Source organism: Oncorhynchus mykiss, chromosome 6 (assembly GCF_013265735.2).
Source record: "Oncorhynchus mykiss isolate Arlee chromosome 6, USDA_OmykA_1.1, whole genome shotgun sequence".
NCBI classification, from domain to species: Eukaryota; Metazoa; Chordata; class Actinopteri; order Salmoniformes; family Salmonidae; genus Oncorhynchus; species Oncorhynchus mykiss.
Genome location: NC_048570.1, coordinates 6181092 through 6296117, shown reverse-complemented (window position 1 = coordinate 6296117; position 115026 = coordinate 6181092). Strand labels below are relative to the sequence as shown.

Here is a 115026-nt window from a genome sequence, read left to right as displayed (position 1 = left end):
TCAATGAATTCTCTGAGAGCCCCCTCTACATTGTAACTGAGATCCTTTAATAGCAAAGATCCACTCCCCCTACATGACAAACCACAGGTCTTAGGAACTTACACAAAGATCCACCCCCCCTAGACGACATGACAAACCACAGGTCTTAGGAACTTACACAAAGAAAATACTTTACTTCAGAGAGGAGTATCCGCTAGCCAGACAGAGTTGGCTATAAATTATCGTTCAGTTTGGTCTCCTAAACAAAGCTCTTATTTCGTCCTTGGTACAAAATGGTACCAAGACATTACCCCCACCCTATGATATATATCAAATTGTCATTTAGATACAAGCATATATCAAATCCATCCTATCTTGACAAGATCACAGAGACACACTGACTGGCACACAGACATTGTGGAGCCAAGAGATACACACTTGACCTCTCCCCTCTCTCCAGCCCAAACAACTTAGTCTTGACATAGAACAGATGCTGCAATCCCGCCACAGTATTATACAAACACATTCTGATGAGAAGTAACTTACAAACATGATGAATATAAAACATCTTACCTATGTTACCACCTAATTCTGATTATTCCCCAACACCCCCCCCCCCCCCAGAGAGGAAGGGGGAGGAGTTGGGACGGTTTTATGACTTAACACCGGTCGTAAACTCTCTTCGGCTCTGCAGTATTGAGAATGGAATGTCTGAGTGTTACAAAATAAACTCTTGCTTAAAACATTTACATCAAAATATTGGACATTGGAACATTAGTTTTGGAATCCAAACGTTTGGAATGGTCTGTTGGGATCCAAACAATAATCATGTCATATAATTTAGTATTTTGTGATATCATTAAGGATGGTATAACTAAATAACTGTATATTTAAGAGCTTTCACAATATAGATATCAGAATTACATCTAAATGTTTTAAAACGTATACGATGAAATACGAAACTATATGTGGAAAGATAGCAATGTGATTTTAGCCTTCTAAATGATATAATAGTTTTTCAACTTTTGGTAAGTCAGTAACCACGCCCATGTGAAGACATTGTGGCAACGTGATGGAACCGCCCTCCAAGATGAGTTCTTAGAAGAACTCGCTGAAGATCTAACTATTTAGACCACAGGCTGAAATGGTTGTAATTTAAATACGGACCAGACAGAGTGGAGCAGTGACACGGCTGACAAATGGCTTAAAAATACAACACCAGAAAATAAAACCTCTGAAACTCTCGATGAGTGAAGGTGAAGACTAGACATTCAGTCTGCAGCTGCACATGTAATATAGTCTAGGAAACTCGACCAAAGACGGACGACAAAGAACAGTTTCCTCTCACCACCATAGGTACCTTTGAGGTATCTATTCTACAAATTAAATCCGTTTCTTTACATTTATAGGTACTCTCCCCAAATGTTCTCAAGGTACAGCTGAAGTCGGAAGTTTACATATACCTTAGCCAAATACATTTAAACTCAGTTTTTCACTGACATTTAATTCAAGTAAAAATGACCTGTCTTAGGTCAGTTAGGATCACCACTTTATTTTAAGAATGTGAAATGTCAGAATAATAGTAGGGAGAAGGATTTATTTCAGCTTTTATTTCTTTCATCACATCCCCAGTGGGTCAGAAGTTTACATACACTCAATTAGTATTTGGTAGCATTGCTTTTAAATTGTTTAACTTGGGTCAAACGTTTCATGGTCAGAAGTTTACATACACTCAATTAGTATTTTGTAGCATTGCCTTTAAATTGTTTAACTTGGGTCAAACGTTTCGGGTAGCCTTACACAAGCCTCCCACAATAAGCTGGTTGAATTTTGGCCCATACCCCTGACAGAGCTGTCAACACTGAGCTGTCAACACTGAGCTGTCAACAGTAGGCTGGTGTCTACATGATACTACTACTACTACTACTACTACTACTGCTACTGCTACTACTGCTGCTACTACTATTACTACTGCTACTACTGCTACTGCTACTGCTACTGCTACTACTACTGCTACTACTACTGCAACTACTACTGCTGCTACTACTACTACTGCTACTGCTACTGCTACTACTACTGCCGCTACTACTACTAATACTCTAGGACAGCAGTTTGAGAAGACCAGAGGAAGTGATGGAGCATCAGTCTGAATGCAGATGTCCATATGACTCATAGGTGAGTAATTAAATAGACATGCAGTAACCTTGTCTGACCACCAGATGTCTCTGTTACACCACCAGAGGAGCAGGAGGAACCATGAGGACATTCAGAGTAGCAGTTGTCCATTCAACACCTGACTCCAATAGTTGATTCCAACTCTTTTGATTTGATACCCAAACAGACACACAGAGAAATATCAGCATCATGTTGCTTGTTTTACTATATAGAAAGTGTTTTGTTGCTTTGTATCACACATAGTATATGTTACTTCAACAATCTAGTATTAAATCAGTATCACTAAATACCATATCAGTTTTCTGTCTCCCATACCTTGATACCTTGATACTCAGAATATAGTGTGAATAATGTTGTAGCTTTTCATTGACGATGTTTATAAGATGTCCCCTTTTAAATGTTCTGGTTATTTAGTGGAGCTTTGTCCTTTTGAGAGGCTGTTTTTAAACCAGAAACTGTATTTATTTAAGACACATAGTGATGTCATAAGTCAATGGTGCCACCTGACATTGATTTTAAAAGGCAGGATAATGATAAATAGTTCCACTTTCCAGATCTGTCTACATTTGTAAGATATCCAGACACAATGCATGTCTGACTCCCTCCGGAGGTGTTCAGGAAAATCCCAATCACATCATAATGTGTCTTTTCATCATCTACCCCAGTGGTTCACAAACTTTGTATCGTCCCGTACCCCTTCAAACACTCAACCTCCAGGGGTCTGTACTGCTCTCTACTACACCATGCGCCCTACCCTACCACACACACACACACACACACACACACACACACACACACACACACACACACACACACACACACACACACACACACACACACACAACTCCTGAATACTCCAAACACAGCTTGTTGTTGTAATGCTATGCACTCTATCTAGGTTGTTGTAATGCTATGCACTCTATCTAGGTTGTTGTAATGCTATGCACTCTATCTAGGTTGTTGTAATGCTATGCACTCTATCTAGGTTGTTGTAATGCTATGCACTCTATCTAGGTTGTTGTAATGCTATGCACTCTATCTAGGTTGTTGTAATACTATGCACTCTATCTAGGTTGTTGTAATGCTATGCACTCTATCTACGTTGTTGTAATGCTATGCACTCTATCTAGGTTGTTGTAATGCTATGCACTCTATCTACGTTGTTGTAATGCTATGCACTCTATCTTAGAGGTTGTTGTAACGCTATGCACTCTATCTTAGAGGTTGTTGTAATGCTATGCACTCTATCTTAGAGGTTGTTGTAATGCTATGCACTCTATCTAGGTTGTTGTAATGCTATGCACTCTATCTAGGTTGTTGTAATGCTATGCACTCTATCTTAGAGGTTGTTGTAATGCTATGCACTCTATCTAGGTTGTTGTAATGCTATGCACTCTATCTAGGTTGTTGTAATGCTATGCACTCTATCTACGTTGTTGTAATGCTATGCACTCTATCTAGGTTGTTGTAATGCTATGCACTATATCATAGAGGTTGTTGTAATGCTGTGCACTCTATATTAGAGGTTGTTGTAATGCTATGCACTCTATCTAGGTTGTTGTAATGCTATGCACTCTATCTTAGAGGTTGTTGTAATGCTATGCACTCTATCTTGGAGGTTGTTGTAATGCTATGGACTCTATCTTGGAGGTTGTTGTAATGCTATGCACTCTATCTTAGAGGTTGTTGTAATGCTATGCACTCTATCTTAGAGGTTGTTGTAATGCTATGCACTCTATCTAGGTTGTTGTAATGCTATGCACTCTATCTTAGAGGTTGTTGTAATGCTATGCACTCTATCTTGGAGGTTGTTGTAATGCTATGCACTCTATCTTAGAGGTTGTTGTAATGCTATGCACTCTATCTTGGAGGTTGTTGTAATGCTATGCACTCTATCTTAGAGGTTGTTGTAATGCTATGCACTCTATCTTAGAGGTTGTTGTAATGCTATGCACTCTATCTTGGAGGTTGTTGTAATGCTATGCACTCTATCTTAGAGGTTGTTGTAATGCTATGCACTCTATATTAGAGGTTGTTGTAATGCTATGGACTATATCTAGGTTGTTGTAATGCTATGCACTATATCTAGGTTGTTGTAATGCTATGCACTCTATCTTAGAGTTTGTTGTAACGCTATGCACTCTATCTAGGTTGTTGTAATGCTATGCACTCTATCTAGGTTGTTGTAATGCTATGCACTCTATCTAGGTTGTTGTAATGCTATGCACTCTATCTTAGAGGTTGTTGTAATGCTATGCACTCTATCTTAGAGGTTGTTGTAATGCTATGCACTCTATCTAGGTTGTTGTAATGCTATGCACTCTATCTAGGTTGTTGTAATGCTATGCACTCTATCTAGGTTGTTGTAATGCTATGCACTCTATCTTAGAGGTTGTTGTAATGCTATGCACTATATCTAGGTTGTTGTAATGCTATGCACTCTATCTTAGAGGTTGTTGTAATGCTATGCACTCTATCTAGGTTGTTGTAATGCTATGCACTCTATCTTAGAGGTTGTTGTAATGCTATGCACTCTATCTTAGAGGTTGTTGTAATGCTATGCACTCTATCTTAGAGGTTGTTGTAATGCTATGCACTCTATCTAGGTTGTTGTAATGCTATGCACTCTATCTAGGTTGTTGTAATGCTATGCACTCTATCTAGGTTGTTGTAATGCTATGCACTCTATCTACGTTGTTGTAATGCTATGCACTCTATCTAGGTTGTTGTAATGCTATGCACTCTATCTAGGTTGTTGTAATGCTATGCACTCTATCTAGGTTGTTGTAATGCTATGCACTCTATCTACGTTGTTGTAATGCTATGCACTCTATCTTAGAGTTTGTTGTAACGCTATGCACTCTATCTAGGTTGTTGTAATGCTATGCACTCTATCATAGAGGTTGTTGTAATGCTATGCACTCTATCTTAGAGGTTGTTGTAATGCTATGCACTCTATCTTAGAGGTTGTTGTAATGCTATGCACTCTATCTTAGAGGTTGTTGTAATGCTATGCACTCTATCTAGGTTGTTGTAATGCTATGAACTCTATCTAGGTTGTTGTAATGCTATGCACTCTATCTTAGAGGTTGTTGTAACGCTATGCACTCTATCTTAGAGGTTGTTGTAATGCTATGCACTCTATCTTAGAGGTTGTTGTAATGCTATGCACTCTATCTAGGTTGTTGTAATGCTATGAACTCTATCTAGGTTGTTGTAATGCTATGCACTCTATCTTGGAGGTTGTTGTAATTCTATGCACTCTATCTAGGTTGTTGTAATGCTATGCACTCTATCTAGGTTGTTGTAACGCTATGCACTCTATCATAGAGGTTGTTGTAATGCTATGCACTCTATCTAGGTTGTTGTAATGCTATGCACTCTATCTAGGTTGTTGTAATGCTATGCACTCTATCTTAGAGGTTGTTGTAATGCTATGCACTCTATCTAGGTTGTTGTAATGCTATGCACTCTATCTAGGTTGTTGTAATGCTATGCACTCTATCTAGGTTGTTGTAATGCTATGCACTCTATCTAGGTTGTTGTAATGCTATGCACTCTATCTAGGTTGTTGTAATGCTATGCACTCTATCTAGGTTGTTGTAATGCTATGCACTCTATCTAGGTTGTTGTAATGCTATGCACTCTATCTAGGTTGTTGTAATGCTATGCACTCTATCTTAGAGGTTGTTGTAACGCTATGCACTCTATCTAGGTTGTTGTAATGCTATGCACTCTATCTAGGTTGTTGTAATGCTATGCACTCTATCTTAGAGGTTGTTGTAATGCTATGCACTCTATCTTAGAGGTTGTTGTAATGCTATGCACTCTATCTAGGTTGTTGTAACGCTATGCACTCTATCTAGGTTGTTGTAATGCTATGCACTCTATCTTAGAGGTTGTTGTAATGCTATGCACTCTATCTTAGAGGTTGTTGTAATGCTATGCACTCTATCTTGGAGGTTGTTGTAATGCTATGCACTCTATCTTAGAGTTTGTTGTAACGCTATGCACTCTATCTTAGAGTTTGTTGTAATGCTAAGCACTCTATCTTAGAGGTTGTTGTAATGCTATGCACTCTATCTTAGAGTTTGTTGTAATGCTATGCACTCTATCATAGAGGTTGTTGTAATGCTATGCACTCTATCTAGGTTGTTGTAATGCTATGCACTCTATCTAGGTTGTTGTAATGCTATGCACTCTATCTAGGTTGTTGTAATGCTATGCACTCTATCTACGTTGTTGTAATGCTATGCACTCTATCATAGAGGTTGTTGTAATGCTATGCACTCTATCTAGGTTGTTGTAATGCTATGCACTCTATCTACGTTGTTGTAATGCTATGCACTCTATATTAGAGGTTGTTGTAATGCTATGCACTCTATCTTAGAGGTTGTTGTAATGCTATGCACTCTATCTTAGAGTTTGTTGTAACGCTATGCACTCTATCTAGGTTGTTGTAATGCTATGCACTCTATCTTAGAGGTTGTTGTAATGCTATGCACTCTATCTAGGTTGTTGTAATGCTATGCACTCTATCTAGGTTGTTGTAATGCTATGCACTCTATCTTAGAGGTTGTTGTAATGCTATGCACTCTATCTAGGTTGTTGTAATGCTATGCACTCTATCATAGAGGTTGTTGTAATGCTATGCACTCTATCTTAGAGGTTGTTGTAATGCTATGCACTCTATCTAGGTTGTTGTAATGCTATGCACTCTATCATAGAGGTTGTTGTAATGCTATGCACTCTATCTTAGAGGTTGTTGTAATGCTATGCACTCTATCTTAGAGGTTGTTGTAATGCTATGCACTCTATCTAGGTTGTTGTAATGCTATGCACTCTATCTTAGAGGTTGTTGTAATGCTATGCACTCTATCTTAGAGGTTGTTGTAATGCTATGCACTCTATCTAGGTTGTTGTAATGCTATGCACTCTATCTAGGTTGTTGTAATGCTATGCACTCTATCTAGGTTGTTGTAATGCTATGCACTCTATCTTAGAGGTTGTTGTAATGCTATGCACTCTATCTTAGAGGTTGTTGTAATGCTATGCACTCTATCTAGGTTGTTGTAATGCTATGCACTCTATCTAGGTTGTTGTAATGCTATGCACTCTATCTAGGTTGTTGTAATGCTATGCACTCTATCTTAGAGGTTGTTGTAACGCTATGCACTCTATCTAGGTTGTTGTAATGCTATGCACTCTATCTAGGTTGTTGTAATGCTATGCACTCTATATTAGAGGTTGTTGTAATGCTATGCACTCTATCTAGGTTGTTGTAATGCTATGCACTCTATCTAGGTTGTTGTAATGCTATGCACTCTATCTTAGAGGTTGTTGTAATGCTATGCACTCTATCTAGGTTGTTGTAATGCTATGCACTCTATCATAGAGGTTGTTGTAATGCTATGCACTCTATCTAGGTTGTTGTAATGCTATGCACTCTATCTAGGTTGTTGTAATGCTATGCACTCTATCTAGGTTGTTGTAATGCTATGCACTCTATCTTAGAGGTTGTTGTAATGCTATGCACTCTATCTAGGTTGTTGTAATGCTATGCACTCTATCTAGGTTGTTGTAATGCTATGCACTCTATCTAGGTTGTTGTAATGCTATGCACTCTATCTTAGAGGTTGTTGTAATGCTATGCACTCTATCTAGGTTGTTGTAATGCTATGCACTCTATCTAGGTTGTTGTAATGCTATGCACTCTATCTTAGAGGTTGTTGTAATGCTATGCACTCTATCTAGGTTGTTGTAATGCTATGCACTCTATCTAGGTTGTTGTAATGCTATGCACTCTATCTTAGAGGTTGTTGTAATGCTATGCACTCTATCTTAGAGGTTGTTGTAACGCTATGCACTCTATCATAGAGGTTGTTGTAATGCTATGCACTCTATCTAGGTTGTTGTAATGCTATGCACTCTATCATAGAGGTTGTTGTAATGCTATGCACTCTATCTAGGTTGTTGTAATGCTATGCACTCTATCATAGAGGTTGTTGTAATGCTATGCACTCTATCTTAGAGGTTGTTGTAATGCTATGCACTCTATCTTAGAGGTTGTTGTAATGCTATGCACTCTATCTTAGAGGTTGTTGTAATGCTATGCACTCTATCTAGGTTGTTGTAACACTATGCACTCTATCATAGAGGTTGTTGTAATGCTATGCACTCTATCATAGAGGTTGTTGTAATGCTATGCACTCTATGTAGGTTGTTGTAATGCTATGCACTCTATCTTAGAGGTTGTTGTAATGCTATGCACTCTATCTAGGTTGTTGTAATGCTATGCACTCTATCATAGAGGTTGTTGTAATGCTATGCACTCTATCTTAGAGGTTGTTGTAATGCTATGCACTCTATGTAGGTTGTTGTAATGCTATGCACTCTATCTTAGAGGTTGTTGTAATGCTATGCACTCTATGTAGGTTGTTGTAATGCTATGCACTCTATCTTAGAGGTTGTTGTAATGCTATGCACTCTATCTAGGTTGTTGTAATGCTATGCACTCTATCATAGAGGTTGTTGTAATGCTATGCACTCTATCATAGAGGTTGTTGTAATGCTATGCACTCTATCTAGGTTGTTGTAATGCTATGCACTCTATCATAGAGGTTGTTGTAATGCTATGCACTCTATCATAGAGGTTGTTGTAATGCTATGCACTCTATCTAGGTTGTTGTAATGCTATGCACTCTATCTTAGAGGTTGTTGTAACGCTATGCACTCTATCTAGGTTGTTGTAATGCTATGCACTCTATCTATGTTGTTGTAATGCTATGCACTCTATCTAGGTTGTTGTAATGCTATGCACTCTATCTTAGAGGTTGTTGTAACGCTATGCACTCTATCTAGGTTGTTGTAATGCTATGCACTCTATCTATGTTGTTGTAATGCTATGCACTCTATCTATGTTGTTGTAATGCTATGCACTCTATCTAGGTTGTTGTAATGCTATGCACTCTATCTAGGTTGTTGTAATGCTATGCACTCTATCTTAGAGGTTGTTGTAATGCTATGCACTCTATCTTAGAGGTTGTTGTAATGCTATGCACTCTATCTTAGAGGTTGTTGTAATGCTATGCACTCTATCTAGGTTGTTGTAATGCTATGCACTCTATCTAGGTTGTTGTAATGCTATGCACTCTATCTTAGAGGTTGTTGTAATGCTATGCACTCTATCTTAGAGGTTGTTGTAATGCTATGCACTCTATCTTAGAGGTTGTTGTAATGCTATGCACTCTATCTTAGAGGTTGTTGTAATGCTATGCACTCTATCATAGAGGTTGTTGTAATGCTATGCACTCTATCTTAGAGGTTGTTGTAATGCTATGCACTCTATCATAGAGGTTGTTGTAATGCTATGCACTCTATCTAGGTTGTTGTAATGCTATGCACTCTATCTTAGAGGTTGTTGTAATGCTATGCACTCTATCTAGGTTGTTGTAATGCTATGCACTCTATCTTAGAGGTTGTTGTAATGCTATGCACTCTATCTTAGAGGTTGTTGTAATGCTATGCACTCTATCTAGGTTGTTGTAATGCTATGCACTCTATCTTAGAGGTTGTTGTAATGCTATGCACTCTATCTAGGTTGTTGTAATGCTATGCACTCTATCTTAGAGGTTGTTGTAATGCTATGCACTCTATCTTAGAGGTTGTTGTAATGCTATGCACTCTATCTAGGTTGTTGTAATGCTATGCACTCTATCTTAGAGGTTGTTGTAATGCTATGCACTCTATCTTAGAGGTTGTTGTAATGCTATGCACTCTATCTTAGAGGTTGTTGTAATGCTATGCACTCTATCTAGGTTGTTGTAATGCTATGCACTCTATCTTAGAGGTTGTTGTAATGCTATGCACTCTATCTAGGTTGTTGTAATGCTATGCACTCTATCTAGGTTGTTGTAATGCTATGCACTCTATCTAGGTTGTTGTAATGCTATGCACTCTATCTTAGAGGTTGTTGTAATGCTATGCACTCTATCTTAGAGGTTGTTGTAATGCTATGCACTCTATCTAGGTTGTTGTAATGCTATGCACTCTATCATAGAGGTTGTTGTAATGCTATGCACTCTATCTAGGTTGTTGTAATGCTATGCACTCTATCTTAGAGGTTGTTGTAATGCTATGCACTCTATCTAGGTTGTTGTAATGCTATGCACTATATCTAGGTTGTTGTAATGCTATGCACTCTATCTAGGTTGTTGTAATGCTATGCACTCTATCTTAGAGGTTGTTGTAATGCTATGCACTCTATCTAGGTTGTTGTAATGCTATGCACTCTATCTAGGTTGTTGTAATGCTATGCACTCTATCTAGGTTGTTGTAATGCTATGCACTCTATCTTAGAGGTTGTTGTAATGCTATGCACTCTATCTAGGTTGTTGTAATGCTATGCACTCTATCTAGGTTGTTGTAATGCTATGCACTCTATCTTAGAGGTTGTTGTAATGCTATGCACTCTATCTAGGTTGTTGTAATGCTATGCACTCTATCTAGGTTGTTGTAATGCTATGCACTCTATCTTAGAGGTTGTTGTAATGCTATGCACTCTATCTTAGAGGTTGTTGTAACGCTATGCACTCTATCATAGAGGTTGTTGTAATGCTATGCACTCTATCTAGGTTGTTGTAATGCTATGCACTCTATCATAGAGGTTGTTGTAATGCTATGCACTCTATCTAGGTTGTTGTAATGCTATGCACTCTATCATAGAGGTTGTTGTAATGCTATGCACTCTATCTTAGAGGTTGTTGTAATGCTATGCACTCTATCTTAGAGGTTGTTGTAATGCTATGCACTCTATCTTAGAGGTTGTTGTAATGCTATGCACTCTATCTAGGTTGTTGTAACACTATGCACTCTATCATAGAGGTTGTTGTAATGCTATGCACTCTATCATAGAGGTTGTTGTAATGCTATGCACTCTATGTAGGTTGTTGTAATGCTATGCACTCTATCTTAGAGGTTGTTGTAATGCTATGCACTCTATCTAGGTTGTTGTAATGCTATGCACTCTATCATAGAGGTTGTTGTAATGCTATGCACTCTATCTTAGAGGTTGTTGTAATGCTATGCACTCTATGTAGGTTGTTGTAATGCTATGCACTCTATCTTAGAGGTTGTTGTAATGCTATGCACTCTATGTAGGTTGTTGTAATGCTATGCACTCTATCTTAGAGGTTGTTGTAATGCTATGCACTCTATCTAGGTTGTTGTAATGCTATGCACTCTATCATAGAGGTTGTTGTAATGCTATGCACTCTATCATAGAGGTTGTTGTAATGCTATGCACTCTATCTAGGTTGTTGTAATGCTATGCACTCTATCTAGGTTGTTGTAATGCTATGCACTCTATCATAGAGGTTGTTGTAATGCTATGCACTCTATCATAGAGGTTGTTGTAATGCTATGCACTCTATCTAGGTTGTTGTAATGCTATGCACTCTATCTTAGAGGTTGTTGTAACGCTATGCACTCTATCTAGGTTGTTGTAATGCTATGCACTCTATCTATGTTGTTGTAATGCTATGCACTCTATCTAGGTTGTTGTAATGCTATGCACTCTATCTTAGAGGTTGTTGTAACGCTATGCACTCTATCTAGGTTGTTGTAATGCTATGCACTCTATCTATGTTGTTGTAATGCTATGCACTCTATCTATGTTGTTGTAATGCTATGCACTCTATCTAGGTTGTTGTAATGCTATGCACTCTATCTAGGTTGTTGTAATGCTATGCACTCTATCTTAGAGGTTGTTGTAATGCTATGCACTCTATCTTAGAGGTTGTTGTAATGCTATGCACTCTATCTTAGAGGTTGTTGTAATGCTATGCACTCTATCTAGGTTGTTGTAATGCTATGCACTCTATCTAGGTTGTTGTAATGCTATGCACTCTATCTTAGAGGTTGTTGTAATGCTATGCACTCTATCTTAGAGGTTGTTGTAATGCTATGCACTCTATCTTAGAGGTTGTTGTAATGCTATGCACTCTATCTTAGAGGTTGTTGTAATGCTATGCACTCTATCATAGAGGTTGTTGTAATGCTATGCACTCTATCTTAGAGGTTGTTGTAATGCTATGCACTCTATCATAGAGGTTGTTGTAATGCTATGCACTCTATCTAGGTTGTTGTAATGCTATGCACTCTATCTTAGAGGTTGTTGTAATGCTATGCACTCTATCTAGGTTGTTGTAATGCTATGCACTCTATCTTAGAGGTTGTTGTAATGCTATGCACTCTATCTTAGAGGTTGTTGTAATGCTATGCACTCTATCTAGGTTGTTGTAATGCTATGCACTCTATCTTAGAGGTTGTTGTAATGCTATGCACTCTATCTAGGTTGTTGTAATGCTATGCACTCTATCTTAGAGGTTGTTGTAATGCTATGCACTCTATCTTAGAGGTTGTTGTAATGCTATGCACTCTATCTAGGTTGTTGTAATGCTATGCACTCTATCTTAGAGGTTGTTGTAATGCTATGCACTCTATCTTAGAGGTTGTTGTAATGCTATGCACTCTATCTTAGAGGTTGTTGTAATGCTATGCACTCTATCTAGGTTGTTGTAATGCTATGCACTCTATCTTAGAGGTTGTTGTAATGCTATGCACTCTATCTAGGTTGTTGTAATGCTATGCACTCTATCTAGGTTGTTGTAATGCTATGCACTCTATCTAGGTTGTTGTAATGCTATGCACTCTATCTTAGAGGTTGTTGTAATGCTATGCACTCTATCTTAGAGGTTGTTGTAATGCTATGCACTCTATCATAGAGGTTGCTGTAATGCTATGCACTCTATCTTAGAGGTTGTTGTAATGCTATGCACTCTATCTTAGAGGTTGTTGTAATGCTATGCACTCTATCTTAGAGGTTGTTGTAATGCTATGCACTCTATCATAGAGGTTGCTGTAATGCTATGCACTCTATCTTAGAGGTTGTTGTAATGCTATGCACTCTATCTAGGTTGTTGTAATGCTATGCACTCTATCTAGGTTGTTGTAATGCTATGCACTCTATCTAGGTTGTTGTAATGCTATGCACTCTATCTAGGTTGTTGTAATGCTATGCACTCTATCATAGAGGTTGCTGTAATGCTATGCACTCTATCTTAGAGGTTGTTGTAATGCTATGCACTCTATCTTAGAGGTTGTTGTAATGCTATGCACTCTATCTAGGTTGTTGTAATGCTATGCACTCTATCTAGGTTGTTGTAATGCTATGCACTCTATCTAGGTTGTTGTAACGCTATGCAAGACCTACAGAACATGGAAGAGCTTAATCTTCCCTCCAACATAAAGTTGATCATGTCAAAACTTCCCCACAAACTAATGTAAAACTGGAGGTCTACAGAATGTGATATGTTAGAGAGAAGACACCTGAGAGCCCAGTTCAGTGACTTTGTGACGTTCATGGAAAAACAGGCCAAAATATTGCAGGATCCGTTGTATGGAGATATTCAATATCCCCTAAAAAACCTTTAAAAGAACAAACATTCAAAGTAAAGAGACCAGACACCTGCCCTTCTGATGCTCCCAGTAGTAAAGAGACCAGACACCTGCCCTTCTGATGCTCCCCGTAGTAAAGATACCAGACACCTGCCCTTCTGATGCTCCCCGTAGTAAAGATACCAGACACCTGCCCTTCTGATGCTCCCAGTAGTAAAGAGACCAGACACCTGCCCTTCTGATGCTCCCAGTAGTAAAGAGACCAGACACCTGCCCTTCTGATGCGCCCAGTAGTAAAGAGACCAGACACCTGCCCTTCTGATGCTCCCAGTAGTAAAGAGACCAGACACCTGCCCTTCTGATGCTATCAGTAAAGCGGGAGGAGACTGTCAGCAGTGCTCTTGTTTCTCTGGAAGCTGGTGAAGATACCGAGGTCGGTACAGATGGTGCACTTGCAATTGCGCCAGTTCAAGTAAAGCTGGAAAATGGAAGCAAGTCTGTGTTAACCAATGCATTTGTTGATTCTGGTAGTTTAGCAACATTTTGTACTGAGAGACTCATGATGCAGCTGAAAGCTAAAGGCAGTGAGACTGATATTCTGCAACACAATGAGGCATTAGAGTCCTACCAAGAGCTTTGAGATATCTGGGTTAGAGATTGGCAAAGTGGAAGGAGACATTTCTTGCTCTATCAAAGCAAATTCTACGAGCTCTGCAAGCTAAAGTGCGGATGGGACGAAGTCATCCCAAAGAACACTCTATTTCATGGAAGAAATGGCTCTGAGCTGGACCAGCTGTCCAGTTTCCAGATTGACAGGTGTATGATGCCTGAGAACTTTGGTCAAGTCAAGACGGCAAAGCTGCATCACTTCGGTGACGCAAGAGAACAAGGTTATGGCACGGCAAGTTACCTTGGGTTCACAAACAGTATGGAAAAGGTCCACATCCCATTCATACTGGGGAGATCAAGAGTGACTCCACTCAAGCAGATGATCCCCAGAATGGAACTTGATGCAGCAACATTGTAGATGCCAGTGGACAGGATGTTAAGGTTGGAGCTCCAGACTGAACTTGAGGAGTCAACTTTCTGGACAGACAACCAGTCTGTGCTAAAATACATCCGCAATGATACCAAGAGATTCCATACCTTTGTGGCTAATAGGGTTGCTATGATCCGTGACCTGTCGAAAGCAACACAGTGGAGATATTTGAACTCCCAACACAACCCAGCCGACGATGTCTCGAGGGTTACATGCTGAAACATTCCTGAACTCAAAGAGATGACTCAAAGGACCAGAATTCCTGAAGAAACTAGAAACACAATGGCAGAAAGTCCCCGAGGAGCTTGGCTCCATCCCTCTGGATGATCTGGTTGAGAAAGGACATCTTATTCCACATCCATGAGCAGGTTCGCCACTCTGGGAGAGGTCACATGCTTTCCATACTTCACCAGCAATATTGGATACCCTGTGCCAAACTCTTAGCAAGGAAGATCCTTAAGAGCTGTGTCTTCTGCAGGCGATGTAAGCTAGAGCTGGAGAACAGAAGATGGCCGACCTTCCACAAGATCAGGTGTCACCTGATTTGCTGCCATTCACCCATGTGGGCATAGATTACTTCAGCCCCATAGAGGTGAAGTGAGGCCACGTTCATGTGAAATGATATGGTGGGATCTTTACTTGCCTTGTGAGTTGAACTGTCCATCTAGAAGTTGCTAGTTATCTGGATACTGATTCCTGCATCAATGCCCTGCGCAGGTTCATCTGTCGAAGGGGCTCAGTAATAAGTGTCAGAACAGACATTGGCACCAACTTTGTTGGAACACACAGAGAGCTAGGAGAAGCTCTGAAAGAGCTGGAACACAACAAGATTCAAATGAATTACTGAAGGATGGAGTAACATGGCCATTCAACCCTCGCTCTGGAGCCCACCATGGGGGGTTATAGGAGAGGTTGATCCCTCTGGAGCCCACCATGGGGGTTTATGGGAGAGGTTGATCTGTCTGGAGGCCACCATGGGGGGTTATGGGAGAGGTTGATCTGTCTGGAGCCCACCATGGGGGTTTATGGGAGAGGTTGATCCATCTGGAGCCCACCATGGGGGGTTATGGGAGAGGATGAGCAGACTGGTGGAAAAAGATCCTCTATTCAGTCCCTAAAGAGCAAGTACTGGATGATGAGGCTTTGCAGAAGTTGAGGTGATCATGAACAACAGACCAATCACAACTGTAACAAATGACCATAATGATCTAGAACCCCTACCTGCTACCATCAGCTTCATCTGAAAAGTTTGCGCTGTTCTTTGAAGTACAGAGCACAGCGTTGTATGAGATTTTCAGTTTCTTGGCATTTTCTCACATGGAAAAGCCTTCATTTCTCAGAACAAGAATAGACTGACTTTTTCTCTGCATGCTTCTTTATTACTCTTATATCTAACAAAAAAAATGAATCTCCAATAAACTTAAAGAAGAAGAAGAAGAAGAACACATAAAATGACCTGTTTGTTTGTCTGGTCAAAAGACTCTACCACTCCCGTGTCTGATTGGAGAATATGTTTTTTGTGAGATATAAGAAGAATAAACCTTTTTTGTTGCACCATATCCCTGGATCTCATTGAATGTTTTGGCCGTTTGGGAACTTGGAATGTGGACTGTATGCGTCCGAAACAACCCCACTTCAGGCTTGGGAAGTGGTTCTGGTCAAGAGGAAGGAAGCCCCTACAATCATCATAAATATGGAAGAACTGTTCAGATTGTTTTGGCTGGGAAGCATGCAGACGCCTTAATTCAGCCTCCCATACTTACAGCCCTTACCGCCAGCCCTGTCCCCTACACACCCTAACCCAAACTCAGTCTTTACCCCCAGCCCTGTCCCCTACACACCCTAACCCAAACTCAGCCTTTACCCCCAGCCCTGTCCCCTGTCCCCTACACACCCTAACCCAAACTCAGTCTTTACCCCCAGCCCTGTCCCCTACACACCCTAACCCAAACTCAGTCTTTACCCCCAGCCCTGTCCCCTACACACCCTAACCCAAACTCAGTCTTTACCCCCAGCCCTGTCCCCCTGCACACCCTAACCCAAACTCAGTCTTTACCCCCAGCCCTGTCCCCTGTCCCCTACACACCTTAACCCAAACTCAGCCTATACCCCCAGCCCTGTCCCCTACACACCCTAACCCAAACTCAGCCTTTACCCCCAGCCTCCTAAATGGTATGTCTGACGTTCTGATTTGTAAATCCACAGCAGTTCCCAACATTGACCGGCAGGTGGTAATGATACTCTCTTCTCAGACAGTAAATGACCACCAGTCAGCTTCATTTATTTTGTTAGGAGGGGATGGAAAAGCATTGAGACTATTTGTCATGGAAGCAATTTAACTCATTTACTCATGTGAATGTGTCCAAAGAGATAAGAGAAGCTAATATTGATAGACACTGTTAAATCTTTACAGCTCAGGATAATATGACTATAATTAAAGATCATCACTACCATCTGCTGGCTGGATCGGTCTTCTGATTTTAATTGAAACAGTTTTTAGAACTTTAGAGATGATGAACTAAAATATGATAGAAGATATAACAGCATAAATTAGAGACAAGGTCACAAACCCTCTAATGTTGGTCACTAGTTAACAAGGTCACAAACCCTCTAATGTTGGTCTCTAGTTAACAAGGTCACAAAACCTCTAATGTAGGTCACTAGTTAACAAGTTCACAAACCCTGAACCATTTATACATTTTACCAGACTCTCTGTAGTGAGTCTATTCCTTTTCAAACTTTTTTAGTAATTGAAACCACAACTCAGGCATTGCAAGCACTATGCTCTACCAACTGAGCTACATTATTCCATTCTGATTTTAACCCTAAATCACACTGCTAACCTTATGCCTAACATTAAACTAAGATCAGAAATGTACATTTCTGTTTTCATGACATGTTACGAAGGCCTGTAGACAATTTAGACTTTGTGGCTGGGTTTTCTATTAACCAGAGAGGTTGGGGGGAGGAGTTTACTCCAAGTGCCTGAGCAAAGGGGAAAGTTGTGTCTCAGTATAGGACTGAGGTGTAGATTGTTCTGTAAAAACGTGTAGATATGCACATATAGTGACTATTAGAGTGGTTATGGATTTAAATCAACTATTTTGAATGTGAAGTGGAGGACGTGAAGACCAGTAAAGGTAAGAGGAGATCTCAGTATATTTCACTTTCCAAACTAGACACAACAGTCCTGTTTTAAAACAATGAGGACTGGAGAAAGAGGAAGTGATGTTTGTATCTGTGTGATTGAGCAAAATAGAGAATTTGATGAAAGGTAATGATGTAAATATGAATGTTTTCTCTTTTTATTGCAGTTAAAATGGCAGAGTCCAGAGTTCATAGTAAGTCACCATGCTATAATTAATGATTAACTTTTCTTTCATGTATCTGGGAGAACAGAACTAAACCAACTATTGAAAATGAAATGTGTTTGTGGTTTTATTTGTCTTTATGTGTAAATGTGTGTCTGGATGAAATGTGTTTGTAACATGAGGGGCGACAGGTAGACTAGTGGTTAGAGTGTTGAGCAGGTAACCGAAAGGTTGCTAGATTGAATCCCCGAGCTGACAAGGTAAACATCTGTTGTTCTGCCCCTGAACAAGGCAGTTATAACCCACTGTTCCCCTGAACAAGGCAGTTATAACCCACTGTTCCCCTGAACAAGGCAGTTATAACCCACTGTTCCCCTGAACAAGGCAGTTATAACCCACTGTTTCAGGGGGAATTGGCCATGTATAGACCCATAAAGTGAATTAGTATAATCATTGATAATCATATTAGCAGATTTACATTCAGTATTATTATCCCATAATTCTACTATTAACTTTTTTAATCATGATTTTAATACAGATCAGTATCTCAATGCATTCTTAATCTAAATTACTACAATTTACATGGTGTAGACCTCTTCAATCAATCTGATACCACAAAAGTATAAACAATTTTATTGGCACAGTTGACCAATCCCCCCTCTCAGGCACTGAATCTTCTGGCGTCTCTTTCGTTCTTCTTCAGATAGCTTTACAGTTCAAAGTGGACGGCCCATGATAATGTCCCAATTTCAATGTCTCATCTTTACCACTCATGTCTTGTCCATTCGTCAACCAATATACCAGCATCTTAAGAAAATGTTAGAACAGATCTCTCTCCATGATCACTCCAAGTGGACTCATCACAGTGTGAGAGAAACATGAAAGAAAAGCAGTTGATAGCTTAGATCTGATACTGTACACCAATTTCTGGCTTGGTTCTTTTCTCTCGGTAGAAGTGGTTCGGAAAGCCTTTGTCACTCTTCTTCAGCCAGTTAGAGGGGGTTTTGAGGTACACACACTATTCGGTCCAATTATCTCTTCCATGCATTAAGATACCGTCTGATGTCACTTTCATGATACCCTCGAAAGAACAGATCAGAACAACAGTTTAGTTCAGTTCATTAACTACATGATAAATTATTACTTTTAACAATTATTCTTAATACACATATCTAAACATATTTCACAGAGAATATCAAAACATTCAATTGAAACTATTCTTTCAAATTGGTTTATACTCCCCATCTCACTGTCAACTCCCTCGTAGAGCCAAGGATCAAGAAGTTAGACCTATACCCCTCGGGAATAGAACAAAACAAACACAACAATACAATACACTCAACAGTACAATACACTCCTTCACATATCACTTAAGGTGTATAACTTCAAACCCTCAAAAAACGGAATCCTCCCCCATGTTTTACACATATCTCTCCGTATGAGAGTAATGTAAAACAAAAACTGAAAAATAATATAAAACAAAATTTCTACTAACCTAATCAAATTAAAAATACTAAACTGAAAAAACTCCACAAAGAAAAATGATTTAACCCCTATGGTCATATGAAAATAGACTTAAAGCAGCATACCCTTAGTTAAAAGCAATGCCCTCTCCCTCTTCACAGTGGTCGTATGAAAATAGACTTAAAGCAGCATACCCTTAGTTAAAAGCAATGCCCTCTCCCTCTTCACAGTGGTCGTATGAAAATAGACTTAAAGCAGCATACCCTTAGTTAAAAGCAATGCCCTCTCCCTCTTCACAGTGGTCGTATGAAAATAGACTTAAAGCAGCATACCCTTAGTTAAAAGCAATGCCCTCTCCCTCTTCACAGTGGTCGTATGAAAATAGACTTAAAGCAGCATACCCTTAGTTAAAAGCAATGCCCTCTCCCTCTTCACAGTGGTCATATGAAAATAGACTTAAAGCAGCATACCCTTAGTTAAAAGCAATGCCCTCTCCCTCTTCACAGTGGTCATATGAAAATAGACTTAAAGCAGCATACCCTTAGTTAAAAGCAATGCCCTCTCCCTCTTCACAGTGGTCGTATGAAAATAGACTTAAAGCAGCATACCCTTAGTTAAAAGCAATGCCCTCTCCCTCTTCACAGTGGTCGTATGAAAATAGACTTAAAGCAGCATACCCTTAGTTAAAAGCAATGCCCTCTCCCTCTTCACAGTGGTCGTATGAAAATAGACTTAAAGCAGCATACCCTTAGTTAAAAGCAATGCCCTCTCCCTCTTCACAGTGGTCGTATGAAAATAGACTTAAAGCAGCATACCCTTAGTTAAAAGCAATGCCCTCTCCCTCTTCACAGTGGTCATATGAAAATAGACTTAAAGCAGCATACCCTTAGTTAAAAGCAATGCCCTCTCCCTCTTCACAGTGGTCATATGAAAATAGACTTAAAGCAGCATACCCTTAGTTAAAAGCAATGCCCTCTCCCTCTTCACAGTGGTCATATGAAAATAGACTTAAAGCAGCATACCCTTAGTTAAAAGCAATGCCCTCTCCCTCTTCACAGTGGTCATATGAAAATAGACTTAAAGCAGCATACCCTTAGTTAAAAGCAATGCCCTCTCCCTCTTCACAGTGGTCATATGAAAATAGACTTAAAGCAGCATACCCTTAGTTAAAAGCAATGCCCTCTCCCTCTTCACAGTGGTCATATGAAAATAGACTTAAAGCAGCATACCCTTAGTTAAAAGCAATGCCCTCTCCCTCTTCACAGTGGTCGTATGAAAATAGACTTAAAGCAGCATACCCTTAGTTAAAAGCAATGCCCTCTCCCTCTTCACAGTGGTCATATGAAAATAGACTTAAAGCAGCATACCCTTAGTTAAAAGCAATGCCCTCTCCCTCTTCACAGTGGTCCAAATTACAAATATGGCTAAGAAACATATTTACCAATTACACAAATTATCTTGAAAGCAGTATTACAGATGACCCTAAACTCATTATCCAAATGGCTTTCCAATGCGGGTGATCAAGCCACAACGGAAGGTCATCAGAAGGTCATAGGTCATACAAAACCCTTCAAAGCAGTGTTATTCACTATATTAAACAAATTGCAAACAATAGTCAAATAGTTCCAACATGTTGTATCCCATGTTCCCAGAACATTCCTTTATCAAAAGAATTAGCGTGTGTAATGAAAACTCAGAAAATAAAAACTCATTCAAATCCCATGTGGTGAGTGGCCCCTTTTAGATACCTTTGCACTAAAACAAAAACTTCCAGGCCCTTTTCAATGTGGTAGTTTATGGCCTCCATCTCACTCACTCTCCCCAAGAGTCCCTGGAAACATTCCAGAGACAGACAGTGAAATCCCCATTTACCCGGAGAAAACACAAAACACTTAGTTAGTATTCATTACACTACATCGATTCAGAAACTCAAACGTGAACTATAAACCAAACCCAATGATAATTCCACTGTACCTCAAATCATTAATCATAAGTTTGAATCGACATCAATGTATATGTATGATACAATGTTTAATTAAGTTTATTTTTTATTTTTTTATTTCACCTTTATTTAACCAGGTAGGCTAGTGGAGAACACCTTTATTTAACCATGTAGGCTAGTTGAGAACACCTTTATTTAACCAGGTAGGCTAGTTGAAAACAAGTTCTCATTTACAACTGCGACCTGGCCAAGATAAAGCATAGCAGTATGAGCAGACAACACAGAGTTACACATGGAGTAAACAATTAACAAGTCAATAACACAGTAGAAAACAAAGGGGGAGTCTATATACAATGTGTGCAAAAGGCATGAGGTAGGCGAATAATTACAATTTAGCAGATTAACACTGGAGTGATAAATGATCAGATGGTTATGTACAGGTAGAGATATTGGTGTGCAAAAGAGCAGAAAAGTAAATAAATAAAAACAGTATGGGGATGAGGTAGGTGAAAATGGGTGGGCTATTTACCAATAGACTATGTACAGCTGCAGCGATCGGTTAGCTGCTCAGATAGCAGATGTTTGAAGTTGGTGAGGGAGATAAAAGTCTCCAACTTCAGCGATTTTTGCAATTCGTTCCAATCACAGGCAGCAGAGAACTGGAACGAAAGGCGGCCAAATGAGGTGTTGGCTTTAGGGATGATCAGTGAGATACACCTGCTGGAGTGCGTGCTACGGATGGGTGTTGCCATCGTGACCAGTGAACTGAGATAAGGCGGAGCTTTACCTAGCATGGACTTGTAGATGACCTGGAGCCAGTGGGTCTGGCAACGAATATGTAGCGAGGGCCAGCCGACTAGAGCATACAAGTCGCAGTGGTGGGTGGTATAAGGTGCTTTAGTGACAAAACGGATGGCACTGTGATAAACTGCATCCAGTTTGCTGAGTAGAGTGTTGGAAGCAATTTTGTAGATGACATCGCCGAAGTCGAGGATCGGTAGGATAGTCAGTTTTACTAGGGTAAGTTTGGCGGCGTGAGTGAAGGAGGCTTTGTTGCGGAATAGAAAGCCGAAGTTAAATCAACTCCTAAAACAAACCATAAACAAATAAACAAACCCCTTTAATCAGCAATATAATAATTTCAACCTGTTGATATAAATTTAGTAAAAAACAATCCTGATTTTTTAAACAAATCTAATATCTTTCAAAAGTTGGCGCTGTCTCATCAGCGTAAGAATCAAAACAAACTTTTTTCCACTCATATCCACAAAGTTTTCATTCCCCAAAGGTCAATACTGTTCAGCACATCCATTAATGATCTTCCTTTAATCTGTACAGGGTCTGAAGTTCCAATGTATGCAGATGATACAGTGATAAATTCATGCAAATAACAAACTACACAGAACTCACTATTATAATGGTTCAGGTGACAAAATTGCTCAGAGACTCATGTTTACATCTCAATAAAATAAAACACAGTCTGCATGTTCCTCAAAAAACCACATAATGGAAACATACTATAATGTTAGACTACATGAACTTTCCTGCTCAAATTAACTGGTGTTACTTAAACAATCAAACCAAGAATCAATAACCATCAGAATCCATTCTCACAATGTTTTACTCACTCACAACTTAACATCCTATTTCGTTTCTCCCAGTGGGCAAAAATATAACCCCTCCCATTTCAACGTTTTTCCTTACCTCTATCGTAAGCTTTAAAATCAAACTTTATAACTTCCTCTTCTCTTTGCTCTTCACACTTATGAAATGTATCCTATTTCTTTAAAAAGAACACACGCAGCACCAACATTATAACATGCGTCAGTCAATCTATAAGAATGAAAATCATTTCGGTAATCACTTTCTATCGCCGTCCTCTCTCCACTATTATTCAGAATTTCTTTAACTTTAACTGTCTTCTCTATTGATACAGTAATTTAAATACGACTCAATTCTCAATACATTATTCCAGGAGATAATTTAGTGAACAGACATCGTCTTGGATCAAAATTTGCTTCGTTATTATTTTATGTTGAATTAGTCTATCAATTTAACCTAAACAATCTATTGAAAACGTTCAATTTATCCCTTCTATCAATTTGAACCAAACAAGCTATTAAAACGTTCAGTTTATATCTTATACAAACACTAGCAACCATAACTTTCCAGGCAAAACATTCAAAATAGATTATTTACAATCAAAAACTCTGAATTCAGTCAGCGCAATGACTGGCGAGAACTCTACCACCAATGCTATGTAAATTACTAAGATTCTCCGCAAATAAACCCACTTTACAAGTCAAATCAAGACACGTCACTATCGGCAATTCCCATAAAAATAATAGCACAAACGTTACTCCAGCTATGATTCTCAAATTCCAAATGAATAGATTAGTAATCAAAGAATAAAATCAACAGTTAATGACTAGGAAACAGATATTGCACCTTTTAATAAAAGTAGATTATGTTTACTTATGCAACATATTTCAATTACTTTACTACATCACATTAATCACGCAATGATAATTAGTTTGATGGAAAACCTTAGGCTTTGTATGACATTATAAATTACACTGAGATTCCCTCTTAATTCTCTCTAACTTTATTCAGTTTATACAATAAATCCCGACGAAATATAACATGTTCAGACCTTAATAAGGGCAGTTTAATTTAACATGTTTCACCCAGACGGAGATAATCCAATATGCGTTTTATAGTTACATCGTTAGGGTAAGATAACCAAAAGTGGACACACTCTAAATCAGTTTCTAGAGCTCAATTTCCCAGATTTTGTAGATTATTTTAATAGTGCTTAAAACCTCATCTTTATCAAATTATCCATTTAAGATACCAACTCAAAACCTACGTACGTCTACGAATGGGTGGTTTAAATTGTATCTAATCATTCTCAGCATTACTTTATCAAATCTCTAGTAATTGAATATACACACAAACAATTTATCATAATTTCAAATAATTCACAGTATCCATACAAAACTTAAGAAATCTTAGGTACTCACACAGAACTTTAAGGATCACCCACACAGAACTGGTCAGACGTCCACACAGAACATCAGAATATAAAAAGGTTGCCCACACAGAGTCAACCCTACCCCGCTCACACAGAACGGTCCGACAACTATTACCTAGTGATCCCATAACAAAATACTCACACAGAGTCAACCCTACCCCGCTCACACAGAACGGTCCGACAACTATTACCTAGTGATCCCATAACAAAATACTCACACAGAGTCAACCCTACCCCGCTCACACAGAACGGTCCGACAACTATTACCTAGTGATCCCATAACAAAATACTCACACAGAGTCAACCCTACCCCGCTCACACAGAACGGTCCGACAACTATTACCTAGTGATCCCATAACAAAATAATCACACAGAGTCAACCCTACCCCGCTCACACAGAACGGTCCGACAACTATTACCTAGTGATCCCATAACAAAATACTCACACAGAGTCAACCCTACCCCGCTCACACAGAACGGTCCGACAACTATTACCTAGTGATCCCATAACAAAATACTCACACAGAGTCAACCCTACCCCGCTCACACAGAACGGTCCGACAACTATTACCTAGTGATCCCATAACAAAATACTCACACAGAGTCAACCCTACCCCGCTCACACAGAACGGTCCGACAACTATTACCTAGTGATCCCATAACAAAATACTCACACAGAGTCAACCCTACCCCGCTCACACAGAACGGTCCGACAACTATTACCTAGTGATCCCATAACAAAATACTCACACAGAGTCAACCCTACCCCGCTCACACAGAACGGTCCGACAACTATTACCTAGTGATCCCATAACAAAATAATCACACAGAGTCAACCCTACCCCGCTCACACAGAACGGTCCGATAACTATTACCTAGTGATCCCATAACAAAATAATCACACAGAGTCAACCCTACCCCGCTCACACAGAACGGTCCGACAACTATTACCTAGTGATCCCATAACAAAATACTCACACAGAGTCAACCCTACCCCGCTCACACAGAACGGTCCGACAACTATTACCTAGTGATCCCATAACAAAATACTCACACAGAGTCAACCCTACCCCGCTCACACAGAACGGTCCGACAACTATTACCTAGTGATCCCATAACAAAATACTCACACAGAGTAACCCAGGGCATACTTAGCTAGCACATTTAAAATTATTGGAATTCACCACCTCTGAGGGTCAATAAGACAATCACACAGACGCACAGAATGAGGTCCTTCTTCCAATAGGGCTTCACCAAGTGCCATGTTTCACCTAGAACACACAGTCTGGACCCTCACCCCACAGACCACACCAATCCACACTGTGATCAATTCAGTGTCAGGACAGCTCTTGGTCACTCGCAACCGGACAGTGGCAGAGTATCTTTTGAGTCCACAAACCCTCAGATTACTCTCCCCTGACTCGGCCCTGCTTACGCCGCCAAGGTGCCTTCCTTACAAAGGAATTCACGCTCATATACGTAACAGGCTTCAAACTTGACTTCAAATCTGTGTGTGGTTCGCTCATCCTTTTCTTAAAAAAAAAACTCAGTTCGAGATGTGGTATCCACTCGGCTCGCTTCCTCTCAGATCAAAGGTTGGTCCATCTGCTTCGTTCCCAAAGTGTGGTTTCTCTAAGATCCCAAGTTTGGGGGATCCCTCGTGCACAAATTTATATACCTAGATCGTCAGGAACGGTCACCGAGTGAAGATTCACATCCCCTCCTCGTCGCCAAATGTAGTAGAAAGTTCCTGTATTTACCAAATCATGAGAGCAGACCACCACACAAGTCAGAGTTATCACAAAGTCCATCTTTAATTATATGAGCTCCATCACAACCCTGTGACTCTCAGATCAATTCAGTATCTATAAATTAATTCTCTGAGAGTCCTTACACATTGCAACTGAGATCCTTTATAGCAAGGACACACATAGCCAGACAGCATTGGCTATAAATTACCATCCAGCTTTGTCTCCTAAACTATGTTCTTATCTCGCTCTCAGGACCATAAAACAAAACCTTATCAACAGGCATATATCAAATACACCCCTCCTGGACAAGATCACAGAGACACAGTGACTGGCACACAGACATTGTGGAGCCAAGAAATAACTGGTTTAAAAGACATGTTTACATATGAAGACAAGCTTGACCTCTCCCCTCTCTGTGGCCCAAGTAACTGAAACCTGACAGAGAACAGATAACTGCAACCGGCCAACAATATTATCCAAAAATAGACATTCTAATGACATATCTCACATAAGCATGCAATAAAATAAATACAACGTATTATTTATAAATGTTACCTAAATCATTTTGATTCCGCCACGACAATAGATATTGAGGTTGAGGAATAGGGGTAAATACCTGTTCATGTTATTATAGACAGAGCACTCTGTCACAACTGTGACCAAGAATAAAACATACTTTTAAATAAATAAATAATCCAAATGGATGACATGTTAGGCTACTAGTGGCATAAGATTAGCATAGTGGCATGTCTGGGAAAGATGTGGGAACAAATGGGATAATATCATTCTAGATTGTAGCATCACATTCTTCTATGACATATAGACTTTCCTTCAAATGAATCTGTCTGTCTGGGATTGTGGGGGTTGTATTTTAGAATTGACATGGTCCTGGTTGTTGTATGTCTGTTGTAGTTATTAATTCAGCTGTGTTTATAAATGTACTGAGAGGATTTGTGTTCCTGACACAGATGATGTCATTAAACATGAAATGTTCTCTCTTTCTGAACAGATCAGTTTAAACTCACCTCAGAAGACTATGTGTGGACTGATGTTGATGAAGATGTCACCCTCCCCTGTCACCTCTCACCTGACACCAGTGCTGTTGCCATGACGATCAGGTGGTTTAAAGAGACAGAGTGTATTTACCTGTATAAGAATGGTCAGGTGACAGAGAGGAGTGACTATGAGGGCAGAGTGAGTCTGATCACCCAGGAGCTGGAGAGAGGCAACGTGTCTCTGAGGCTGAGAGACTTCAGGAGGTCAGATACAGGATTCTACATCTGTCAGGTCATCCATGGAGAACAGAAGGAGGAGGCTGCAGTGGGTTTATGGGAAAGAGAAGGTAAGTGTTCTAGAACTCCAGGAATGTTTCTAAACACCTAAACAACAACAATAACAACCAGTCTCTTTCCCTGTACAGAACACTTGTACTTTCTCATGTAGGTAGGAGTTCATAGTAGGAGTTACAGATGAATAGACTAGATTCATTCTGAATATCAACTAGTTACAATGCATATTACCATCACTCTGAGCTTTGAGCTGGTCCTAAAGCATTAGAACCATTCAAACATTACTGTCACGTCCCTTGATTGTCATTAGAAATGAATGTGATGAACACTCACACCCCTCTGATGAACATCACACCACTATGGTATTTGAGAGGATAATGTGACAGATGGTGATTTGAAGGTCATGATAATAACTAATACATTCTGTTTTACATGATCATTATTCATGACTCTCCATCTTGGATAATGGATGATCAGTACCAGGTGAGTAATTACTTATTTGTCTGTTTTGTTTATTGACAACCAATAACACAAGACAAAGAACAGACCAGATAATCTGATACTATAAAAACTACAGGCCTCGTGATGTTCTTCAAATTACTCTTAATTTTCATATCATAGTCCTCCCACAAATTTCTGCCATAGAGCTCAACATTTCAGAGGGGACACATTTAATTTGAATACGTTCAGTTTCACATAGCCCACAATATACAGTTGAAATCGGAAGTTTACACATACTTATGGAGTCATTAAAACTCATTTTTCAACCACTCCACAAATTTCTTGTTAACAAATTATAGTTTTGGCAAATCGGTTAGAGCATCTACTTTGTCCAACAATTGTTTACAGACAGATTATTTCACTTATAATTCATGGTATCACAATTCCAGTGGGTCAGAAATGTACATACACTAAGTTGACTGAGCCTTAAACCTCTTGAGTCTATAGGGGCGCTATTTAATTATTGGATAAAAAAACGTGCCCGTTTTAAGCGCAATATTTTGTCACGAAAAGATGCTCGACTATGCATATAATTGACAGCTTTGGAAAGAAAACAGTCTAACGTTTCCAAAACTGCAAAGATATTATCTGTGAGTGCCACAGAACTCATTCTACAGGCGAAACCAAGATGAAACTTCAAACAGGAAATGAGCAGAATCTCTGAAGCTCTGTTTTCAAATGTCTCCTTATATGGCTGTGAATGCAGCAGGAACGAGCCTGCGCTTTCTGTCGTTTCTTCAAGATGTCTGCAGCATTGTGACGTATTTGTAGGCATATCATTGGAAGATTGGCCATAAGAGACTACATTTTCCAGGGGTCCGCCCGGTGTCCTTTGTCTAAATTGGTGCGTAATCTCCAGTTGCGGTCATTTTCTCCTGGGATTCAGAACAGAAAGCACACTTCCACGAAGGATATATCATCGAAGAGATATGTGAAAAACACCTTGAGGATTGGTTCTAAACAACGTTTGCCATGTTTCAGTCGATATTATGGAGTTAATTTGGAAAAAAGTTTGGCGTATTGATGACTGGATTTTCGTTTTTTTTTGGTAGCCAAACGTGACGCACCAAACGGAGCGATTTCTCCTAAACAAATAATCTTTCAGGAAAAACTGAACATTTGCTATCTAACAGAGTCTCCTCATTGAAAACATCTGAAGTTCTTCAAAGGTAAATTATTTTATTTGAATGCTTTTCTGGTTTTTGTGAAAATGTTGCCTGCTAATTGCTAACGCTAATGCTAACGCTAAATGCTACGCTAGCTAGCTACTGTTACACAAATGATTGTTTTCCTATGGTTGAGAAGCATATTTTGAACATCTGAGATGACAGTGTTGTTAACAAAAGGCTAAGCTTGAGAGCTAGCATATTTATTTCATTTCATTTGCGATTTTCATGAATAGTTAACGTTGCGTTATGGTAATGAGCTTGAGTCTGTATTCACGATCCCGGATCCGGGATGGGTAGACAGCTTGGGAAATTCCAGAAAATGATGTCATGGCTTTTGAAGCTTCTTATAGGCTAATTGACATCATTTGAGTCAATTGGAGGTGTACCTGTGGATGTATTTTAAGGCCTACTGTCAAACTCAGTGCCTCTTTGCTTGACATCATGGGAAATCAAAACAAATCAGCCAAGACCTCAGATAAAAAAATTGTAGACCTCCACAAGTCTGGTTCATCCTTGGGAGCAATTTCCAAACGCCTGAAGGTCCCACGTTCATCTGTACAAACAATAATATGCAAGTATGAATACCATGGGACCACGCAGCCGTCATACCGCTCAGGAAGGAGACGCGTTCTGTCGCCTAGAGATGAACGTACTTTGGTGCGAAAAGTGAAAATAAATCCCAGAACAACAGCAAAGGGCCTTGTGAAGATGTTGGAGGAAAGATGTACAAAATTATATATATCCACAGTAAAACCAGTCCTATATCAACATAACCTGAAAGGCCGCTCAGCAAGGAAGAAGCCAGTGCTCCAAGACCACCATAGAAAAGCCAGACTACGGTTTGCAACTGCACATGGCGACAAAGATCATACTTTTTGGGGGAAATGTTCTCTGGTCTGATTAAACAAAAATAGAACTGTTTAGCCATAATGACCATTGTTATGTTTGGAGGAAAAAGGGGGAGCCTTACATGCCGAAGATCACCATCCCAACCGTGAAGCACGGGGGTGGCAGCATCATGTTGTGGAGGTGCTTTGCTGCAGGAGGGACTGGTGCACTTCACAAAATAGATGGCTTCATGAGGGAGGAAAAATTATGTGGATATATTGAAGCAACATCTCAAGACATCAGTCAGGAAGTTAAAGCTTGGTCACAAATGGGTCTTCCAAATGGACAATGACCCCAAGCATACTTCCAAAGTTGTGACTTAAGGACAACAAAGTCAAGGTATTGGAGTGGCCATCAAAAAGCCCTGACCTCAATCCTACAGAAAATGTGTGGGCAGAACCGAAAAAGCGTGTGCGAGCAAGGAGGCCTACAAACCTGACAGTTACACCAGCCCTGTCAGGAGGAATTGGCCAAAATTCAACCAACCTATTGTGGGAAGCTTGTGGAACTCTAACCAAAACGTTTGACCCAAGTTAAACAATCTAAAGGCAATGCACCCAAAAACGAATTGAGTGGTTGTAAACTTGACACACTGGGAATGTAATGAAAAAAATTAAAGCTGAAATAAATCATTCTCTCCACTATAATTCTGACATTTCACATTCTTAAAATAAAGTGGTGATCCTATCTGACCTAAAACAGGGATTTTTTTACCAGGATTAAATGTCAGGATTTGTGAAAAACTGAGTTTAAATGTATTTGGCTAAGGTGTATGTAAACTTCCGACGTCAACTGTATATGCCATAGAGGTCAACATTTCACACACCAAAATTAAAATATAATCATCTTGAATTTATCTTGATGTCTTATTATGAAGCAGTCAGTCATTCTCAGACTGCTCACATAGTAGTGCTGCTTACATCCCTTTCCCTAGATGTACATTAGTAATGAATGTGATGAACAGTCATTCCAATATGATGTATGGTATTTCATTAGATCATGTAATGAGACAGAAATTCAATGAACAATAATAACTAATGCATTCTGTTTTACATGATCATTATTCATGACTCTCCATCTTGGATAATGGATGATCAGAAAAACGTGAGTAATTACTTATTTGTCTGTTTTGTTTATTGACAACCAATAACACAAGACAAAGAACAGACCAGAGTGTTAATCTGATACTATAAAAACTACAGGCCTTGTGAACAGCAGTGTGTCTAAAGATAAAGATGTATAGATGTTCTTCACATCCTACTGAATGTATATTCCATAGAACCCTGCCTCCTGACACAATATCCTGTATCTGACAGAGCCCAATGCTGGTTATCACAAACAATGAAAATAATCATTTGATCAGAGATAGGCCAATAACAAAACAACATTATTTATGAAGTTAACCAGATCTCATTGGTGCCCACAGTCCCTACATGAGGGAGGCTTGAGTGACAGGAGAAATCTGATTGGTCCTGTTTGTTCTGTATATAGTGATGTAGCCACACAGAACTCACCTCTCTGTTTTACACCATAGTCTCAGGATCACAGTATTTACAATGTGAGACCCAGGAGAACAAGCTGAAGAGGGAGGCATCAGCTGGTGAGCTTGGTAAGTATGAGAGAGTCTGGAGGAGAGAGGATTGAATCAGGGAACATGAGTGATGTCGTTCAGTTTTTCAGACTAATTCATTTGTAATGTATCCAATAGTCAATAGACCAGTTGATGATTGGTTCAGCTCAGATAACTGTTGACTGGAGGAAATAATTACTAATAATTGTACCACCTCCATCAAATGATAATGTCTTTATAGACATACTATTGAATGAAGTAATAAATGACTTATTCAAACAATGCTAGATCACGCCAATAGCATCTCGCTAGGTCATGCCTGGCCCTGCCCACCTCCTTGCTTGTTCCGCCCACTATGACTCACATTGGAAAAGACACTCCGTGTTCTACGGAACGCCGTTTGGGTCTTTGCCTGTCAAAAAGATACGTCAAATAAGCTTCTTGACCAATCAGGACGTGAATATGACACCACTTCTTAGGCCACGTCTTAGGTCATACAGTACCTGTGTGCATTTTGGGGTATATTGATGAGACCGAATGGGCAGCAATGGGATGTCCATAGGCTGTCGAAACAATCATTACTATTTCTCTCTATAGCTGGAACAGGGAGCTGGCTGGATGAAGTGGGCTCCCTGGGTTGCCCCAGCCCGTGCAGGGAGCTGGCAGGGAGCTGGCTGAATTTAGTGGCGCCCCCTGGTGGCCCTCGTTGGGCCCTCTCCCCTCTTCTCCTTGGTGCAGGGAGCTGGCCGGATGAAGTGGCTACGACGGGGGTCAGACCTCCTGTCCAGGGGTCGGCTCCGGCTCCCTGGGTCGGCCCCAGCCCTCTCTGGGTGAATTTGGTAGCACCCCCTGGTGGCCACAGGCAGGGGCCTCGCTCTGGTGGTCGGCCCCCCCTCCCTTGGCTTGTCCATCCCTCTCTGGCCGTCTTCCCACTCTCTTCCTGGTGAAGAGAGCAGGGTGGATGTAGTGGCGCCGCCTAGGGGGTCGAGGGAAGAGGGTCAGCCCCAGCCTCTCTGGCCCTTTCCCCCATCTCAGGGAGCAGGGAGCTGTCTGGATGTAGTGGCCGTCGGTGGGGGTCGGCTCCCGTCTCCGTGTGTTGGCCCCCCTCTCCCTGGCTTGGCCCCATCCTTCTCTGGCCCTCTGTAGGGAGCTAGGTGGTTGTAGAGGCGCCCTCTGGTGGCTCTGGGCGGGGTCGGCCCCCCTCCCTGGGTCGGCCTCAGATCTTTGGCACTCTCCCCCCATATCCCTGGGGAAGGGAGCTGGGTGGATGTGTTGGCGCCCCCTGGTTGCTGTGGGCGGGGGTTAGAGCCTTTCTCTGGGGGACGGCCCCCCCTCACTTGGTCGACCTCAGCCCTCATCTCCCTGGTGTAGGGAGCTGGCTGGATGTACTGGTGCCGTGGGCGGAGGTAGGCACCTACGGGCCCCCCTCCCCTCCCGGTCCACCCAGTCTCTGGAGCGAGACACTAGACAGGGTCTCAGAGTCTCTAGAGCATTAATATCCCCTGTAAATGCACACTGGACAGGTGTAATGAAGGCATGTAAAAATGACGTTAACAAGCACTCTAATCACCTGCAAATGCATACTGAACAGGTGTAATGGGGAATATACATGGCTGTGACTATAACCGGAGATAATTCTCTTGGGAGGTAATACGGTCGGCATTTCATTGTGAGATATTTATTCTAAGGCGGGTGAACAAAAGGACTTGAGTTAATTTATGTCATCACAATCACACCATGTGTAGTTAATCATCAAACATACTACCCCGCCCTTCTTCTTCCCGGCTGTATGTAATAACACACTAAAATGTCTGGCTAACAATGTAAGAAATAACACTGGAATGTTGCCTCGGGGCTAGAATCACTTGCGCCCTCTCTATCGGCGCCATTTTATATATTGACTACATCCGTCCTGGCTCGCTCATTAATGTCTTAATCTAAATTACTGATTGTCTCTTATCCACTTGTCTTCCCATTATGCCATAGTTTGTTCATCTCCATTGTCAGTAGAAACCACATTTGTTTAAGCAAGTCATCCATATCAGCTATGTTTTTTTTTAAAGCAGTAAATGAGGCTGAATGAACTGTTTCACTGAATGGGGCTCAATGAGAAATAGTTAATGACAAATCACCAGGAACCTTCTAAGACGACATGGTAATATTGTCTAGATAGAGAACGACAGATCAGCTGTAAACAAGCAGGGCAGGTGGTAATTCAGGCAATTAACTTAAAAACAAACAGTTGAAATCAAATGCAACTTTAAATATCTACCTGTAAAACATAAGATCTAGCATCACTTGTATATTTTGTACTCAAAATAAAAAACATGATAAAATAAATCTATAACATTTACATTGAATTCAGTAGCAGAAAAGCCACCTATTGTAGTGATTCGCTGCTATACTGAACATCTACAGCTGGGTCAGAACATACTGGTTTGGGTTTGAGGATGAACAGGGTAAAACACTGTTGCCAGGGGCTACCACATGACACAGCATTGTGCAGAATGTCACAGTAGAAACTTGTTGAAAATTGTCAAACTGAGACTAAATTTAAAGATAATTGACCCAAAAAACTATATGGTTTCCGATGCCTTTTTTGAAAAGTAAAGTCTTGAAAGTCTTAAGGTGCTGACATGGATACTGTCTGTAAGTGCCCAGATTGTAATGGTTTTAAATAAGATACTGTGGATTTGATAAACAGAGACTGGAAAGGGGACTGTGACTGTTACAGAAGCTAAGCAATACTTCCATCCAGAGGACTAGGGAGGAATTTGACAGTGAACCAGAAATACCAAAGCCAAATTATAGACATTGGGTATAAAATACAATCTTTCATATTGCATTTCAAAACAACCTAAACCTTTTTACAATCAGTTAACACTAGTATTATTGGTTTCGGTTCTCCTCTCTAACACTGTGAGTGTTCCTCTTGCAGTGTGTGATATGAACCCAGGTAGCTCTTTCAGCTATTCTCACCGCGAAGGCTGTCACCAGGAGTACTTGGTATGGCCCCTCCCGTCTATTCTCCTCAGGGATTGAGTAAATCACCTTCTCCTGTAATTCACCTGTAGTGCATAAAATATTGGACATACAGGTTTGGTTAACAAACATTTTCTCATTTGTTCTATCTGATTATATCTTTACCTCTCCAGGGTACGTGGGACGCTAGAGACAGGTTAAAACCTCTCTAGGGGATGCTAGCGTCCCATCTGTCCAACATCCAGTGAGGTTGCAGAGCGCCAAATTCAAATACAGAAATGCTATATTATATATATATATATATATATCAAATTCAGAAAACAAAACATATTTTACAAAGGTTTAAAGATTAACTTCTTGTTAAACCAACCACAGTGTCATATTTATAAAATGCTTTTCTGCGAAAGCATACCTAGCCCAGAACATACCTAGCCCAGAACATACCTAGCCCAGAACATACCTAGCCCAGAACATACCTAGCCCAGAACATACCTAGCCCAGAACATACCTGGCCCAGAACATAGCCCAGTTGACAAATTATTACAAACAGTAACCAGCCAAGCAGAAGTGTTACAAAACTCAGAAATAGAGATACAATTAATCCCTTACCTTTGATGATCTTCATATGGTGGCAATCAGAAGACATTAATTTAGTCAGTAAATGTTCCTTTTGTTCGATGAAGTCTCTTTATGTAATCCACATGCTCAAACAATCAGACAAAAAATCCAAATTGTATCTGTAAAGTTCATGGAATCATGTCAAACGATGTTTATATTCAACCCTCAGGTTGTTTTTTTAGCCTAAATGATCTATAATATTTCAACCCGGACAATAACGGCGTCAATATAAAAGGGAAACAAGAAAAGCACATGCGCATGAAAAAAACTCTGTGACACGTTAGGGTCCTCTCGTTCAGACTGGTCTTACTCCCTCATTTATAAGAATACAAGCCTGAAACGATTTCTAAAGACTGTTGGCATCTAGTGGAAGGCCACCGTTTGGCTTCATCTAAAATCATGGATTTTCGAAAAACCATGTCTATGGTGACATGTCGCCTGCTAAATCAGACACTATTTTAACAGTTTTGGAAACTTTAGAGTGTTTCTATCCAAATCTACCAGTTATATCACATCTTCTGAGTAGCAAAAGAAGAACATTAATATGCATGGTCTAATAAATCAAACTACAGCGCATTTCTCAGCCAGCCACACACACACAACAGGTTTTCAAGCCTCTTTAATACAAGCCACACTGTATTCCTTGCATTCCCTCCAGACTGTTAAGAGAATCAGACTCATGCACAGAGGTTCTGCTATGTTCAGGCCATCTCAGCATGAAGCTTTAATCTTTAAAGTCCTTACATATCATCAATCAATCTATCTCAAACCTATCCATAATCCTGAATCACCACAGATGTCATATATCCCTATCAACTTTAATACTATTTAAAATAAAAATATTCTAATGGTCAAATAAAGCCAAAACAAATGCTAACCAAATCCTTTCTGTACTATTAAGCTCTCTCCTTCAGGGGTCCACTGTATTTTATCTAACAATAACATGGGTTAACCTTGAACTCAATCTCATCAATAATTTAATATATGTTGCATAGTGTGGGATACCTCATCTACAGTAATTTACCATCCCTAAGAACTGAAACTGATTTATTTTCATTAATAATTTTATTGCTTATAAAATCACTATTTTTCTATGTATTTTCCTGCCCTATTGGCTTAAAATATGTCCTGTCCAAACCTCAATGTACCATATCTTCCCCTATTTATTATCGATGATAAATATGATTTTTTTTTTCTGTTGTAATACCAAATCAAGAATAGCCAATTCAAAACCTTCACAGGCAATGTTTAAAAACAGAATCCTGAACCTCTTCCTCACTAGAGTTTATTCCCCCGCTCCCCATAATTTGTCCTGCCTCAATTCCACTTTCTCCTCTGTGGTTCAATCTATAATTATGTCCAAGAGCTATAAACTCCATTATAATTAATTTACCTTAAAACCAGTACCACAAATGACCACAAATTCATTATCCAAATGGCCCTCCCCTGAGGCTGATCAGACCACAAGGGAAAGCCATGATAGAGGTCAAAGGTTATCCCACTCTTTTACAGTCATAGTCCATACCATATTAGACATATTAAAGAACCCTTTATCTAAAGAATTCACTTGTTTAATTAAAACTCAGAAAATAAAACTCCTAATATTCCATATGTGAGTGTAGCGCTTTAAGATTTCTTGTCTCTGGGAAACATGGAAATCCCCTTAAACCCAAACGTTTACTACAAACAAAACCTAATAGTTATGATAATACTATTGTACTCCCTCATCGTTCGTTTAAAATTTCATCAATGTTTCATGTAACTCATTTCAGTCTTTCTTCAAATAGTCTCCTCAAAATGCTTGATAGGAACACCCTGCCATTAGATACCCACAACTGTGATTAGCGTGCACTGTCCCTTTAAAATGAACTAACCCACAATCCACTCTGCGGACCTTTCATTGTTCCCCGTAATGAAAACAGATTATGATGTTAGTATACCTTAACTTCCTGTTAAATGTCACTGGTGTTACCTGAACAATCAAACCAAAATCCATAACCGGGAACTATCACAAACTTTTACAATTCAACTATACAGACCTCCCTCTCTTGTAGCCAAATATAGCCCAGTGAACGCCACCAATCAGTGATGGCCACCTAGCAATTTTGTTGCTAGTTTTAGCATATTTTCAGACTACCCTGACAATATTCAGCTACTTTTAAAAAAGTATTTGGAACTTTGAGTCACTTCACTGAAAAGTGACTCAAAGCTATAATGCACGCATTTCCCCTCTAAATTTCCCCTACAATTTTCTCTGTCACCCTCAGTCACAACATCATTGCCTAGCGGCAAAAGTGCATTGCGAGTGATGTCAGCAACAGGCGCTCAGCCTGTGCCCAAGCCGCAGCAACTTTCAACGAATTGCAAATCATTGTTGCAGCAGCAGTAATAAGGGTCCGATAAACCAAACCCAATTTATCAAAAATAATTCATTAGATTTAGGTACGTAACTGTCTCTCAATGATACAGTAATTTAAATACGACTCAATTCTCAATACATTATTCCAGCAGATCATTTAGGCAACAGACACCGTCTTCCATCGAAATTCCCTTCGCTATTATTTTGAATGAATTAATCACTTAATTTAACCTAAACAATCTATTAAAAAAGTTCAATTTATATCTTATACAAACACTAGCGACCGTATCTTTCTAGGCAAAACATACAAATAGTTGAATTACAATCAAAAACTCTGATTTTAGTCAGAGCAATTACCAGGAACCAAACCTGGACCTCCCACATGGCAGGTGAGAATTCTACCACTGAACCACCATCACCACTTGAATGACAGCGTTTCCCCGCCAACAACCATATTATTATAATTGTCTGTCGTTGCAAACTCCGGCACCAAGACAATTCTCCGAAAATAGTCCTAATTAAAAATGTCCAAGTTCTTCCCCAGCGAGGATTCTCCTTACTCTTTCTCTCTCGTTTTTCTCTGTATGTACAGCCCACTGTAAAACCATCGCTGCCCCCTGGGGGTCCCCTTTTCCTTTTACATATATAATCATATACAATCCTTTTTCTGTCTCATCTTCTTCTATGTTCTTTTCTACCTCTATCCAATTACTATAGTTATGTTCTACAGTATATTTTTACAATCTAGGTGTATGTATTTATATGATCTATGTATGTGCTGTTTACCGTTACCATCTATGTGTATGGATTTATATGATTTTCTCCTTTCTGGAAACTTTATCTATAGCGTTGATTGTCGTTCGGATATTAGGTTTTACCTATACAACTATAAGCCATTACCCAGGGGTCTTAAATCCCTAGTTAACCTCTTATTTCGGAGGTTTTTTAAAGTACACCAATATCTCCCTTCACTACTTTAGGCTTCCCTCTCCTCCTTTTTGGACACTATCTCTTTCAGTATTGAAGTGCAGTTATCTTGTTCGCATAGAATTACCTTTCTTTCTCACCAAGCCTAGTTTATATCCTCACCTATTTTAATATATCTACCGCTACTTTTCATAGTCAGACTCATATACAGATAGACTACTTAGGTTAGGACTTTATTTAGGTATGTTTTTTGAATTAATGGCTGTCCTATTTGTACAACACGACCGTACTATCTATCAACACCTATTTAGTGTCCCCGCTTAATCTCTGGCGAACGGGTCTCTGTTATTAAGATTAGTTTTATTTATGGTAGCGCACCTTACCTCAGGTCATCGCGGACCTGCTACAACTGTGTACATTGGTCCTACAAAACCCTGTTTATCTGTTTGGAATAATGAAGCTCCTATCATTGATCAATTCTAAACATTTTTAGAACATCAAATCAAAGATAACTTAAATCATTCCCCCCAAATTCGAGAATAAAGACTATTTACCGTCGTCTTGTAGACTGGAAAAAAGCAATGCCGGTTGGACTCTAGTCACCGTTCCTGTCAACCTGGGGTATTTACCGGCCTGTTATAGAGCCCCAATTTCAGGGGACAGGACTTTGTTCTACGGGACCGCGGCCCGCCCGTGCATGGTTCTCGGCTTGTTTCCTTCGGATGACAGGGACAGATATTTAAGTCCGGCTTCGAAGGACCAATTGTTAAAGGGATATCACAATTCCTATATGTGTTCATTAACCAATTCGATTAAAATCATTCTTTCTGTTTCTAGGAATTTGTAAGATCCTTATTTGCATGAAATAGACAGAGACCAGTCTATCACAATTAGTCAATAGTATTTATTCTCGGAGCGCGCTGCCCATAGAACCATGTACAACAGCTTATATATCACATATGACGTCATTGGTTATAAAATGTATCGCCTCCTCTCGACCAGGACAAAACAGGTTCAAAAGTTCATTCCAACTTACTAGCGCACATACATGACACACAATATATCTGGACTATCTCCTGAAGTCTCACCATAGTATATTACTACTTAGCAGACAGTTCCAGATACGGAAAACCTGGAGGGGCTCTCGCTGTCTTATTTAATCACCACAGAGTTATAGCTGAGTGGGTTCAAACATAGGTTAATGATCCCCTTTGCTTACTTCAAACACACACAACACATTCCTCTCCAACCTAGTTGGAATGGTGTTTATTATGTTTAATTACTCCTTGTTCATGCTACATAACCTCTAATCCCTAATGGTTAAGTTTCTGAGTAGATTATTTAATCATTCATGTTAAACTTTTGATAAAATCTCTTAAGTAGCTAGGTCACGAAAATCAGAAAAGCTTCGGATGTTTTCACTCCCAGTTACACAACAAATGTTCCTTTTGTTCCATAAAGATGATTTTTATATCCAAAATACAGGCGTTTGTTTGTCGCGTTATGTTCAGAAATCCACAGGAAAAAGCGGTCACCACAACGCAGACGTATATTCCAAATAATATCTATAATGTCCACAGAAACATGTCAAACGTTTATAATCAATCTTCAGGTAGTTTTTAAAATAAAATGTGATAATATATCAACCGAGTGAGTAGCTTTTTCCATAACAGCGGGAGGAACAATGGTGGCTTTACTCAGTTGCACAAACCTCACTCTGAGAGCCCCCACCTCTCCACTTACGCAATGTGATCCTTCACGCTCATTTGTCAAAATAAAAGCCTGAAACTATGTATAAAGACTGTTGACACCTTAGGGAAGCCAAATAAAAAAGGAATCTGGTTGATATCGCTTGAATGGAGGATAGGCATGCATAGGAACAAAGAGGTTTCAAAATAAGAGCCACTTCCTGATTGGATTTTCCTCGCCTGCAATATCAGTTCTGTTTTACTCACAGACAATATTTGTACAGTTTTGGAAACTTTAGAGTGTTTTCTATCCTAATCTGACAATTATATGCATATTCTAGTTTCTGGGGTTGAGAAATAGGCAGTTTCAAAATGGGTACGTTTTAAAGCCAAAAACGAAAATACTGCCCCCTACACTCAACAAGTTAACAACTAGACTCTCTTAACAAAAATATACAACAAATAAAAAATAAAAAAGATATGTCTAAATGCTATTTTTTGAATGTCGTGGGTTTGAGGGAGATCGTTAATCCCATTTTTAAAACTGTCCAAAACAATTTAAAAAAAAATTCACTAAATATTGTTGTTAGAGCCGATGTGGACATATTTGTATAAAAGACAGAACATACAAAACTCCATGTACGTGTGTGTAAATATATGAAATATGAATGTATATGATGAAATATCAGGCACCTTAATGATTTAAATTGACCTGATTGACTTATATTCCTTTGTTATAAGTGTACCTTAGTTTTTAACTCCTCCTCTTGACCATTCATTGTACTGTGGTCAGTGTGTTAGTGACAGGATAAAGACAGGAAGTTGGGCCTTCGGGGGAGGGGGAGTCCTAGCTAGACACGGAGTGGTATAGTCTTTTAACCAGACAACAAACAGGTCATATTATGTATTTTTCATGTCAAGTAATCTATGCTTTAAGTTGATCTGAGAATATGTTTTTTGTGAGATATAAGAAGAATAAACCTTTTTGTTGCACCATATCCCTGGATCTCATTGAATGTTTTGGCCGTTTGGGAACTTGGAATGTGGACTGTATGCGTCTGAAACAACCCCACTTCAGGCTTGGGAAGTGGTTCTGGTCAAGAGGCAGGAAGCCCCTACAATCATCATACATATGGAAGAACTGTTCAGATTGTTTTGGCTGGGAAGCATGCAGACGCCTTAATGCAGCCTCCCATACTTACAGTCTTTACCCCCAGCCCTGTCCCCTACACACCCTAACCCAAACTCAGTCTTTACCCCCAGCCCTGTCCCCTGCACACCCTACCCCAAACTCAGCCTTTACCCCCAGCCCTGTCCCCTGTCCCCTACACACCCTAACCCAAACTCAGTCTTTACCCCCAGGCCTGTCCCCTACACACCCTAACCCAAACTCAGTCTTTACCCCCAGCCCTGTCCCCTACACACCCTAACCCAAACTCAGCCTTTACCTCCAGCCCTGTCCCCTAAACACCCTAACCCAAACTCAGTCTTTACCCCCAGCCCTGTCCCCTGTCCCCTACACACCCTAACCCAAACTCAGTCTTTACCCCCAGCCCTGTCCCCTGTCCCCTGTCCCCTACACACCCTAACCCAAACTCAGTCTTTACCCCCAGCCCTGTCCCCTGTCCCCTACACACCCTAACCTAAACTCAGCCTTTACCCCCAGTCCTGTCCCCTACACACCCTAACCCAAACTCAGCCTTTACCCCCAGCCCTGTCCCCTACACACCCTAACCCAAACTCAGCCTTTACCGCCAGCCCTGTCCCCTGTCCCCTGTCCCCTGTCCCCTACACACCCTAACCCAAACGCAGTTCCCAACATTGACCAGCAGGTGGTAATGATACTCTCTTCTCAGACAGTAAATGACCACCAGTCAGCTACATTTATTTTGTTAGGAGGGGATGGAAAAGCATTGAGACTATTTGTTATGGAAGCAATTTCACTCATTTACTCATGTGAATGTGTCCAAAGAGATAAGAGAAGCTAATATTGATAGGCACTGTTAAATCTTTACAGCTCAGGATAATATGACTATAATTAAAGATCATCACTACCATCTGCTGGCTGGATCGGTCTTCTGATTAGAATTGAAACAGTTTTCAGAACTTTAGAGATGATGAACTAAAATATGATGATAGAAGATGGCACCATGCTGTATAACAGCATAAACTCTCTAATGTTGGTCTCTAGTTAACAAGGTCACAAACCCTCTAATGTTGGTCACTAGTTAACAAGGTCACAAACCCTCTAATGTTGGTCACTAGTTAACAAGGTCACAAACCCTCTAATGTTGGTCTCTAGTTAACAAGGTCACAAACACTCTAATGTTGGTCACTAGTTAACAAGGTCACAAACCCTCTAATGTTGGTCACTAGTTAACAAGGTCACAAACCCTATAATGTTGGTCACTAGTTAACAAGGTCACAAACCCTCTAATGTTGGTCACTAGTTAACAAGGTCACAAACCCTCTAATGTTGGTCACTAGTTAACAAGGTCACAAACCCTCTAATGTTGGTCACTAGTTAACAAGGTCACAAACCCTCTAATGTTGGTCACTAGTTAACAAGGTCACAAACCCTATAATGTTGGTCACTAGTTAACAAGGCCACAAACCCTCTAATGTTGGTCACTAGTTAACAAGGTCACAAACCCTCTAATGTTGGTCACTAGTTAACAAGGTCACAAACCCTCTAATGTTGGTCTCTAGTTAACAAGGTCACAAACCCTATAATGTTGGTCTCTAGTTAACAAGGTCACAAACCCTCTAATGTTGGTCTCTAGTTAACAAGGTCACAAACCCTGAACCATTTTTACATTTTACCAGACTCTCTGTAGTGAGTCTATTCATTTTCATACTTTTTTAGTAATTGAAACCACAACTCTGGCATTGCAAGCGCTATGCTCTACCAACTGAGTTACATTCTTAAAATCTGATTTTATCCCTAAATCACACTGCTAACCTTATGCCTAACATTAACCTAAGATCAGAAATGTACATTTTTGTTTTCATTACATTTTACGATAGACAATAGACAATTTAGACTTTGTGACTGGGTTTTCTAATAACCAGAGAGGCTGGGGGGAGGAGTTTACTCCAAATACCTGTGCAAATGTGAAAGTGAAAGTTGTGTCTCAGTATAGGACTGAGGTGTAGATTGTTCTGTAAAAACGTGTAGAAATGCACATATAGTGACTATTAGAGTGGTTATGGATTTAAATCAACTATTTGGAGTGTGAAGTGGAGGACGTGAAGACCAGTAAAGGTAAGAGGAGATCTCAGTATACTTCACTTTCCAAACTAGACACAACAGTCCTGTTTTAAAACAATGAGGACTGGAGAACGAGGAAGGGATGTTTGTATCTGTGTGATTGAGCAAAAGAGAGAATTTGATGAAAGGTAATGATGTAAATATGAATGTTTTCTCTTTTTATTGCAGTTAAAATGGCAGAGTCCAGAGTTCATAGTAAGTCACCATGCTATAATTAATGATGAACTTCTCTTTCATGTATCTGGGAGAACAGAACTAAACCAACTATTGAAAATGAAATGTGTTTGTGGTTTTATTTGTCTTTATGTGTAAATGTGTGTCTGGATGAAATGTGTTTGTAACATGAGGAGTTGTAGCTGAGTTTGTGTCTGTGAGAAACAGCTCTACTGCTCCACAGTGACCTCTCCCTCCAAACATCTCTTTATTATAGAACCCATTTAATCCAGTCTGACACAATATGGAAGAAAATAAACCTTTTGTACTTTACTGGCTCTAGAGAAGTTAAAGTTGTACATATCAACAAATAAGTTGTTCTCCTGAGTGGAGCAGCTGTCTATGGTGCTGTGTCTCAGTGTGAGAGGCGTCTCTACAGACTCTGGTTCAATTCCAGGCTGTATCACAACTTCCCATGATTGGGCGTCCATAGGGGTGGAGGACAATTGGTCCAGTGTCTGGGTGTCATTGTAAATAAGAATTTGTTCTGAACTGACTTGCCTCGTTACATAAATAAAATATGTATCCAGAGCAATTAGGATTAAGTGCCTTGCTCAAGGGCACATCAACACATGTTTTCCTAGTTTCCTCAGGGATTCTATTATAGACAGAGCACTCTGTCACAACTGTGACCAAGAATAAAACATACTTTTAAATAAATAAATAATCAAAATGGATGACATGTTAGGCTACTAGTGGCATAAGATTAGCATAGTGGCATGTCTGGGAAAGATGTGGGAACAAATGGGATAATATCATTCTAGATTGTAGCATGTCATTTTTCTATGACATATAGACTTTCCTTCAAATGAATCTGTCTGTCTGGGATTGTGGGGGTTGTAGTTTAGAATTGACATGGTCCTGGTTGTTGTATGTCTATTGTAGTTTTTAATTCAGATGTGTTTATAAATGTACTGAGAGGATTTGTGTTCCTGACACATGATGTCATTAAACATGAAATGTTCTCTCTTTCTGAACAGATCAGTTTAAACTCACCTCAGAAGACTATGTGAGGGCCGATGTTGGTAAAAAGGTCACCCTCCCGTGTCACCTCTCGTCTGGCACCAGTGCTGTTGCCATGACGATCAGGTGGTTTAAAGAGACAGAGTGTATTTACCTGTATAAGAATGGCCAGGTGACAGAGAGGAGTGACTATGAGGGCAGAGTGAGTCTGATCACCCAGGAGCTGGAGAGAGGCAACGTGTCTCTGAGGCTGAGAGACTTCAGGGAGTCAGATACAGGAGACTACATCTGTCAGGTCATCCATGGAGAACAGAAGGAGGAGGCTGGAGCATTTTTATGGGTCAGAGGAGGTAAGTGTTCTAGAACTCCAGTAATGTTTCTAAACACCTAAACAACAACAATAACAACCAGTCTCTTTCCCTGTACAGAACACTTGTACTTTCTCATGTAGGTAGGAGTTCATAGTAGGAGTTAGAAATGAATAGACTAGATTCATTCTGAATATCAACTAGTTACAATGCATATTACCATCACTCTGAGCTTTGAGCTGGTCCTAAAGCATTTGAACCATTCCAACATTACTGTCACGTCCCTTAATTATCATTAGTAATGAAGGTAATGATAATAACTAATACTGTAGAAAAGGCCCATGGAGTTGGTGGAATACTCCTTTAATTCATTGCCATTTACTCAGCTGGGCCAGGGGCGCTTTAATTAGGTCAGGTGGAAATGTCAGACAGATCTCAACTCCATAAAAGGAGGAAATTGCCATCGCCTGATCTCGCTGCTTTCTCTTCCTTAACTCCATCTGATCCAGAAGTTCTGTGTGTCCATGAATCCACGTAAGTCCACCGACTCTGTTATCTTTCATGTTACCTTTCATCTGAACTATCTGTTGCGATCCGGAGATGGGCCATCAGTTATTGTTAATAGTTATTACCGCGGAGCGCGGCTTGGAGCGCAGCTTCAAACATATTGTGTAATGTGAATTGTCAATGATCACGGCCCTACGGATCCTCATAGGCCAATTATGCAATCGATATGGTTCATATGTATTGAAATTAATTATATGTACACATGAAGACAATTGAAAGAGTGAAATGAGAAACGTCATTGTTTGCTAACTGATTGACTTTGATAATGGGGATTATAGATTGTATCACCATTCACTGTTTGTATTCTTTCATGATTTATGATAAATAGTTACGAGCCTAAATGACTCGCGAATGATTACTATTGACTTAATGAACTGAACTGTTGAACTCCCTAACTTATGTTAATAATGAATTACATGATTTGATCTTTGATTATGAATCTGATTGGATACCTGTTATGATTTGATCTTTGATAATGAATCTGATTGGATACCTGTTATTCTGTTTCCTTTGTGATGCAGCACAGACTACTCAGTAAATACACCACTTAATGGTTAAAGGAATTCCTGCCTCAGTCTCATCCATTCCTCTGTCACCTGACACGTGATCACCTGTTCACCTTCACTGTCAGTCATCCTACCTGTCCAGCTACCCACACAGATTCCACTAATCTTTCAATGGTCCTTCGAGCCGGATGATGACTGAACCAAAGACAGTTGAAAAGGAAATGGAGGCGGAGAGGGAAGAATTGTCTCCACTGGAAGGAAGAAGAGAGGAGGAGAGAGCAGCTGAGGGAACAAAAGGAAATATCCAGGAGCTAAGCCTAAAGCAACAAAGGCTTCATCCTCAACCACCAGCAGCACCAGAAGAACCAGGCAAGCACCTGGTTATCTTAAGGATTATGTGGTCGAGTTTCTGACATCAAAGGGCAAGCCCACCAGAGCTCAAAGAGTTGATGGATCAACTATACAATTCAGCCATCAACCATCTCCTTTGAGCCAAGGACCGGAAACTGCGTTGTAGCAGGAAAGTGGTCTACATGAAGAACCTATGGAGGAGATAACTCCCACCGCACAGGTCGAACAGCTTCCTGAGGCAGGCTCCGCTCACCCTTTAACTAATGGGAAATCGTTGAAGCACTCTAGACGGAGTGGGAGTTCGACCAGTGGATACCCCTTTGGAAGTGGCCATGGCAGCCGCCATTCACTAGCCCTCAGCGATTCACAGACCGCTGTCCTACAAGAGAGGATGAAACTATTAGCTTTGGAAGAAATTGAGCGTCAGATTGAGGAGGAACGACAGGCGAGGAACGATGTCACCAATTGGATGTGCAGGCCCGTAGAGCCCTACAGGAAAGGGAATTCATTGCCATGGACCTGGCACAGCAGCGACGGCACCGTCAAGCCAGAAGGGAATTGGAGGAGGCACGGATGGTCTCATCCTTCCTGGAGAGGAAAGAACAGGGAGTTGACCTGACCCCCCTCCACATGAACTGTCTGCCTTTCTTTCCCAATCTGCCCCTCTGGTACAGCATGGCACACAGTCCCCGGAGGCTCCAGGGTCAACAGCCAACACGGAGCACGGGAGACAGGCCGCTCCGCCAACGCCCACTATGCCAGTGACACAAGTTAGCATTCCTCAATCTGGACAAAGCATCACTCCTTCGCCTTTCCGCCAATTAACAACCAAGGCAAATCGTTCCTTTCGTCCAGGGCCAGGCCAGTCCTCAAACAACAGGTCGGAGGGCTCTCGCCCAATTCCGGCTGCCACAAATGGAGGGTCTGGGACAGTAGGGGATCGGCCTGATGAGGCCACAGTGGGCTCATCAGAAGTCCCGGGTTTATCCTTCACGCAACCAGAAGAGGGTACCAACATTATGAAACTTCTAGTAGCCTCAGCCTATGGAATTCCCAGACCCAAACTGCCATACTTTGAAAATGGAAAGGAGAGTGAATTTGTCCTTTTGGAAATGGCATTGGAGAGCCTACTGGGTATTCACAGTCATCTGTCAGAACGCTACAAATACCAAGTACTAATTTGCGGTTTCCCAGTGCATACAGGCTGGCCCAATCCTTTATGCACTCCGCAACACCATACACTGCAGCTCTCCAGGCCCTGAAGAGGGTAGGTTTGATATGGTTTGCCACGTCAGCTAGTCCAGAATGAACTAAACAACATCCTGAACACGTCTCCAATTAAAATGGGAGACCATGCTGCCTTCCAAGAATTCTCCCTGGCTGTCCCATCCCTGACCTCGATGCTCCAATCCGTTGAAGGAGAAGACGAGAACGAGCTGAAATGTGGCTCCCACGTGGACAGGCTTCTTAACAAACTTCCAGTGTACCTGTCGTGGAAAATCGGTTCAAATATGACGCTTACAGGAACTGGTGAATTCAATAATAGACTTTTTAATACAACGTATTGCAAGCCGGAGTGGTCCGCGGAACACACACACTTTTTCAGAGCACTCGCTCTGATTTATACACATACAACATATGAGTCCATCCCACATGCAAATGAAGTTACATCCCAATCCTTGCATCCTGCTTGTTCAGCCCAATAACACCCATATCTGCTTTCCGTCAGATTATAATGATGAAAATACCCTTGCTTTTTCCCTGCACTCCTGTTTGTGTGTTATCTAGGGTCAGCAGACTATGTGTCTCCTCTGTTTTTAGCGTGTCCAGCTATACTAAAAATACTCTACATTCCTCTATGCTATAGGCTTGCTTTGTCCCTTCACTTAGCTCAATGTGTGTCTTTATCTCGGATCAGCAGACTATGTGTCTCCTCTGTCATTCCTTCAGCATCTCCATGTCCTAAAAATATGTGGGCTATGTCTATAATCCATCAGTTGGTCATTTGGCTGACCCCCTCCTTTGTATATCCCTCTGACCTTTGTATGTCCTGCTGTCCTAGGCGCCTATGTGTCGCCTTCTCTTCATGTGGTTGTCTAAGATCAGCAGACTATACATCTATGGCCTCCTCTGTTCTCCTCTCCTGTACAATAGACAATGTATTTTACCAGAATGGCAAATGCACTCGATAAGTGTATCTCTCTCTTGTGTTACAGTATTTATGTTCCTCCATATATGTACATAATTTCTCCCATATACCTCAGAGACAGTTTCATTGAACATTGTTTGAAGGGCATCCTGAAAGAGGGCTCAAGAAGCAACTATGCTCTTAGAGACCTGGCCGCATGGTTGGAGGTGAAGGTAAAGGCGAAGAGCATCGCTCACCAGGCCACAATGTCAGCCACCGGGGGAATGAAGGAGTTTGAACGCCAGGAGGGACAGAAAAGGCCAAATCCCACTACCATGTACTTAAATAGTGAAGCCGGGGAGGAACCCGGGAAGAAGACCCCTCTCAAGAGCAAGACCATCAAATTCCAGCCTTACTGCCCATATTGTAATAGTAAGAGGCACTTCCTTGGCTCATGCCCCAGGGTAAAAAAGCTCACTCAAACTCTATTGAAGGCCTGGATCACTGCAGGCGAGCGATGCTACAAGTGTGCCCGTAGCCATAAGGCGGAGACCTGCACATTGAGGAAACCCTGCAACCGCTGTAAAGAAGTCCATCTCACCGTGTTGCATGATCAAATTCCCCAAGCACAGAAGGAGCAGAGTATTCTCATGGTAGGAGCTGCAAAGTAGCTGTACCTCGACCAGCAGAACCGGTCTCCAAGGGTCATGTTGAAGGTGGTCAAGGTCACTCTGCAAAGTGAAGGGAGAAGCATTGATACATTCGCTGTTCTAGATGATGGGTCAGAAAGAACAATCATTCTCACGGCGGCCACCCGTCAGCTTAACCTGGAGGGGACCCCCGAGACCCTTCATCTCAGAATGGTGCGACATGATGTTATCCAAATGAAAGGCTCTGCTGTAACCTTTAGCATTTCACCTTCAGGAAACAAGGACGTGGCCTATAACATCACCAATGCCTTCACGGCAGATGGCTTGAATCTCGCAGCGCACTCCTGCCTGGTAAGTGTTCTACAGAAACAATATACTAATTTACGAGGATTGCCTCTTCCTAACCTGGCCAGAGTGGCACCACTTATCCTGATTGGGTCAGACCACCCACATCTCGTCACCCCGACTGAGCCTATACGAGCTGGACCAGACGGCGGGCCCATTGCTGTCCATACATCCTTGGGTTGGGCTGTGCAAGGTCCATCCCATCTACTTCTCTCCACCCAAGCTGTACAGTCACAGCAAGTCCTCTTCACCAGAAGCAATCCAGATGCAGCCACTGACCTCCTTCAGAATGTTGAGATGCTCTGGAAGATGGCCACCTTCTCCAACCAGAAGCTACAGGAGGTCACTCGTTCGAAACATGACTCCTATGCATTAGACCTCCTGGAGAAGAGCACCACGACCAATGAAATGGATGGCGTTCGCAGGTATGCAACCCCACTGCTACGGGTGCCCAACCATCCTCCTCTGGCAACCACGACATGGGCTGTACTCCCACTACTGCGTGGAATGGAGCGACGCCTGGTGAAGAATCCTGAGCTTGCAGAAGTTCATAACAGAGAGATTCATAATCTTGTGAAGGCAGGCTACGTCACTGAAGTGACAGCTCATGAAGAGGGAAACGCACTCCGTGAATCCTGGTATCTCCCTCACCATGTTATCCAGCAACATGGTGGGAAGTATAGACTTGATTTCAACTGTTCATTCCAAGCTGCTGGTCAAAGCCTGAATGACTGTCTACTCCCCGGAACAATCTTAGGTCCTTCCTTGCTCGGTGTCCTTCTCCAGTTCCGGCAGCACTCTACAGCCATCAGTGGAGACATCAAAGCCATGTTTCATCAGATTTGTTTACTGCCTTCCGACACCACACTGCTCCGGTTCATATGGCGAGATATGGAACGAGATGCAGAGCCCACAATCTATGAATGGCAGGTACTCCCATTTGGCACCACCTGCAGTCCTTGCTGTGCCATATACGCTCTGCAGAGACACGCACGGGAGCATCCAGACAGTGACCCAGAAGTATTGGATTCAGTGGAAAATGTCTTCTATGTGGATAACTGCTTACAGAGCGTCCCATCCACGGCTGAAGTGAAAGCACTCCTTGATAAAGTACGGAATCTCCTGTCCAAAGGGGGATTTGAGGTCCGACAGTGGGCTAGTAACAGAGCGGAGATTATCCAGCACCTCCCGCCACAAGCTAGGTCCAGTAGCAGTGAACTATGGCTAACGCAGTCTGGTGCTAACCCAGAAGAGCCCACTCTAGGACTGAGGTGGAGCTGCATACCGGATACCCTGGGGTATAAGCACCGCTCATCCCTGAGTACCGAAACCCCACCTCTGCGCACTATCTATCGGACCCTGGCCAGTCAATACGATCCCCTTGGGTATATCCTGCCATACACAACACGGGCCAAAGTCTTAGTCCAGGACCTGTGGCAGACCAAGAGGGACTGGGATGAACCAATCCACCCGGCTGACCTAGTGGAACGATGGATCTGTTGGGAAACGGACATCAAATCAAATCAAATCAAATGTTATTTGTCACATACACATGGTTAGCAGATGTTAATGCGAGTGTAGCGAAATGCTTGTGCTTCTAGTTCCGACAATGCAGTAATAACCAACAAGTAATCTAGCTAACAATTCCAAAACTACTACCTTATACACACAAGTGTAAGGGGATGAAGAATATGTACATAAAGATATATGAATGAGTGATGGTACAGAGCGGCATAGGCAAGATACAGTAGATGGTATTGAGTGCAGTATATACATATGAGATGAGTATGTAAACAAAGTGGCATAGTTAAAGTGGCTAGTGATACATGTATTACATAAAGATGCAGTAGATGATATAGAGTACAGTATATACGTATACATATGAGATGAATAATGTAGGGTACGTAAACATTATATTCGGTAGCATTATTTAAAGTGGCTAGTGATATATTTTACATCATTTCCCATCAATTCCCATTATTAAAGTGGCTGGAGTTGAGTCAGTGTGTTGGCAGCAGCCACTCAATGTTAGTGGTGGCTGTTTAACAGTCTGATGGCCTTGAGATAGAAGCTGTTTTTCAGTCTCTCGGTCCCAGCTTTGATGCACCTGTACTGACCTCGCCTTCTGGATGATAGCGGGGTGAACAGGCAGTGGCTCGGGTGGTTGTTGTCCTTGATGATCTTTATGGCCTTCCTGTGACATCGGGTGGTGTAGGTGTCCTGGAGGGCAGGTAGTTTGCCCCCGGTGATGCGTTGTGCAGACCTCACTACCCTCTGGAGAGCCTTACGGTTGAGGGCGGAGCAGTTGCCGTACCAGGCGGTGATACAGCCCGACAGGATGCTCTCGATTGTGCATCTGTAGAAGTTTGTGAGTGCTTTTGGTGACAGGCCAAATTTCTTCAGCCTCCTGAGGTTGAAGAGGCGCTGCTGCGCCTTCTTCACGATGCTGTCTGTGTGGGTGTTAAATGCCGAGCTGTAGTCGATGAACAGCATTCTCACATAGGTATTCCTCTTGTCCAGATGGGTTAAGGCAGTGTGCAGTGTGGTTGAGATTGCATCGTCTGTGGACCTATTTGGGCGGTAAGCTGGTCTGCGCATGCTCTGAGGGCGCGGCTGGGGATGCTGTCTGGGCCTGCAGCCTTGCGAGGGTTGACACGTTTAAATGTTTTCCTCACGTCGGCTGCAGTGAAGGAGAGTCCGCATGTTTTGGTTGCAGGCCGTGTCAGTGGCACTATTTTGTCCTCAAAGTGGGCAAAAAAGTAATTTAGTCTGCCTGGGAGCAAGACATCCTGGTCCGTGACGGGGCTGGTTTTCTTTTTGTAGTCTGTGATTGACTGTATGACCCTGCCACATACCTCTTGTGTCTGAGCCGTTGAATTGAGATTCTACTTTGTCTCTATACTGACGCCAAAGGAAGCAATGAGTGGATCCGATCCACAAACTCAAATCACACTTTTAAATACAACAAACAAACGGAGTAAAGACACTTCGGAACACTGAGACGGTTCAGAGAAATTCAGGGCCGTAACATTCATCTCAGACTGCTCACATTCCAATATGATGGATGGTATTTCATTAAATTATGTAATGAGACAGAAATTCAATTAACAATAATAACTAATGCTTTCTGTTTTACATGATCATTATTCATGACTCTCCATCTTGGATAATGGATGATCAGCAAAAAGTGAGTAATTACTTATTTGTCTGTTTTTATTGACAACCAATAACACAAGACAAAGAACAGACCAGAGTGTTAATCTGATACTATAAAAACTACAGGCCTTGTGACCAGCAGTGTGTCTTCTTCAAGGATACAAATTAAATCAGTTTCTTTACATTTATCAATACTCTCCCCAAATGTTCTCAAGGTAGGTTGGATTAAGATGTATAGATGTTCTTCAAATTATCCAGAATTTTCATATCATAGATCTCCCACAATATATCTGCAATAGAGGTCAACATTTCACACACCAAAATTAAAATAGAATCATCTTGAATTTATCTTGATGTCTTATTATGAAGCATTCAGTCATTCTCAGACTGCTCACATAGTAGTGCTGCTTACATCCCTTTCCCTAGATGTACATTAGTAATGAATGTGATGAACAGTCATTCCAATATGATGTATGGTATTTCATTAAATTATGTCATGAGACAGAAATTCAATGAACAATAATAACTAATGCATTCTGTTTTACATGATCATTATTCATGACTCTCCATCTTGGATAATGGATGATCAGAAAATGGTGAGTAATTACTTATTTGTCTGTTTTGTTTATTGACAACCAATAACACAAGACAAAGAACAGACCAGAGTGTTAATCTGATACTATAAATACAACAGGCCTTGTGAACAGCAGTGTGTCTAAAGATAAAGATGTATAGATGTTCTTCACATTCTACTGAATGTATATTCCATAGAACCCTGCCTCCTGACACAATATCCTGTATCTGCCATAGAGCCCAATGCTGGTTATCACAAACAATGAAAATAATCATTTGATCAGAGATAGGCCAATAACAAATCAACATTATTTATGAAGTTAACCAGATCTCATTGGTGCCCACAGTCCCTACATGAGGGAGGTTTGAGTGACAGGAGAAATCTGATTGGTCCTGTTTGTTCTGTATATAGTGATGTCGTCTACCACACAGAACTCACCTCTCTGTTTTACACCATAGGATCTGGTTTGTATTATTTACAAATTGAGACCCAGAAGGAGAAGCTGAAGAGAGTGGAATCAGCTGGTGAGCTTGGTAAGTATGAGAGAGTCTGGAGGAGAGAGGATTGAATCAGGGAACATGAGTGATGTCATTCAGTTTTTCAGACTAATTCATTTGTAATGTATCAAATAGTCAATAGACCAGTTGATGATTGGTTCAGCTCAGATAACTGTTGACTGGAGGAAATAATTACTAATAATTGTACCACCTCCATCAAATGATAATGTCTTTATAGACATACTATTGAATGAATTAATACATTACTTATTCAAACAACCAATTAAATATGTTAATTGCTCTCAGAGTTGAAGATGGAAAAAGAATTAAAAGAGATATTAAGACAGGAGATGAAACAACTAAAGGAGAAAGACACACAACTGGATGATATGACCCAGGAAGTGAGAGAGAAAGAGAGACTCCTGGATGATATGACCCAGGAAGTGAGAGAGAAAGAGAGACTCCTGGAGGAGATGAACCAGATAATGGAACAGAGGGAGAAACTATTAAAAGAGAAAGAAAACCAACTGGAAGAGAAAGACAAGCAACTAAAGGATAGAGACATTCAACTAGAGGCTCTGAGAAAGAACCTGCAGGACAAGAACAGCCAAGTAGAGAACTTCAGAGTCCTACTGCAGGAAAAATACCTTCAACTAGAGGACAGGAACCACAGACTGGGAGAGAAGGACAGACTACTGGAAGAGAGAGACAAACAACTAAAGGATAGAGACATTCAACTAGAGGCTCTGAGAAAGAACCTGCAGGACAAGAACAGCCAAGTAGAGAACTTCAGAGTCCTACTGCAGGAAAAAGAGCTTCAACTAGAGGACAGCAACCACAGACTGGGAGAGAAAGACAGACTACTGGAAGAGAAAGACAAACTACTGGAAGAGAGAGACAAACTACTGGAAGATAGGGACAAAGTACTGGAAGAGAGAGACAAACTACTGGAAGATAGGGACAAAGTACTGGAGGGAAAAGAAAATGAACTAAAAGAGAGGAGACAGGAAGTAGAAGAGAGGAGACAGGAAGTAGAAGAGAAAGACAACCTACTAGAGGAGAGAGAGAAGCAGTTAAAGGAGAGAGACAAACAGGTGGAGGATGTCAACAATGAAAATGCTGAACTGGGTAAGATTATTCACACCATTAATACATTTAGTCTTCTGTACTTTCCTCAATTCTCAGGTTATTGTCGACTCTCCACTGAGTTGTGAATATTGTTGTCCATCACTTCATACTTTCCCTCTGCATCATATTTCTGTCTAAAGTCTTTAACACAGAATTCAGATCCTAGTCCTCCTTTGTTATTTCAGCTCAACAGATATGTGATGTGAAGACTGAGGTAGAGAGACTGAGAAGAGAGATCTCAGCCCAGATGACTGGTGAGTGAGATATGTGATACTTAACATTTCAGTAGAAACCCAGAACTCCCCTTCAGTAGGTCTATGTGCCTTCATGTGTCACTGAGGTAAATGTTCCCATTCTAAATGGTTGTTCTATTATTCTAGAACATGGAGAGACGTCAGATACAGGTTCCATAATGTATTAGTCAGGAGGAGACAGAGCCTGGAGGATCCTCCACTTAGTGAGTTATCAATATTGCCCTGTTGTCTCCTACTGTTTCTAGTCTATAGAGGACCATCCTTCACTTAGTGAGTTATCAATATTGTCTCAAACTGTCATCAATCTTGATATTCTCTATGTTCTCCAATAATCTAAATTTCACTATGATGTGTAATGTATTTGTAGTTTGTTTATACTATGTTTTAAATGTGTCTCTGATGAGTCAGTATGTTGACCAGTTCTCTATGTTGTGTTACAGTGAGAGGAGAGACCTCAGATACAGACCCCACACTTCCACTGAGGAGGAGACACAGCATGGAGTTAATTCCTCCATCTAGTGAGTTATGGATGTATATGATATTATATTAGACACTGTTGTACATCCTCCATCTAGTGAGTTATGGATGTAGATGATATTATATTAGACACTGTTGTACATCCTCCAGAGAGTCAGAGTGTTGATCAGTGCTGTGTGTTGTGTTGCAGTGGGAGGAGAGAGCAGCAGTCCAGACTCCCCAGTGTCTCCCAGTGTGTCTGAGCTGAGACTGGTGCTGCTGGGGAGGACTGGGGCTGGGAGGAGTGCAGCAGGAAACACCATCCTGGGCAGAGAGGAGTTTGGGGCCCAGGCCAGCCCCTCTGCAGTGACCCAGAGGAGTAAGAGGAGAGAGGGGGACGTGTGTGGGAGACGGCTGGTGCTGGTGGACACTCCAGACTGGTTCTGTCCTGGACTCTCTCTGGAGGAGATGAGACAGGATGTGGGGCTCTGTGTCCGTCTGTCTGCCCCGGGACCCCACGCCTTCCTCCTGGTCATACCAGTGGAGCCTTCTAAGGGGGAGGAGAGAGGGGTGCTGGAGAGAATAGAGGAGATGTTTGGGGAGGGTTGTTGGGGACACATTGTGATTCTATTCACCCATGATGATGGCCTGAAAGAGCAGAGCATTGAGGAATTTCTCCAAGCAGGAAGTCAGGACCTCCAGCAGCTTGTAGAGAAAAGTGGGAGCAGGTACCACGTCCTCAACATTAAGGACAGGGCCCATGGCACTCAGGTATCAGAGCTGCTGGATCAGGTAGAGGAGATGGTGGCAGGAAACAGAGAGAGATTCTACAGCAGTCAGACCTACCAGGAGGCAGAGGACCAGGTTAGAGAGATGGAGGGAAACATCCAGAGAGAGAGAGGAGAGAGGAAACAGAGGGAGGAGAGAGACTTGAGAGAGAGGCTTCAGAAGGAATTGCAGGACTCTCTGATAAAGATAGAGGGAGTGATCCAGGAACATGAGGGAGATATCAGAACACTCAGTGAAAGAACCAGTGAACTGGAGAGACAGGTGAAAGAAGAGAGGGATGAGGAGAAGAAAAGAGAGCTGGAGAGGGAGCTGAAGAGGGAGTCTGATAGGAGGGAGGAGATGGAGAGAAAGCTGGAGAGATTTAGAGAGAATGAGAGGAGGGAGATGGAGGAGAGACACAGACAGGAGATGGAGAACTATGAAGGAGAGGCCAGAGTTAAAGTAGAGAGAAACCTGATGAAGATAGTCCTGCCTGAGTTACAGAGGAACATCATGATCTCACAGACAAAGATGCAGAGGGAGTTCAGCAGACAGATGGAGGAGAGGGATAGACAGATGAAGGAGAAGGATAGACAGATGAAGGAGAAGGATAGAGAGATGGAGGAGAAGGATAGAGTGATTGTGGAAAGGGATGGAGAGATAGAGGGACTGATAGAAAGACTGTGGGAAATGTGTAAATGAGTTATTGTAACTAGCCTGAAGAAGTGCTGGGATACATGGAGAGGTAGAAGGAGAGGAAGAAGACAGGGAGAACTGATGAAGATCTGAGGAATGTTTGGGAATATGTAGCCTAGTTCACCATTTCACTGAATTGGCCTGACAACGAGGTTAGAGATGAGATGACTGTTTCATGGAGGGATTGGAGAAGCTAGAGATAATAACATGATATTTATCTGACAATGTAAGAACAACCTGATACTCTGTCCTGTGATGAGTGTCATGGTGGGAAAACAGGTCAGAATACTGTCTGATCCTGTCTAGAACAACCTGATACTCTGTCCTGTGATGAGTGTCATGGTGGGAAAACAGGTCAGAATACTGATCCTGTCTAGAACAACCTGATACTCTGTCCTGTGATGAGTGTCATGGTGGGAAAACAGGTCAGAATAATATATAATAATTGTTTGTGAAGTTTCTTCTGATGAAAGTTGTAAATGTTAATTTAAAGTCAGTTGTCTTCAGAACATCAATGAATCATATTCTTGATTTCCTGTCTGGCTCCCTGTCACACACACAGTCTATTCAGGACAGGGGTGGGGGGGGGGGGGGGGGGATGACATTATACACAGGCATGTCTAAGTCTAACACTGGCTCTCAGACAGGAAGTGGCAGCCTTAACAATAATACATGTTTTTATACAGAGCTTTTCACTGAGGCTCACTGCTCTTTACATGGAATGGTAACCTACTACATTCAACATCAACTAACCATCTCTCTCTCTCTGGCCCTGAGAGCTCCGTCTCCACCAGGACTCTGAAAAGAGACATTCTGTCCTGACGCCATTGGATTTAAATAGTGTCCCCATAGTGCCAGAATGATGTCTCTATGTACTGTAGTTGAACGTTAGCTCGGGTACCTGACGTTCTGCTTTCAGTAATGCTATATAGATGTCCTTTTTCAACAACAATCTGGCTAAAAGCCCATCTTCTGGCTCACAGGTTTGGTTCAGACAGTCATGTTTTCAGCGCTCTGTAACGTTCTGATCTGTCAAGCAGAGTTTGCGCAAAGCAAAGTTTCAGCTATAAATTCAGCCACCAAGTGGAGCATCTTGTAAAACTCCTCTAATGTGTTTATTCTAACCAATCAGAATCAGACCTTACAAAGGAAACACAGAGAGCTGTCTGAGACCTTGGGGTCTGCTCTGCTCTCTACTACACCATGCCCCTTACCCTGCTCACACACACACACACACTTTCTCTTTTGTTCTCTCTATTTATCACTCACTCACACTTGCCCACAGAGAGAGGAGAGGGAGCAGAGTCCATAGTGCCCACCAATACCCCAAACACACACACACCTCCTGAATACTCCAAACACACACCACCAAAACACAACTCCTGAATACTCCAAACACACACCACTAAAACACAACTCCTGAATAGTCCAAACACACACACCACTAAAACACAACTCCTGAATACTCCAAACACACACCACTAAAACATAAGTGATGGAGATGAGGGAGGTGAAGGTGAGGGAGAAGGAGAAATGAGTTAGAAGGTGAGGGTGAAGGAGAAATGAGTTAGAAGGTGAGGGAGAAGGAGAAATGAGTTAGAAGGTGAGGGAGAAGGAGAAATGAGTTAGAAGGTGAGGGAGAAGGAGAAATGAGTTAGAAGGTGAGGGGTGGAAAGAAGAAAAGAGTGAGGATGTTCAGGGTGAGGGGTGACGAGAAGGAAAGGTTGGTGATGAAGGAGGGGAGAGGAGAGGAGGCTGGTAAGAGGTGAGGAGAGGAGAGGAGTGGGGGCTGGTAAGAGGTGAGGAGAGGGGGCTGGCGAGAGGTGGTGGAGAGGGGATAGGAGAGAGGAGAGGAGAGGGGGCTGGCGAGAGGTGGTGGAGAGGGGACTGGTGAGAGGAGAGGGGACTGAGGAGAGGGGACTGAGGAGAGGGGACTGAGGAGAGGGGACTGAGGAGAGGGGACTGAGGAGAGGAGAGGGGACTGAGGAGAGGAGAGGGGACTGAGGAGAGGAGAGGGGACTGAGGAGAGGAGAGGGGACTGAGGAGAGGAGAGGGGGCTGGCAAGAGGTGAGGAGAGGGGATAGGAGAGAGGAGAGGAGAGGGGGCTGGCGAGAGGTGGTGGAGAGGGGACTGGTGAGAGGAGAGGGGACTGAGGAAAGGAGAGGGGGCTGGCAAGAGGTGAGGAGAGGGGATAGGAGAGAGGAGAGGATAGAGGAGAGGAGAGGGGGCTGGCAAGAGGTGGTGGAGAGGGGACTGGTGAGAGGAGAGGGGACTGAGGAGAGGAGAGGGGGCTGGCAAGAGGTGAGGAGAGGGGATAGGAGAGAGGAGAGGAGAGGGGGCTGGCAAGAGGTGGTGGAGAGGGAACTGGTGAGAGATGAGGAGAGGGGGCAGGTGAGAGTTGAGGCGATAGGATTGCCTGTAAATGGACAGAAACAACCACACATAAAGGTTATAACTATCAAGTAGTTCAGATGTAGTCCTATACAAACATAAATATATTATTATTAAGTATTGTCATGCTAGTCACCTGTACATCCTCCACAGACAACCCTAAAGACAACTCCACATGACTCCCTAATGTCATGGTCCTCCAATGACCCATTAATGGTGCTCTTCAGGGTTGTGAAGCCTGCTGCTGTCTGGAGGGTAAACACCTCAACTCCAGTCATCATCCTCCCCCACAACCTCAAACAACATCTATAGAACAAAAGACCAACATTAACAATTGTAATTCAGCCTGAAATGTACATTAATAGTAGTGAGTTTATCAACAAGTAAATGAATGATTTACCTGAATGGATTCAGAGAGCAGGAACCTCCTAATCCGCTCCCTCCCATCCTGGTATTTGATCTTAAAGGGCCCTTCATCAGGCTGCTCTGGATGAGAGACCCCCCTCGGTCTCCTCTATTGACTACAAGATGCATTACTGTCAGTGTTAAGTTCTACATATATTTATACCACAGCATTGTTGAGTTCTAGAATGGGAATTAAAACCAGTTCAGAATTAAAACGGCATGTAGAAATACAGTTAACCATTTATTTAGTAATGAATAATGCAAGTCTTGGTGATATAGGCTCTGCTCATTCAGGGTAACTCACTGCCCAAGCAAGGTGAAGGGGTTAAACCAAGGCCTCATACCTTTTAAAGGGTTAATAAATGGTGTGATAAACTGTAAGGTCTCCTCTTCTAGCAGATCTCTGTGTGTGTTTTAACACTTGTTCAGATCTCAGATCTCTGAGTGTTGAGCCCTTCAGACACTATCAGAAGGAGGAAACCCCCTATGTTCAGACTCCTCCTGTCTGGACCCCACCTGGCTATCTGAGGTTCTGACAATACCACTGGTTCTCTGAGAACACGAGGCTGCCGCAGGCCTGATGAAAACAGCCACCTGTCAGAAGATGCTTGGACTCGTTCACCTTGTTATGACCCTGTGATGAAAGGTCAAGTTTCTACTTCTGAGCTTTTAATTGCGGATTAGATGGTTGCTGCTTTCAGGGGGAGGTTAGATTTATTCAAATGTTGTTGAAAGTCACGCGAGGAGGACTGTGCAGAACCTGGGGAGAAACTATCATATACTGTCCTCTGTACCAACTGCTGCCTACAATTGTATTACTAACAGAGAATTTTAATACTTAAAACAAAGAGTCTGTGTTTCCTTTCCATTACTAATGTATGTTTGATAATTATATAGACCTGATCATCTGTTGAAGAAATTGACCAACAAAAGTGTCAATATAAAATAGCCTACAGACAGTGAGTGTGGTGAGCTGTACCAAAACCCCCGGTTTTGGGTGGTGCTGGGAGCAGGAACACAGAACCTTACAGGTGGAGTCTGGGGTGGTGCTGGGAGCAGGAACACAGAACCTAACAGGTGGAGTCTGGGGTGGTGCTGGGAGCAGGAAGACAGCTCATAGTAGCAGTAGCAGTAAGCAGCAGCAGGGTTTCTGCAGATAAATGTGGGCTTTAGTATTGTCTTCTTTGGTAACTGTAGTATAAGCAGGATAAACAACTCCTTTCTGTACATTACCTTGGGAAAAGGAACTCCACAAAGGGACTCGGCTCCACCTTGTCCTGCTGCGTCGTCCATCATTTCCAAGGTAATGTACAGAACGCCTGTGTTTATCTCTTACATAATATACAGATGATATCAACTTGGTGAAATCCCTTACCTTCCTCCGCCTGCTCTCCCACTCCTCAAAACAACGACGTTTCATCTCCTGTGGCAAAAATAAGTATTGAATTCATCTGTTTTGTGTGAAAAAGTGTTTCCTGTTGGAATGCCGATGATGTGCGATTTAAACAGATTTACTCAGCTATATTATATACATACTTCCTCCTGGTCTGTAGCCAGAGAGAGATGGTAGGCCTCGTCTTGGAGACGTCGTATCTCCCACATTTCCTCTAGAGACTGTAATCAATACAGGTGCAGTAATAAATAAAGCCATTCTGATTGTTACGTTACAATGACAATCCTAGAACTAATATTATACTTTATCATTTGATGCTAAAAGTGGAAAAGGTCATTTAACGTTCCAAACCTCTAGTGTCATTGAAGCTTGTGGTGAGTCAACAGGGAAGCCTGTCTCCATAGGTGGAGTCTCTGTCTCGTGGTGAGTCAACAGGGAGGCCTGTCTCCAAAGGTGGAGTCTCTGTCTCGTGGTGAGTCAACAGGGAGGCCTGTCTCCATAGGTGGAGTCTCTGTCTCGTGGTGAGTCAACAGGGAGGCCTGCCTCCATAGGTGGAGTCTCTGTCTCCGAGGTTCTGTCCTCCCTCACAGTTTCCTTTAACATTAAAATAAAAGGAATCACCAGTTGATCAATTAATTTATAACGTTTGTATACAGAGGGAAGTCCAGTTTATTTTAACATGAATTCAGTCCAGGTTCTTTTAAAATGAATTCATTACCTCTGGCATTCATCATGTGATGTAATAAATATCAATCTACCTCCTCCTTCCTAACACATAAACTATCAAATACCTTCAATCTTAAGTACAGGGCAGACCTCAATAGTCCAGCTGATTTGATTGCTGTCCAGCTGTAGGAGAAGGAGCCTCCTCCTCCTGTCTATCTTAAAGGCCTCTACATTTGGATTCATCTGGGGGAATGTTTCCCCCAAAACCTTCTAGAAGCTGCTCTCCTCCTGACCATAGTGCAACTTGATCTGCCTCACAGGAGACTCTGAAGACAGTGAGATATGGAAACATTATTTAAATCTAATGAAAAGTATCCTAATATAAAACAGGGAAACTGTCCATGATCTTTAAATCAGTAAAATATCCTTCAATAAGTCTGTTAAATCACAAGATAGATTCACACCTAACTTACTTACAAAGCAATCACTGTGGACCCCACTGTGTCCTCATGTACTGCAGGGATAAAGGGAAAATGTACCTCTCCTGTTCAGCTGCAGGATGTGAGGCTCAGCGATCAGACAAACCCTCATAGTTATCAGTCTGCTTCTCCCAGGTTGACGCCTTTGGATTCCAGCATTATTCCGTCTCCTGAACGACTGAAATCTGACATGTGCAAACGTTATAAAAAGGTACAATAATGACATTCAGCCTAATCGACGGGGTCCAGACTCACACACCCCACGGTAGCTGCTGCTGTCGTTAGCTAGCTAACAGTTTGTTCAGTCCAACGACGCTTCATGTTCAAGTGATATTTGAAGAAAAAGTAAACATCATAACACAACATGATAACAATAGAAAGGCCTCGTTTACTGGAACAGACATACTGTAAAATAACACACGATAACATAGCTAGCTAGATATACTAATAATAGACAGGACTAGTTTACTGGAACAGACATACTGTAAAATAACACACGATAACATAGCTAGTTAGATATACTAATAATAGACAGGACTAGTTTACTGGAACAGACATACTGTAAAATAACACACGATAACATAGCTAGTTAGATATACTAATAATAGACAGGACTAGTTTACTGGAACAGACATACTGTAAAATAACACACGATAACATAGCTAGCTAGATATACTAATAATAGACAGGACTAGTTTACTGGAAAGGACAAACTGTAAAATAACACACGATAACATAGCTAGTTAGATATACTAATAATAGACAGGGGATCGTTATGTGTTAACGTTACTAGGTAGTTGTACCGGTTAATGTTGACTTTTGCCAGGTATAACCTAACCTACCAGAATGAATCCTACCTTTGAACCAGCTGATCCTCCTGGGCTGGTTGGAAAGGTGGTTGCACTTGGCTGGTAAAACTTAAAAAGAGGTCTCTCATGTTGTCAAGGTTCGATATGATTTAGTCGTTTGTTGGTGATGATGAATGAGATGTTTTTCATATAGCTGGCTTCACATGCACCTGATTTGTGATTGGTCAACATTTGCATATAGTTTACATAGTGTTATTTAACGTGTATCTTTTTGACACACAAAGACCCAAACGGCGTCCCATAGTGCACCTCAATACATGTCAGACATGCTTTTATGTACCCAGTATGTCCCTCAGGTCCTCTGGCCTTTTCACTATCCTGAAGTCTAGGACCAAGAGGCATGGAGACAGCCTTTAGTTATTATGCCCCCAGTCTGGGACCAAGAGACATGGAGAGACAGCCTTTAGTTATTATGACCCCAGCCTGGGACCAAGAGGCATGGAGAGACAGCCTTTAGTTATTATGCCCCCAGCCTGGGACCAAGACATGGAGAGGCAGCCTTTAGTTACTATGCCCCTAGCCTGGGACCAAGAGGCATGGAGAGACAGCCTTTAGTTATTATGCCCCCACCCTGGGACCAAGAGGCATGGAGAGACAGCCTTTAGTTATTATGCCCCCACCCTGGGACCAAGAGGCATGGAGAGGCAGCCTTTAGTTACTATGCCCCAGCCTTTAGTTACTATGCCCCCAGCCTCTGGAATATCCTGCTAGAGAACCTGAGGAGGTCTGAAACTGTGGACATATTTAAAAGGGATCTTAAAACACCTTTTTAGCTTTGCTTTTCCTTAGTGTGCTTTTTTAGTCTTTTAGTTTAAAATTGTTATTATTTTGTTTCTTGTTTAAATGTTTCAGTTTTTATTTTCATAGTTTCCTCCTGTGAAGTGCATTGTGTTGCATTTGTTGGATTCAACAGTTTGAACATTGAGATATTAAAGACATGACAGATTAGACACATAGTATATTAAGGAGGAAAAGAGACTGGGTCTCTGTAGAAAGACAGATAGCTGTGGAATGTGTTGGAGGACGAGAGGAGAGCAAAGTGTGAAACAGGGGAGACAGATGGACATCTGTGGATTAGGTGAAGGAGGGTTTGAGGTCAGGAGGTGAGGACAGGTCACCTGAAGGGAGGAATAAAGGTTTGGTTTCCTGTTTCCCTTTTTTTCTCTCTTCCTGTAGAACCATAAAATGAAAGGATTGAAGAGAAGGAGGAGTGTCTTAATAAGTGGGATATAAATATCTGGGTGGGACAAATGTTGTGTTGTCTGAATTACAGCTGTACAGAACCTCTGGGAAGAATTACACTTGGTTAAAGTTTCTCTAGTGTCCAAGGGTTATTTACTCTGAAAAATAAGAACCTAACAATACATACTGAGATCATTTCAGATAAACAAATTAACTTGGTATTGGAATCATATTTGAATAGAATCCATTGGTACCACATTGGTATTACATTGGTATTACATTGGTATCACATTGGCATCACATTTGCATCACATTGGCATCACATTGGTATCACATTGGTATCACATTGGTATCACATTGGTATTACATTGGTATTACATTGGCATCACATTGGTATCACATTGGTATTACATTGGTATTACATTGGTATCACATTGGTATCACATTTCCATTTAGCTCCAACTTGATACATTCCTGTTCCAATTCACTCAATGGTGGTTGAGATGGGGAAGTTCTGCACTTCTCTTCCTCTTGTTGGTACTGTAGAAAGAGATGGTCTGTGTTAAAGTCAACAGAAGTGTGTGTGTGTGTGTGTGTGTGTGTGTGTGTGTGTGTGTGTGTGCGTTGTATTTACCTTTGTAACTTGACAATGACTTTGTTGATCCATCGTGCATCTGGAGTCACACAGACGGTGGCTTTGTCCTTCTTGGTAACGCTGATGAATGAATGGAGGGATATATATTACAGCGTCACCATGGTTACATATCATACACTGCAGAATTGAACCTATCAGAAAACGTCAATATGAACGTACACATATTTAGCAGATGTTATTATGGCTGTAGTGAAATGGTTGTGTTCCCAGCTCCAACAGTGCAGTAATATCTAACAATACATTATTCTACATCTGAGTAGAAGAATGGATTTAAGAAATCTATTTATTTATTTCTTTATTTAACCAGGCAAGTCAGTTAAGAACAAATTCTTATTTTCAATGACGGCCGAGGAACAGTGGGTTAACTGCCTGTTCAGGGGCAGAATGAAGTTGTCAGCTCGGGGGTTTGAACTTGAAACCTTCAGGTTACTAGGCCAACGCTCTAACCACTAGGCTACCCTGCAGCCCCAATAAATATTAGGACGAGCAAAGTCGGAGTCCTGTATATGTAAATGTATGTATAGATACAATACCAGACAAAAGTTTGGACACACCTACTCATTTCAGGGTTCTAGAACACCTACTCATTTCAGGGTTCTAGAACACCTACTCATTTCAGGGTTCTAGAACACCTACTCATTTCAGGGTTCTAGAACACCTACTCATTTCAGGGTTTTTCTTTATTTTTACTATTTTCTACATTGTAGAATAATAGTGAAGACATCAAAACTATGAAATAAAACATATGGAATCATGTAGTAACCCAAAAAGTGTTAAACAAATACAAATATATTTAAGATTCTTCAAAGTAGCCACCCTTTGCCTTGATGACAGCTTTTCACTCTCTTGACATTCCTTCGACCTCATGGCTTGGTTTTTGCTCTGACAGGCACTGACAACTGTAGGACCTTTATATAGACAGGTATGAGATGTTCCAAATCATGTCTAATCAATTGAATTTACCACAGGTGGACTCCAATCAAGTTGTAGAAACATCTCAAGGATGATCAATGGAAACAGGATGCATCTAAACTCAATGTAGAGTCTCATAGCAAAGTGTCTGAATACTTATGTAAATAAGGTGTTTCTGTTTTTTATATTTAATTCATTTGCTAAAATGTCTAAAAACCTGTTTTCACTTTGTTATTATGGAGCATTGTGTGTAAATTGATGAGGACAATTGTTTTATTTAATCAATTTTAGAAAAAGGCTGTAAACATAATAAAATGTGGAAAAGTCAAGGGGTCTGAATACTTTCTGAATACACTACACTGTATGTATATGTTTACATGTGTGATTGAATGTAGAGTCATTGTGGACAGTATGTGGATAGAATATATAGTACATCTGTAGAATAGGGAGCATATAATAGTACATGTACAGCAATAGTTGAATAGGATGGCCTTGACTAGAAAAACATATTTGTAATCTGTGATTGTCTGGAGTCCCTGCCACATACTGAGTTTCGAGGGGGAATTGCTATAGGCTACCACTGCAAATGCCCACATTTATTACAATGTCTTAGCCTTGGTTACGAATAGGAACATTGAACTCATCATCAGTGACTAATGATTGGTTTGCATAGCATGCAGTAAAGTGACTATACTGACTAATTAATTTCCCCTCCACCACGACCGATCCCCCACGCTTCTTCCCCCTATGCATTAGAAAACCACAGTTTAGCGCTTCGTTCAAGACCTCGCTGACTGACTCACATGATCTATGTGTGAAGACAATGACAGCCACCATGGGTTTTAGGTGCGGTTTCCAAGACACAGATGAAGCCTGAACAACAACAACAAAAAAGCATGGAGATTCCACTGGGCCAGTGGTTACCAACCAATCGATCGCGATCGACTTCAAGGCATTCCTAGTCGATCACCAAACATTTCTGTAGAAAATCATATGAAAAAGGATTGAGGGTCTTCTTTTTTAAATTCGCGTTGCACTGTTACCGGCAGGTGCACTTCAGAAGCCTTGCGCACCGGGTAGACAAACTGTTCCCAGTTTAAACCATTTAATTTGTCAGGAAAGACAAACTCCACCTAACCGGCGGACAGGAAGATCTGTGGATAAATCGAGTGAGCCTCACTGCGCTGGCCAATCATATAGCTCAAATCACTGTGCCTACAGCTTCCACGACCCCACGCAAAGTTTGATCCCAGCCTATGTAAGATTTCATAACTTTTAAAACCATGACCAGAAAGAAATGATCAAAGAAAACAGCTGCTGTTATTTATGAGTGAGTTCATGTTTAAGTTTTCATTCTGCTCTGTCACTGTTTTCATTCAACACTATTACATAATATAAAACATGTTTCTCTCTACTTCCACTCACACTGTAATGAATGAGTAGCCAAGTGTATGGACAACGCTGTGTTTCTATCATTATTAGCATCTCCTCCTGTCTATTTTAATAGGGAGGGATATTATACTTTCTCTGGTCAGAGGAACAACATGAATTTGTGTCTGAAAGCAGATGTGGTGTGACTCGACTTTAGCCATCAGGTGGACGTCGTTGTCCCCTCTCTCTGGTCAGTCTCACCTCTCTCTGGTCAGTCTCATCTCTCTCTGGTCAGTCTCACCTCTCTCTGGTCAGTCTCACCTCTCTCTGGTCAGTCTCATCTCTCTCTGGTCAGTCTCACCTCTCTCTGGTCAGTCTCACCTCTCTCTGGTCAGTCTCACCTCTCTCTGGTCAGTCTCACCTCTCTCTGGTCAGTCTCACCTCTCTCTGGTCAGTCTCACCTCTCTCTGGTCAGTCTCACCTCTCTCTGGTCAGTCTCACCTCTCTCTGGTCAGTCTCACCTCTCTCTAGTCAGTCTCACCTCTCTCTGGTCAGTCTCACCTCTCTCTGGTCAGTCTCACCTCTCTCTGGTCAGTCTCACCTCTCTCTGTTCAGTCTCACCTCTCTCTGGTCAGTCTCACCTCTCTCTGGTCGGTCTCACCTCTCTCTGGTCAGTCTCACCTCTCTCTAGTCAGTCTCACCTCTCTCTGGTCAGTCTCACCTCTCTCTGGTCAGTCTCACCTCTCTCTGGTCAGTCTCACCTCTCTCTGGTCAGTCTCACCTCTCTCTGGTCGGTCTCACCTCTCTCTGGTCAGTCTCACCTCTCTCTGGTCAGTCTCACCTCTCTCTAGTCAGTCTCACCTCTCTCTGGTCAGTCTCACCTCTCTCTGGTCAGTCTCACCTCCTCTCTGGTCAGTCTCACCTCTCTCTAGTCAGTCTCACCTCTCTCTAGTCAGTCTCACCTCTCTCTGGTCAGTCTCACCTCTCTCTGGTCAGTCTCACCTCTCTCTGGTCAGTCTCACCTCTCTCTGGTCGGTCTCACCTCTCTCTAGTCAGTCTCACCTCTCTGGTCAGTCTCACCGGAGGAAAGGAAGGAGAGAGCAGGACCGTGAGAGGTGGACCCTCTGCTGTTCTGTCCCTCCCTCCGCTGAGACTAATGCGGAGTTCAAAACTACTGGGAACTCTGAAATCTCAGACTTCCAACTTCAGCGTGTTCAAGACAACTGGAAACTGAAAAAAAACGAGACCCGACTAAGATTTATTCAAAGGGTTCTCCTATGGGGACAGCCGAAGAACCCTTTAGGGTTCTAGATAGCACCTTTTTTTCTTAGAGTGAAGCCAATATGATGTGATAATGTATTAGGTATACTGTTATAATGTATTAGGTATACTGTGATAATGTATTAGGTATACTGTGATAATGTATTAGACATACTGTGATAATGTATTAGACATACTGTGATAATGTATTAGGCATGCTGTTATAATGTATTAGGCATGCTGTGATAATGTATTAGACATACTGTGATAATGTATTAGACATACTGTGATAATGTATTAGGCATGCTGTTATAATGTATTAGGTATACTGTGATAATGTATTAGACATACTGTGATAATGTATTAGTCATGCTGCGATAATGTATTAGGCAGACCAGGTAATGTATTAGGCATGCTGTGATCAAGTATTAGGCATGCTGTTATAATGTATTAGGCATGCTGTGGTAATGTATTAGGCAGACCAGGTAATGTATTAGGCATGCTGTGGTAATGTATTAGGCAGACCAGGTAATGTATTAGGTATACTGTGGTAATGTATTAGGCATGCTGTGATGAAGTATTAGGCATGCTGTTATAATGTATTAGGCAGATCAGGTAATGTATTAGGCATGCTGTGATCAAGTATTAGGCATGCTGTTATAATGTATTGGGCAGACCAGGTAATGTATTAGGCATGCTGTGGTAATGTATTAGGCATGCTGTGATCAAGTATTAGGCATGCTGTTATAATGTATTAGGCAGACCAGGTAATGTATCAGGGCTACTGTTATAATGTATTAGGCAGACCAGGTAATGTATCAGGGCTACTGTGATAATGTATTAGACAGACCAGGTAATGTATCAGGGCTACTGTACAAACCTCATTCATAGAGAACAGTTTTTATTAGGTTAATGTAACTTTTTAAGTCATGTGTAAATATATATATTTCAGAAATAGATGTTGGTTTGCTTGTTAACTGTGAAAGGGTCCTTGACTGGTTGCTAGGTGATGTTAGTTGACTCACATGATCTCTGTTTGACGACAGTGGGCACCTGGAGGTAGGATCTCTATCCTGTGGAACAGCCGAGGAGAGATGAAAGCAGAGGACGTCCGGATGCAGCGACACTTCTGACATGCAGCACAGCCGTTCATGGGGAATGCTGCAGGGATGAAGACCGGGAATATTACATACAATAACAATATAGTGTTGTTAGAATTTGGGGTTAAAGGTTAAGGTTTAAGGGATAGAGTTAACACCTTTTTATCATCACTAAAAGTTGCACTTTGAAACATGTGAATGTTAGAAAGACAAAACTGATTCTAGATCAGCACTCTTAGGGCTCTATTCAGTCTGTATCATCGCTGAAGTGTTACAGATTAAATCAAATCAAAGTTTATTTGTCTCGTGCGCCGAATACAACAGGTGTAGTAGACCTTACAGTGAAATGCTGAATACAACAGGTGTAGGTAGACCTCACAGTGAAATGCTGAATACAACAGGTGTAGTAGACCTTACAGTGAAATGCTGAATACAACAGGTGTAGTAGACCTTACAGTGAAATGCTGAATACAACAGGTGTAGTAGACCTTACAGTGAAATGCTGAATACAACAGGTGTAGTAGACCTTACAGTGAAATGCTGAATACAACAGGTGTAGTAGACCTTACAGTGAAATGCTGAATACAACAGGTGTAGTAGTCCTTACCGTGAAATGCTGAATACAACAGGTGTAGTAGACCTTACAGTGAAATGCTGAATACAACAGGTGTAGTAGACCTCACAGTGAAATGCTGAATACAACAGGTGTAGTAGACCTCACAGTGAAATGTTGAATACAACAGGTGTAGTAGACCTTACAGTGAAATGCTGAATACAACAGGTGTAGTAGACCTTACAGTGAAATGCTGAATACAACAGGTGTAGTAGACCTTACAGTGAAATGCTGAATACAACAGGTGTAGTAGACCTTCCAGGGAAATGCTGAATACAACAGGTGTAGTAGACCTTACAGTGAAATGCTGAATACAACAGGTGTAGTAGACCTTAAAGTGAAATGCTGAATACAACAGGTGTAGTAGACCTTACAGTGAAATGCTGAATACAACAGGTGTAGTAGACCTTACAGTGAAATGCTGAATACAACAGGTGTAGTAGACCTTAAATTGAAATGCTGAATACAACAGGTGTAGTAGACCTTCCAGGGAAATGCTGAATACAACAGGTGTAGTAGACCTTACAGTGAAATGCTGAATACAACAGGTGTAGTAGACCTCACAGTGAAATGCTGAATACAACAGGTGTAGTAGACCTTACAGTGAAATGCTGAATACAACAGGTGTAGTAGACCTTACAGTGAAATGCTGAATACAACAGGTGTAGTAGACCTTACAGTGAAATGCTGAATACAACAGGTGTAGTAGACCTTACAGTGAAATGCTGAATACAACAGGTGTAGTAGACCTCACAGTGAAATGCTGAATACAACAGGTGTAGTAGACCTCACAGTGAAATGCTGAATACAACAGGTGTATTAGACCTCACAGTGAAATGCTGAATACAACAGGTGTAGGTAGACCTTACAGTGAAATGCTGAATACAACAGGTGTAGTAGACCTTACAGTGAAATGCTGAATACAACAGGTGTAGTAGACCTTACAGTGAAATGCTGAATACAACAGGTGTAGTAGACCTTACAGTGAAATGCTGAATACAACAGGTGTAGTATACCTCACAGTGAAATGCTGAATACAACAGGTGTAGTAGACCTTACAGTGAAATGCTGAATACAACAGGTGTATTAGACCTCACAGTGAAATGCTTACTTACAGGCTCTAACCAATAGTGTAACAAATGTATTAGGTGAACAATAGGTAAGTAAAGAAATAAAAACACCAGTTAAAAGACAGTGATAGCGTGACAGCAATGTAACGGTAATATCTGATTGAGCCGACATGCAGCGTTTACCGTGAATGCAGTTTCCACTCAGGAACGTTACCTTTAAATTTCACTCACGCTGCAACGCAGAACTTCTGCCATACGGATTGAATACAGACCCTACTCTGAGACACTTAACATTGCAGTGGATTGATTGTGATAATTGGAATTAAATTGTTAAAAAAATAAATTATAATAGGTTTGGTTTATTGATTGTTTAAGAGTCAAGTTGAACAGATTCATAGATATGTAGATATATAGATAAAGATGCAATATCTCACCTTGAAGAGCCACGAACCAGCAGAGAGTCAGGGACACCAACAGGTAGTGTGGCTTGAAAGGCATCTTGAGTCTGTGTTGGCTGTGGTCGGCTGGTGTCTACTGAAACTGAATGATGTTGTCTCTGGGTTTATATTGCTGCAAAAAAGGAAGTGTGGGGGAATCCCTCGTCTTCACGCAAAATGAAGATCAGACTTTTGGAGGATATAAAAATGTCTATATATATATTCACTATTTTAACTTTACCCTTCATTTCTAGCCTAGTGATTCTATTGAAATAAAACAAGCCATATTGAGAATCTGTCTTGTTACATTGTAAAGAGGATTTTAATGATAATATAATCAAATAATACTTCAGCAATCTAGTCAAAACCTGGTAAATGCTGAGTAGAACAAGTAGAGATTCAGTGTTTAAGATTGGAGAGCGTTTAACAACTGTATTTCTCCTAGACATACAGACAGGTCCATAATTATTGGCTTTGATAAAGATTTTTTTTTAAAGACTGTATAAAATCAACAATACAAACACTGAGCTATATTTTATGCAAAAAAAAGGGGAAATTATATTTTATACTAATACAATTGCTCAGTGAAAGTGATTTTGTTTCACAAGTCATATTTCTTTTCTCTCTCAAAAAGACTGGGGTTAAAATGGCCCTGCTGTTTTCAATACCTCACCTTGAGAGGATAATGGCCACTGAGTATTTTTCTACTATGTTTTATAGGATCTTCTTTTACGCCTCCTACATTAGGTTATGAGAATGAAGAACACATCAGGAGGGATCTTAGACCTGCTACGTTAGGTTATGAGAATGAAGAACACATCAGGAGGGATCTTAGACCTGCTACGTTAGGTTATGAGAATGAAGAACACATCAGGAGGGATCTTAGACCTGCTACGTTAGGTTATGAGAATGCAGAACACATCAGGAGGGATCTTTGATCATTCCTCTATAACAGAGTCTTTCCAGATCCTTGATATCTCTTGGATGGACTGATGACTAAACACCTGCAGTTTGACAGTGATCTTCTTTTAAGTTTAGGGTTAAGGTTAGGATTAAAAATCTAATTTTTCAGAAGATAAATGGTAGATAAAGGCAGAGTTTGACTTTGTGGACAAAAAACAAAAAAAGAACAAGCAAAATTGTCCCATAACATCAAAGATCCTCCACCATATTTTACAGTTGGTATGAGGCTCCTTTTTAATGACGTCCAACAAATGTAAACATCTGCAGTTTGACAAACGGAAACGGGCGCCATGGGAACCTGTACTATGTTCAGATGACATGAAAATAAAGCTACTTTGGTTCTTCTCATCTTTATCAAGGGTGTCAGTAATTGTGGACCTGCCATTATACACTGCATGTGCAACAACATCTCCTCCTTGGGAATTAATACAGTACTATTACTACCCTGTCGTATCTTTTCCCTATCAGAATCACTCAGCCACACATTTATCAAGGCTGATAGCTTCATATCACTTGTGTTCTTTTCCCTATCAGAATCACTCAGCCACACATTTATCAAGGCTGATAGCTTCAGATCACTTGTGTTCTTTTCCCTATCAGAATCACTCTGCCACACATTTATCAAGGCTGATAGCTTCGTATCACTTGTGTTCTTTTCCCTATCAGAATCACTCTGCCACACATTTATCAAGGCTGATAGCTTCAGATCACTTGTGTTTAATTTAGATTCATTTCACTTGATCGGGTGCAAGGAACCCATAATAAGGAACTGAAAATTCCAACAAGCATTAAGATGCCAGACAATGTTTTTTATATTAGCAGACTGATGGAAAGAGCTCTCTATTGGCCGTGGACTGCCCGGTGATGACCTCATCTAATTTTACATTGTGGTCATTTATCAGACGCTCTTATCCAGAGCGACCTACATATAAGGCTTGTTCCCATTGGCAGTTTGAAATGACTCAAATCCACATTTTTTGCATATCCGATTCTAATCTGTTATTTTTCCTGCAGTCTGAACAGCAAAAAGCAGATGGAATTGGACATTTCAAGTCACATTTCAAGCCACCTTCATAGGTGGTTTTAAGTAAGATGCAAATCTGATTCCTGGCAATGTGACTTGTGTCTGAACTGTCAAATCTGATTTATTTGCCCTCAAGTGGTTTTTAGGCTGTTGTTTGGCATATCTTGTTGCTTCCTAGCTACTCTGTTGACAGTTTGACAAGAACATGAGAGAGCTAACTAGCTTGTTAGTTGTTTACAAACAAATGAGTGAATGTGGTAGAAAGGTAAACAGCTACCTAATTGACTGGTGTGACTAGCTAGTTGACTGCTGTGGCTAGCTAATTGACTGGTGTGACTAGCTAGCTGACTGCTGTGGCTACCTAATTGACTGGTGTGACTAGCTAGTTGACTGCTGTGGCTACCTAATTGACTGGTGTGACTAGCTAGTTGACTGCTGTGGCTACCTAATTGACTGGTGTGACTAGCTAGTTGACTGCTGTGGCTACCTAATTGACTGGTGTGACTAGCTAGTTGACTGCTGTGGCTACCTAATTGACTGGTGTGACTAGCTAGTTGACTGCTGTGGCTAGCTAATTGACTGGTGTGAATAGCTAGCTGACTGCTGTGGCTAGCTAATTGACTGGTGTGACTAGCTAGCTGACTGCTGTGGCTAGCTAATTGACTGGTGTGACTAGTTAGTTGACTGCTGTGGCTAGCTAATTGACTGGTGTGACTAGCTAGCTGACTTCTGTGGCTAGCTAATTGACTGGTGTGACTAGTTAGTTGACTGCTGTGGCTAACTAGTTGACTGTTGTGGCTAGCTAGTTGACTGCTGTGGCTAGCTAGTTGACTGCTGTGGCTAGCTAGTTGACTGTTGTGGCTAGCTAGTTGACTGTTGTGGCTAGCTAGTTGACTACTGTGGCTAGCTAGTTGACTACTGTGATTAGCTAGTTGACTGCTGTGGCAGTCAAAGTATGTGGGAATCATCCCTGGCAGGCATTCAACTGGGCCTAAATTTAGCAGGGAGAACAACGACTTCCAGTTGTCCATTTTCAAAAACACAGAATTAGTTGCAGGAAGAGAAACACACTGAATTAATTTGTCTCCTTGGAATTCACATTCATCACAAATAGCAATATGTTTCACATTTTGTAAGAGTTGTTTGTGGTAAGCATGTATCTCTTCTCATTATCATCTAATAACAATCCTTTATATTTATTTTATTTTAATTGAACCTTTATTTAACCAGGTAGACCAGTTGAGAACAAGTTCTCATTTACAACTGTGACCTGGCCAAGATAAAGCAAAGCAGTGCGACACAAACAACAACACAGAGTTACACAATAAACAAACGTACAGTCATGGGTATAATAACATGGGTATAATAACATGGGTATAATAACATGGGTAGAATAACATGGGTAGAATAACACGGGTAGAATAACACGGGTAGAATAACATGGGTAGAATAACATGGGTAGAATAACATGGGTATAATAACATGGGTATAATAACATGGGTAGAATAACATGGGTAGAATAACATGGGTAGAATAACATGGGTAGAATAACATGGGTATAATAACATGGGTAGAATTACATTGGTATAATAACATATGTCTTATAATAAAGGCTATTATGGTCAGATAAAATAGGATTAGATGAAGGCTAATACAAGTTTATAACAAAGTAATAATCGGTTTAGTAGCTGTGTTAGTATTACTATATTACCGTACTTTAATAGTCCCAGACTGACAGTGAGTCTAGTAGACAGGAGGCCTATTATATCAGTACCATCATTATAATACAGGTTTTTATGGCTTTGCAGAACCAAAAAACTCCAAATGAACGAAAGGAGGAAGAAAGCACAGCATTTCACTTCCTGGATTTCACTTTCCCCTCTGAACCAGAATAGAAAGTTAGGCAATATAATGAACCTGAACACCGTGTGGGTAAACCACATGCAGCCAGCCCATGTCTGTGCCACCTTCTATGATCTGAGTATGATGAGCATGGTGTGTCAGTGGAAACCTGGGGTGTGTTCACGACCCCTCAAACCCACACGGAAACCAGCAGAAGCAAACTGAAGGAAAAGGGGAGGGACCAACATGAATTTGTCCAAAAGATACTTGAATTTTTATTGAAAAGCATGTTTTTGTTCAAAGTTAATGGTTTCCGTTACAAACTGTTTGTTACGGTTTTGTTCTGAATGAATAGACCTCTGGGTGTTAAGACCAGTGTCTCCCAATCCTGGTTCTGGAGACCCAAAGGGGAGCACTCACAACCCTGATTCAAATCAAAGGTTTGATGATGACTTGATTAGTTGAATCAAGTCTGAGGGCTCGTGCAAACAGCACTGACTGTTATATAGACATTATAACACTGTTATATAGACCTGATAACACTGTTATATAGACCTGATAACACTGTTATATAGACCTGATAACACTGTTATATAGACATTATAACACTGTTATATAGACATTATAACACTGTTATATAGACATTATAACACTGTTATATAGACATTATAACACTGTTATATAGACATTATAACACTGTTATATAGACCTGATAACACTGTTATATAGACCTGATAACACTGTTATATAGACCTGATAACACTGTTATATAGACCTGATAACACTGTTATATAGACCTGATAACACTGTTATATAGACCTGATAACACTGTTATATAGACCTGATAACACTGTTATATAGACCTGATAACACTGTTATATAGACATTATAACACTGTTATATAGACATTATAACACTGTTATATAGACATTATAACACTGTTATATAGACATTATAACACTGTTATATAGACATTATAACACTGTTATATAGACCTGATAACACTGTTATATAGACCTGATAACACTGTTATATAGACCTGATAACACTGTTATATAGACCTGATAACACTGTTATATAGACATTATAACACTGTTATATAGACCTGATAACACTGTTATATAGACCTGATAACACTGTTATATAGACATTATAACACTGTTATATAGACCTGATAACACTGTTATATAGACATTATAACACTGTTATATAGACATTATAACTCTGTTATATAGACATTATAACACTGTTATATAGACATTATAACACTGTTATATAGACATTATAACACTGTTATATAGACATTATAACACTGTTATATAGACCTCATAACTCTGTTATATAGACATTATAACACTGTTATATAGACCTCATAACTCTGTTATATAGACATTATAACACTGTTATATAGACATTATAACACTGTTATATAGACATTATAATACTGTTATATAGACATTATAACACTGTTATATAGACATTATAACACTGTTATATAGACCTCATAACACTGGTATATAGACATTATAACACTGTTATATAGACCTCATAACACTGTTATATAGACATTATAACACTGCTATATAGACATTATAACACTGTTATATAGACATTATAACACTGGTATATAGACATTATAACACTGTTATATAGACATTATAACACTGTTATATAGACATTATAACGCTGCTATATAGACATTATAACACTGTTATATAGACATTATAACACTGTTATATAGACATTATAACACTGTTATATAGACCTCATAACACTGTTATATAGACCTCATAACACTGTTGTATAGACATTATAACACTGTTATATAGACATTATAACACTAACTGTGAGAATCACACTGTTTCATTCAGTGGAAACTATTGCAGCTCATACTGTAACTATCATGCATGTTGGTCCCAGTAGTTTCCATTGGAAATGATGAGTGTGCACCTAACCTCATCACTGAAGGACTGTTAGCAGGCTCCCACCCTAAAGGACTGTTAGCATGCTCCCACACTAAAGGACTGTTAGCAGACTCCCACACTAAAGGACTGTTAGCAGACTCCCACACTAAAGGACTGTTAGCAGGCTCCCACACTAAAGGACTGATAGCAGGCTCCCACACTAAAGGACTGTTAGCAGGCTCCCACACTAAAGGACCGTTAGCAGGCTCCCACACTAAAGGACTGTTAGCAGACTCCCACACTAAAGGACTGTTGGCAGGCTCCCACACTAAAGGACTGTTAGCAGACTCCCACACTAAAGGACTATTAGCAGACTCCCACACTGAAGGACTGTTAGCAGGCTCCCACACTAAAGGACTGTTAGCAGACTCCCACACTAAAGTACTGTTAGCAGACTCCCACACTAAAGGACTGTTAGCAGACTCCCACACTAAAGGACTGTTAGCAGACTCCCACACTAAAGGACTGTTAGCAGGCTCCCACACTAAAGGACTGATAGCAGGCTCCCACACTAAAGGACTGTTAGCAGGCTCCCACACTAAAGGACCGTTAGCAGGCTCCCACACTAAAGGACTGTTAGCCGGCTCCCACAGTAAAGGACTGTTAGCGGGCTCCCACACTAAAGGACTGTTAGCAGGCTCCCACACTAAAGGACCATTAGCAGGCTCCCACACTAAATGACCGTTAGCAGGCTCCCACACTAAAGGACTGTTAGCAGGCTCCCACACTAAAGGACTGTTAGCAGGCTCCCACACTAAAGGACTGTTAGCAGACTCCCACACTAAAGGACTGTTAGCAGGCTCCCACACTAAAGGACTGTTAGCAGGCTCCCACACTAAAGGACTGTTAGCAGACTCCCACACTAAAGGACTGTTAGCAGGCTCCCACACTAAAGGACTGTTAGCAGGCTCCCACAGTAAAGGACTGTTACCAGACGCTCTTATCCAGAGAGACTTACAGTTTAGTGTGTTCATCTGAAGATAGCTATGTGGGACAAGTTAGACATACTTCTGCCTGGTTTGTTAGGCCGATATAGTTACAGCTTAGTCATTTAGCAGACATTTTATCCAGAGGGACTCACAGGAGCAGATTAGGGTGAAGTGGTGAGGCTGATCTCAATTCCGGTTCAGGAGGTAAGATGAAACATGATAGCACTAGCAAACACTTGAGTGGAGAGAGAAGAACTGTGGTAAATCACCACAGAAGAACTGTGGTAAATCACCACAGAAGAACTGTGGTAAATCACCACAGAAGAACTGTGGTAAATCGAGCAGAGGATGGTGCCACGAGCAGCAGGCCAGCGTGGAGTAGCCAGGCTCAGCAAGAGTAGATTGTGTAAATATATGCTTTGTGTCGAGGGGAACATGATTAAGGTGAATGTGGAAGCAATGTGAAGGCTAAGTGCTCTAATTGTGGGGGAGAACACGGTGCAGCATTTGGTGGATGGCAGGTACAGAGAGAGGCTAGAGAGGCTCACATATAGACAATTAGTCATGATGTATCATATGTAGAGGCTGTAAAACAGATTGGTGGACTTGCAGTGTGGACTGATGGAGCTTCCATAGCTGCTCATGTAGTAAGTGAACATACTGTCAGGCTGATGGAGCTTCCATAGCTGCTCCTGTAGTAAGTGAACCTACTGTCAGACTGATGGAACTTCCATAGCTGCTCCTGTAGTAAGTGAACCTACTGTCAGACTGATGGAACTTCCATAGCTGCTCCTGTAGTAAGTGAACCTACTGTCAGACTGATGGAGCTTCCATAGCTGCTCCTGTAGTAAGTGAACCTACTGTCAGACTGATGGAGCTTCCATAGCTGCTCCTGTAGTAAGTGAACCTACTGTCAGACTGATGGAACTTCCATAGCTGCTCCTGTAGTAAGTGAACCTACTGGCAGACTGATGGAGCTTCCATAGCTGCTCCTGTAGTAAGTGAACCTACTGTCAGACTGATGGAGCTTCCATAGCTGCTCCTGTAGTAAGTGGACCTACTGTCAGACGGATGGAGCTTCCATAGCTGCTCCTGTAGTAAGTGAACCTACTGTCAGACTGATGGAGTCACTAGCCCACAATTGGACAAGGAAATGGAGGTTGTGGTAGAAGTTAGTAGGGATTTATTTGGTTTTAATTTTCATGATTATATAGAATTGGGCATATCATGATTGATAGTACTTTCTAGCACAGTAGGTGATGCACTTACATGATTGTTTGCAGAACGCCATGATATCATAGAAGAAGCAGAAGAAGAAGAGAGAAGAAACCGCATCAGCCCCTCGAAAGTGAGGCAACTTGTATTTCCGAATGCAAATCTCTCATAAAAGCAAAATATGGTCATCATTGCTGGTTATAACATGGTAATAAAGCAGAGAGAGAAAAGAGGGACCAGTTTAATGTTTTAAGTGGGATGCTGCAGTTTTGCAAATTGTTATTTATTTTTCTTTGATATTTTGCAATATTCTATTGTTATGTTGTTCAGAATGAATTCATTTTTAATTGTTACATTTATATACATTTTGTTTATATACATTAAAAAGTAATACTTTAAATGCAAATGTTTAATTGGTGTGGTAGAATGCATTTTTAAATACATTGTAGTTAAGGTAGAGTATAATTTAATTTAATAATTGAATTGGAATTGTTTTAACACCAATCATAGTCAAACTGTCGCAAACTGTTTGACTTGAAAAAACACAAAGAGCCGTTTGGGGCCAAAAAGAGCTGGACTGCCAACAACAGCCCCCTAAATCATGTCTTGACTTTCTGATTTGTAAATTCACCGCAGTTCCCAACATTGACCAGCAGGTGGTAATGATACTCTCTTCTCAGACAGTAAATGCCACCAGTCAGCTACATTTATTTTGTTAGGAGGGGATGGAAAAGCATTGAGACTATTTGTCATGGAAGCAATTTCACTCATTTACTCATGTGAATGTGTCCAAAGAGATAAGAGAAGCTAATATTGATAGACACTGTTAAATCTTTACAGCTCAGGATAATATGACTATAATTAAAGACCATCACTACCATCTGCTGGCTGGATCGGTCTTCTGATTTGAACCCTATTCGACACACTGCTAACCTTATGCCGAACCTTAAACCTAAATTAAGATCAGAAATTTACGTTTTTGTTTTCATGACATTTTACGATAGGCCTGTAGACAATTTAGACTTTGTGGCTGGGTTTTCTAATAACCAGAGAGGCTGGGGGGGAGGAGTTTACTCCAAGTGCCTGAGCAAATGTGAAAGTGAAAGTCTCAGTATAGGACTGAGGTGTAGATTGTTCTGTAAAAACGCGTAGATATGCACATATAGTGACTATTAGAGTGGTTATAGATTTAAATCAACTATTTTGAATTTGAAGTGGAGGATGTGAAGACCAGTAAAGGTAAGAGGAGATCTCAGTATATTTCACTTTCCAAACTAGACACAACAGTCATGTTTTAAAACAATGAGGACTGGAGAACGAGGAAGTGATGTTTGTATCTGTGTGATTGAGCAAAAGAGAGAATTTGATGAAAGGTAATGATGTAAATATGAATGTTTTCTCTTTTTATTGAGAAATGAGCCACACACCCCACCTTCTCCGGGTTGTATGTAATAACACACTAAAATGTCTGGCTAACAATGTAAGAAATAACACTGGAATGTTGCCTCGGGGCTAGAATCACTTCCTCCCTCTCTATCGGCGCCATTTTATATATTGACTACATCCGTCCTGGCTCGCTCATTAATATCTTAATCTAAATTACTGATTGTCTCTTATCCGCTTGTCTTCCCATTATGCCATAGTTTGTTCATCTCCATTAACAGTAGAAACCACATTTGTTTAAGCAAGTCATCCATATAAGCTATGTTTTTTTAAAGCAGTAAATGAGGCTGAATGAACTGTTTCACTGAATGGGGCTCAATGAGAAATAGTTCATGACAAATCACCAGTAACCTTCTAAGACGACATGGTAATATTGTCTCGATAGAGAACGACAGATCAGCTGTAAACAAGCAGGGCAGGTGGTAATACAGGCAATTAACTTAAAAACAAACAGTTGAAATCAAATGCAGATTTAAATATCTACTTGTAAAACATAATATCTAGCATCACTTGTATATTTTGTACTCAAAATAAAAAACATGATAAAATAAATCTATAACATTTACATTGAATTCAGTTGCAGAAAAAGCCACCTATTGTAGTGATTTGCTGCTATACTGAACATCTACAGCTGGGTCAGAACATACTGGTTTGGGTTTGAGGATGAACAGGGTAAAACACTGTTGCCAGGGGCTACCACATGACACAGCATTGTGCAGAATGTCCAACTACCTGTGCAAAGGTGAAAGTGAAGGTTGTGTCTCAGTTTAGGCCTGAGGTGTAGATTGTTCTGTAAAAACATGTAGATATGCACATATAGTGACTATTAGAGTGGTTATGGATTTAAATCAACTATTTTGAGTGTGAAGTGGAGGACGTGAAGACCAGTAAAGGTAAGAGGAGATCTCAGTATATTTCACTTTCCAAACTAGACACAACAGTCCTGTTTTAAAACAATGAGGACTGGATAAAGAGGAAGGGATGTTTGTATCTGTGTGATTGAGCAAAAGAGAGAATTTGATGAAAGGTAATGATGTAAATATGAATGTTTTCTCTTTTTATTGCAGTTAATATGGCAGAGTCCAGAGTTCATAGTAAGTCACCATGCTATAATTAATGATGAACTTTTCTTTCATGTATCTGGGAGAACAGAACTAAACCAACTATTGAAAATGAAATGTGTTTGTGGTTTTATTTGTCTTCATGTGTAAATGTGTGTCTGGATGAAATGTGTTTGTAACATGAGGAGTTGTAGCTGAGTTTGTGTCTGTGAGTCCAGAGTTCATAGTAAGTCAGTGCCTCTAATTTATTCTAATTTTATAATTTATTTTAGACGCCTGTATCTGTACTTGATTGTATAGGTTTGAGGGTATTGGCATGTGGGGGTTAGGGCATGGGGGTAACAGGGCTGGGGTGTGTGGGTCATTGAGTTTAAGTGTGTGGGTAAGTGGGCTGAGGTATATAGATATTGAGGTTGAGGAATAGGGGTAACAGGACTGGGGTGTGTGGGTCATTGAGTTTAGGTGTGTGGGTAAGTGGGCTGAGGTATATAGATATTGAGGTTGAGGAATAGGGGTAAATATCTGTTCATGTTATTATAGTCAGAGCACTCTGTCACAACTGTGACCAAGAATAAAACATACTTTTAAATAAATAAATAATCAAAATGGATGACATGTTAGGCTACTAGTGGCATAAGATTAGCATAGTGGCATGTCTGGGAAAGATGTGGGAACAAATGGGATAATATCATTCTAGATTGTAGCATCACATTCTTCTATGACATATAGACTTTCCTTCAAATGAATCTGTCTGTCTGGGATTGTGGGGGTTGTAGTTTAGAATTGACATGGTCCTGGTTGTTGTATGTCTGTTGTAGTTATTAATTCAGATGTGTTTATAAATGTACTGAGAGGATTTGTGTTCCTGACACAGATGATGTCATTAAACATGAAATGTTCTCTCTTTCTGAACAGATCAGTTTAAACTCACCTCAAAAAACTATGTGGAGGCTGATGTTGGTGAAGAGGTCACCCTCCCCTGTCACCTCTCACCTGACACCAGTGCTGTTGCCACGACGATCAGGTGGTTTAAAGGGACAGAGTGTATTTACCTGTATAAGAATGGCCAGGTGACAGAGAGGAGTGGCTATAAGGGCAGAGTGAGTCTGATCACCCAGGAGCTGGAGAGAGGCAACGTGTCTCTGAGGCTGAGAGACTTCAGGTGGTCAGATACAGGATTCTACATCTGTCAGGTCATCCATGGAGAACAGAAGGAGGAGGCTGCAGTGGGTTTAAGGGACAGAGAAGGTAAGTGTTCTAGAACTCCAGTAATGTTTCTAAACACCTAAACAACAACAATAACAACCAGTCTCTTTCCCTGTACAGAACACTTGTACTTTCTCATGTAGGTAGGAGTTCATAGTAGGAGTTACAGATGAATAGACTAGATTCATTCTGAATATCAACTAGTTACAATGCATATTACCATCACTCTGAGCTTTGAGCTGGTCCTAAAGCATTAGAACCATTCCAACATTACTGTCACGTCCCTTGATTGTCATTAGTAATGAATGTGATGACCAGTCATATCAATATGATGTATGGTATTTGGTTGAATAATGTAATGTGACTGAAATTGGATTGAATGTAACTGTAATAACTCATACATTTTGTTATACATTATCAATATTCATTCCTCTCCATCTTGGATAATGGATGATCAGGATCAACACCATAGTCCTCCCACAATATATCTGTCATAGAGGTCAACATTTCACACTCCAAAGTTGTTAAGAGAATTATGTTCTCAATGTTCATAAACTGACCTTCAATTAAACTACTCGGTCTGTTTCCAAGAATTTGTAAGGTTCTTGTTGAAATGAAACAGACAGAGGCCAGTCTACAATAGTCAGCAACGATTATTTACGAGAGCTCTACTTAGTTGTACAAAACCATTTATTTTATACTTGGCTTCTTACGCACATACGACACACTACATTAGGTATCCAACGCACCCCCCGTCCTGCTACCCAGCTGAGAGAGATTAGGGAAGGCCACGAAAAACACTCCCCATCCTCCCTCAAGATAGGGGGGCCCTGGGAAGTACGTCCTTTCCTTTCCACCATCTCCCAGAGGCCCCATATCCAAGGTCTGCATGAGAATTCTGCTAAGACAGTCTGTGTTTGAGACACCCAGACACCACATTATCTATAATTGTTTTACTCTAATTCTGACTAGAATTACACATTTATTGATTATCATTTTATACATTCTAATCAATTCCATAAAATCATACAGGGGGAGGGTGGAATACAGTTAATTATAATCCTATGTTAAATGTATACATCATTTAGTCATTATTCATCAAATTCACAACCAAAATGAACATGGAATCAGCTTGAATTCAGTTTGATGTCCCAGTATGAATCATTCTGTGATGTTTAGACTGTTCCAATAGTAGCACTGCTTACATCCCTTTCCCTAGATGTACATTAGTAATTAATGTGATGAACAGTCATTCCAATATGATGGATGGTATTTCATTAAATTATGTAATGAGACAGAAATTTAATGAACAATAATAACTAATGCATTCTGTTTTACATGATCATTATTCATGACTCTCCATCTTGGATAATGGATGATCAGGATCAGGTGAGTAATTACTTATTTGTCTGTTTTGTTTACTGACAACCAATAACACAAGACAAAGAACAGACCAGAGTGTTAATCTGATACTATAAAAACTACAGGCCTTGTGAACAGCAGTGTGTCTTCTTCAAGACTACAAATTAAATCAGTTTCTTTACATTTATCAAAACTCTCCCCAAATGTTCTCAAGGTAGGTTGGATTAAGATGCATAGATGTTCTTCAAATTATCCAGTATTTTTACATCATTGACCTCCCACAATATATCTGCCATAGAGGTCAACATTTCACATAGTCCTCCCACTATATATCTGCCAAAGAGGTCAACATTTCACCTTTCCCTCCCACAAAATATCTGTTGTAGAGCTCAACATTTTAGAGGGGTTGAGTTAAATGCGGAAGACACATCTCAGTTGAATACATTCAGTTGGACAACTGACTAGGTATCCCCCTTTCCTTTCCCTTCCACAATATATCTGCCATAGAGGTCAATATTTCACATAGTCCTCCCATACTATATCTGCCATAGAGGTCAACATTTCACATAGTCCTCCCACTATATATCTGCCATAGAGGTCAATATTTCACATAGTCCTTCTACTATATATCTGCTATAGAGGTCAACATTTCACATAGTCCTCCCATTATATATCTGCCATAGAGGTCAATATTTCACATAGTTCTCCCACTATATATCTGCTATAGAGCTCAACATTTCACACACCAAAATGAACATGGAATCAGCTTGAATTCAGTTTGATGTCCCAGTATGAATCATTCTGTGATGTTTATACTGTTCCAATAGTAGCACTGCTTACATCCCTTTCCCTAGATGTACATTAGTAGTGAATGTGATGAACAGTCATTCCAATATGATGTGTGGTATTTCATTAAATTATGTAATGAGACAGAAATTCAATGAACAATAATACCTAATGCATTCTGTTTTACATGACCATTATTCATGACTCTCCATCTTGGATAATGGATGATCAGCATTATGTGAGTAATTACTTATTTGTCTGTTTTGTTTATTGACAACCAATAACACAAGACAAAGAACAGACCAGAGTGTTAATCTGATACTATAAAAACTACAGGCCTTGTGAACAGCAATGTGTCTTCTTCAAGGCTACAAATTAAATCAGTTTACATTTATCAATACTCTCACAAAATGTTCTCAAGGTAGGTTGGATTAATATGGATAGATTTTCTTCAAATAATCCAGAATTTTCATGATGTAGACCTCCCACAATATATCTGCCATAGAGGTCAACATTTTAGAGGGGTTGAGTTAAAAGCGGAAGACACATCTCAGTTGAACACATTCAGTTGGACAACACATAGTCCTCCCACTATATATCTGCTATAGAGTTCAATATTTCACATAGTCCTCCCACTATATATCTGTCATAGAGTTCAACATTTCACATAGTCCTCCCACTATATATCTGTCATAGAGGTCAACATTTCACATAGTCCTCCAACTATATATCTGCTATAGAGTTCAATATTTCACATAGTCTCCCACTATATATCTGTCATAGAGGTCAACATTTCACATAGTCCTCCAACTATATATCTGTCATAGAGGTCAACATTTTGCATAGTCCTCCCACTATATATCTGCTATAGAGGTCAATATTTCACATAGTCCTCCCACTATATATCTGCTATAGAGCTCAACATTTCACATAGTCCTCCCACTATATATCTGTCATAGAGTTCAATATTTCACATAGTCCTCCCACTATATATCTGTCATAGAGGTCAACATTTCACATAGTCCTCCCACAATATATCTGGCATTGAGGTCAATGTTTCACTTAGCCCTCCCACAATATATCTGGCATTGGGGTCAATATTTCACTTAGCCCTCCCACAATATATCTGCCATAGAGGTCAATATTTCACTTAGCCCTCCCACAATATATCTGCCATAGAGGTCAATATTTCACATAGTCCTCCCATTATATATCTGCCATAGAGGTCAATATTTCACATAGTCCTCCCACTATATTTCTGCCATAGAGGTCAATATTTCACATAGTCCTCCCACTATATTTCTGCCATAGAGGTCAATATTTCACATAGTCCTCCCACTATATTTCTGCCATAGAGGTCAAAATTTCACATAGTCCTCCCATTATATATCTGCCATAGAGATCAATATTTCACTTAGTCCTCCCACAATATATCTGGCATTGAGGTCAATATTTCACATAGCCCTCCCACAATATATCTGCCATAGAGGTCAATATTTCACATAGTCCTCCCACAATATATCTGTTGTAGAGCTCAACATTTTAGAGGGGTTGAGTTAAATGCGGAAGACACATCTCAGTTGAATACATTCAGTTGGACAACTGACTAGGTATCCCCCTTTCCTTTCCCTTCCACAATATTTCTGCCATAGAGGTCAATATTTCACATAGTCCTCCCATTATATATCTGCCATAGAGATCAATATTTCACTTAGTCCTCCCATTATATATCTGCCATAGAGATCAATATTTCACTTAGTCCTCCCACAATATATCTGCCATAGAGGTCAATATTTCACATAGTCCTCCCACTATATTTCTGCCATAGAGGTCAATATTTCACATAGTCCTCCCACTATATTTCTGCCATAGAGGTCAATATTTCACATAGTCCTCCCACTATATATCTGCCATAGAGGTCAATATTTCACATAGTCCTCCCATACTATATCTGCCATAGAGGTCAATATTTCACATAGTCCTCCCACTATATATCTGCCACAGAGGTCAATATTTAACATAGTCCTCCCACTATATATCTGCTTAAGAGGTCAACATTTCACATAGTCCTTTCACAATATATCTGTCATAGAGGTCAACATTTCACATAGTCCTCCCATACTATATCTGCCATAGAGGTCAATATTTCACATAGTCCTCTCACAATATATCTGTCATAGAGGTCAATATTTCACATAGTCCTCTCATACTATATCTGCCATAGAGGTCAATATTTCACATAGTCCTCTCACAATATATCTGTCATAGAGGTCAACATTTCACACACCAAAATGAACACGGAATCAGATTGAATTCAGTTTGATGTCCCAGTATGAATCATTCTGTGATGTTTAGACTGTTCCAATAGTAGCACTGCTTACATCCCTTTCCCTAGATGTACATTAGTAATGAATGTGATGAACAGTCATATCAATATGATGTATGGTATTTCATTAAATTATGTAATGAGACAGAAATTCAATGAACAATAATAACTAATGCATTCTGTTTTACATGATCATTATTCATGACTCTCCATCTTGGATAATGGATGATCAGATGAGAGTGAGTAATTACTTATTTGTCTGTTTTGTTTATTGACAACCAATAACACAAGACAAAGAACAGACCAGAGTGTTAATCTGATACTATAAAAACTACAGGCCTTGTGATCAGCAGTGTGTCTTCTTCAAGACTACAAATTAAATCAGTTTCTTTACATTTATTAAAACTCTCCCCAAATGTTCTCAAGGTAGGTTGGATTAAGATGTATAGATGTTCTGTAAATTATCCAGAATTTTCATATCATAGATCTCCCACAAATTATATGCTATAGAGCTCAACATTTCACACACCAAAATGAAAATAAAATCAGCTTGATGTCTTATTATGAAGCATTCAGTCATTCTCAGACTGCTCACATAGTAGTGCTGTTTGTAGGGGTGCCAGGTAGGTTGCGCCTACCAGAGAAAATATGGATTTCTCCTTTTGGTTTTGGACGGAATGAGTGCTGTCTGGTTCGTCAAGTCTACACCAATACAAAGGACTCATGTAAAAGTCAGGATGGACATACACTTTTCATAAACCCTTAAAACATTGGAAATAAGTTCAAACAACAGTATCCTTTGCGTGGGTTGTTTTACCAACATAAATGATCACACACATAATAATATAACAAATAATGAGCTCTGGTTCCTCCAAAAATGTCCTGTTCCTCAGGCCTAAAAGAGTCCAGCCCAGTAAATGAGTTCAGTGAACTCAAGTCACCTTAGTCACGCAATATTTGTCCGTTTATAAAGTGTAGCGTGAACCCAGTCTCAAATCATACAATCAAATATCAACTCTTTTACCACACAACCATAAATAATAAGATGTGTTGTCTAAAGGAAGTAATGAGTGGATCCGATCCTGGTTAAAGGTAGTAAAGACTCTTCTGAACGGAGGGTTGAACACATCCACATATCTTCACCGGTGTCCACTGTCACCACTTGGTAGTTCAGAGGGCCCATCTGCTCCACAATCCTATCAATATTTCACATAGTCCTCCCATTATATATCTGCTATAGGGGTCAATATTTCACATAGTCCTCCCACTATATATCTGCCATAGAGGTCAATATTTCACTTAGTCCTCCCACAATATATCTGCCATAGAGGTCAATATTTCACATAGTCCTCCCACTATATTTCTGCCATAGAGGTCAATATTTCACATAGTCCTCCCACTATATTTCTGCCATAGAGGTCAATATTTCACATAGTCCTCCCACTATATATCTGCCATAGAGGTCAATATTTCACATAGTCCTCCCATACTATATCTGCCATAGAGGTCAATATTTCACATAGTCCTCCCACTATATATCTGCCACAGAGGTCAATATTTAACATAGTCCTCCCACTATATATCTGCTTAAGAGGTCAACATTTCACATAGTCCTTTCACAATATATCTGTCATAGAGGTCAACATTTCACATAGTCCTCCCATACTATATCTGCCATAGAGGTCAATATTTCACATAGTCCTCTCACAATATATCTGTCATAGAGGTCAATATTTCACATAGTCCTCTCATACTATATCTGCCATAGAGGTCAATATTTCACATAGTCCTCTCACAATATATCTGTCATAGAGGTCAACATTTCACACACCAAAATGAACACGGAATCAGATTGAATTCAGTTTGATGTCCCAGTATGAATCATTCTGTGATGTTTAGACTGTTCCAATAGTAGCACTGCTTACATCCCTTTCCCTAGATGTACATTAGTAATGAATGTGATGAACAGTCATATCAATATGATGTATGGTATTTCATTAAATTATGTAATGAGACAGAAATTCAATGAACAATAATAACTAATGCATTCTGTTTTACATGATCATTATTCATGACTCTCCATCTTGGATAATGGATGATCAGATGAGAGTGAGTAATTACTTATTTGTCTGTTTTGTTTATTGACAACCAATAACACAAGACAAAGAACAGACCAGAGTGTTAATCTGATACTATAAAAACTACAGGCCTTGTGATCAGCAGTGTGTCTTCTTCAAGACTACAAATTAAATCAGTTTCTTTACATTTATTAAAACTCTCCCCAAATGTTCTCAAGGTAGGTTGGATTAAGATGTATAGATGTTCTGTAAATTATCCAGAATTTTCATATCATAGATCTCCCACAAATTATATGCTATAGAGCTCAACATTTCACACACCAAAATGAAAATAAAATCAGCTTGATGTCTTATTATGAAGCATTCAGTCATTCTCAGACTGCTCACATAGTAGTGCTGTTTGTAGGGGTGCCAGGTAGGTTGCGCCTACCAGAGAAAATATGGATTTCTCCTTTTGGTTTTGGACGGAATGAGTGCTGTCTGGTTCGTCAAGTCTACACCAATACAAAGGACTCATGTAAAAGTCAGGATGGACATACACTTTTCATAAACCCTTAAAACATTGGAAATAAGTTCAAACAACAGTATCCTTTGCGTGGGTTGTTTTACCAACATAAATGATCACACACATAATAATATAACAAATAATGAGCTCTGGTTCCTCCAAAAATGTCCTGTTCCTCAGGCCTAAAAGAGTCCAGCCCAGTAAATGAGTTCAGTGAACTCAAGTCACCTTAGTCACGCAATATTTGTCCGTTTATAAAGTGTAGCGTGAACCCAGTCTCAAATCATACAATCAAATATCAACTCTTTTACCACACAACCATAAATAATAAGATGTGTTGTCTAAAGGAAGTAATGAGTGGATCCGATCCTGGTTAAAGGTAGTAAAGACTCTTCTGAACGGAGGGTTGAACACATCCACATATCTTCACCGGTGTCCACTGTCACCACTTGGTAGTTCAGAGGGCCCATCTGCTCCACAATCCTATCAATATTTCACATAGTCCTCCCATTATATATCTGCTATAGGGGTCAATATTTCACATAGTCCTCCCACTATATATCTGCCATAGAGGTCAATATTTCACTTAGTCCTCCCACAATATATCTGCCATAGAGGTCAATATTTCACATAGTCCTCCCACTATATTTCTGCCATAGAGGTCAATATTTCACATAGTCCTCCCACTATATTTCTGCCATAGAGGTCAATATTTCACATAGTCCTCCCACTATATATCTGCCATAGAGGTCAATATTTCACATAGTCCTCCCATACTATATCTGCCATAGAGGTCAATATTTCACATAGTCCTCCCACTATATATCTGCCACAGAGGTCAATATTTAACATAGTCCTCCCACTATATATCTGCTTAAGAGGTCAACATTTCACATAGTCCTTTCACAATATATCTGTCATAGAGGTCAACATTTCACATAGTCCTCCCATACTATATCTGCCATAGAGGTCAATATTTCACATAGTCCTCTCACAATATATCTGTCATAGAGGTCAATATTTCACATAGTCCTCTCATACTATATCTGCCATAGAGGTCAATATTTCACATAGTCCTCTCACAATATATCTGTCATAGAGGTCAACATTTCACACACCAAAATGAACACGGAATCAGATTGAATTCAGTTTGATGTCCCAGTATGAATCATTCTGTGATGTTTAGACTGTTCCAATAGTAGCACTGCTTACATCCCTTTCCCTAGATGTACATTAGTAATGAATGTGATGAACAGTCATATCAATATGATGTATGGTATTTCATTAAATTATGTAATGAGACAGAAATTCAATGAACAATAATAACTAATGCATTCTGTTTTACATGATCATTATTCATGACTCTCCATCTTGGATAATGGATGATCAGATGAGAGTGAGTAATTACTTATTTGTCTGTTTTGTTTATTGACAACCAATAACACAAGACAAAGAACAGACCAGAGTGTTAATCTGATACTATAAAAACTACAGGCCTTGTGATCAGCAGTGTGTCTTCTTCAAGACTACAAATTAAATCAGTTTCTTTACATTTATTAAAACTCTCCCCAAATGTTCTCAAGGTAGGTTGGATTAAGATGTATAGATGTTCTGTAAATTATCCAGAATTTTCATATCATAGATCTCCCACAAATTATATGCTATAGAGCTCAACATTTCACACACCAAAATGAAAATAAAATCAGCTTGATGTCTTATTATGAAGCATTCAGTCATTCTCAGACTGCTCACATAGTAGTGCTGTTTGTAGGGGTGCCAGGTAGGTTGCGCCTACCAGAGAAAATATGGATTTCTCCTTTTGGTTTTGGACGGAATGAGTGCTGTCTGGTTCGTCAAGTCTACACCAATACAAAGGACTCATGTAAAAGTCAGGATGGACATACACTTTTCATAAACCCTTAAAACATTGGAAATAAGTTCAAACAACAGTATCCTTTGCGTGGGTTGTTTTACCAACATAAATGATCACACACATAATAATATAACAAATAATGAGCTCTGGTTCCTCCAAAAATGTCCTGTTCCTCAGGCCTAAAAGAGTCCAGCCCAGTAAATGAGTTCAGTGAACTCAAGTCACCTTAGTCACGCAATATTTGTCCGTTTATAAAGTGTAGCGTGAACCCAGTCTCAAATCATACAATCAAATATCAACTCTTTTACCACACAACCATAAATAATAAGATGTGTTGTCTAAAGGAAGTAATGAGTGGATCCGATCCTGGTTAAAGGTAGTAAAGACTCTTCTGAACGGAGGGTTGAACACATCCACATATCTTCACCGGTGTCCACTGTCACCACTTGGTAGTTCAGAGGGCCCATCTGCTCCACAATCCTATCAATATTTCACATAGTCCTCCCATTATATATCTGCTATAGGGGTCAATATTTCACATAGTCCTCCCACTATATATCTGCCATAGAGGTCAATATTTCACATAGTCCTCCCACTATATATCTGCTATAGAGGTCAATATGTCACATAGTCCTCCCACTATATATCTGCCATAGAGGTCAATATGTCACATAGTCCTCCCACTACATATCTGCTATAGGGGTCAATATTTCACATAGTCCACCCACAATATATCTGCCATAGAGGTCAATATTTCACATAGTCCTCCCACTATATATCTGCCATAGAGGTCAATATTTCACATAGTCCTCCCACTACATATCTGTCATAGAGGTCAATATTTCACATAGTCCTCCCACTATATATCTGCTATAGAGGTCAACATTTCACACTCCAAAATGAAAATAGAATCAGCTTGAATTCAGTTTGATGTCCCAGTATGAATCATTCTGTGATGTTTAGACTGTTCCAGTAGTAGCACTGCTTACATCCATTTCCCTAGATGTACATTAGTAATGAATGTGATGAACAGTCATTCCAATATGATGTATGGTATTTCATTAAATTATGTAATGAGACAGAAATTCAATGAACAATAATAACTAATGCATTCTGTTTTATTATTTATTTGGTATTTTATTAATAATATATATATATTCCATAGAACCCTGCCTCCTGACACAGTATCCTGTATCTGACATAGAGCCCAATGCTGGTTATCACAAACAATGACAATAATCATTTGATCAGAGATAGGACAATAACAAATCAACATTATTTATGAAGTTAACCAGATCTCATTGGTGCCCACAGTCCCTACATGAGGGAGGCTTGAGTGACAGGAGAAATCTGATTGGTCCTGTTTGTTCTGTATATAGTGATGTACCACACAGAACTCACCTCTCTGTTTTACACCATAGTCTCAGGATCATGGTATTTACAACATGAGACCCAGGAGAACAAGCTGAAGAGGGAGGCATCAGCTGGTGAGCTTGGTAAGTATGAGAGAGTCTGGAGGAGAGAGGATTGAATCAGGGAACATGAGTGATGTCATTCAGTTTTTCAGACTAATTCATTTGTAATGTATCAAATAGTCAATAGACCAGTTGATGATTGGTTCAGCTCAGATAACTGTTGACTGGAGGAAATAATTACTAATAATTGTACCACCTCCATCAAATGATAATGTCTTTATTGACATACTATTGAATTAATTAATACATTACTTATTCAAACAACCAATTAAATATGTTAATTGCTCTCAGAGTTGAAGATGTTTAAAGAGATGATGAATCAACTAGAGGAGAAAGACAAACAACTGGATGATATGACCCAGGAAGTGAGAGAGAAAGACAAACAACTGGATGATATGACCCAGGAAGTGAGAGAGAAAGACAAACAACTGGATGATATGACCCAGGAAGTGAGAGAGAAAGAAAACCAACTGGAAGAGAAAGACAAGCAACTAAAGGATAGAGCCATTCAACTAGAGGCTCTGAGAAAGAACCTGCAGGACAAGAACAGCCAAGTAGAGAACTTCAGAGTCCTACTGCAGGAAAAATACCTTCAACTAGAGGACAGGAACCACAGACTGGGAGAGAAGGACAGACTACTGGAAGAGAGAGACAAACAACTAAAGGATAGAGACATTCAACTAGAGGACAGCAACCACAGACTGGGAGAGAAGGACAGACTACTGGAAGAGAGAGACAAACAACTAAAGGATAGAGACATTCAACTAGAGGACAGGAACCACAGACTGGGAGAGAAGGACAGACTACTGGAAGAGAGAGTCAAACAACTAAAGGATAGAGACATTCAACTAGAGGACAGGAACCACAGACTGGGAGAGAAGGACAGACTACTGGAAGAGAGAGACAAACTACTGGAAGAGAGAGACATTCAACTAGAGGACAGGAACCACAGACTGGGAGAGAAGGACAGACTACTGGAAGAGAGAGACAAACTACTGGAAGAGAGAGACAAACTACTGGAAGAGAGAGACAGACTACTGGAGGGAAAAGAAAATGAACTAAAAGAGAGGAGACAGGAAGTAGAAGAGAGGAGACAGGAAGTAGAAGAGAAAGACAACCTACTAGAGGAGAGAGAGAACCAGTTAAAGGAGAGAGACAAACAGGTGGAGGATGTCAACAATGAAAATGCTGAACTGGGTAAGATTATTCACACCATTAATACTTTTAGTCTTCTGTACTTTCCTCAATTCTCAGGTTATTGTCGACTCTCCACTGAGTTGTGAATATTGTTGTCCATCACTTCATACTTTCCCTCTGCATCATATTTCTGTCTAAAGTCTTTAACACAGAATTCAGATCCTAGTCCTCCTTTGTTATTTCAGCTCAACAGATATGTGATGTGAAGACTGAGGTAGAGAGACTGAGAAGAGAGATCTCAGCCCAGATGACTGGTGAGTGAGATATGTGATACTTAACATTTCAGTAGAAACCCAGAACTCCCCTTCAGTAGGTCTATGTGCCTTCATGTGTCACTGAGGTAAATGTTCCCATTCTAAATGGTTGTTCTATTATTCTAGAACATGGAGAGACGTCAGATACAGGTTCCATACTCCCAGTCAGGAGGAGAGACAGCATGGAGGTTCCTCCATCCAGTGAGTTATCAATATTGTCCTGTTGTCTCCTACTGTTTCTAGTCTATAGTGACCATCCTTCACTTAGTGAGTTATCAATATTGTCCTGTTGTCTCCTACTGTTTCTAGTCTATAGTGGACCATCCTCCACTTAGTGAGTTATCAATATTGTCCTGTTGTCTCCTACTGTTTCTAGTCTAGTGGACCATCCTTCACTTAGTGAGTTATCAATGTTGTCCTGTTGTCTCCTACTGTTTCTAGTCTATAGTGGACCATCCTTCACTTAGTGAGTTCTCAATGTTGTCCTGTTGTCTCCTACTGTTTCTAGTCTATAGTGACCATCCTTCACTTAGTGAGTTCTCAATGTTGTCCTGTTGTCTCCTACTGTTTCTAGTCTATAGAGGACCTTCCTTCACTTAGTGAGTTATCAATATTGTCCTGTTGTCTCCTACTGTTTCTAGTCTATAGTGGTCCATCCTTCACTTAGTGAGTTATCAATATTGTCTCAAACTGTCATCAATCTTGATATTCTCTATTTTCTCCAATAATCTATATTTCACTATGATATGTAATGTATTTGTAGTTTGTTTATACTATGTTTTAAATGTGTCTCTGATGAGTCAGTATGTTGACCAGTTCTCTATGTTGTTACAGTGGGAGGAGAGACCTCAGATACAGACCCCACACTTCCACTGAGGAGGAGACACAGCATGGAGTTACCTCATCCATATAGTGAGTTATGGATGTAGATTATATTATATTAGACACTGTTGTACATCCTCCATCTAGTGAGTTATGGATGTAGATGATATTATATTAGACACTGTTGTACATCCTCCATCTAGTGAGTTATGGATGTAGATGATATTATATTAGACACTGTTGTACATCCTCCAGATAGTGAGTTATGGATGTAGATTATATTATATTAGACACTGTTGTACATCCTCCAGAGAGACAGAGTGTTGATCAGTTCTCTATGTTGTTACAGTGGGAGGAGAGACCTCTGATACAGACCCCACACTTCCACTGAGGAGGAGACACAGCATGGAGTTAATTCCTCCACATAGTGAGTTATGGATGTAGATTATATTATATTAGACACTGTTGTACATCCTCCATCTAGTGAGTTATGGATGTAGATGATATTATATTAGACACTGTTGTACATCCTCCATCTAGTGAGTTATGGATGTAGATTATATTATATTAGACACTGTTGTACATCCTCCATCTAGTGAGTTATGGATGTAGATTATATTATATTAGACACTGTTGTACATCCTCCATCTAGTGAGTTATGGATGTAGATGATATTATATTAGACACTGTTGTACATCCTCCATCTAGTGAGTTATGGATGTAGATTATATTATATTAGACACTGTTGTACATCCTCCATCTAGTGAGTTATGGATGTAGATGATATTATATTAGATACTGTTGTACATCCTCCAGAGAGACAGAGTGTTGATCAGTGCTGTGTGTTGTGTTGCAGTGGGAGGAGAGAGCAGCAGTCCAGACTCCACAGTGTCTCCCAGTGTGTCTGAGCTGAGACTGGTGCTGCTGGGGAGGACTGGGGCTGGGAGGAGTGCAGCAGGAAACACCATCCTGGGCAGAGAGGAGTTTGGGGCCCAGGCCAGCCCCTCTGCAGTGACCCAGAGGAGTAAGAGGAGAGAGGGGGACGTGTGTGGGAGACGGCTGGTGCTGGTGGACACTCCAGACTGGTTCTGTCCTGGACTCTCTCTGGAGGAGATGAGACAGGATGTGGGGCTCTGTGTCCGTCTGTCTGCCCCGGGACCCCACGCCTTCCTCCTGGTCATACCAGTGGAGCCCTCTAAGGGGGAGGAGAGAGGGGTGCTGGAGAGAATAGAGGAGATGTTTGGGGAGGGTTGTTGGGGACACACTGTGATTCTATTCACCCATGATGATGGCCTGAAAGAGCAGAGCATTGAGGAGTTTCTCCAAGCAGGAAGTCAGGACCTCCAGCAGCTTGTGGAGAAAAGTGGGAGCAGGTACCACGTCCTCAACATTAAGGACAGGGCCCATGGCACTCAGGTATCAGAGCTGCTGGATCAGGTAGAGGAGATGGTGGCAGGAAACAGAGAGAGATTCTACAGCAGTCAGACCTACCAGGAGGCAGAGGACCAGGTTAGAAAGATGGAGGGAAACATCCAGAGAGAGAGAGGAGAGAGGAAACAGAGGGAGGAGAGAGACTTGAGAGAGAGGCTTCAGAAGGAGTTGCAGGACTCTCTGATAAAGATAGAGGGAGTGATCCAGGAACATGAGGGAGATATCAGAACACTCAGTGAAAGAACCAGTGAACTGGAGAGACAGGTGAAAGAAGAGAGGGATGAGGAGAAGAAAAGAGAGCTGGAGAGGGAGCTGAAGAGGGAGTCTGATAGGAGGGAGGAGATGGAGAGAAAGCTGGAGAGATTTAGAGAGAAGAGAGAGAATGAGAGGAGTGAGATGGAGGAGAGACACAGACAGGAGATGGAGAACTATGAAGGACAGGCCAGAGTTGAAGCAGAGAGAAACCTGATGAAGATAGTCCTACCTGAGTTACAGAGGAACATCATGATCTCACAGACAAAGATGGAGAGGGAGTTCAGCAGACAGATGGAGGAGAAGAATAGACAGATGAAGGAGAAGGATAGACAGATGAAGGAGAAGGATAGACAGATGAAGGAGAAGGATAGAGAGATCGAGGAGAAGGATAGAGTGATTGTGGAAAGGGATGGAGATATAGAGGGACTGATAGAAAGACTGAGGGAAATGTGTAAATGAGTTATTGTAACTAGCCTGAAGAAGTGCTGGGATACATGGAGAGGTAGAAGACAGGGAGAACTGATGAAGATCTGAGGAATGTTTGGGCAGATGTAACCTAGTTCACCATTTCACTGAATTGGCCTGACAACGAGGTTAGAGATGAGATGACTGTTTCATGGAGGGATTGGAGAAGCTAGAGATAATAACATGATATTTATCTGACAATGTAAGAACAACCTGATAGTCTGTCCTGTGATGAGTGTCATGGTGGGATAACAGGTCAGAATACTGTCTGATCCTGTCTAGAACAACCTGATACTCTGTCCTGTGATGAGTGTCATGGTGGGAAAACAGGTCAGAATACTGATCCTGTCTAGAACAACCTGATACTCTGTCCTGTGATGAGTGTCATGGTGAGAAAACAGGTCAGAATACTGTCTGATCCTGTCTAGAACAACCTGATACTCTGTCCTGTGATGAGTGTCATGGTGGGAAAACAGGTCAGAATACTGTCTGATCCTGTCTAGAACAACCTGATACTCTGTCCTGTGATGAGTGTCATGGTGGGAAAACAGGTCAGAATACTGATCCTGTCTAGAACAACCTGATACTCTGTCCTGTGATGAGTGTCATGGTGAGAAAACAGGTCAGAATACTGTCTGATCCTGTCTAGAACAACCTGATACTCTGTCCTGTGATGAGTGTCATGGTGGGATAACAGGTCAGAATACTGATCCTGTCTAGAACAACCTGATACTCTGTCCTGTGATGAGTGTCATGGTGGGAAAACAGGTCAGAATACTGTCTGATCCTGTCTAGAACAACCTGATACTCTGTCCTGTGATGAGTGTCATGGTGGGAAAACAGGTCAGAATACTGATCCTGTCTAGGTCAAAATCTGTACTTCTGCCCCTGAGCAAGGCAGTTAACCAAATGATCTCCGGGCGCCGAAGACGCAGATGTCGATTATGGCAGCCCCCCCCCCTCTCATTCAGAGGGGTTGGATTAAATGCATAAGACACATTTCAGTTGAATAAATTCAGTTGAAAACGGATTACGTTTCCCCCCCTTTTACACTGTCTAGAGAGAGAGGGAGGGAGGTCTGTAAAGATATTGATGAGATTTAACACAGAATTCCAAACCAACGTAGATTATTGACCTTTGCACTGCAGCCTTTTAGAATGGAGAGGGTTGTGGGGGGTCAGGAGGTCAGCGGGCGGAGTCAGAGACTGAGAACTCTAAAGATCTGAGTGAGACTTTTACTCAGTGTTTGAGGAGGTCTACTATTGAACAGAGAACCATACTGTATCTAACACACACTACTTCCTGTTCTTATTCAAATTGTTTCATGTTGAAACTTTTGTCTCCTACTTTTATATTTTCTTGGTTGGTGTTTTGTATGGTTCCCAATTAGAGGCAGCTGGTAATCGTTGTCTCTAATATGGAATCATATTTAAATAACAGTTTTACCACCTGTGTTTGTGGGATATTGTTTTGTGTTTGTGGGATATTGTTTTGTGTTTGTGGGATATTGTTTTGTGTTTGTGCACCACGTAGTCACGGTTCGTTGATCGTTTACTGATTTTAATGATTTACGACATTTAAATGGCTCCTTGTGGTTCGGTGAACCAAGCTGGTGTAATAAGTCACCATATCTGACACCTGAAGACTGGTGGAAGCCAACACAGTCTTCTGATCCACACGAGACTCTGGCTCCAAACCAATCTGTTCGTAAGAGTTATTTAATGTTGAGGAGAGTGAGAGGTCTACAGATGTCACGCCCTGACCTTAGTTATCTTTGTTTTCTTCATTATTTTGGTTAGGTCAGGGTGTGACTAGGGGTGGTTTGTTGTGTTTTTGTCCTGTCTAGGGGTTTTGTACTGTCTGGGGTTTTTGTCCTGTCTAGGGTTTTTGTCCTGTCTAGGGTTTATGTCCTGTCTAGGGGTTTTTGTCCTGTCTAGGGGTTTTTGTCCTGTCTAGGGTTATTGTCCTGTCTAGGGTTTTTGTCCTGTCTGGGGTTTTTGTCCTGTCTAGGGTTTTTGTCCTGTCTATGGGTTTTTGTCCTGTCTGGGGTTTTTGTCCTGTCTAGGGTTTTTGTCCTGTCTAGGGTTTATGTCCTGTCTAGGGGTTTTTGTCCTGTCTAGGGGGTTTTGTCCTGTCTAGGGTTATTGTCCTGTCTAGGGTTTTTGTCCTGTCTGGGGTTTTTGTCCTGTCTAGGGTTTTTGTACTGTCTAGGGTTTATGTCCTGTCTAGGGTTTTTGTCCTGTCTAGGGTTTTTGTCCTGTCTAGGGGTTTTTGTCCTGTCTAGGGTTTTTGTCCTGTCTATGGGTTTTTGTCCTGTCTAGGGTTTTTGTCCTGTCTGGGCTTTTTGTCCTGTCTGGGGTTATTGTCCTGTCTAGGGTTTTTGTCCTTTCTGGGGTTTTTGTCCTGTCTGGGGTTTTTGTCCTGTCTAGGGTTTTTGTACTGTCTAGGGTTTTTGTCCTGTCTGGGCTTTTTGTCCTGTCTGGGGTTATTGTCCTGTCTAGGGTTTTTGTCCTGTCTGGGGTTTTTGTCCTGTCTGGGGTTTTTGTCCTGTCTGGGGTTTTTGTCCTGTCTAGGGTTTTTGTACTGTCTAGGGTTTTTGTCCTGTCTAGGGTTTTTGTATGTTTATGGGGTTGTTTACTAGTCTAGGTGTTTTGTATGTCTATGGTGGCCTAGATTGGTTCTCAATTAGAGGCAGCTGTTTATCGGTGTCTCTGATTGGGAACCGTATTTAGGAAGCCATATTCCTTGGGTAATCTGTGGGTGATTGTCTATGTGATGTTGCATGTTTGTACTCAGTGTTGTTAGTGGTCATGTTGTTGGTTTGTTTAGTGTACTTCGTGTTAATTCATCTTACATTAAAAATCTATCTTCACATCACGCTGTGCTTTGGTCTCCTCACTACGACGATCGTGACAACAGACCAGACTCCACATGGTTTCTAACCCCAGACTCTGAAGTGATTGTACAGACATGTGGAATATAAACACACTCGCTCACAGAGAGAGGAGAGGGAGCAGAGTTCATAGTTTCCACAAATACTCCACACACACACACACACAACTCCTGAATACTCCAAACACACACACACACCACTAAAACACAACTCCTGAATACTCCAAACACACACCACTAAAACATAAGTGATGGAGATGAGGGAGGTGAAGGGAGGTGAAGGTGAGGGAGAAGGAGAAATTAGGCATTATCAGGCATTATTAGAAGCATGTCAGTTACCCAGTAAATGAACAGTGGTGAAATGTGATCCTCATACTAGTTGTACAGATCAAATCTCCATAGGTAATCATAAAGCAGAGGGAATGGCTGAGGTGGCTGCCTTGGTGAGAGAAAGTGTTAGAGGACCACATGTAAATATTGTGGATTCCGGAGGAGAAATTGGCTAAATTTGACACAGGAAAACATGTTTTGTGTTGAAGATTCTAGGTGAAATGACAGAGGAGTGGATACTAAAGGTAACACATTGTCAGGGATTTCCTCCTCTTCTTCCGAAGAGGAGAGGCGAAAAGGATCAGAGGACCAATATGCGGCGTGGTAAGTGGCCATGGTTCTTTTAATATGTAAATGTCCACATGAACAACTGACTACAAAAAACAATAAACGTGGAAACACAAAAACAGCCCTATCTGGTGCAAAACACAGAGACAGGAACAATCACCCACCAACACAGCGACAGGAACAATCACCCACCAACACAGAGACAGGAACAATCACCCACCAACACAGAGACAGGAACAATCACCCACCAACACACAGTGAAACCCAGGCTACCTAAGTGTGATTCTCAATCAGAGACAACTAATGACACCTGCCTCTGATTGAGAACCATACTAGGCCGAAACATAGAAATACCCAAATCATAGAAAAACAAACATAGACTGCCCACCCCAACTCAAGCCCTGACCATACTAAATAATGACAAAACAAAGGAAATAAAGGTCAGAACGTGACACACATTTAAATTATATGACACAACACTCTCAGAAGGCCTTGGGGGGGTTTAAATCATGAGACATTTTATGTGGTTTTATTTGGAAATGAATGTAGATTTTATGTCGTCTTAATCTGGAATAGGATTCTGGAATGGAAGGGTGGAAGGGTCACAAGGAATTAGTATAGGTGTTACCTAACCTAAAATGAACTGGGGTCACGAGGAATTAGTATAGGTGTTATCAAACCTAAAATGAACTGGGGTCACGAGGAATTAGTATCGGTGTTATCAAACCTAAAATTAACTGGGGTCATGAGGAATTAGTATAGGTGTTACCTAACCTAAAATGAACTGGGGTCATGAGGAATTAGTATAGGTGTTACCTAACCTAAAATTAACTGGGGTCACGAGGAATTAGTATAGGTGTTACCTAACCTAAAATGAACTGGGTTTTTGAGGAATGTGTATAGTGGTTACCTAACCTAAAATGAACTTTAATTTGTTTGATGTGGTGTGGTGGTTATGGAGAATCATGGGGAAAAGGAGACCTGTGAATCGTTAGACTCGGTGGAGAGATCATGTCGCCGTGTTGTGGGATTTATCGGATGGGGTCTTTTCAATGCAGGTAAATTGGGTTTGCAGAAGGATGGAAATGTTTTGAAGAGGTATTTACATGGTTTCCTAAGGACAGGGAGAGAAACGGAGAGGAAACATTTTAATGGTGTGGAAAGCCCTGTTTACTAGACATCTCTAATGAGGAATGATCAACCTCAATTGAAATGAACAGAACAGGGGGATTTAATTATATAATTAGTGAGAAACACTATTCTCTATTCAAATTGTACCATTACTTTAGGAGATTATTATTTTGTGTTTTTTTAACCTTTAACCTTTAACCTTTAACTAGGCAAGTCAGTTAAGAACAAATTCTTATTTTCAATGATGGCCTAGGAACAGTGGGTTAACTGCCTGTTCAGGGGAAGAACAACAGATTGGTACTCTGTCAGGTTGGGGATTATGAACTTGCAACCATTCCGGTTACTAGTCCAACACTCTAACCACTAGGCTACCCTGCCCCCTCTACACTCTAACCACTAGGATACCCTGCCGCCCCTACACTCTAACCACTCGGCTACCCTGCCACCTCTACACTCTAACCACTAGGCTACCCTGCCGCCTCTACACTCTAACCACTAGGCTACCCAGCCACCTCTACACTCTAACCACTAGGCTACCCAGCCACCTCTACACTCTAACCACTAGGCTACCCTGCCGCCTCTACACTCTAACCACTAGGCTACCCTGCCGCCTCTACACTCTAACCACTAGGCTACCCTGCCGCCTCTACACTCTAACCACTAGGCTACCCTGCCGCCTCTACACTCTAACCACTAGGCTACCCTGCCCCCTCTACACTCTAACCACTAGGCTACCCTGCCGCCCCTACACTCTAACCACTAGGCTACCCTGCCGCCTCTACACTCTAACCACTCGGCTACCCTGCCGCCTCTACACTCTAACCACTAGGCTACCCTGCCACCTCTACACTCTAACCACTAGGCTACCCTGCCACCCCTACACTCTAACCACTAGGCTACCCTGCCGCCTCTACACTCTAACCACTTGGCTACCCTGCCACCTCTACACTCTAACCACTAGGCTACCCTGCCTCCTCTACACTCTAACCACTAGGCTACCCTGCCGCCTCTACACTCTAACCACTAGGCTACCCTGCCGCCTCTACACTCTAACCACTAGGCTACCCTGCCTCCTCTACACTCTAACCACTAGGCTACCCTGCCACCTCTACACTCTAACCACTAGGCTACCCTGCCGCCTCTACGCTCTAACCACTAGGCTACCCTGCCACCTCTACACTCTAACCACTAGGCTACCCTGCCGCCTCTACACTCTAACCACTAGGCTACCCTGCCACCTCTACACTCTAACCACTAGGCTACCCTGCCGCCTCTACACTCTAACCACTAGGCTATCCTGCCGCCTCTACACTCTAACCACTAGGCTACCCTGCCGCCTCTACACTCTAACCACTAGGCTACCCTGCCGCCTCTACACTCTAACCACTAGGCTACCCTGCCGCCTCTATACTCTAACCACTAGGCTACCCTGCCGCCTCTACACTCTAACCACTAGGCTACCCTGCCGCCTCTACACTCTAACCACTAGGCTACCCTGCCGCCTCTACACTCTAACCACTAGGCCACCCTGTCACCTCTACACTCTAACCACTAGGCTACCCTGCCGCCTCTACACTCTAACCGCTAGGCTACCCTGCCTCCTCCACACTCTAACCACTAGGCTACCCTGCCACCTCTACACTCTAACCACTAGGCTACCCTGCCTCCTCTACACTCTAACCACTAGGCTACCCTGCCTCCTACACTCTAACCACTAGGCTACCCTGCCACCTCTACACTCTTACCACTAGGCTACCCTGTCACCTCTACACTCTAACCACTAGGCTACCCTGCCACCTCTACACTCTAACCACTAGGCTACCCTGTCACCTCTACACTCTAACCACTAGGCTACCCTGCCGCCTCTACACTCTAACCGCTAGGCTACCCTGCCTCCTCTACACTCTAACCACTAGGCTACCCTGCCTCCTACACTCTAACCACTAGGCTACCCTGCCGCCTCTACACTCTAACCACTAGGCTACCCTGCCTCCTCTACACTCTAACCACTAGGCTACCCTGCCACCTCTACACTCTAACCACTAGGCTACCCTGCCGCCTCTACACTCGAACCACTAGGCTACCCTGCCGCCTCTACACTCGAACCACTAGGCTACCCTGCCACCTCTACACTCTAACCACTAGGCTACCCTGTCACCTCTACACTCTAACCACTAGGCTACCCTGCCGCCTCTACACTCTAACCGCTAGGCTACCCTGTCACCTCTACACTCTAACCACTAGGCTACCCTGCCACCTCTACACTCTAACCACTAGGCTACCCTGCCGCCTCTACACTCGAACCACTAGGCTACCCTGCCACCTCTACACTCTAACCACTAGGCTACCCTGCCGCCTCTACACTCTAACCACTAGGCTACCCTGCCGCCTCTACACTCTAACCACTAGGCTACCCTGTCACCTCTACACTCTAACCACTAGGCTACCCTGCCGCCTCTACACTCTAACCACTAGGCTACCCTGCCGCCCCTACACTCTAACCACTCGGCTACCCTGCCGCCTCTACACTCTAACCACTAGGCTACCCTGCCCCCTCTACACTCTAACCACTAGGCTACCCTGCCTCCTCTACACTCTAACCACTAGGCTACCCTGCCTCCTACACTCTAACCACTAGGCTACCCTGCCACCTCTACACTCTTACCACTAGGCTACCCTGTCACCTCTACACTCTAACCACTAGGCTACCCTGCCACCTCTACACTCTAACCACTAGGCTACCCTGTCACCTCTACACTCTAACCACTAGGCTACCCAGCCACCTCTACACTCTAACCACTAGGCTACCCTGCCGCCTCTATACTCTAACCACTAGGCTACCCTGCCGCCTCTACACTCTAACCACTCGGCTACCCAGCTTCCTCTACACTCTAACCACTAGGCTACCCTGCCACCTCTACACTCTAACCACTAGGCTACCCTGCCACCCCTACACTCTAACCACTAGGCTACCCTGCCGCCTCTACACTCTAACCACTTGGCTACCCTGCCACCTCTACACTCTAACCACTAGGCTACCCTGCCTCCTCTACACTCTAACCACTAGGCTACCCTGCCACCTCTACACTCTAACCACTAGGCTACCCTGCCGCCTCTACACTCTAACCACTAGGCTACCCTGCCTCCTCTACACTCTACCCACTAGGCTACCCTGTCACCTCTACACTCTAACCACTAGGCTACCCTGCCACCTCTACACTCTAACCACTAGGCTACCCTGCCGCCTCTACACTCTAACCACTAGGCTACCCTGCCGCCTCTACACTCTAACCACTAGGCTACCCTGCCACCTCTACACTCTAACCACTAGGCTACCCTGCCTCCTCTACACTCTAACCACTAGGCTACCCTGCCACCTCTACACTCTAACCGCTAGGCTACCCTGCCGCCTCTACACTCTAACCACTAGGCTACCCTGCCGCCTCTACACTCTAACCACTAGGCTACCCTGCCCCTCTACACTCTAACCACTAGGCTACCCTGCCTCCTCTACACTCTAAACACTAGGCCACCCTGCCCCCTCTACACTCTAACCACTAGGCTACCCTGCCTCCTCTACACTCTAACCACTAGGCCACCCTGCCCCCTCTACACTCTAACCACTAGGCTACCCTGCCACCTCTACACTCTAACCACTAGGCTACCCTGCCGCCTCTATACTCTAACCACTAGGCTACCCTGCCTCCTCTACACTCTAACCACTAGGCTACCCTGCCGCCTCTACACTCTAACCACTTGGCTACCCTGCCACCTCTACACTCTAACCACTAGGCTACCCTGCCTCCTCTACACTCTAACCACTAGGCTACCCTGCCACCTCTACACTCTAACCACTAGGCTACCCTGCCGCCTCTACACTCTAACCACTAGGCTACCCTGCCTCCTCTACACTCTACCCACTAGGCTACCCTGTCACCTCTACACTCTAACCACTAGGCTACCCTGCCACCTCTACACTCTAACCACTAGGCTACCCTGCCGCCTCTACACTCTAACCACTAGGCTACCCTGCCGCCTCTACACTCTAACCACTAGGCTACCCTGCCACCTCTACACTCTAACCACTAGGCTACCCTGCCTCCTCTACACTCTAACCACTAGGCTACCCTGCCACCTCTACACTCTAACCGCTAGGCTACCCTGCCGCCTCTACACTCTAACCACTAGGCTACCCTGCCGCCTCTACACTCTAACCACTAGGCTACCCTGCCACCTCTACACTCTAACCACTAGGCTACCCTGCCGCCTCTACACTCTAACCACTAGGCTACCCTGCCTCCTCTACACTCTAAACACTAGGCCACCCTGCCCCCTCTACACTCTAAACACTAGGCCACCCTGCCTCCTCTACACTCTAACCACTAGGCTACCCTGCCGCCCCGTAGAGACTAATACATTTCCGTAGAGAGTTATAAAGAGTTGTAATTCTAAGATGATTAGTTAGTCGAATTGGTTTATTTTTTTTAAATCACGTGTTTGAAAGGGGAAAATGACCAGTTCCCTGAGGTCCTGGTTTTGGGTACTTATACAGTGGTACTGTGTTCAGGCTGCCTGTAGAAAGGAAACTATATGTTAATAAGGAAAGACAGTAACTTCTAATGGATTGTGATATATGTATTGTGATATATGTATTGTGATATGTGTATTGTGATATATGTATTGTGATATATGGATTGTGATATATATGTATTGTGATATATAGATTGATTATTGGATATTTCAAACTTTTTTAACAAATCAAAAACTGAAAAATTGGGCGTGCAAAATTATTCAGCCCCCTTAATTTAATACTTTGTAGCGCCACCTTTTGCTGCGATTACAGCTGTAAGTCGCTTGGGGTATGTCTCTATCAGTTTTGCACATCGAGAGACTGACATTTTTTCCCATTCCTCCTTGCAAAACAGCTCGAGCTCAGTGAGGTTGGATGGAGAGCATTTGTGAACAGCAGTTTTCAGTTCTTTCCACAGATTCTCGATTGGATTCAGGTCTGGACTTTGACTTGGCCATTCTAACACCTGGATATGTTTATTTTTGAACCATTCCATTGTAGATTTTGCTTTATGTTTTGGATCATTGTCTTGTTGGAAGACAAACTCCATCCCAGTCTCAGGTCTTTTGCAGACTCCATCAGGTTTTCTTCCAGAATGGTCCTGTATTTGGCTCCATCCATCCCATCAATTTTAACCATCTTCCCTGTCCCTGCTAAAGAAAAGCAGGCCCAAACCATGATGCTGCCACCACCATGTTTGACAGTGGGGATAGGGTGTGTTTAGGGTGAAGAGCTGTGTTGCTTTTACGCCAAACATAACGTCTTGCATTGTTGCCAAAAAGTTCAATTTTGGTTTCATCTGACCAGAGCACCTTCTTCCACATGTTTGGTGTGTCTCCCAGGTGGCTTGTGGCAAACTTTAAACAACACTTTTTATGGATATCTTTAAGAAATGGCTTTCTTCTTGCCACTCTTCCATAAAGGCCAGATTTGTGCAATATACGACTGATTGTTGTCCTATGGACAGAGTCTCCCACCTCAGCTGTAGATCTCCGCAGTTCATCCAGAGTGATCATGGGCCTCTTGGCTGCATCTCTGATCAGTCTTATCCTTGCATGAGCTGAAAGTTTAGAGGGACGGCCAGGTCTTGGTAGATTTGCAGTGGTCTGATACTCCTTCCATTTTAATATTATCGCTTGCACAGTGCTCCTTGGGATGTTTAAAGCTTGGGAAATCTTTTTGTATCCAAATCCGGCTTTAAACTTCTTCACAACAGTATCTCGGACCTGCCTGGTGTGTTCCTTGTTCTTCATGATGCTCTCTGCGCTTTTAACGGACCTCTGAGACTATCACAGTGCAGGTGCATTTATACGGAGACTTGATTACACACAGGTGGATTGTATTTATCATCATTAGTCATTTAGGTCAACATTGGATCATTCAGAGATCCTCACTGAACTTCTGGAGAGAGTTTGCTGCACTGAAAGTAAAGGGGCTGAATAATTTTGCACACCCAATTTTTCAGTTTTTGATTTGTTAAAAAAGTTTGAAATATCCAATAAATGTCGTTCCACTTCATGATTGTGTCCCACTTGTTGTTGATTCTTCACAAAAAAATACAGTTTTATATCTTTATGTTTGAAGCCTGAAATGTGGCAAAAGGTCGCAAAGTTCAAGGGGGCCGAATACTTTCGCAAGGCACTGTATGTATTGTGATATATGTATTGTGATATATGTATTGTGATATATGTATTGTGATATATGTATTGTGATATATGTATTGTGATATACTGTATGTATTGCTGATTTCATTTAGTGTTATGGTTTTGATCCAAATTTCACCAGATTGGGATCCTGGAGTGGGAATTCTGTGAGGGGTTAGGGTGCTAACTTCATGATCTAGTAACTCTTCCTAGAGGTCACCAGTAGAATAAGGGGATATGAACTAATTTAGAAAATGGTTTTAGCAGTAACATTATGTTATGCTTTTTGACATTTGCCTTCGAGATGTTACTAAGAAAAGGTTAAGGTCATAATTCGTCATATAGTCAATGTTTGTCTGAATTTCCTGAAACAGAAATGTAATGAACTTAACTGTTGTTGTGATCTGTGTTTTGTTGAGGTTATCATGGGAAGGTGACGTCAGATCATGTCTTAATACATGGTAGGAATAATTTGTCCAGAGACAGTGTGTGTAAACCTCAAAACCCTCCCTGACCGGCTGAAGAAAGAGGGACAAAGGCGCTCAATGAGAGACGGTGACTTTTACCACTTCTGTCTGAGTCCATAAACCAGGAACAGAGTGCTGAGAGTCTGTGTGGAGTGAGTGTGGAGAGACAGAACAAGTTCAGGTGAGATCTGTCTGAGTCCATAAACCAGCAACAGAGTGCTGAGAGTCCGTGTGGAGTGAGTGTGGAGAGACAGAACAAGTTCAGGTGAGATCTGTCTGAGTCCATAAACCAGGAACAGAGTGCTGAGAGTCCGTGTGGAGTGAGTGTGGAGAGACAGAACAAGTTCAGGTGAGAGACTTGTGTACGTGGGAGAAACCAAAATATCTCCTTGGATATTAAAATCGGGACATTATCAAGGGCCATGAAATGTGACAGGCAAAAGTGACATGTGCCGTTGGGAAAATGATCTGTAAACGATATCTGAAGAAGACGTGCTGGAATGATAAGTGCCAGGTGAAGGAAAGGGGGGGGGGGGGGGGGGGGGGTGGTATACGCCCTGCTAACTATTTAAACTAACATGCATTGAGAGACTGATCTGTCTTCACCAGGCCACCCATGACAGGAGAACAGGGACAGGGTGGGGGGGTGGGGGGGGTGGGGGGGGGGGGGTGGTATACACCCTGCTAACTATTTAAACTAACATGCATTGAGAGACTGATCTGTCTTCACCAGGCCACCCATGACAGGAAAACAGGGACAGGGGGGGGCTGTAATGAGAAGAGTTATGACCGACAATAAAAAGTGGTTTATAAATGTTTGTTCTAACAGGGATGATGTGTGCCAAGTTGATAATATAAATGTTCTAACAGGGATGATGTGTGCCAAGTTGATAATATAAATGAATGTTCTAACAGGGATGATGTGTGCCAAGTTGATAATATAAATGTTCTAACAGGGATGATGTGTGCCAAGTTGATAATATAAATGTTCTAACAGGGATGATGTGTGCCAAGTTGATAATATAAATGTTTGTTCTAACAGGGATGATGTGTGCCAAGTTGATAATATAAATGTTTGTTCTAACAGGGATGATGTGTGCCAAGTTGATAATATAAATGTTCTAACAGGGATGATGTGTGCCAAGTTGATAAACTGGAATTTGAGCCTCAGTCTCAGAGTAAGCATTGAGTTCAGTCACTCTACATTCGGGTTGGATAATTGATCAAATGTTTTAGTTGTGATTGGGATGCAGCGAGAGAGAACTGCTGAAGCACGATGAAGGGTGGGGGGCGCTGATCACATTAATGTGGCCGAGAGAGAACTGCTGAAGCACGATGAAGGGTGGGGGGGGGCTGATCACATTAATGTGGCCGAGTGAGAACTGCTGAAGCACGATGAAGGGTGGGGGGGCACTGATCACATTAATGTGGCCCGAGAGAGAACTGCTGAAGCACGATGAAGGGTGGGGGGGGCTGATCACATTAATGTGGCCGAGAGAGAACTGCTGAAGCACGATGAAGGGTGGGGGGGCGCTGATCACATTAATGTGGCCGAGAGAGTCTCCAGAAACGTATCTCTAAGTGTCATCCTGAGGGGAGGTGGTTTGTTTGGGGGAATCACTGGATGACAGCTTGGGACGACCATGAAATTTGTTTTGTTTCACCCTGTATTCAGAGTTATTATGTTACATCACATCAACGAGTGGTGCTGAGTTATTATGTTACGTCACATCAACGAGTGGTGCCGAGTTATTATGTTACATCACATCAACGAGTGGTGCTGAGTTATTATGTTACATCACATCAACGAGTGGTGCTGAGTTATTATGTTACGTCACATCAACGAGTGGTGCTGAGTTATTATGTTACATCACATCAACGAGTGGTGCTGAGTTATTATGTTACGTCACATCAACGAGTGGTGCTGAGTTATTATGTTACATCACATCAACGAGTGGTGCTGAGTTATTATGTTACGTCACATCAACGAGTGGTGCCGAGTTATTATGTTACATCACATCAACGAGTGGTGCTGAGTTATTATGTTACATCACATCAACGAGTGGTGCTGAGTTATTATGTTACATCACATCAACGAGTGGTGCTGAGTTATTATGTTACGTCACATCAACGAGTGGTGCTGAGTTATTATGTTACGTCACATCAACGAGTGGTGCTGAGTTATTATGTTACATCACATCAACGAGTGGTGCTGAGTTATTATGTTACATCAGATCAACGAGTGGTGCTGAGTTATTATGTTACATCACATCAACGAGTGGTGCTGAGTTATTATGTTACATCACATCAACGAGTGGTGCTGAGTTATTATGTTACATCACATCAACGAGTGGTGCAGAGTTATTATGTTACATCACATCAACGAGTGGTGCTGAGTTATTATGTTACATCACATCAACGAGTGGTGCTGAGTTATTATGTTACATCACATCAACGAGTGGTGCTGAGTTATTATGTTACATCACATCAACGAGTGGTGCTGAGTTATTATGTTACATCACATCAACGAGTGGTGCTGAGTTATTATGTTACATCACATCAACGAGTGGTGCTGAGTTATTATGTTACATCACATCAACGAGTGGTGCTGAGTTATTATGTTACATCACATCAACGAGTGGTGCTGAGTTATTATGTTACATCACATCAACGAGTGGTGCCGAGTTATTATGTTACATCACATCAACGAGTGGTGCCGAGTTATTATGTTACATCACATCAACGAGTGGTGCCGAGTTATTATGTTACATCACATCAACGAGTGGTGCTGAGTTATTATGTTACATCACATCAACGAGTGGTGCCGAGTTATTATGTTACATCACATCAACGAGTGGTGCCGAGTTATTATGTTACATCACATCAACGAGTGGTGCTGAGTTATTATGTTACATCACATCAACGAGTGGTGCTGAGTTATTATGTTACATCACATCAACGAGTGGTGCTGAGTTATTATACATGTACTTGGTTTCTCTTTTCTTTTCAAGTCAATATGTTTTTAGGTTTGGTGGAACATGAGGGTGTTCATGGTTCCAGAGGAGGGAATGATGTTTATTGACTAACTGATTTGAGAACATGTTAGAATGTTTATAACTGTAGAAAATGCATTAGGAGTATCGTGTGTTATGGGTTAGATGTAATGATAGATTATAGTGTGTTATGGGTTAGATGTAGTGATAGAGGAGTATCGTCTGTTATGGGTTAGATGTAGTGATAGAGGAGTATAGTGTGTTATGGGTTAGATGTAATGATAGAGGAGTATAGTGTGTTATGGGTTAGATGTAATGATAGAGGAGTATAGTGTGTTATGGGTTAGACGTAGTGATAGAGTATTGTGTGTTATCAAATCAAATCAAATCAAATTGATTTATATAGCCTTTCGTACATCAGCTGATATCTCAAAGTGCTGTACAAAAACCCAGCCCAAAACCCCAAACAGCAAGCAATGCAGGTGTAGAAGCAAGGTGGCTAGGAAAAACTCCCTAGAAAGGCCAAAACCTAGGAAGAAACCTAGAGAACCAGGCTATGTGCGGTGGCCAGTCCTCTTCTGGCTGTGCCGGGTGGAGATTATAACAGAACATGGCCAAGATGTTCAAATGTTCATAAATGACCAGCATGGTCCAATAATAATAAGGCAGAACAGTTGAAACTGGAGCAGCAGCACGGCCAGGTGGACTGGGGACAGCAAGGAGTTATCATGTCAGGTAGTCCTGAGGCATGGTCCTAGGGCTCAGGTCCTCCGAGAGAGAGAAAGAAAGAGAGAAAGAGAGAATTAGAGAGAGCACACTTAAATTCACACAGGACACCGAATAGGACAGGAGAAGTACTCCAGATATAACAAACTGACTCTAGCCCCCCGACACATAAACTACTGCAGCATAAATACTGGAGGCTGAGACAGGAGGAGTCAGGAGACACTGTGGCCCCATCCGAGGACACCCCCGGACAGGGCCAAACAGGAAGGATATAACCCCACCCACTTTGCCAAAGCCAGCCCCCACACCACTAGAGTGATATCTTCAACCATCAACTTACCATCCTGAGACAAGGCTAAGTATAGCCCACAAAGATCTCCGCCACGGCACAACCCAACCCACCTCTCATGTCTCTTCACAGTGCCAGACTAGAGTCAAGCTCAACAGAGTCTTCTTTCCCCGCTGATTCCGCCAAGCCCGTTTCCTTGGCTGTGGTTTCGCTAGATAGTCGGTAGAGACAGTGGGCTAACGATTCCTCAAGAGAGTCACGTTCAGAGTCGCTGCTGCCAAACACCGGACCGCGTCACTGGTCCTCCTTCGGCCCGCCGACGGACATCACCCCGATGAACCGAGACGTCATGAACAAGAGCCCCCGAGATGTGCCGCACGTCATGAGACCATGAACAAGAGCCCCCGAGATGTGCCGCACGTCATGAGACCATGAACAAGAGCCCCCGAGATGTGCCGCACGTCATGAGACCATGAACAAGAGCCCCCGAGATGTGCCGCACGCCATGAGACCATGAAGAAGAGCCCCCGAGATGTGCCGCAGGTCATGAGACCATGAAGAAGAGCCCCAGAGATGTGCCGCACGTCATGAGACCATGAACAAGAGCCCCCGGGATGTGCCGCACGTCATGAGACCATGAACAAGAGCCCCCGAGATGTGCCGCACGTCATGAGACCATGAACAAGAGCCCCCGAGATGTGCCGCACGTCATGAGACCATGAACAAGAGCCCCCGAGATGTGCCGCACGTCATGAGACCATGAACAAGAGCCCCCGAGATGTGCCGCACGTGATGAGACTATGAACAAGAGCCCCCGAGATGTGCCGCACGTCATGAGACCATGAACAAGAGCCCCCGAGATGTGCCACACGTCATGAGACCATGAACAAGAGCCCCCGAGATGTGCCGCACGTCATGAGACCATGAACAAGAGCCCCCGAGATGTGCCGGACGTCATGAGACCATGAACAAGAGCACACGAGATGTGCCGCACGTCATGAGACCATGAACAAGAGCCCCGAGATGTGCCGCACGTCGAACTTCCAACGGTGGTGAGAGCTGCTCCCCCAGCCCGACTGCCCTTGGAGCCAATCCATATCCAGAAGATACAGATAAGGTTTCTGTGTTATTTACTATAGCTCATAACCATATATATGATTGAATATTATCTGCTGTTGGCTTGTGTGGATGTATGTATGTGTTATGCAACATAGCTGACTTGAAACATTGTTAAAAGTGTCAGGGCCATGGGACTTTCTCATTTATTAGCTATAAAAAATACATTGTCATGTTTATCCTGATACCAGATTCGAATTGCATTAGTTAACACGAATTTGCCCTGCTCTATCAACTCCACTATTTTATGATGAGTGCTGATAATCACAGGATACCCCATGGTTATAGTTGACGCTTTGTCATATGCATAATGCAACGCTGCCAATCC

General features: G+C 41.5%; 4 protein-coding genes across 7 annotated transcripts; 3 read left to right on the top strand and 1 right to left on the bottom strand.

The window, feature by feature from the left end:
* Positions 1-17618: 17618 nt before the first annotated feature.
* LOC110510488 (trichohyalin) lies at positions 17619-100126 on the top strand. 2 transcript variants are annotated; one of them, XM_036979271.1, is made up of 14 exons: positions 17619-17790; positions 17965-17991; positions 27162-27494; positions 27919-27924; positions 31098-31103; positions 31534-31608; positions 53979-54415; positions 94432-94755; positions 94798-95026; positions 95212-95280; positions 95407-95481; positions 96115-96192; positions 96452-96529; positions 96959-100126. In XM_036979271.1, the coding sequence occupies exons 2-14, from the start codon at positions 17970-17972 to the stop codon at positions 98245-98247; spliced, it is 3021 nt and encodes a 1006-aa protein (XP_036835166.1). In that variant the 5' UTR covers positions 17619-17790; positions 17965-17969; the 3' UTR covers positions 98248-100126. The 2 variants fall into 2 exon arrangements, with proteins under 2 accessions (XP_036835166.1, XP_036835167.1); XM_036979272.1 differs by lacking the exons at positions 17619-17790; positions 17965-17991; positions 27162-27494; ... (2 more) ...; positions 31534-31608; positions 53979-54415 and adding exons at positions 91576-91877; positions 93776-93850 and having other exon boundaries at positions 94121-94755.
* Positions 43253-45170, top strand: LOC118964814 (butyrophilin subfamily 1 member A1-like). Of its 2 annotated transcripts, XM_036979281.1 has the most exons (3): positions 43253-43408; positions 43583-43609; positions 44608-45170. In XM_036979281.1, exons 2-3 carry the CDS (start codon positions 43588-43590, stop codon positions 44979-44981), a joined length of 396 nt encoding a protein of 131 aa, XP_036835176.1. In that variant the 5' UTR covers positions 43253-43408; positions 43583-43587; the 3' UTR covers positions 44982-45170. The 2 variants fall into 2 exon arrangements, with proteins under 2 accessions (XP_036835176.1, XP_036835175.1); XM_036979280.1 differs by lacking the exon at positions 43253-43408 and having other exon boundaries at positions 43469-43609.
* On the bottom strand, positions 64718-71864 carry LOC110510500 (C-X-C motif chemokine 13-like). Its single transcript, XM_036979286.1, has 4 exons — positions 71775-71864; positions 69583-69718; positions 64994-65074; positions 64718-64899 (listed from the first exon to the last, which is right to left on the bottom strand). The coding sequence occupies exons 1-4, from the start codon at positions 71836-71838 to the stop codon at positions 64848-64850; spliced, it is 333 nt and encodes a 110-aa protein (XP_036835181.1). The 5' UTR covers positions 71839-71864; the 3' UTR covers positions 64718-64847.
* On the top strand, positions 80630-83718 carry LOC110510501 (myelin-oligodendrocyte glycoprotein-like). 2 transcript variants are annotated; one of them, XM_036979282.1, is made up of 3 exons: positions 80630-80953; positions 82225-82251; positions 83134-83718. In XM_036979282.1, exons 2-3 carry the CDS (start codon positions 82230-82232, stop codon positions 83505-83507), a joined length of 396 nt encoding a protein of 131 aa, XP_036835177.1. In that variant the 5' UTR covers positions 80630-80953; positions 82225-82229; the 3' UTR covers positions 83508-83718. The 2 variants fall into 2 exon arrangements, with proteins under 2 accessions (XP_036835177.1, XP_036835178.1); XM_036979283.1 differs by lacking the exon at positions 80630-80953 and adding an exon at positions 81753-82050.
* Positions 100127-115026: the final 14900 nt, after the last annotated feature.

Bases quoted from the DNA above. Each gene is read 5' to 3' on its own strand.
- LOC118964814 (XM_036979280.1), top strand. From the start codon at position 43,561: ATGTTTTCTCTTTTTATTGCAGTTAAAATGGCAGAGTCCAGAGTTCAT. The intron at 43,610-44,607 runs GTAAGTCACCAT...CTTTCTGAACAG, and splicing joins GGCAGAGTCCAGAGTTCATA to ATCAGTTTAAACTCACCTCA.
- LOC110510488 (XM_036979271.1), top strand. From the start codon at position 17,970: ATGGCAGAGTCCAGAGTTCATA. The intron at 54,416-94,431 runs GCTCTGAGAAAG...CTTCAACTAGAG, and splicing joins ATAGAGACATTCAACTAGAG to GACAGGAACCACAGACTGGG. The intron at 96,193-96,451 runs GTGAGTTATGGA...ATGTTGTTACAG, and splicing joins GGAGTTACCTCATCCATATA to TGGGAGGAGAGACCTCTGAT.
- LOC110510500 (XM_036979286.1), bottom strand. From the start codon at position 71,838: ATGCCTTTCAAGCCACACTACCTGTTGGTGTCCCTGACTCTCTGCTGG. The intron at 65,075-69,582 runs GTGAGTCAACTA...TTCATTCATCAG, and splicing joins TGTCGTCAAACAGAGATCAT to CGTTACCAAGAAGGACAAAG. The intron at 64,900-64,993 runs GTAAATACAACG...CTCTTTCTACAG, and splicing joins GTCATTGTCAAGTTACAAAG to TACCAACAAGAGGAAGAGAA.
- LOC110510501 (XM_036979282.1), top strand. From the start codon at position 82,230: ATGGCAGAGTCCAGAGTTCATA. The intron at 82,252-83,133 runs GTAAGTCACCAT...CTTTCTGAACAG, and splicing joins GGCAGAGTCCAGAGTTCATA to ATCAGTTTAAACTCACCTCA.